Below are 144,179 nucleotides of genomic sequence, written 5' to 3'. Positions count from 1 at the left end.
AACCATAGACAGAAGGCTGCTTCTAGGAAGAGAGACCACTTTTGGATCTCCATATGGGAACCTCTATTTTATAAGCTTATAAGTCTTAAGATGTATATATCAGGGTATTATAACATCATATTAAAGTAGATTCTGTAAATGTTATGCATCTGTCATTATTCTTTAATGATACTGCCTATACCTGGAGGTCAGATTAAAATATTAAGCTAAAATATTAACCTCATTAGAATCTGCAATAAAGGCACTTAAATCTCTAAGAAAAAACAACTATCATAACCACAGAATGACCTTTTACATTTTGAAGCTTCATCTTAACAAGTTTAATATAAAAAAAGTAAAGTTTTGAGTTTGTGAATAGTGCTGGGGACAAACAACATATTAACAAAAAAAAAACCAAAAAAAAGGGCTTAAACAGAGGGAACAGCTAGAGCAATTTTGGGAGAGCAACCATTTATGAAATTGAAAAGTTTAAGTAAGCAAGTAATTTAACAGGGCTAGGAGGTTTTCCATTCACTCTGATAGTTTTAAATACAGTAAAATTAGAATTAAGTATGAAATAGCCTGCCGTCTCGGCCGCTGACGACAAAAGCATCCCACACAACATCTATGCAATATGTACATAATGGCACAACCAAGGGTAAAAAGTAAGCCTTCATCATTTCCCAACGTAATAATTGCTATACATATAATATAAATGAGAGGGAAAAAAAAAAAAATGTCTATCAACAAGTATTAACTGTTAGTGGTCATAACAGAACAAATAGAAATAACTATGGGTGAGTACTTATAGGACAGCAACTTATTAACAAGGTAGATATTCACTGATTCAGAATGTTCCTGTAATAGCAGTCATTAACCTCTTAGGGCTTCAGTATGTGCAATTAGGAAAGGGAAAACTATGTCCATTCTGATAAACGATTTAAAGCTGTGTATTAAGTGCCTCTTAACTATCCGGAGTATATAGACAGTTCAAGAGGCTGAACCCCTTCTCTCACCCAACTCCGGTGCGGTGGTACTCACTGTGTCCCAAAACTATGTTCAGTAGCCAGGATATATGCTCAATAACGTGTGTCCTTACATGCTGTCTCCCTGTAGCGCAGCTCTGTACAAGAGAGCTGATGAAAAGTGCCAGGCTGCCCCATTTGCTCTCTAGAGGGTGTCTCTGAGGTAACCTGGTGATAGCCGCAATTTGTTGCCTTGCCACTTCTGAAATAAAGCATGGCTCCACCGGAACAAATCCTTGTGCAGAGTGAGTTGTAGATTGTTTGCAAGCTTCGTTGCTCAACACATGCTTAGGGATCTTGCCATCATCTGTATCCCACATCGAGTTATGTGCCTCCCTTGAAGTAGTCAGAGACCCGCTCTGGAATAACTCAGCACAATGTTCCCGACCGCATGGTGCTGCATCCCCTGGTTTTCCTTGTTCCTCTACAGGGGCATTTAGATGCAGTGAAGCAAAGGAGGTTTGCAGGGTTTCTGTAAAGGAGATCTGATAGGTATTTAGCAGAGCCTGTATCTCTTCCAGCAGGTAAAAAGCAGACTCCATAGTGATTGTAGGTCAGACAGATGTTGTATGTTTTCAGCAGTAACTGCTGCGTAACGACAAGGCCGGAGAGCGCCTCGCCGGGGGGTTGAAATAAAGGCCGCAACCTCAGATGTTATACCGGGCTCTGATGCCAGCAGCTATTTCCTTAAGATTGAGCTCATTAGATGCAGGCTGTTTAGCGGTACGTAGGTCAAGCGGTATGATGCAAAAATAAATCAGCTAAGGCACCATATTATGTAAAGAACACTTGAAATGCTGGAGCAGCATACAGATATGCGACCTGTCATGGCCGCTGCCCGGAAGCTCCCCCATAGAAATAAACTTTTTACCTCTGTGATTACCTTGTATCTATGCTTCTGCAAACTGCTCCCTTATTTCAGTTCTTTTGACAGACTTGCATTTTAGCCAATCAGTGCTATCTCCAGAGTAACTTCACGTGCATGAGCTCAATGCTATCTATATGAAACACATTAACTAATGCCCTCTAGTGGTCAAAATGCATTCAGATTAGAGGCAGTCTTCAAGGTCTAAGAAATTAGCATATGAACCTCCTAGGTTTAGCTTTCAACTAAGAATACCAAAAGAACAAAGCAAAATTGGTGATAAAAGTAAACTGGAAAGTTGTTTAAAATTGCATTCCCTATTTAAATCATGAAAGTTTTTTTGGGACTTGACTGTCCCTTTAATATAACAGTGTTGCTTATGCAAAGCTGGGGAATGGGTTATAAAGGGATTATCTCTCTATTTAAACAATATCAATTTTGGTGTGGGCTGTCCCTTTACAGTTCTAAGTCTATGGGACAAGTATGTTTATATTTGTACATGTATTTTGTAAAGTGCTGAAGACATCAGTTTTTGTTCCAAAGAGCTAGGACCATGCTGAGATATTAATTTGTTGTGCATCATGGCACAAAGATGGTGGTTTTGCAATACCAATACATAGAGATAATCACTCAAAAAAATGGGCAAGTAACCTATGCTGGACTACTTGAGATGGATTGGCCCAGAAGGCTTTCCACAAGATTTTGGAGTGTGCCTGTGGGAATTTTTTCTTATTTAGCCAAAAGTGCATTTGTGAGGTCAGGTACTGAACAAGAAGGTCTAGGTCACAGCTGGCATTCCAATTAATACCAAAGGTGTTCATTAGGGCTGAGAACAGGGCTCTATGCAGACCACTCAAGTTCCTCCACATACCATGTCTTCATGGACCTTGCTTTGTGCACAGTGGCACAATCATGCTGGAACAGAAAAGGGCCTTCCCCAAACTGTGCCACAAAGTTGGAAGCACCCGATTGTCTAAAATGTTATTGTATCCTGTAGATGGCTCTTCACTGGAACTAAGGGGCCTATCCCAAATACTAATAAACAGCCCCAGACCATTATTCAACAACCAAATTTTACAGTAGGCACTTTGAATTCCGGTAGGTAGTGTTCTCCTGGCATATACCATACCCAGATTCCTCCATGAGTCTGCCAGATAGTGAAGCCTTATACATTACTCTAGGGAACAAGTTTCCACTGCTCCAGAGTCAAGTAGTTGTGGCTAAAACACCTGAACTCAATAACTAGTAGCAATGTCCACTTACATTTAGCCATGTAGTGCAGGCTGGGCCTGCAGAGTAATATCAGTCCGGTGTGCCTTAGATTTTTTTGTCTGTTTTGATGCTACAAATTGGACGCAGTCCCAAGAAGGGATGATGATGATGATGATATAAAACACAAATTGGGTTATAGTCTCAGTGGACATTCCCCTAGGCAAAGGACTAGGGTTCTGTATAAAATATATTTATTCTGATTTATGACAAACTTAGTACTATCCTTTTAGGATCGTCTATATATTAATTTTTGGCATATGGGTCCATCACTGTGGCATACCATTAATCTCTTTGGAGAATTGAAGATTTATGTATACCTTGATTCATCAGAGAGTTAATTGGAGATTTAAATTTTTGTATTCACGGGATTTTAACTCATAAAAAATGGATATTTATTTAGGTTTAATTACTCCTATTGACCACTAGAGGGCAATCAAGATGGTGGTATATTAATTGTATTTTGTAATACATGGTTGTATTTTGATAAACTTTTAGCTTTTTTCTTTGACATGAATTGTTTCTTTTATTCTATTTTTTTGTATGATTTATATTGTATGTGCAGTTGCTAGCTCGGGTGCACTTTATTTTCATGAAGTGTAATTTTAACTTACCTGTTCCTTTAAAATCATCACTGTTTGTGTAAAAATAAAGAAATAAAATTTAATATCAGATTTACAGTAAATACCTAGAGGTAGAGAAATGATTTAACTAAAAAACAAATAATAAAACAAATAAATAAAAGTATATACTTATATGTGTTGTAGAATGTAAAACCAGCAAGTCCTTAGATTTTTTTTTAATGATACTGTACTGCCATCTAGTGGGTATGATATGTATCACTGTGTGTTTTGGGTAGTCCATGTAAAGCATAGTTCTATCTATTTTGTAAAACATTACCACTTCCGCTTGAGCGTTAACATCGATACTAGTATTATTTTTTTGTGTGTGTCGGGTTTCAAAATAATGTGTAGAATGCGATTATGTAATGACAAGCATGCGCACATGGAGGTAGCTGATTTAGACGGAGAGGAAAATGCAGTCCTAGCTTTTCAATCTTAAAGCGGTCAAGGACATGCGCACATGCACAGTTGAAGATGGTCGCAAATTTTTACGCTGTCATATGTTATTGAAATACACAACATTTGTGACTGCTTATGCGCACGCCACTTCTTACTTACATCTCCATATGTAAATAAAATAATCTAAACAGTTTCTCTAACACAATATGTCATCACAATAAAGCTTACTCCTGAATTAATTAACTGTACGCTACATTATCTCAACTGCTTGATGAGCTCCTGTAGTGTACAGTTCAAGAATTTAGGGGTAAGCAAATATGGTGCTACATATTAAAAAGTGCTGTAGAAACTGTTTAGTTTACATATGGAGGTGTAAGTAAGAAGCGTGCGTGGCAGTCAAAAACATATTTTAATAATATATTTGCTACCATCTTCAACTGTTCATGCGCACGTGTCCGTGGTTGCTTTATGTAATCGCATTCCACACATTCTTTTCAAAGAAATGTGGAGTGTGATTAAGTAATCTGAGTGTGATTAAGTAATCTGAGTGTGATTAAGTAATCTGAGTGTGATTAAGTAATCTGAGTGTGATTAAGTAATCTGAGTGTGATTAAGTAATCTGAGTGTGATTAAGTAATCTGAGTGTGATTAAGTAATCTGAGTGTGATTAAGTAATCTGAGTGTGATTAAGTAATCTGAGTGTGATTAAGTAATCTGAGTGTGATTAAGTAATCTGAGTGTGATTAAGTAATCTGAGTGTGATTAAGTAATCTGAGTGTGATTAAGTAATCTGAGTGTGATTAAGTAATCTGAGTGTGATTAAGTAATCTGAGTGTGATTAAGTAATCTGAGTGTGATTAAGTAATCTGAGTGTGATTAAGTAATCTGAGTGTGATTAAGTAATCTGAGTGTGATTAAGATCTGAGCATGCACTTATCTAGGTAGCAAATCTCGATGAGGGAGCAAATTTCTATGGAACGCCGGCACTCCACAGCTTGGAGTAGCCATCTGCTGTATGTGATCCCACTATTTTGATACTGAATTAGCTTGTTCCTTGACTAGAGGACCATTTTGTAATGTAAGTAGCTTAGATTGTATTGTTTTACGCATATTTAAATATGGTTTTACATAGATATAATGAAGTTGTCTCTGTCTCATTTTGCACCTGGTTGCTTAGCAGATGATTTGTCTCCAATCTTTAACCCCTTAATGACCACAGCACTTTTCCATTTTCTGACCGTTTGGGACCAAGGCTATTTTTACATTTCTGCGGTGTTTGTGTTTAGCTGTAATTTTCCTCTTGCTCATTTACTGTACCCACACATATTATATACTGTTTTCTCGCCATTAAATGGACTTTCTAAAGATACCATTATTTTCATCATATCTTATAATTTACTATAAAAAAATTTTATAAAATATGAGGAAAAAATTTAAAAAAACACACTTTTTCTAACTATGACCCCCAAAATCTGTTACACATCTACAACCACCAAAAAACACCCATGCTAAATAGTTTCTAAATTTTGTCCTGAGTTTAGAAATACCCAATGTTTACATGTTCTTTGCTTTTTTTGCAAGTTATAGGGCCATAAATACAAGTAGCACTTTGCTATTTCCAAACCATTATTTTTCAAAATTAGCGCTAGTTACATTAGAACACATAGGCCTAGATTTAGAGTTGGGCGGTAGCCGTCAAAACCAGCGTTAGAGGCTCCTAACGCTGGATTTTACCGCCCGCTGGTATTTGGAGTCAGTCAGGAAAGGGTCTATCGCTCACTTTGCAGCCGCGACTTTTCCATACCGCAGATCCCCCTACGCCATTTGCGTATCCTATCTTTTCAATGGGATCTTTCTAACGCCGTTATTTAGAGTCGTGGCTGAAGTGAGTGTTAGAAATCTAACAACAAAACTCCAGCCGCAGAAAAAAGTCAGTAGTTAAGAGCTTTCTGGGCTAACGCCGGTTTATAAAGCTCTTAACTACTGTGCTCTAAAGTACACTAACACCCATAAACTACCTATGTACCCCTAAACCGAGGTCCCCCCACATCGCCGCCACTCTATTAAATTTTTTTAACCCCTAATCTGCCGCTCCCTACACTGCCGCCAGCTACGTTTTCCCTATGTACCCCTAATCTGCTGCCCCTAACATCGCTGACCACTATGTTATATTTATTAACCCCTAATCTGCCGCCCCCGCTATCGCTGACCCCTGCATATTATTATTAACCCCTAATCTGCCGCTCCGTACACCGCCACCAGCTACGTTAACCCTATGTACCCCTAATCTGCTGCCCCTAACACCGCCGACCCCTATATTATATTTATTAACCCCTAATCTGCCCCCCACAATGTCGCCTCCACCTACCTACAATAATTAACCCCTAATCTGCCGACCGGATCTCACCGCTACTATAATAAATGTATTAACCCCTAAAGCTAAGTCTAACTCTAACCCTAACACCCCCCTAAGTTAAATATAATTTAAATCTAACAAAATAAATTAACTATTATTAAATAAATTATTCCTATTTAAAGCTAAATACTTACCTGTAAAATAAACCCTAATATAGCTACAATATAAATTATAATTATATTGTAGCTATTTGATTATTAATATTTATTTTACAGGCAACTTTGTAATTATATTAACCAGGTACAATAGCTATTAAATAGTTAATAACTATTTAATAGTTACCTAGTTAAAATAATTACAAAATTACCTGTAAAATAAATCCTAACCTAAGTTACAATTAAACCTAACACTACACTATCATTAAATTAATTAAATAAACTACCTAAAATTATCTACAATTAAACCTAACACTACACTATCAATAAATTAATTAAATACAATGCCTACAAATAAATACAATGAAATAAACTAACTAAATTACAAAAAATAAAAAAATATTTACAAACATTAGAAAAATATTACAACAATTTTAAACTAATTACACCTACTCTAAGCCCCCTAATAAAATAACAAAGCCCCCCAAAATAAAAAAATGCCCTACCCTATTCTAAATTAAAAAAGTTCAAAACTCTTTTACCTTACCAGCCCTGAAAAGGGCCCTTTGCGGGGCATGCCCCAAAGAATTCAGCTCTTTTCCCTGTAAAAAAACCCATACAATACCCCCCCCAACATTACAACCCACCACCCACATACCCCTAATCTAACCCAAACCCCCCTTAAATAAACCTAACACTAAGCCCCTGAAGATCTTCCTACCTTATCTTCACCACGCCGGGTTCACCGATCGATCCAGAAGAGCTCCTCCGATGTCTTGATCCAAGCCCAAGCGGGGGGCTGAAGATGTCCATGATCCGACTGAAGTCTTCATCCAAGCGGGAGCTGAAGAGGTCCATGATCCGGCTGAAGTCTTCTATCGAGCAGCATCTTCAATCTTCTTTCTTCCGGATCCATGTTCATCCCGCCGACGCGGAACATCCATCTTCACCGACGACTTCCCAACGAATGACGGTTCCTTTAAGGGACGTCATCCAAGATGGTGTCCCTCGAATTCCGATTGGCTGATAGGATTCTATCAGCCAATCGGAATTAAGGTAGGAAAATTCTGATTGGCTGATGGAATCAGCCAATCAGAATCAAGTTCAATCCGATTGGCTGATCCGATCAGCCAATCAGATTGAGTTCGCATTCTATTGGCTGTTCCGATCAGATTAGGGGTTAATAAATATAACATAGTGGTCGGCGATGTTAGGGGCAGCAGATTAGGGGTACATAGGGATAACGTAGCTGGCGGCGGTGTACGGAGCGGCAGATTAGGGGTTAATAATAATATGCAGGGGTCAGCGATAGCGGGGGCGGCGGCAGATTAGGGGTTAATAAGTGTAAGGTTAGGGGTGTTTAGACTCAGGGTTCATGTTAGACTGTTAGGTGCAGACATAGGAAGTGTTTCCCCATAGGAAACAATGTAGCTGCGTTAGGAGCTGAACGCTGCTTTTTTTGCAGGTGTTAGGTTTTTTTTCAGCTCAAACAGCCCCATTGTTTCCTATGGGGAAATCGTGCACGAGCACGTTTTTGAAGCTAGCCACGTCCGTAAGCACCCCTGGTATCGAGAGTTGCAGTGGCGGTAAATATGCTCTACGCTCCCTTTTTGGAGCCTAACGCAGCCCTTCTGTGAACTCTAAATACCAGCGGTATTTAAAAGGTGCGGGAGAAAAAAGCCAGCGTAGCTAACGCACCCCTTTGGCCGCAGAACTCTAAATCTAGCCGTAATATCTTTCATGAATCTCTGAATATCCCTTGACATGTATATATTTTTATTTAGTAGACATCCCAAAGTATTCATCTAGGCCCATTTTGGTATATTTCATGCCACCATTTCACCGCCAAATGCGATTAAATACAAAAAATCGTTCACTTTTTTACAAATTTTTTCACAAACTTTTGGTTTCTCACTGAAATTATTTACAAACAGCTTGTGCAATTATGGGTTAAATGGTTGTAAATTCTTCTCTGGGATCCCCTTTGTTCAGAAATAGCAGACTTATATGGCTTTGGCGTTGCTTTTTAGTAATTAGAAGGCTGCTAAATGCCACTGCGCACTACACGTGTATTATGCCCAGCAGTGAAGGGGTTCATTATGGAGCATGTAGGGAGCTTTTAGGGATAATTTTAGCTTTAGTGTAGTGTAGTAGACAACCCCAAGTATTGATCTAGGCCAATTTTGGTATATTTCATGCCACCATTTCACCGCCAAATGAAAACGTTAAATTTTTCACAATTTTAGGTTTCTCACTGAAATCATTTACAAAGAGCTTGTGCAATTATGGCACAAATGGTTGTAAATGCTTCTCTGGGATCCCCTTTGTTCAGAAATAGCAGACATATATGGCTTTGGCGTTGGTAATTAGAAGGCCGCCAAATGCCGCTGCATTTCACACGTGTATTATGGCTAGCAGTGAAGGGGTTAATTATGTAGCTTGTAGGGAGCTTGCAGGGTTAATTTTAGCTTTAGTGTAGAGCTCAGCCTCCCACCTGAAACATGAGACCCCCTGATCCCTCCCAAACAGCTCTCTTCCCTCCCCCACCCCACAATTGTCCCCGTCATCTTAAGTACTGGCAGAAACTCTGCCAGTAGTAAAATAAAAGTTATATTTGGGCTTTTTGTGTGTGTTTTTTTTAAGCATATTTACATATGCTGCCGTGTAGGATCCCCCCTTAGCCCCCAGCCTCACTGATCCCCCACCAAACAGCTCTCTAACCCTCCCCCTCTGCCTTAATGGGCGCCATCTTGGGTACTGGCAGCTGTCTGCCAGTACCCAGTTTAGTAAAAAAATTTGCCTTTTTTTAAAAAAAAATGCCCTTTTCTGTAGTGTAGCTTCCCCTCCCCCCCAAGATCAACCCCCCACCCCTTCCAGATCCCTTAGCTGTTTATTTACAGCTTTCAAAACTTTTTATTTTTTACTTTTGACAGCTTTATTTTTCTGTAGTGTAGCAGTTCGCTCCCGCCCCGTGCACGCACCCGCCCGCCGCCGCCCGTGCACGCGCGCGCTCCCGTGCGCGCTTCCGTCCGTCCTGCCCCCGATCCCGCCCCGCACATCAATGGCCACCCACCCGCCTCCCAGACTTGCTCCCACCCACCAACGATACCGACCACCGATGTCCGGTGCAGAGAGGGCCACAGAGTGGCTCTCTCTGCATCGGATGGCCAAGGGGGGTTATTGCAGGATGCCTCGATATCGAGGCATCACTGCAATAACCGGAAAGCAGCTGGCCACACGTCCTCGGTCATTAACTGTATTTTTTTTGAGGACGTGTGGCGTACGTCCTTGGTCATTAAGGGGTTAAAGATTGATTTGATCCTTACACTGACTATAGCACTTTGTATACACTTCTTCCTACTAGTCACATATATTTTCTTGTACTTATATGTTTTAGATTTGATGCATAGGAAGTATATGTATTTGTTTATGAGTTGCTGTGCCATGGTAACCCCTACTTGGTGTTTTTTGTTTGTTTGTTTTACAGGGGAGGATATAAATTAAGTTTGTTTGTATTGCACTTTTGTTTGAGGAAGGGGTGTTTAACTCTGAAACGTCACAATAAAGGTTTGATTGTATTAAAGGGACAGTCTAGTCAAAAATAAACTTTCATGAATCTGATAGGGCATGTAATTTTAAACAACTTTCCAATGTTCTTTTATAATCAATTTTGCTTTGTTGTCTTGGTATTCTTAGTTGAAAGCTAAATCTAGGAGGCTCATATGCTACTTTCTTAGCCCTTGAAGGCCGCTTCTAATCATAATGAATTCTGACATTTTTTTCACAACTAGGGGGTGTTAGTTCATGTGTGCTATATAGATAACATTGTGATCACGCCCATGTAGTTTCCTAGGAGTCAGCACTGATTGGCTAAAATGCAAGTCTGTCAAAAGAACTAAAATAAGGGGGCAGTCTGCAGAGGCTTAGATACAGGGTAATCACAGAGGTAAAAAGTATATTAATATAACAGTGTTGGTTATGGAAATCTGGGGAATTTGGTAATAAATGGATCATCTATATTAAAATTCTGGTGTAGACTGTCCTTTTATAATCCAGAGAGTGCCCGTCTGGACTTTTTACCATGGATATTTTTGCTGGCACCCTGGTGTTTAAAAAGTTGTTTTTCTTTCTTAAAATATGGTGAGCCCACGGCTTGAGTAATTACTGTTGGGAATATCTCTCCTGACCAGCATGAGGAGGCAAAGAGCACCACAGTTAAACTGCTGAGTATCACTCCTTTACCCACAACCCCCCAGTCATTCTCTTTGCCTTCAGTGCATGGAGGAAGTGAAGTTTAGGTGTCTGAAGAAAAATTTAGATTTAATCTACAAGCAGGTTTTGGGGTATAGCCGTATTCTACGTCATTCCTTGCAGTCGGTAGTGGTGGCTTTAAAGCAGTTAGGAACTTGTAAAGAGGTACTTACTGTGTTTTCCTAACAATTGCCAGAGTTGGCAACTCTTTTCTTTCTTTTTCAAAGGTCTCTGTGAAGAACTGGGTCTTCTCATACCTTGTAACTGTCTATATGCCAGACAACGGAGCAGGTAAGTGCTTTTTCTTCCAGTTGAGGAGACCATGCACTTAACTAAAAGAAAGACACTGCTTTTTTATTGGTAAATAGATAATCCTGTTGTATGGGTTACACTGGGGGATTAAGCAGGCACTGTAGCGTGTGTGAGACTAACATTTAAACTGTTTTAAAAAGAAAGGGTAAAATGTTGTTTTTATTAGGGTTTTTTTTTCTGACACATATTTACTTGATAAAACAATACAAGTTCAAACTGAAAGTAAGACTGAATTTTCTATTTCAGCAGATTATTAATTTCCCATTTGCTTTAAAATAAAACAATGCAACATTTTAAACTGTCAGGTTTGAAAAAACGGATATTGTTGCTACTCAGTGTACCAGGTAGCTATTTTTAGTGCCTCTCTGTGTCGCAGCAGTAATTTGAGCTTGGCAGTTGCGGTCACATGACCGGCTTTACTTCATAACGTTTATGAGGAAAAATGTGTTTTTCTTTTGCATGATGTACCGAGTCCACGGATTCATCCTTACTTGTGGGATATTCTCCTTCCTAACAGGAAGTGGCAAAGAGAGCACCACAGCAGAGCTGCCTATATAGCTCCCCCCTTAACTCCACCCCCCAGTCATTCTCTTTGCCGGCTCTAAGCAGGAAGGGTAAAGGGAAAGAACACATTTGTATGTTCTAGCTCCCAATCAGTACATGATTTATATGTTAGTATAATTTTAAGGGGAAAAGGCCATAATATATATTAAATTGTAACATTAAGTTTACAATTTAATATATATTATGGCCTTTTTCCCTTAAAATTATACTAACATATAAATCATGTACTGATTGGGAGCTAGAACATACAAATGTGTGTGTATATATGTTTACATATATATGTGAGTATGTGTATATGTACTTTTTCACATGCAAAATTCTTTTGTTGATGTTTTACACTTGTTGGTGTTTAATCATCTTTTTTCATACGCACACATAAGTATGTGACATAAAAGATACCACTTTACCACTTACTATAAAAGATAGAAACAAAAAAGCGCATCCGGATTCAAGTGAGTTTATTAACAATAGCGGATATGACACACAAACAGAATTGCACTTACAATGTTTATGATAAAACTTGCATTTGGTTTATAGAGATGTGCAAGGCAATGCTGACCGGACCAAAGACCACAAGCCCTCCAAGTGAAGTCTGGACCCCCTCAGTCGACCGCCAATGCAGGTACTCTCAAAAAATCACCAAACAGATTGCAATATTAACCTCAACGCGTTTCCCCCGTTTACGAACGGGCTTTCTCAAGAGGACAGGTAGTTGAAACCTGTGTTAGCACTTAATAAATAGTAATGATAGACCAATCAAAGTTAAGTTGAACAAAGTATAACACCCCTTCTAAGTGATGTCAAAACTTAACCCTTTCACATCTGTTATACATGTGGAATAGCATTCTTAGATAAATTACAGAGCTATATACACATAAAATAGATAAAAATAAATGACATAAAGTTCATACATGATCGCAATTGCATTGATATTTTTTAAAATTTTTTGATTTAAACAAATTTAAAAAGACTTAATAAGTGCCTTTTAAAATTGTATCTTAAAAATGGTCCCTATGTATAAAAACACTATAATAAACATTAAAATATAATATTTTCTATATTATTTTAAAATTATGTATAAAAAAAGTGCATGATATTTCAATATGCTCCAGTGAATATATAAGTAAGTAGATCATATTTGGAGCACTGATTGATGAATTTACATATGTGCTGCCACATCAATATCAATGTTCATTCCCCTAGGTGTTAGACAGTTTATCTTGTATATCCAAAAGGTTTCTAATTTCCGCAATTTCAGCAGTCTATTTCTTTCTTTGGGAGACACCCAATCTATCACCTGTATGCGTAAACTACTAGGATCACAATTGTGTTCCTCCATAAAATGCCTCGGCACACTGTGTTTGGGATATTTTTCTTTAATATTATGGACATGTTCATATATTCTCCTTTTTATTTTTATTTTTGTGCGGCCTACATAATACAGGCCACACCCACACTCAAGAAGATAGACTACATATGTGGAATGACAGTTACTTCTAACTTTGATGTTAAACTTTTGTGTCTGATCAGAGTTCATAAATGTAGGAGAACTATTTATATGTTGACACATGACACATTTGGACCTGCCACATTTAGAGGTTCCTTTTTTACTTGTCAACCAACTAGAGTTGTTGTTACCATTTTCTGATCCTTTTTTCAGTTTACTCGGAGCTAGGATGTTTTTTAGATTTCTCCCTTTCTTGAATGTTATATCTGGGCCATTCCCTAATTGACTTCCTAGGAGGGGATCCGCTTTTAAAATAGACCAATGTTTATTAAGTATCTTCCTAATTTGTTTAGCTCCCTCATTATATGTTGTAATGAACCTAATAGGGGTCTCTCCTTGCTCCTTATCGTGTTGTTCTCTATTATCTTTCTTCTTATTTTTTATTAGTAATTCACTTCTATTCTTGAGCAATGCTTTCTCTTTTGCATCTGTCAATAGTTTTTTATCATAACCTTTACGAATCAATTTGTTTTCTAAAATTTCGGATTCCAACTGAAATTTAGTTTCGTGAGTACAGTTCCTGCGCATACGCAGGAACTGACTGTACGGAATGTTTTGTTTCCAGCTTTTTTGATGTGCGCTGGAATAGTCTATATAACTATTTCTTTCAGTCTTTTTTCTGAAATTCGTGACTGCAATCTTGTTGGATTCATCTTTATATAAAATCAGGTCCAGGAATTCAATGGATGCATCAGAATGATTGCCAGTAAATTTTAAATTATATTCATTATTATTGATATAAGCATAGAACTCCTGGATTTCTGTTTCATTGCCCTGCCATAGAATAATAATATCATCGATAAAGCGGCTATATTGTATAATATTTTTATCAAATATGTTTTTGGCCCATATGTACTGATTCTCAAAATGATTCATATAAAGGTTTGCGTATGAGGGTGCGAAAGTCGTCCCCATCGCGGTCCCTTTGGTTTGTAAATATATTGAATTCTCAAAATTGAAATAATTGTGAGACAATATAAATCTAATACTATCGATTAGGAAATGAGTATGTTCCGTAGGGAAATTGGATCTTATAAGTTCCGATTTTACTGCTTCAATACCCAAATCATGGGGAATACAAGTGTACAGAGCGGAAACATCACACGTTATCCAAAACATGTTTTGTTTCCACTCAATCCCTTCAAATTTAATTATAACTTCCTGTGTGTCTTTCAAAAAAGCTTGAGTTCTACTGACTAGGGGCTGTAAATAAAAATCCACATACTTGGATAGGTTGTCACAAAGTGAGCCAATCCCCGACACAATGGGCCTTCCCGGTGGATTGGCTACATCTTTGTGCACCTCTGTTTGTGTGTCATATCCGCTATTGTTAATAAACTCACTTGAATCCGGATGCGCTTTTTTGTTTCTATCTTTTATGTCAATCTTGTTGCTGGTGGAGTGCTTGAGATCTCCGCATCTGAAGAGCAGCATCGGATAGTGCCGCATATTGCGTGGCAGTGACGTCATCATTGGGCGTCTCAGAGGATCGTTGCAAGCGAGGACGCTAACACCGGAGCTCCTGTCTTGTGTTGGAGCCACAGTGGATCAGGCTATCTGACGGAAAAACTCTAGGGTACAGCATTGGAGCAAGCCTGCTATCTCCTTGGAGGACAGGCTGTGTATAACGGAGGTACTTTATCTGAACAATTGTGTTGATATTAACAGACTGCAACCACTGGCCTACATTGAGACTGTTATTTATTTATTAGTAGCCAGTATACAGGAGGTTGTAATTTTGAGGGCAGCCTTTTTAGCGCGGAGTGTTTTTCTGTTTGTGTTTACACATAAGTATGTACTCATATAAATTTCTTTCTCTTTTTCTTTTTCTTTTTACATGTGTTTTTCTGTTTGATTTAATTTTATTTCATTTTTCTAGTTTTATCATTCTTTGATTGAATGCAATATGTCATACATCCTATTTTTGAAATACATATCCATTTCATGTTTCACAGCTTTATGCAATATAATTAATCAATGATTGTTTTTAACATCTATCAACTGTTTAACATGAATTTAAAATGAATTTAAAATATACATTTTTATGTAGGTATTGATTGTTCAACTTTATCCAAATGTGTCCATCTAAGTTACTATAGCATAGGGAGTATCTTTGTGTTAATCTTAAGATATGTGGTCTCAGGTACACTGCAACATGTTATTTTACAGGTGTGTTTTGAATAAATTAGTTTTATCCAATAGGGGTGAAGCACACCCTTTTTAAGTTTCACATGCAAGCTTACACCTTTACCAGTAGTGAGTACGGCGCCAGCCGAAACGCGTATACTGTTCTGTCCTTCAGTGTACCTTGTACCTCCATGAACTTTTACCTAATGACCGAATAAAGGCTAAGTTTTATACAGCGGCTGCTTCCAGTTTCTTTTTGGTTCTATAAGCGTACAACTATACCTATTGAAGACAGTTGTGCTTTCATTGATCCTATGGATAAAAAATTAGAGGGTCTCCTAAAGAAAATTTTTGTTCATCAAGATTTTCTTCTTCAACCTATAGCATGCATTGTTCCTGTAACCACTGCAGCTGCCTTTTGGTTTGAGGCTCTGGAAGAGGCTCTTCAGATGGAGACTCCACTAGATGATATTCTGGACAGAATTAAGGCTCTTAAGTTAGCTAATTCTTTTATTACAGATGCCGCTTTTCATCTTGCTAAGTTAGCGGCAAAGAATTCAGGTTTTGCCATTTTAGCGCGTAGAGCGTTATGGCTTAAGTCCTGGTCAGCTGATGTGTCATCTAAATCTAAGCTTTTGTCCATCCCTTTCAAAGGTAAGACCTTATTCGGGACTGCACTGAAAGAGATAATTTCTGACATTACTGGAGGGAAGGATCATACCCTCCCACAGGATAAGTCAAATAAGACAAGGACCAAACAAAATAATTTTCGTTCCTTTCGAAACTTCAGGAGTGGTCCCACTTCCTCTTCCTCTGCTGCAAAGCAAGAGGGAAACTTTGCTTAATCCAAGCCAACCTGGAGACCTAATCAGGCTTGGAACAAGGGTAAACAGGTCAAAAAGCCTGCAGCTGCCTCTAAGACAGCATGAAGGGGTAGCTCCCGATCCGGGACCAGATCTAGTAGGGGGCAGACTCTCTCTCTTTGCTCAGGCCTGGGCAAGAGACGTTCAGAATTCCTGGGCAGTAGAAATTGTAACCCAGGGATACCTTCTAGAGTTCAAGGACTCCCCTCCAAGGGGGAGGTTCCATCTTTCTCAATTGTCTGTAAACCCGACAAAAAGGGAGGCATTCTTACGCTGTGTAGAAGACCTTTTTACCATGGGAGTGATTTGCCCTGTTCCAAAAGCAGAACAAGGACAGGGTTTCTACTCCAATCTGTTTATTGTTCCCAAAAAGGAGGGAACATTCAGACCAATTCTGGATCTCAAGATCCTAAACCAGTTCCTAAGAGTCCCATCCTTCAAGATGGAGACCATTCGGACTATCTTACCATTGATCCAGGAGGGTCAATATATGACCACCGTGGATTTAAAGGATGCGTATCTACACATTCCTATCCACAAAGATCATCACCAGTTCCTCAGGTTCACCTTTCTGGACAAGCATTATCAGTTTGTGGCTCTTCCTTTCTGTTTGGCCACGGCACCACGTATCTTCACGAAGGTGCTAGGGTCCCTTCTGGCGGTTCTAAGGCCACGGGGCTTAGCAGTGGCGCCTTATCTAGACGACATTCTGATTCAAGCGTCGACCTTCCAATTAGCCAGATCTCACACGGACTTAGTGTTGGCCTTTCGAAGATCTCACGGGTGGAAGGTGAACGTCAAAAAAGAGTTCTCTTTCCCCCCTCACAAGAATTTAATTTCTAGGGACTCTGATAGACTCTGTGGACATGAAAATATTTCTGACAGAGGTCAGGAAATCAAAGATTTTGTCCACCTGCCGAGCTCTTCACTCCATTCCTTGGCCGTCAGTGGCTCAGTGTATGGAGGTGATTGGTCTAAGGGTAGCGGCAATGGACATAGTTCTGTTTGCTCGCTTGCATCTCAGACCACTGCAACTATGTATGCTCAATCAGTGGAATGGGGATTATGCGGATTTATCTCCTCAGATAAATCTGGATCAAGAGACCAGAGACTCTCTTCTTTGGTGGTTGTCACAGGATCATCTGTCCCAGGGAATGTGTTTCCGCAGGCCAGAATGGGTTATAGTGATGACAGACGCCAGCCTTCTGGGCTGGGGTGCAGTCTGGAATTCCCTAAAGGCTCAGGGGTTGTGGACTCGGGAGGAGGCTCTCCTACCAATAAATATTCTGGAATTAAGAGCGATTTTCAATGCTCTCCAGGCATGGCCTCAGCTGGCTTCGGTCAGATTCATCAGGTTTCAGTCGGACAACATCACGACTGTGGCTTATATCAATCATCAGGGCGGAACAAGGAGTTCCTTAGCGATGATAGAGGTCTCAAGGATAATCCAATGGGCAGAGGCTCACTCTTGCCATCTGTCAGCGATCTATATCCCAGGTGTAGAGAACTGGGAGGCAGACTTTCTAAGTCGTCTGACTTTTCATCCGGGGGAGTGGGAACTCCATCCGGAGGTGTTTGCTCAACTGGTTCAGCTATGTGGCACACCAGAATTGGATCTGATGGCGTCTCATCAGAACGCCAAACTTCCTTGTTACGGCTCCAGGTCAAGGGATCCTCAGGCAGTACTGATAGATGCTCTAGCAGTACCCTGGTCGTTCAACCTGGCTTATGTGTTTCCACCGTTCCCTCTCCTTCCACGTCTGATTGCCAGAATCAAACAGGAGAGAGCTTCGGTGATTTTGATAGCGCCTGCATGGCCACGCAGGACTTGGTATGCAGACCTGGTGGACATGTCATCTCTTCCACCATGGTCTCTGCCGCTGAGACAGGACCTTCTGATTCAAGGTCCTTTCAAGCATCCAAATCTAATTTCTCTGCAACTGACTGCTTGGAGATTGAACGCTTGATTCTATCAAAGCGGGGTTTCTCTGAGTCAGTCATAAATACCTTGATTCAGGCTCGTAAGCCTGTTACCAGGAAAATCTATCATAAGATATGGCGTAAATATCTTTTTTGGTGCAAATCCAAAGGTTTCTCCTGGAGTAAAATCAGGATTCCTAGGATTTTGTCTTTTCTCCAAGAGGTATTGGAGAAAGGATTGTCAGCTAGTTCTTTAAAGGGACAGATATCTGCTCTGTCTATTTTGTTGCACAAGCATATGGCAGATGTTCCAGACGTTCGTGCTTTTTGTTAGGCTTTAGCTAGAATTAAGCCTGTGTTTAAATCTGTTACTCCGCCATGGAGTCTTAATTTAGTTCTTAGAGTTCTGCAGGGGGTTCCGTTTAAACCCATGCATTCCATAGATATTAAGCTTTTATCTTGGAAAGTTTTGTTCCTAGTTGCTATCTCTTCAGCTCGAAGAGTTTCTGAACTTTCTGCTTTACAATGTGACTTGCCTTATCTTGTGTTCCATGCTGATTAGGTGGTTTTACGTACTAAGCCTGGGTTCTTACCTAAGGTTGTTACTAACAGGAATATCAATCAGGAAATTGTTGTTCCTTCTCTGTGTCCTAATCTTTCTTGTAAGAAGGAACGTCTGTTGCACAACTTGGACGTAGTTCGTGCTTTGAAATTTTACTTGCAGGCAACCAAAGATTTTCGTCAAACTTCTTCTTTGTTTGTTGTCTATTCTGGAAAGCGTAAGGGTCAAAAGGCTACGGCAACTTCTCTTTCCTTTTGGCTGAAAAGCATCATCCGTTTGGCTTATGAGACTGCTGGACAGCAGCCTCCTGAAAGGATTACAGCTCATTCTACTAGAGCAGTAGCTTCCACATGGGCTTTTAAAAATTATGCTTCTGTTGAACAGATTTGTAAGGCTGCGACTTGGTCTTCGCTTCATACCTTTTCAAAATTTTACAAAATTGATACTTTTGCTTCTTTGGAGGCTATTTTTGGGATAAAGATTTTGCAAGCAGTGGTGCCTTCTGTTTAGGTTTCTGTCTTGTCCCTCCCTTCATCCGTGTCCTAAAGCTTTGGTATTGGTATCCCACAAGTAAGGATGAATCCGTGGACTCGGTACATCATGCAAAAGAAAACAAAATTTATGCTTACCTGATAAATTTCTTTCTTTTGCGATGTACCGAGTCCACGGCCCGCCCTGTCTATTCAAGACAGATGGTATTTTTGTTTATAAACTTCAGTCACCTCTTCACCTTATAGTTTCTCCTTTTTCTTCCTAAACCTTCGGTCGAATGACTGGGGGGTGGAGTTAAGGGGGGGGGCTATATAGGCAGCTCTGCTGTGGTGCTCTCTTTGCCACTTCCTGTTAGGAAGGAGAATATCCCACAAGTAAGGATGAATCCGTGGACTCGGTACATTGCAAAAGAAAGAAATTTATCAGGTAAGCATAAATTTTGTTTTCTCCATTTCTGGGTGATCCGGTCTTAATTGGTAGCGGTAAGGCACCTCAGTAATTGAGGTGTGGGGTTTTCTGAGGGGTATTTTAGAAGTTAATTTAATGATTTTTCTTAACTTTTCTCACATAATTTTAGCTGGGGATCGATCCTAATTTGGGATAAAATTTAAAGTGTATTTTTTCCTTGGCTTATATTAATTGAATACTAAAATCTTTGAAACTTATCTGTACAAGTGTATTTACTGTTTCACAACATGTCTGATATGGAACAAGAGCCAACATGCACAAATTGCAGCTCTTTAGCTTAGATTCCTGCTTTTTCAAATAAAGATAACAAGAGAACAAAGAAAAAATGATAATAGGAGTAAATTAGAAAGTTGCTTAAAATTGCATGCTCCATCGGAATCATGAAAGAAAAAAATTGGGTTTAGTTTCCCTTTAACAGAAAAGAGATTAATACAATTGTTTTCACCTTTTTAAACCGCCAGTCTCTCTCATTCCCTTCAGTGGCAATGTTTATGGAAGTACTAGGCCTTATATTTGCAGAATTGGATGTGATCCCTTTTGCTCGTTTTCATATGCCAATGATGCAAGGATTATACTCAAATATCACAACAGATATTCTTAGATCCCTATACTCACCTATCTCTGACTTGGTGGCTAAATCACCAGTCTATTCTTCAGGGGGCTTCCTTTGCTCGTCCTACCTGGTCTGTGATCACCACTGATGCAAGTCTTACAGGTTGGGGAGCTGTAAGACTTGCATCGGTGTTGATCATAGAATTCTCTGACAGCACAAGGTGTTTGGAATCCTCGGAAGGCGAGGTTACCAATCAATATTTTGGAACTTCATGCTCTCTTTAGAGCCTTTCAGGCTTGGCCTCTATAGAAGAAGGAATCTAATCAACGTTTTCAGACAGACAATGTCACGACAGTGGACTATGTCAATCATCAAGGGGGAATTCGTAGTTCCCTAGCCATAATCCTTTCTTGGGCAGAAACAAATTCCTGCCTAATCTCTGCTATTCACATCCCAGGTGTACACAACTGGAAGGCAGATTACCTCAGTCGTCAGTCCCTACATCCAGCAGAGTGGTCTCTCCACCAAGATGTGTTCTGATTGTACAACTATGGGGCCTATCAGAAATATTTCTGATGGCTTCTAGTTTAAACAAGGGATCATCAGGCAGAGGTGTTGGTACTCTAGCAGTGCCCTGGTTTTACCAGCCTGCTTATATATCCCCCCCCCTCTGGTCCAGCTTCCCAGAGTGGTTTCCAAAATAAATATAAAACTATCATTTGTAATCCTGATAGCCCCAGCGTGGCCTCACAGGATTTGGTATGCGAATCTGGTCCGAATGTCCATTTGCCCACCGTGGCCTCTTCCTCTAAGGCCAGACCGTCATGTTTCAAAGTCCCTTTTTCCATCCAGATCTAAAGTCTCTAAACTTGATGGCATGGAAATTGAACACTTAGTTCTCAGTCACTGAGGATTCTCTGATTAACACTATGATTCAGGCCCGCAAGCCTGTTTCTAGAAAAATCTATCACAAAGTTTGGAAAACTTATATTTCATTGTGTTCTTCCCATGATTAATCCTGGCATTCTTTTAGAATTCCTAGGTTTCTTCAGTTTTTTCAGGATGGTTTAGATAAGGGTTTATCTGCCAGTACTTTGAAAGGACAAATGCCTTTTCTGTATTGTTTGAAAGAAAAATTGCTAATCTTTCTGATATTTATTGTTTTGTTCAGGCTTTAATCCAGATTAACCTGTTATTAGGCCTATTTCTCCTTCTTGGAGTCTTAACCTAGTATTAAAGGTCTTACAGGCTATAAGAGATATTATTATATCTTCCTTTTTTTGAGCCTATGCATAAATTGGACATTAACGTACTTTCTTGGAAAGTGTTATTCCTCTTGGCTATCTTTTCTGCTAGAAGAGTTTCTGAATTGTCTGCTCTCTCCTTATCTGATTTTGCATCAGAATTAAGCTGTTTTGCAAACTACTTTTCAATTTTTACCTAAAGTTGTTAAACTTACACATTAATAGGAAAATTATTGTTCCCTTCTTGTGTCCTAATCCTAAAAATGCTATTACATTTTTTTTGCATTCTTTGGATGTTGTTAGATCATTGAAATATTATGTTGATGCTACTAAGGTTTTCAGACGGACTTCTAGTCTGTTTGTTCTTCTTTCTGGTCCTAAGGAAGGCCAGACGACCTTGGCTATTTCCTTAGCCTCTTGGTTGAAACTTGATTCACAAAGCTTATTTGGAGGAAGGTCAGCCTCCGCATCAGAGAATTACGGCTCACTCTACTAGATTGGTTGCCACATCTTGGGTTTTCAAGAATGAGGCTTCAGTTGATCAAATCTGAAAAGTGGCCACTTGGTCTTCCCTGCATACCTTTTATGTTTTTGCCTTGTCAGAAGCAGCTTTTTGGTAGAAAGGTCCTTCAGACAGTTATCTCAGTTTGATAACTGTGCCTATATTTTGAGTTTTGTCATAAAAGACATTATTTTATGTTTAATTTCTCAGCAAAAAAACTGTTTTATTTAATCCCTCCTTTTCTTGTTACTCATGGACTGCCACATTATTATTATTATCAGGTATTTGTAGAGCGCCAACAGGTTCCACAGCGCTATAAACATAGGTGGTATTTAAAAATGATTACAGGGATCAAATGGGGAGAGAGGGTCCTGCCGAGAGTTGCACTATTGTAGTCGGCTCTTATGAAGGTGAACTACAAACAGCTGGGCTCATAGGCTTACATTATATGGGGTTTTAGGGGATAGCAGTGGAGATAGGAAGGTTAGCGTAGGTTGTAAGCCTCCCTGAATAGTAGAGTCTTCAGGGAACACTTGAAGCTTTTAAAACTAGGGGAGATTCTTGTGGAGCGAGGCAGAGAGTTCCAAAAGATGGGAGCCAATCTGGAGAAGTCTTGTAGACAGGAATGTGAGGAGGTAACAAGAGAGGAGGAGAGTAGGAGATCATGAGCGGAGCGAAGGGGATGGGAGGGAGAGTATCTGGAGACAAGGTCTGAGATGTAGGGGGGAGCAGTGCAATTGAGGGCTTTGTGTGTCATAGTGAGAATTTTGTGTTTAATCCTGGAGGCAAGAGGAAGCCAGTGAAGGGATTGTCAGAGAGGTGCGGCAGATGAAGAGTGACGTGCAAGGAAGATGAGCCTGGCAGAGGCATTCATTGTGGATTGTGAAGGAGCTAGCCGGCAGCTAGGGAGACCAGAGAGGATTTGCAGTAGTCAAGGCAGGAAAGGATGAGACAGTGGATAAAAAATCTTTGTTGTGTCTTGTGTAAGGAAATGTCTAATTTTAGCAATGTTTTTAACGTGGAAGCGGCAGGCTTTAGCCAAGGACTGAATATGAGGAGTGAAAGAAAGATCTGAGTCCAGTGTGACCCCAAGACATCAGGCATGTGAGGTTGGGGTAATGATGGAGTTATCAACAGTTATATAGACATGGGGGGTGGAGATTTTGCAAGAAGGGGGGAAAATAAGGAGCTCAGTTTTGGAGAGATATAGCTTGAGGTAGTGAGAGGACATCCAAGATGAGATATGAGAGAGACAGTTAGTGACACGGGTTAGCAAGGAAGGAGATAGTTCTGGTGCAGAGAGGTAGATTTGGGTGTCATAGGCATACAAATGATAATGAAACCCGTGGGACTTTATTAAGGAACCTAGTGAGGACATGTAGATTGAGAAGAGAAGGGGACTGAGGACAGAGCCTAGCGGTACCCCAACAGAAAGAGGTAACGGGGCACAGGATGCCCCAGAGAAGGCTACACTAAAGGTACGGTTAGACAGATAGGAAGAGAACCAAGAGAAAGCTGTGTCACAGATGCCGAAGGATTGGAGGGTATAAAGCAAAAGAGGGTGGTCGACAGTATCAAAAGCTGCAGACAGATCAAGGAGGATAAGTAGAGAGAAGTGGCCTTTTGATTTTGCTGTCTCTGTTGAGTGAAGGGGGTGAAATCCAGATTCCAGTGGGTCAAGGAGGGAGTTTAGTGTAAGGAAATGGGATAGACGTGCATATACTAGCTTTTCAAGAAGCTTTGAGGCAAGAGATAGTAGGGAAATAGGGCGGTAGTTGGATTTGGGAGGTTGGATCAAGAGAATGTTTTTTGAGGATAGGTGTGACTAATGCATGCTTAAGAGATGTGGGAACTATACCAGTGCTGAGGGAGAGGTTGAAGATGTGTGTGAGTATAGGGGTAAGGGTAGAAGAGAGGGAGGCGAGTAGTTGTGAGGGGATGGGGTTGAGGGGATAGGTAGTGAGGTGAGAGGATAGTATAAGGGCAGAAACGTCATCCTCTGTAACAGGGGCAAAAGAGCTACATTTATGGCTATGTGGGTTTTGGATGATTGTGAGCTTTTGAGGGGGAGGGAGACCAGTAGTATGTTGAGAGCTGATTTCATTTCTGATGGAGTCGATTTTGTTGTTGAAGTAGCTGGCAAAATCTTGGGCTGAGCGAAAAGTTGTGGTGGGATGTGGGGTGGGCAGAGAAGAGTATTGAATTTGGAGAACAGACATTTTGGGTTTGAAGAAAGAGTAGAGTTAAGAGTGGAGAAGTAATGTTGCTTATATAGATTAAGGGCCGAATAGTAAGAGTTCAAGATGAACTTATAGTAAAGAAAGTCAGCAGAACTCCAAGATTTCCTCCAGTGTCGCTCAGCAGTACGGGAACATCTGCATAGGTACCGTGTCAGAGGAGTATGCCAGGGCTGAGGATGAGTGTATATTTTCCGAGTTATGGTAGGTGGGGTCAGGTTATCAAGGACCGGTGTAAGGGATATTATATATTATATCCCATACGTAACAGTTTGTGGACTCTCGCCACCTATAAGAAAGAAAACATAATTTATTTAAGAACTTACCTGATAAATTAATTTCTTTCATGGTGGCGAGCGTTCACGAAACCCAACCCCTTTGGGGTTTTATTTTTGTTTAAAGCACATCCTTTTTTTCCTGCTCCTCATTATTGGCTTTTTCTGCTTAAACAACTCACCACTTGGCTATTTGTAAAACTGAGGTATGTGTGAGGTGGGAGGGGTATTTATAGGCTTTTGAAGTTTGGGAAACTTTGCCGCCTCCTGGTAGGAATGTATATCCCATACGTAACAGCTTGTGGACTCTCGCCACCATGAAATAAATTCATTTTTTTTATTATTATTTTTTTTTAACCCTTACAGTTTATGCAAGGCCCTCAGTGAAGCGAATTCTTCTAGAGCAGTTCCTGTTATGCACTTTAGCCTAATGCAGTCACAAAATTGCTTATCGCGGCCATTGCTAACATTAGTGTCCATTTGTAACCTAGCCCATAGTGTATCATATAAAACCAAGAACGATTTCTTACTTACATACAAAATATGCTGTCGGGTTTGCATACCTCACAACAGATGCTTTCTGGGATGTGGGAGGTTAAAGAGCCTTGGGTGCAGTTGCCCACCTGCATTTTGTGGGTGGGGTTATGTCTGTGTAGAACATGGGTTTATCTGAACAGGGTATGAGTGCAGTTTACTGTGACATTGCGGGGCTATGGGCAGAAAGTGGGCCATACCTCTCAACCTGTGACCATTCCACAGGAATTACATCCCACTCCATCTAGCAATAACTAAGGAATTATCAGTCTGACATGATAAAAGTGCCATTTGTTCTTTCTTAGGATGTGTTAATACAAACAAAATGGCAATATTACCAACAGTTCTTTATATTTAACAGACCCTCCGAAATGGACTTTCCAAACTGTTTGTTTCTTCCCTCTAATGAGTAATTGAACAATTTGTATAACAAGAAAAAGAAGAGAAGGCGCACAGGGCAGGACTCAAGTGAAAAGCTTTATTTACAAGTTATTACACACGCAAAATAAGTTGCACTTACTGGATACAAAATTTAAAATGCATTCACAAGGAGCGCTGTGTTCCTACAGCTGTCTTGTCTCCCAAAACAGACTTAGGCCTCGCTTCCATTGAGTCGTAATTCAGTTTGCGTGCACTCGCAAACCGATAAATATGCTGTCGGAAGCGATATCGTTTATCGACTGTTTCCAATGGCGCGTTATACCTCAATATCGGCAGCCGGACTTCAGCTGCCGAAAAGATCTTCGCGTCCCATAGAAAGTAATAGAAGCCGTTAATCGATAAATTATACCAGGTTTCCAATGAAAGCGCTAACCGTTAATACATTGTCGGAGGCTGTCGATACATTGAGAAATATTACCCCCAGCTCAACTAGGTGTAAAAGAGGAAAATTGTGCTTTTTGAGACCTATTTTCTATTGAAATTATAAAACTTGCAAATAATGCAAGTGTTTTAATGTAGAAATAAATTGTTATAAGTAATATTTATTGTTGTCTCATGTATAGAATTAGTTGAACTTATATTCTAATAGAAATATCAGTATATATTTAAATATAATAATATATGCAAGAACATATCTACAGAATGCAAACTAGACCTATGCCTAGGGCAGCAATAAATATTACTTATATTTATGAAGTGTTAAATATAATTATATTAGAAAATAGTATTTGATTATTAAAAATATGGATAAGTGTTTTTTTATTTTTCTTGAGAGGCGATCACAGGTAAGAAGCACGGACGTTAAACGTAAATTCTATAGCGTAAGGTCGGGTTACCTTAGCAACTAATTGATTTTCAAGAAATCCGACGTCAGATGGAAGCATTAACACAACGTTAACTTACAGCTACACGAAAAGAGCGACTGCGCGCAACACGCTAATCTTTTCAATGGAAACCTGGTACTAAAATGCAGCCGTAAATTACTTTTAGCTGTCGGCCGCTTCGGTAGCTTACGGCTCCATTTTTAACGACTCAATTGAAGCGAGGCCTTAGTTGGTTCCCATCAGGCAGAGTTTCCGGATCCTATGCCTGATTGCTGTTATGGCTTGAGGGGTCAGAGGAGCTTGTAAGTCGCTATTTACTCCAAGTAGTATGCTGAAAGCCTAACACGTTTCCCCTGGTCTACGGCCAGGCTTCTTCAAGAAGCAATTTGTATAAGCCAACTCCAAACCTAAGGTCAACAGGATCTATAATCGTATTCATTATCACATAGCTGTACTGGCCCAAAATGACCATAGGGCATACAGGGTGTATGCCTGGTGGGCTGGGGCCAGTTGTGAGCTCGGACTGGTTACTTAAAGGGACATGCCACCAACATTTTTTCTTTTATGATTTAGAAAGAGAATGCAATTTTAAACATCTTTCTAATTTATTTATATTTCATGATTCAGATAGAGAATAGAAATTTAAACAACATTACAATTTACTTCCATTATTTATTTTGCTTAATTTTTTAAATATCCTTAGTTGAAGAAAAAGCAATGCACATGGTGAGCCAATCACACGAGGCTCCTATGTGCAGCAACCAATCAGCAGCTAGTGAGCATATCTAGATATGGTTTTCATCAAAGAATATCAAGAGAATAAAACAAATTAGATAATATAAGTAAATTAGAAAGATGTTTAAAATTGCATTCTCTTTCTAAATCATAAAAGAAAAAATGTGGGTGGCATGTCCCTTTAAGCCCTGCCCAGTCACCTTTACCAATTGATTTTCTTTGCCATTGCAAGTTAGCCCACCTATTGTTTTTGTTAAAATTGAACATATACAAAATAACATAATTTATGTAAGAACTTACCTGATAAATTAATTTCTTTCATATTGGCAAGAGTCCATGAGCTAGTGACATATGGGATATACAATCCTACCAGGAGGGGCAAAGTTTCCCAAACCTCAAAATGCCTATAAATACACCCCTCACCACACCCACAATTCAGCTTAACGAATAGCCAAGCAGTGGGGTGATAAGAAAGGAGTAGAAAGCATCAACAAAGGAAATTTGGAAATAATTGTGCTTTATACAAAAAATCATAACCACCATAAAAAGGGTGGGCCTCATGGACTCTTGCCAATATGAAAGAAATGAATTTATCAGGTAAGTTCTTACATAAATTATGTTTTCTTTCCTGTAATTGGCAATAGTCCATGAGCTAGTGACATATGGGATATCAATGCCCAAGATGTGGATCTTCCACTCAAGAGTCAATAGAGAGGGAGGGAATAAAAATAAAAACAGCCATATTCCGCTGAAAAAATTAATCCACAACCCAAAAAAATAAGTTTATTTTCATTTTTGAAAGAAAAAAACTTAAATCAAAAGCAGAAGAATCAAACTGAAACAGCTGCCTGAAGAACTTTTCTACCAAAAACTACTTCCGAAGAAGCAAATACATCAAAACGGTAGAATTTAGTAAATGTATGCAAAGAGGACCAAGTTGCCGCTTTGCAAATCTGATCAACTGAAGCTTCATTCTTAAAAGCCCACGAAGTGGAGACCGATCTAGTAGAATGAGCTGTAATTCTCTGAGGCAGGGCCTGACCCGACTCCAAATAAGCTTGATGAATCAAAAGTTTCAACCAAGAAGCCAAGGAAATAGCCGAAGCCTTCTGACCTTTCCTAGGACCAGAAAATAAAACAAAGGGGCTGGAAGTCTTCCTGAAATCTTTAGTAGCTTCCACATAATATTTCAAAGCTCTTACCACATCCAAAGAATGTAAGGATCTCTCCAAAGAATTCTTAGGATTAGGACATAAGGAAGGGACAACAATTTCTCTACTAATGTTGTTAGAATTCACAACCTTAGGTAAAAATTGAAAAGAAGTCCGCAAAACTGCCTTATCCTGATGAAAAATCAGAAAAGGAGACTCACAACAAAGTGCAGATAATTCAGAAACTCTTCTAGCAGAAAAGATGGCCAAAAGAAACAACACTTTCCAAGAAAGTAGTTTAATGTCTAAAGAATGCATAGGTTCAAATAGAGGAGCCTGTAAAGCCTTCAGAACCTAATTAAGACTCCAAGGAGGAGAAATTGACTTAATGACAGGCTTAATACGAATTAAAGCCTGTACAAAACAGTGTATATCAGGAAGTATAGCAATCTTTCTGTGAATTAAAACAGAAAGAGCGGAGATTTGTCCTTTCAAGGAACTTGCAGACAAACCCTTATCCAAACCATCCTGAAGAAACTGTAAAATTCTAGGAATTCTAAAAGAATGCCAGGAGAATTTATGAGAAGAACACCATGAAATGTAAGTCTTCCAAACTCTATAATAAATCTTTCTAGAGACAGATTTACGAGCTTGTAACATAGTATTAATCACTGAGTCAGAGAAACCTCTATGACTTAGAACTAAGCGTTCAATTTCCATACCTTTAAATTTAATGATTTGAGATCCTGATGGAAAAACGGACTTTGAGATAGTAGGTCCGGCCGTAACGGAAGTGTCTAAGGTGGGCAACTGGACATCCGAACCAGATACGCATACCAAAACCTGTGTGGCCATGCTGGAGCCACCAGCAACACAAAAGACTGTTCCATGATGATCTTGGAGATCACTCTTGGAAGGAGGCGGGAAGATGTAAGCAGGATGATAACACCAAGGAAGTGTCAGCGCATCCACTGCTTCTGCCTGAACATCCCTGGACCTGGACAGGTATCTGGGAAGTTTCTTGTTTAGATGAAAGGCCATGAGATCTATCTCTGGAAGACCCCACATCTGAACAATCTGAGAAAACACATCTGGATGGAGAGACCACTCCTCTGGATGTAAAGTCTGGCGGCTGAGATAATCCGCCTCCCAATTGTCTACACCTGGGATATGCACCGCAGAGATTAGACAGGAGCTGGATTCCGCCCAAGCAAGTATCCAAGATACTTCTTTCATAGCTTGGGGACTGTGAGTCCCACCCTGATGATTGACACAGTTGTGATATTGTCTGTCTGAAAACAAATGAACGGTTCTCTCTTTAGCAGAGGCCAGAACTGAAGAGCCCTGAGAATTGCACTGAGTTCTAAAATATTTATTGGTAATCTCGCCTATTGAGATTTCCAAACCCCTTGTGCTGTCAGAGATCCCCAAACAGCTCCCCAAATTGAAAGACTTGCATCTGTTGTGATCACAGTCCAGGTTGGCCGAACAAAAGAGGCCCCTTGAACTAAACGATGGTGATCTATCCACCATGTCAGAGAGTGTCGTACATTGGGATTCAAGGATATTAATTGTGATATCTTTGTATAATCCCTGCACCATTGATTCAGCATACAAAGCTGTAGAGGTCTCATGTGAAAACGAGCAAAGGGGATCGCGTCCGATGCTGCAGTCATGAGACCTAAAACTTCCATGCACATAGCCACTGAAGGGAATGACTGAGACTGAAGGTGCCGGCATGCTGCGACCAATTTTAAACCTCTCTTGTCTTGTTAGAGACAGAGTCATGGACACTGAATCTATCTGGAAGCCTAAAAAGGTGACCCTTGTCTGAGGATTCAAGAAACTTTTTGGTAAAATGATCCTCCAACCATGTTTCTGAAGAAACAACACTAGTTGATTCGCGTGAGATTCTGCAGTACGTAAAGACTGAGCTAGTACCAAGATATCGTCCAAATAAGGAAACACCGCAATACCCTGTTCTCTGATTACAGATAGTAGGGCACTCAGGACCTTTGAAAAAATTCTTGGAGCTGTTGCTAGGCCAAATGGAAGAGCAACAAATTGGTAATGCTTGTCTAGAAAAGAGAATCTCAGAAACTGATAGTGTTCTGGATGAATCGGAATATGAAGGTATGCATCCTGTATGTCTATTGTGGACATATAATGTCCTCGCTGAACAAAAGGCAGAATAGTCCTTATAGTCACCATCTTGAAAGTTGGTACTCTTACATAACAATTTAAAATTTTCAGATCCAGAACTGGTCTGAATAAATTTTCTTTCTTTGGTACAATGAATAGGTTTGAATAAAACCCCAAACCTTGTTCTTGAGGAGGAACTGGCAAGATTACCCCTGAAGACTCCAGGTCTGAAACACACTTCTGAAAAGCCTGAGCTTTTACTGGATTTACAGGGATACGTGAGAGAAAAAATCTTCTCACAGGAGGTCTTATTCTGAACCCTATTCGATACCCTTGAGAGACAATGCTCTGAATCCAATGATTTTGGACAGATTTTATCCAAAAATCCTTGAAAAACATTAATCTGCCCCTACCAGCTGAGCTGGAATGAGGGCCGCACCTTCATGTGGACTTAGGGGTTGACTTTGGTTTCCTAAATGGCTTGGATTTATTCCAATTGGAGGAAGGCTTCCAATTGGAAGCAGATTCCTTGGGGGGAGGATTGAGTTTTTGTTCCTTATTCTGACGAAAGTAATGAAAACGGTTAGAAGCCTTAGATTTACCCTTAGGTTTTTTATCCTGAGGCAGAAAAACTCCTTTCCCCCCAGTGATAGTTGAAATAATAGAATCCAACTGAGAACCAAATAAATTATTACCTTGGAAAGAAAGAGATAGTAATCTAGATTTAGATGTCATATCAGCATTCCAAGATTTAAGCCACAAAGCTCTTCTAGCTAAAACAGCTAAAGACATGGATCTAACATCAATTTTGATAATATCAAAAATGGCATCACAAATAAAATGATTAGCATGTTGCAGTAAGCGAATAATGCTAGATATGTCAGAATCCAATTCTTGTTGCGCTAAATTCTCCAACCAAAAAGTTGATGCAGCCGCAACATCAGCCAAAGAAATAGCAGGTCTGAGAAGATGACCTGAATATAAATAGACCTTCCTTAGATAAGATTCAAGCTTCCTATCTAAAGGATCCTTAAAGGAAGTACTATCTTCCATAGGAATAGTGGTACATTTAGCAAGAGTAGAAATAGCCCCATCAACTTTGGGGATTTTTTCCCAAAACTCTATAGATTTTGCTGGTAAAGGATACAATTTTTTAAACCTTGAAGAAGGAATAAAAGAAGTACCTGGCTTATTCCATTCCCTAGAAATCATATCAGAAATAGCCTCAGGAATAGGGAAAACCCCTGGAGAAACCACAGGAGGTTTAAAAACAGCATTTAAACGTTTATTAGACTGAACGTCAATAGGACTGGTTACCTGAATATCCAAAGTAATTAACACTTCTTTTAATAAAGAACGCATATACTATATTTTAAATAAATAAGTAGATTTGTCAGTGTCAATGTCTGAGGAAGGATCTTCTGAATCAGATAGATCCTCATCAGAAGAGGATAAATTATTATGTTGTTGGTCATTTGAAATTTCATCAGCTAAATGAGAAGTTTTAAAAGACCTTTTATGTTTATTAGAAGGTGGGAATGCAGACAAAGCCTTCAGAATAGAATCAGAACCAAATTCTTTAAAATTTACAGGTATATCATGTACATTAGAAGTTGAAGGAACTGCAACTTGCAATGTACTACTACTGATGGAAACACTATCTGCATGTAAAAGTTTATCATGACAACTATTACAAATGACATTCAGTGAAATAATTTCTACAATTTTACAACAAATGCACTTAGCTTTGGTAGAACCGATGTCAGGCAGCACTGTTCCAGCAGAAACTTCTGAGACAGGATCAGATTGGGACATCTTGCACAATGTAAGAGAAAAAACAACATATAAAGCAAAATTATCAATTTCCTTATATGACAGTTTCAGGAATGGGAAAAAATGCAATAGCATAGGCCTCTGATAGAAAAGCAAGAGGCAAACATATAAGGGGTATTGAAATAATGAAAAAGTTTGGCGCCGAGTATGACACACAACGAAACGTAAACTTTTTTTGGCGCCAAAAATAATCGGAAATGACACACTCGCGTCACTAATGACGCCGCCGTGTGAAAGGTCTCGGCGTCACGTATGACGCCGGAAATGACGGGGTTGCATCATAAACGTATTTTTTTGCGCCAAGAATGACGCAATAAAGTTTAGCATTTGACGCACCCGCGGGCCTAATACCCGCAATTGCAAAAAGTAGTCAATTGAAAAAAGACTAAACCCCAGGTAAGAAATACATTTCTTAAAATGTTTATATTCCCCAAATATGAAACTGACAGTCTGCAGAAGGAAATTCATGAACCTGACTCATGGCAAATATAAGTACAATACATATATTTAGAACTTTATATAAATGCATAAAGTGCCAAACCATAGCTGAGAGTGTCTTAAGTAATGAAAACATACTTACCAAAAGAAACCCATCCACATATAGAAGATAGCCAAACCAGTACTAAAACAGTTATTAGTAGAGGTAACGGTAAATTGAGACTATATCGTCGATCTGAAAAGGGAGGTAGGAGATGAATCTCTACGACCGATAACAGAGAACCTATGAAATAGACCCCGTTAGGGAAATCATCATATTCAAATAAGTGATACTCCCTTCACGTCTCTCTGACATTCGCTGTACTCTGAGAGGAATCGGACTTCAACAATGCTGAGAAGCGCATATCAATGTAGAAATCTTAGCACAAACTTACTTGTGGGTGTGGTGAGGGGTGTATTTATAGGCATTTTGAGGTTTGGGAAACTTTGCCCCTCCTGGTAGGATTGTATATCCCATATGTCACTAGCTCATGGACTCTTGCCAATTACATGAAAGAAAAAGACAATTACAAGTTATTTTAAATTAGATCTCTTGTGATAAATTTAAATCACAATAAGGCATAAATATTTAACGTAAGACCAAAAAATTAACAAAATCAGATATTTTAGTATGAAGTTGTGAAGCCCCTTTAAACAAACAAACCTATGCCCCACCCCTCGAAAATGACCACGAATTAGCTGGGTAACAGGTGGCAATCATAGATCCCTATTTCTCCAGTTATCTCTCTCCTAAACAACTCATTCTATCTCTATGATAATATAAACAGTCTACAGCACTGATCTATACCTATATAAAAATATACAGGTATATATAGATATATATAGAGATACGTATTGTGTGTAAATATATATATATAATTTTCTTCTACGTGAAGAAAATAGGAATTTCAAGTATTCTATTAAAACATTAAAATTGTTTCAAAATGATATTGCATATGCCAAGGTATTTGGGAAAAGCTCAAAAAGTGTGTGTGTGCGTGCACATATATATATCCAAGTATGAGGGCACTCACAGGATTTAATTCATCAAAGTTTATTCAATACTTAGTTCATAATCCAACATTTCCCATCTGATAAATGTTGACGCTTATAGTTCAAGCCTTTTTCAAGACAATCTACAATACAGATAATTATGTTACAATAATAACAAAGTCCTATAAGAAAACGGCATAGTAAATATGCTATATACCTTTAAATACATATATACATACAAAAATCACCTTACTAATACCGCACACGTGTATATCAAATATCCCCTAATAGCCAATATGTAATAAATGTATAAAATAAGTCACTGTACCTTTAAGCCTGTGTAGACTAAAAATAGGTTATAGTTTCAGTTAAAGGGACATAATACTCATGCTAAATCACTTGAAACTAATGCAGTATAACTGTAAAAAGCTGACAGGAAAATATCACCTGAGCATCTCTATGTAAAAAAGGAAGATATTTTATCTCACAAGTTCCTCAGCTCAGCAGAGTAAGTTATGTGTAAAAAGTTATAATTCATCTGCTCCCAGCTGCAGGTAAAAAAATAAATAAAAAATATGAAGAAATGAACTGCAGCCAATCAGCATAAACAGTGCTGAGGTCATGAACTCTTTTACTGTGATCTCATGAGATTTCACTTAACTCTCATGAGATTTCATAGTAAACTTCCTTAAACTGAATAGGGAAATAACATGAGTGTGCACGAATGCTCGCTCCTTTCGCTGTCCCGGGACAGACATACTGATTTGCTGCTTAGAAGTCCTTTACAATGGGATGTGGCTACTGAGGATCTTTTGAGGTAAAATAACATAACTTTCTTTTTTACATAGAGATGTTCAGGTGATATTTTCTAGTCAGCTTTTTACAGCTATGCTGCATCACTTTCAAGTGTTTAAACAGTTAATAAGGTCAGAAGTGATGGAATTGTCTCATAATATTTGTATTAGTCACAGCTTAATTTATAGATATAACTAATACATAGTATGATATATATATATATAAATCAATAATATGTCTTAATTTGGTTCCAGATGTGATAGAAACAAAAAGTAGAATTAAAAATTACAATCGGGTATCTGTCACCACTGGTTTGAGTGAATGATCTCGGAAGTGCAGCTCCAAACAAACAGGCTCCATAGGATGGCGTGCAGGAAGTTAGAGGAAGACGTGCTGATCAGCTGAACGGCTCCTCGGTGACGTCAGAGGTAGCGATGATGTGAAATGAAACTCCGGAAAACAAAGAGCTAGAACAACCGTCCTAGACACAGTGTTAGAGCAACACTGTAAGAGTCCCAAAATAAATGTAAAGGCACAAGGTACCAATATAGTAGAAAGGAATCCACAAAAAGGTTAAATGGATATCTCATAGAATAGTTGAAAATAGCAAGTAGGCTTAACTGAAGCACAAAACACTTTACTTCAATACCAAGCACTGAATTAATGAGGAAGAACCCTTAAATAGTGTGAGAAAAGAGGTTCACACCTCTTAAAGGGCTTGTTACTACACAATATCGGGAGATAGAAATAAAAATGTATAAGCGACATCAGTATTTGTAAAATCTACAATGAGCTACCCAATGGATTTTAATCCCATTTTATCTTAACCAGTTACTCAAGCTTCACAAAGTATAGAAAAGCCATCAGCTTTAAGCGTCATCAAACAACAACATGTTACATACCTTTCTTGGTTAAAAATAAACGCTCAGTGTGTGTAACGCCATCATGTAGCTGTATGTTTACTAGGGAGCAGTTGCGGTCATTTAAATTAGCCGGGACCATCCTATTGAGCTGCGTCATATGACAATTTTCTTCTAAAAAATTTGTACTTACCCTCTTTATATTTGTAGATTTAATACCTAAATGCATGGTCTGTACAGCCTAGCATATATGGTTTACTAAGGCCTAGATTTGGAGTTTGGCGGTAGCCGTGAAAACCAGCTTTAGAGGCTCCTAACGCTGGTTTTAGGCTACCGCCGGTATTTGGAGTCATTCAAAAAAGGGTCTAACGCTCACTTTTCAGCCGCGACTTTTCCATACCGCAGATCCCCTTACGTCAATTGCGTATCCTATCTTTTCAATGGGATCTTCCTAACTCCGGTATTTAGAGTCGTGTCTGAAGTGAGCGTTAGAAATCTAACGACAAAACTCCAGCCGCAGAAAAAAGTCAGTAGTTAAGAGCTTTCTGGGCTAACGCCGGTTCATAAAGCTCTTAACTACTGTGCTCTAAAGTACACTAACACCCATAAACTACCTATGTACCCCTAAACCGAGGTCCCCCCACATCGCCGACACTTATTTAAATTTTTTAACCCCTAATCTGCCGACCGACACCTACGTTATACTTATGTACCCCTAATCTGCTGCCCCTAACACCGCCGACCCCTATATTATATTTATTAACCCCTAATCTGCCCCCCTCAACGTCGCCTCCACCTGCCTACACTTATTAACCCCTAATCTGCCGAGCGGATCTCACCGCTACTATAATAAAGTTATTAACCCCTAATCCGCCTCACTCCCGCCTCAATAACCCTATAATAAATAGTATTAACCCCTAATCTGCCCTCCCTAACATCGCCGACACCTAACTTCAATTATTAACCCCTAATCTGCTGACCGAATCTCGCCGCTATTCTAATAAATGTATTAACCCCTAAAGCTAAGTCTAACCCTAACACTAACACCCCCCTAAATTAAATATAATTTTAATCTAACGAAATTAATTAACTCTTCTTAAATAAATTATTCCTATTTAAAGCTAAATACTTACCTGTAAAATAAATCCTAATATAGCTACAATATAAATTATAATGATATTATAGCTATTTTAGGATTAATATTTATTTTACAGGTAACTTTGTATTTATTTTAACCAGGTACAATAGCTATTAAATAGTTAAGAACTATTTAATAGCTAAAATAGTTAAAATAATTACAAATTTACCTGTAAAATAAATCCTAACCTAAGTTACAATTAAACCTAACACTACACTATCAATAAATACATTAAATAAACTACCTATAATTATCTACAATTAAACCTAACACTACACTATCAATAAATTAATTAAATACAATACCTACAAATAAATACAATGAAATAAACTAACTAAAGTACAAAAAATAAAAAAGAACTAAGTTACAAAAAATAAAAAAATATTTACAAACATTAGAAATATATTACAACAATTTTAAACTAATTACACCTACTCTAAGCCCCATAATAAAATAACAAAGCCCCCCAAAATAAAAAAATGCCCTACCCTATTCTAAATTACTAAAGTTCAAAGCTCTTTTACCTTACCAGCCCTGAACAGGGCCCTTTGCGGGGCATGCCCCAAGAAGTTCAGCTCTTTTGCCTGTAAAATAAAACATACAATACCCCCCCCAACATTACAACCCACCACCCACATACCCCTAATCTAACCCAAACCCCCCTTAAATAAACCTAACACTAAGCCCCTGAAGATCTTCCTACCTTGAGTCGTCTTCACCCAGCCGAGCCAAATTCTTCATCCAAGCGGAGCAAGAAGAGGTCCTCCATCCGGTAGAAGTCTTCATCCAAGCGGGGCAGAAGAGGTCTTCCATCCGATTGAAGTCTTCATCCAAGCGGAATCTTCTATCGTCATCCATCCGGAGCGGAGCGGCAGCATCCTGAAGACCTCCGACGCGGAACATCCATCCTGGCCGACGAATGACGGTTCCTTTAAATGACGTCATCCAAGATGGCGTCCCTCGAATTCCGATTGGCTGATAGGATTCTATCAGCCAATCGGAATTAAGGTAGGAAAAATCTGATTGGCTGATTGAATCAGCCAATCAGATTCAAGTTCAATCCGATTGGCTGATCCAATCAGCCAATCAAATTGAGATCGCATTCTATTGGCTGATCGGAACAGCCAATAGAATGCGAGCTCAATCTGATTGGCTGATTGGATCAGCCAATCGGATTGAACTTGATTCTGATTGGCTGATTCCATCAGCCAATCAGAATATTCCTACCTTAATTCCGATTGGCTGATAGAATCCTATCAGCCAATCGGAATTCGAGGGACGCCATCTTGGATGACGTCATTTAAAGGAACCGTCATTCATCGTTCAGTCGTCGGCCAGGATGGATGTTCCGCGTCGGAGGTCTTCAGGATGCTGCCGCTCCGCTCCGGATGGATGACGATAGAAGATGCCTCTTGGATGAAGACTTCAATCGGATGGAAGACCTCTTCTTGCTCCGCTTGGATGAAGAATTTGGCTCGGCTGGGTGAAGACGAATCAAGGTAGGGAGATCTTCAGGGGCTTAGTGTTAGGTTTATTTAAGGGGGGTTTGGGTTAGATTAGGGGTATGTGGGTGGTGGGTTGTAATGTTGGGGGGGGGGTATTGTATGGGTTTTTTTACAGGCAAAAGAGCTGAACTTCTTGAGGCATGCCCCGCAAAGGGCCCTGTTCAGGGCTGGTAAGGTAAAAGAGCTTTGAACTTTAGTAATTTAGAATAGGGTAGGGCATTTTTTTTATTTTGGGGGGCTTTGTTATTTTATTAGGGGGCTTAGAGTAGGTGTAATTAGTTTAAAATTGTTGTAATATATTTCTAATGTTTGTAAATATTTTTTTATTTTTTGTAACTTAGTTCTTTTTTATTTTTTGTACTTTAGTTAGTTTATTTCATTGTATTTATTTGTAGGAATTGTATTTAATTTATTTATTGATAGTGTAGTGTTAGGTTTAATTGTAGATAATTATAGGTATTTTATTTAATTAATTTATTGATAGTGTAGTGTTAGGTTTAATTGTAACTTAGGTTAGGATTTATTTTACAGGTAAATTTGTAATTATTTTAACTATTTTAGCTATTAAATAGTTCTTAACTATTTAATAGCTATTGTACCTGGTTAAAATAAATACAAAGTTACCTGTAAAATAAATATTAATCCTAAAATAGCTATAATATAATTATAATTTATATTGTAGCTATATTAGGATTTATTTTACAGGTAAGTATTTAGCTTTAAATAGGAATAATGTATTTAAGAAGAGTTAATTAATTTCATTAGATTAAAATTATATTTAATTTAGGGGGGTGTTAGTGTTAGGGTTAGACTTAGCTTTAGGGGTTAATACATTTATTAGAATAGCGGTGAGCTCCAGTCGGCAGATTAGGGGTTAATAATTGAAGTTAGGTGTCGGCGATGTTAGGGAGGGCAGATTAGGGGTTAATACTATTTATTATAGGGTTAGTGAGGCGGACTAGGGGTTAATAACTTTATAATAATAGCGGTGCGGTCCGCTCGGCAGATTAGGGGTTAATAAGTGTAGGCAGGTGGAGGCGACGTTGTGGGGGGCAGATTAGGGGTTAATAAATATAATATAGGGGTCGGCGGTGTTAGGGGCAGCAGATTAGGGGTACATAGGGATAATGTAAGTAGCGGCGGTTTACGGAGCGGCAGATTAGGGGTTAAAAATAATATACAGGGGTCAGCGATAGCGGGGGCGGCAGAATAGGGGTTAATAAGTGTAAGGTTAGGGGTGTTTAGACTCGGGGTACATGTTAGAGTGTTAGGTGCAGACGTAGGAAGTGTTTCCCCATAGGAAACAATGGGGCTGCGTTAGGAGCTGATCGCGGCTTTTTTGCAGGTGTTAGGTTTTTTTCAGCTCAAACAGCCCCATTGTTTCCTATGGGGGAATCGTGCACAAGCACGTTTTTGAGGCTGGCCGCGTCCGTAAGCAACTCTGGTATCGAGAGTTGAAGTTGTGTTAAATATGCTCTACGCTCCTTTTTTTGGAGCCTAACGCAGCCATTCTGTGGACTCTCAATACCAGAGTTATTTTAAAGGTGCGGCCAGAAAAAAGCCAGCGTTAGCTACGCGGGTCGTTACCGACAAAACTCTAAATCTAGCCGTAAGTAAGTAAACACATGTAGTCAAAGAGTAAGGTGGGTTTATATTATCCCTCAATATGTGAGCCTGTTATGGTAAAGCAATGTGCACTACCAATGTCAGTATGTTTTAAACATAATGAATACAATGTTTAACAATTGAATTAAAACAGGTATGGTTAAAGGTTACTAATATGGCGGCCTTGTCTATCACGGTATTGTGATGTTGCTGTGTCTCATTGCTGCCAGTATAGACAAGGCTGATATAAGTGAACGATCTCTAACTAAGTCTCTGATGTTGCAAGTGTGTTATTTATGAATACCGTAACAGTTGGTATATTTTTTTGAATATATTGTATCCTTTGTAATGAGTACATAGTTTCAAATGCGGATACTCGATTAGTAATATGACACAACTTCACTCCCTCTAAAGCGTCATATGACGCAGCCCAAAAGGATGGTACCGGCTAATTTAAATGACCGCAACCGCTCCCTAGTAAACATACAGCTACACGATGGCGTTACACACGCTGAGCGTTTATTTCTAACCAAGAAAGGTATGTAACATGATGTTGTTTGATGACCCTTAAAGCTGACGACATATTATATACTTTGTGAAGCTTGAGTAACTGGTTAAAATAAAATGGGATTAAAATCCATTGGGTAGCTCATTGTAGATTTTACAAATACTGATGTCGCTTATACGTTTTAATTTCTATCTCCCTATATTGGCTATTAGGGGATATTTGATATACACGTGTGGGGTGTTAGTAAGGTGATTTTTGTATGTATATAAGCATTTAAAGGTATACAGCATATTTACTATGCCATTTTCCTATAGGACTTTGTTAGTATTGTAACATAATTATCTGTATTGTAGATTGTCTTGAAAAAGGCTTGAACTATAAGCCGAAACGTTGACATTTATCAGATGGGAAATGTTAGGATTATGAACTAAGTGTTGAATAAACTTTGATTAATTAAATCCTATGAGTGCCCTTGTACTTGGATCCTTGTGTTTGCACTGCTTGGAGGAGACAATCGGGTTAATTTGTATACTAACTAAAGGTAGTGAGTGCATGAATATCAAGAATATATATATATATATACATACATACATACATACACATACATACATATACACACACATACATACATGCATACACTTATTTAAACACCACATCTCTGGAAAAAAATTAAGAGACCACTGCAAAATTATAATTTTCTCTGGTCTTACTATTTATAGGTATGTGTTTGAGTAAAATGAACGTTGTTTTATTCTATAAACTACTGACATTTCTAGAGCATTTATTTGCAGAAAAGGACAACTGGTCATAATAACAATAAAGATGCATTGTTTTCGGTCCTCAAATAATGCAAATAAAACAAGTTCATATTCATTTTAAAAAATACTAATGTTTTAACCTCTTTCCACCATTAGGACATTCTATGCCGTTCTAGCTGCGCCGGACTTTAGCGCCATTAGGACGGCATGGAATGTCCTAACTGTTTGGCTGTCCTGAAACCATAGCCACTTCCCACTTCCTATATGAGATCGTGGGCTGGGGTGCCTGAACTGATGTAGTCATATAAGTCCTGGCAGGAAGGAGTTAACTTAGGAAGAGTTCAGAAATCAATATTTGGTGGGATAATCCTGATTTTAAATCACAGCTTTCATACATCTTGCCATGACCTCTATCAGTATTTCACATTGCTTTTGGGGGACTTTATGCGACTCCTGGCACAAAAATTCAAGCAGCTCTTCTTTGTTTGGTGGCTAGTGAGCTTGAGAAAGGAGGGTAGACCTTGGAAACGCGTTGCTCAATTCCGTTGTAGATATTGTGTTTTGATCCAAAGAAGCACCTGTAGGAACAGGTGTAGGAAGTGGAGTAATAACGGTCTGTTGTCTGGTATAGGCTATACGCTATACATCCACAGCCGTTGACAAAATATCCCAATACTTCCTAAGATCACCTGAAGTCTGTGTTCGAAAGAACTTTATACCAGATGTGGACCTAAAAGGTTGGGGAACCTAATCATCACAGCCACTACTTGTGGACGTTTGGATTCTAACAAAACCAAAAGTGACAACACTCAGTGTAAGTACTAAAATACAGCATTCTTTTTAAACATCTTACTGCCTGTAACCGGACCTTCCTCTTTTTTGCCTCTAGACAATACTTGATCTGGATTCATTGGGACTTTGGAACAAACATTGTTTTGTCTAGCTCCATCACGAGTTGTCATTTAAGATATGTGTTTTTTCATGAAATATTAATTGTAAATTGTGTTATATAAAATGTGTCTGTGTTTCATGTTTTTATTTCTTTAATTCCGGAATTTTATGTATTAAATTTGAACTCATTTGCTTTGACTCATTTTAGCTAATTGTGATTATTAGCATATGCACTTGATCTTTCCTACTTCATTATTGATACTACATTTTACAGCCTATAGGGATAGATACTGGTCAGCAGGATTTTTCATAGGTGGATTTAATCACCTCCTATGTGTTAACCAGCGCTCCTTTTGTGTTGTTTGAATTTATTACTGTTTATTGATCTTTTTCTCTAGATCATTATTTAAAAAAGAATTACAGTATTTTTAATTGCGCTAATTCCCCTTGCTGGTTTGTTTGTTGGTGGCTGGTGACCATCCATCTTCATCATATTCCATGACAGGGTCTTGATCTGGCGGTCATCCATTCACACCTTGATTGACCTGGCTGTGTGGCATGAATCAATCATCAGAGTTAGGAAACATTGTCAGAGCAGAAGGAAGCAAGTTTTCTTCAAGGATAACCTTGTACGTGGCTTGATTCATGCATCCTTCTCAAAGATGAATCTGCCTGATTCCAGCCTTGCTTCTTCATTCTCCAAATGGATTGGACAACAGAACAGGGGTTTGAAGTGGGATATTATACATAATTAACAACAAAGTAAGTTAATCCCATTCAACAATGCTGCTTACCTAATAAAATGCAACAGACATTTAGAAAAGCAGAGACTCACAGATTAATGTAAGGCGATGTGTTTGCCTTTATGTATGGGCCATCATTAAAGAGGCAATCAGGATGAAGCTAGAACTCACTAGAACCCAGGGTAAAGTATGTGGCAGAGCCCCCCTCATTTGAACAGCACCCTTCCAAAGCATGATGAGCAAAATATATATATATCTATACCTATATATAATCATGCGTATATACAGTATATATATTGTAAGAGAAGAAATGGTGTGAAAAAATCAGCGCCAAAACACAGGTATAAGCTTTCCTAGTATAATATATGTCTCCCACTTATAAAAAAGCAAATGTAAAGAAAAAGAAAAAACTAGGAAAGCGCTGTAGAGCTACACCTGTTGAGGGAATATGTTAGTTGATACAGGGAGTGCAGAATTATTAGGCAAGTTGTATTTTTGAGGATTAATTTTATTATTGAACAACAACCATGTTCTCAATGAACCCAAAAAACTCATTAATATCAAAGCTGAATATTTTTGGAAGTAGTTTTTAGTTTGTTTTTAGTTATAGCTATTTTAGGGGGATATCTGTGTGTGCAGGTGACTATTACTGTGCATAATTATTAGGCAACTTAACAAAAAACAAATATATACCCATTTCAATTATTTATTTTTACCAATGAAACCAATATAACATCTCAACATTCACAAATATACATTTCTGACATTCAAAAACAAAACAAAAACAAATCAGTGACCAATATAGCCACCTTTCTTTGCAAGGACACTCAAAAGCCTGCCATCCATGGATTCTGTCAGTGTTTTGATCTGTTCACCATCAACATTGCGTGCAGCAGCAACCACAGCCTCCCAGACACTGTTCAGAGAGGTGTACTGTTTTCCATCCTTGTAAATCTCACATTTGATGATGGACCACAGGTTCTCAATGGGGTTCAGATCAGGTGAACAAGGAGGCCATGTCATTAGATTTTCTTCTTTTATACCTTTTCTTGCCAGCCACGCTGTAGAGTACTTGGACGCGTGTGATGGAGCATTGTCCTGCATGAAAATCATGTTTTTCTTGAAGGATGCAGACTTCTTCCTGTACCACTGCTTGAAGAAGGTGTCTTCCAGAAACTGTCAGTAGGACTGGGAGTTGAGCTTGACTCCATCCTCAACCCGAAAAGGCCCCACAAGCTCATCTTTGATGATACCAGCCCAAACCAGTACTCCACCTCCACCTTGCTGGCGTCTGAGTCGGACTGGAGCTCTCTGCCCTTTACCAATCCAGCCACGGGCCCATCCATCTGGCCCATCAAGACTCACTCTCATTTAATCAGTCCATAAAACCTTAGAAAAATCAGTCTTGAGATATTTCTTGGCCCAGTCTTGACATTTCAGCTTGTGTGTCTTGTTCAGTGGTGGTCGTCTTTCAGCCTTTCTTACCTTGGCCATGTCTCTGAGTATTGCACACCTTGTGCTTTTGGGCACTCCAGTGATGTTGCAGCTCTGAAATATGGCCAAACTGGTGGCAAGTGGCATCTTGGCAGCTGCACGCTTGACTTTTCTCAGTTCATGGGCAGTTATTTTGCGCCTTGGTTTTTCCACACGCTTCTTGCGACCCTGTTGACTATTTTGAATGAAACGCTTGATTGTTCGATGATCACGCTTCAGAAGCTTTGCAATTTTAAGAGTGCTGCATCCCTCTGCAAGATATCTCACTATTTTTGACTTTTCTGAGCCTGTCAAGTCCTTCTTTTGACCCATTTTGCCAAAGGAAAGGACGTTGCCTAATAATTATGCACACCTGATATAGGGTGTTGATGTCATTAGACCACACCCCTTCTCATTACAGAGATGCACATCACCTAATATGCTTAATTGGTAGTAGGCTTTCGAGCCTATACAGCTTGGAGTAAGACAACATGCATAAAGAGGATGATGTGGTCAAAATACTCATTTGCCTAATAATTTTGCACTCCCTGTATGTTATCACTATGTGCCTAAAAAGCTCACAAATTCTGAAAGTAAATATGTATAAATAAAGGCATTTATAGTAAAAACACATAAAATCAAGGAATATTTATATGCTTACTATGGCCAAACTAAAGCACACCCTGCATGATTCATAAATAACAAGGGACAGAAATTTAAAATAACATAATCAATTTGAAAACTGCAGTATAAAAAGAAAAGTTTGTGCACAAATCACATAAGGTAGACTCGCATTGCGGCGGAGTAAACACAAAGGGGCCCATTTATCAAGCTCCGGATAGAGCTTGAGAGCCAGTATTTCTGGCCAGAAACACCAGTTATGAAGCAGCGGTCTAAAGATTGCTGCTCCATAATTTGTCCGCCTGCGCTGAGCAGGCGGACAGACATTGCCGCAATTCAACCCGATCGACTACGATCGGGTTGATTGACACCCCCCTGCTGGCGGCCGATTGCCCCTAATCTGCAGGGGGCGGTGTTGCACCAGCAGCTCACAAGAGCTGCTTCTGCAATGCTGAATACGGAGAGCGTATTGCTCTCCGCATTCAGTGAGGTCTGTCGGACCTGATCCACACTTTGTTAAATAGGCCCCAAAGTCTCTTTGGTTAGATAAGCAAGTACTCTTTCAGTGTGTATGTTGGAAAAACTGCTGATGTACTCAGACTATATCACAGTGAGTTCTTAGAATATCCTTCAAATGATCGAGATAAAAGCGGACCTTTCGTATCCTGGTGTCCACTGAGGACAAAATCTCAAAGTTGGCGGGTTTACTGCAGATAGCTGTTAGCTGACAGCTGCTCACTTGTAGCCTGTGCCCTTCCTGTGCTTGCAGACGGGTCGCTGAGTGATCCAAAGTAGATGAATTACAATAGCCCCAGTGGGAAAGAGTTAAGGAATGTCTGGTGATAGCATAAACCTGCTACGCGTTTCAGCCATCTTCGTGCTGCCGTTTTCAAGCATGTCATTAGCCCCAGACAGTGTGTGTTAAGTAACCAGACCTCACTTGTGGTTGGTTAGTTGTTTAGCACTGGAAACACTTAACAATGTGAAACATATTAACATGTGAAACATACTGGCATAATTAGTATTAGCGTAACTTGTTATCTATTAATTCAAATACTGGGTATATATTTAACTACAGATTAATTTGAAAATACGAACCATAAAGAAATTGACATATATTAAAAATGTCATATGTGAAAATAAGTCATATAAAGGACATAGGACACATATGGCGCATAATGAAGAAGGAGGGTACTTGAGAATGTGTATTTGGATATATGTGTTAAAAATATATAGAAGAATAAATTTAAAAATCTGTGTACTGGTGTATTCATAAAGGTAAAGGTGAAGAGGTGAATCAGTAAACCAGTTAACATGAGGAAGTAAAAAAGGTATAAAGATTTATAAATGGACATAAAGATATAACAATAGACATAGGAGTTCATATTCTAGAAACAGAGTGAATAGATATCTATCTATGGGATTTATGAATTCTCTATAATGTTTGAAAAACTATTTAAAAAAAAACTATTTAAAAAAAACTATTTTAAAAAAACTATATAAAAAAACTGGTCAGAGAGAAGTCTATATTTAACCCATAGGGCTGGAGAGTCTGTAGTTCGTAAATCCCTTCCCTTTGTAAACGAATGGTAGTAATTAGATATGTGCAATTCGTTTCGTTCCGAATCAAAATTCGGACGAAAATCGGGTCATTCACAGATTTGGATTTATCTGAATCTCTGAATCACCCTAGTAATGAAACTAAACTAATCGGAATCAATTTGTAACAAAAAATCCGAATTAGTTCGGATTAATTTGTTTTATTGGAATGGCCATGGCGCGATAGTCTGACTCTCTGGACTAATCCCAATTCTTTTGCCGTTCCAGATGTATTATTAAAAAAAAAATAATAGAGATATATTACAATTAAATATAGTGAGACAGAACAGTGAAATTATTCCTTTTGTGTTTGTTGGAACCATCCGAATCAACTTAACATAACATAATGAATGAATCTGAACATAGCGAACTTCCGAATTTCCAAATGCATCCGAAACGAATAACAGCTATAACGAATCAAACCGAATGCATCCAAAACGAATGAATAACGAATAGATCCGAATGCATCCGAAACTAAATTAAAAAATACTGAATCAATACGAAACGAAATGAAATTTTTCAGCGTGCACAGGTCTAGTAGTAATATCACCTCCTCTCCTATCTTATCAATCACTGTAAAAGAGAAGGATTTTAGGTTGATATTATTGCAAAAGCAAAAATGTTTAGCTATAGGCAACTCCAAGTTTCTTTCTTCAAGTGAGTTCTCTATAGAGGAAATATGTTCCCTTAATCTCTCCCTAACGGTTCTTTCAGATTCTCTTGTGTATTGTATACCGCATTTTTTACAGGTAATAAGGTATAGGATGTTTTTGTACATACATTTAATTATATCTTTGACTGTATATTCTCTTTGTGTATGTTTAGAGCTGAAAGTTTTAGTTTTTTCTGCATATCTGCAAGCGTTGCAGGCTGTGCACGGGAAGAAACCTTTTAGTTCTCTCCCTTTTTGCTTACTACTTTATCTTCTGGGCGATGGTTGGGGCTAGAATATTTTTTAAATTATTAGATTTCCTATACACAAATTTTGGCAAGTAAGGACCTAGAACGGTATCTGCTACCAAAATGTTCCAGTGTTTCTTTATGATTTTTTTCTATTCTCCTATTGTTCTAGTTATATTGTGTAATGAAGGGACATTGGCCTCTATTTATCAAGCTGTCAACCTCAAATACGCTGGAATTCCACAGCGTATTTGTGGCGAGCCTGATTCACCGTAGTTATCAAACCCTACAGACCGGCAAAAGTAGATGTAACATACGATCCGCCGGACTCAGTCCGACACAGATCGATGGTTATGTCACTGCAGATGTTCCGAACGCAAGTTCGGCACAATCTGACTACTTTTGCTAGTTATCAAAAAACTAGCAGGTACGCTGGCCACTATTCCGGCCCAGCGTACCTGGTTTTCAATCAGCCAATAGGATTGAGCTTGCATTCTATTGGCTGATTGGAACAGCCAATAGAATGCGAGCTCAATAGGATTTTTCCTACCTTAATTCAGATAGGCTGATAGAATTCTATCAGCCAATTGGAATTCAAGGGACACCATCTTGGATGACGTCATTTAAAGGAATATTAATTCGTCGGGTAGTCGTCGGCCTGGAAGGATGCTCCGTGTTGGATGTCTTGAAGATGGACCCGCTCCGCTCCGGATGGATGAAGATAGAAGATGCCGCCTGGATGAAGACTTCTGGCCGTCTGGAGGACCACTTCTGCCCGGTTGGGTGAAGATGTCTCAAGGTAGGGTGATCTTCAAGGGGGTAGTGTTAGGTTTAATTAAGGGGGGATTTGGTGGGTTTTAGAGTAGGGTTGGGTGTGTGGGTGGTGTGTTGTATTGTTGGGGGGGTATTGTATTTTTTTTTTACAGGTAAAAGAGCTGATTACTTTGGGGCAATGCCCCGCAAAAGGCCCTTTTAAGGGCTATTTGTAATTTAGTGTAGGGTAGGGATTTTTATTATTTTGGGGGGCTTTTTTATTTTATTAGGGGGATTAGATTAGGTGTAATTAGTTTAAAATTCTTGTAAATATTTTATTATTTTCTTTAATTTAGTGTTTGTTTTTTTTGTACTTTAGATAATTGTAGTTAATTGTATTTAGTTTAGGTAATTAATTTAATGATAGTGTTGTGTTAGGTGTAATTGTAACTTAGGTTAGGTTTTATTTTACAGGTATAGTTTTATTTATTTTAGACAGGAAGTTATTAAATAGTTAATAACTATTTAATAACTATTGTACCTAGTTAGAATAAATACAAAGTTGCCTGTAAAATAAAAATAAAGCCTAAAATAGCTACAATGTAACTATTAGTTATATTGTAGCGATCTTAGGGTTTATTTTATAGGTAAGTATTTAGTTTTAAATAGGAATAATTTATTTAATGATAGGAATATTTATTTAGATTATATTTAATTTAGGGGGTGTTAGGGTTAGGTTTAGACTTTAGGGGTTAATAAATTTAATGTAGGTGGTGGCGATGTAGGGGTCAGATTAGGGGTTAATAAATTTAATGTAGGTGGCAGCGGTGTAGGGGGGCAGATTAGGGGTTAATAAATATAATGTAGGTGGCGGCGGGGTCCGTGAGCGGCGGTTTACGGGTTTAACATTTTATTTAGTTGCGGCGGGGTCCGGGAGCGGCGGTTTAGGGGTTAATACATATAATGTAGGTGGCGGTGGGCTCCGGGAACGGCGGTTTAGGCGTTAATAACTTTATTTAGGTACGGCGGGGTCCGGGAGCAGCGGTATAGGGGGTAAAACAGTATAGTGTGGGTGCTTAGTGACAGGGTACCAAGAAAGCTGCGAATAAGCCGAACAACAGTTAACAACAGTCCGCTGCTCATCGCTCTGTACTTGGTGCGCGGCTTTTTGACAGCTTTCTTGATAATTTTGGAGAACATATTCAGGTCCCCGGCAGCGATATTAGGCGATCTTAGGCGAGCGTATTGGTGCCGTCGAATGCAAGAAAGTCGACAGCTTGATAACTAGAGGACATTGTCTCTGAACTTATTGTTCTTGTCTTTATAGACTAATAATTCTCTCCTATCTTTTTTTTTTTTTACTCTATCTCCCCAAGTTTGCTCAATTTTTGTCTCATCATATCCTCTGTCTATAGATATATATTGTACCAAAATACCATCATATATATATGTATTTATGAATAAAAAGAACATATTCTGCTATGTGCAGAGCATTAGAATGTGAAATATTCCTATTTTCATGTCAGGTTAGCGCACTTGAGATTATGCAATCGGGTTTGCGCACGAGTAGGGTGTTTTTTCCACTTTTTTGCTCTATTGACTTCCATGGGGAAATTGGTTATAGAGTGTGCGATATTGTAAGTTCTGCTTTTTGCGAGCGTCGGGTTATCGCGAGAGCTATAACTTTTTACTTCTAATACCAGCACAATCTTGATGTGTGCAAAAAAATTTACTCCTAGCCCAATTAGCGCTCTAGCGAAAACACTAAATAGTGCTCCGGCCCAATATATGTTCTATTGAACAACTCTAGATAAATACATATTCTGTCTTTTACAGTACACATTTGCTGCTCAAAGAGGATTTGTTGTTGTTGTTTTTGCAGTTATGAGTTCAGCACAATGATAAAAACGTATTTGGGTTATAGACACAGTGTTAATTTATGAGATGTAGGGGGCAAATGTAAGGTGCTGGAGAACAATGTTGTGACATCAGTCCTTAGGTTAGATAATCCTAATCGAGGCTGTTCTCTTAAAGGGACACATTTTTTTCTTTCACGATTCATATAGAGCATGCAAATTTAAGAAACTTTCTAATTTTATCCTATTATCATTTTTTTTCGTTCTCTTGCTATCTTTATTTTTTTTAAAAAAAGGAATGTAAAGTTTATGAGCCGGCCCGTTTTAAGTTCACTACCCTGGATATCGCTTTCTTATTGGTGGCTACATTTAAGCCATCAATAAGCAAGCATAACCCAGGTTCTCAACCAAAAATGGGCCAGCTCCTAAGCTTTACAGTCCTGATTTTTTTTAAATAAAGATAACAAGAGAACGAAGAAAAATTGATGCACAGAACAGGCAAAATGTATTTTTAAGAGGGCAGAGCTGTTGAATAAGAAAAGTCCAAAAATCCTGGAAAAAAAAAAAAAAGATGCTTGAAAGTGTTTACTGATGGACTGGAATCTTTATGTGAAATTATTCCCATGTAATATACACAGTATGTCATTGCCGAGTCATGCAATTGAAAAGAATAATTATACAAAGGATATCATTTGGTTTTAAAATTGATTGCAATGGCCTTGGATTTAAAAGCTCGGTGAAAAGTCATTTAAAACTCTTTTCACAGCAATTCAGTTCGGAATGGGGGTCATAGGTAAAAATAGCAGCCTGTAGTTTTTTTTTAAATACACTAATGAACAGCTTTGGCATCTAACAAAAAAGGATATAAAAGCTCTGTTTCCATAATCATGTGGTATCTGAAGACGTTCATTAAGGAGTGGCATTGTATCTGGGTGATTGCAGGAAGAAGAGCGATGTGTTCTCAGCAACAACCAACAGAGGGCAGCAGTGTACTACAAAGAAAAGAAAATTCCATATTCAATCTTATAGGGCCCCTTACGAAGGATATGAAGGGAGCGTATGCTACAGAGACAGAAAAGGGTGGTGTGCAAATTGTAGGTGATTTACATATACACAGGGAGGAGAAATAGCTTTTCAATCTGCCATGAAATATATAGCATCCTATGGGTTACTTTGAAAAATATATATTTATAAGCATTTTACCACCACTGCAACATAAAGTGTCATACAAATCAATAGTATACAGCATACTATATTATTATTCTTTATTTATAACGCGCCAACAGATTCCGCAGTGATGCCCATGGGTACGAGGATAAAAGTACAACAGAGAAACAATACAATAAAAGACAAAATTTTACAGACAAATACAGAGGGAATTGAGGGCCCTATTCCCGTGGGAACTTACAATCTATATCAACACTCTTTGAATAACAAAGTGAGTCTTTAAAGGGACATTAAACCCATTTTTTTAATTTCATGATTTAGAAATAACATGCAATTTTAAACAACTTTCCAATTTACTTCTATTATCTAATTTGCTTCATTCTCTTGATATCTTTTGTTGAAAATCATACCTAAATAGACTCAGTAGCTGCTTATTGGTGGCTGCACCTAGATGCCCCATGTGATTGGCTCACTGATGTGCATTGCTATTTCTTCAACAAATTATATCTAAAGAATGAAGCAAATTAGTTAATAGAAGTAAATTGGAGTGTTGTTTAAAATTGTATTATGTATCTAAATCATGAAAGAAAAAATTTGTGTTTTACGTCCCTTTAAATAAATAAATACCTAGGTGCTCATCTTTGAGAGAGTACTTCTGATCTGATTGGTAAGTACTGTCTCATGACTTGACATGCAGGCTAATGCATGATGTGTATTCAACAATCAGTGTCTTTCAAGCTTCAGCATTGGCATGGTGTGTGCATATGGTGATGACAGTGTACATAGCCCTAGTATGCTATTACCCATTACAGAAAGAAAACTTTACACACAGTCATATAAAGCGATGACCTATATTCCATAAAATCAGTATTGTAGGATGAGGTTGTGTATGCACAAATGTTAGAACGTTAGGAGTAAACGGTAGCTCTGTAATTGAAAACATAAGTGCCCTAGGGTGACAGAGAGTCTATCTAATTAGCGGCTTATCACATTAGTGTAGGACTGCTGTGGGTGTTAGTGAGAAATGTTAAGTAACTCCCACAAGACAATTGGTATGCAAAAGAAACATTTGCTCTGGTGACAGAAGTATTGAGATCAAAGTTAGCCCACCCCCCAAATGCATCTTTTTTTCCCATTGTAAATATGCTGCTAAGAGCTACAAAAAACACAGAAGTGATAGAGTGATAGAGATAATGCAGTAATGAAGTCAACACAATTTGACCTTTAATTAAACGCGGTTTAGCCAAGACTCTTGTCTTATTATGTACAACCCTAATATTGATCCCTTGGCCTCCACAAAGGGCTGCAACTCAATGGCACAACATTTGTTGTGGCCCTGTCTGGCACTTAAGAAGTTAAATAAATAAAGAGTCACGATTAAGAGACTCTAATTCCTGTAAAGCCAAATGTAACATTACTGCAAAGCCCACATATTTGTATTTGATTTATTGCTTTTTGATTTTACAGACAGCTCACGTATTGTATTTAGTGGTGCATTTAGTTTTTTATGCTGCCTGGGCATAGGGAAATTCACTAAACCCTTTACCCTAAACGATTTTAGCTTATTTTTACCTCACTTTAGCATTTACATCTGACCAAGTATCAATAAAGGACTTTTACTATGTACATAATCATTACTGCTTATTAGCCCCCTCCTTTAGTTTGCATTTTATTCTGTAAATCATTTTAAGCTGTTGTGTTATTATGTCACCATTTTGTTTAGATATAAAATGAAAGTGTATTGATAATGATTTTTTGTTATGTTTTTTCCCCACTGCATAGGGCCAGGAGTGCATCCTGAAGAATTCATAATACTGACCCTGTAACATTCTATACTTTTGAGTACAGGAACTAGAGTTGCAACCTCGACCATGTTTTCTTGACCACTTATGAATTATACATGCTGCAGGGTGTGCAGAGAGGAACATGAACAGTGTTGTTCAGTGTCACTATTTGTGTGCTTTCCATGGTGAAACAACCATGGTGGCAACTCTAGCAGGAATGTAAAGATAAGTACTCCAGCCACCAGCAAGCTTCTTTAAAAGACCTTTATTTTCATGGGTTGGGTCCAAAAACAAGAGGACAACGTTTGAAGCCTGCAATAGGCTCATAGGGCTCGTTTCCATGGAGCCGTAATTAGGTTTGTGTGCGCTCGCAAACCATTAAATATACTGTCGGAAGCATCATCGTTCACCGACTGCTTCCAACGGCCCGTTATAACTCAATTTCAGCAACCGGACTCCGGCTGCAGAAAACATTATTGTGTCCCATAAAAAGTATCAGAAGCCGCCAATCTTTAAATTATACCAGGTTTCCAATGCCAGCGCAAACCGTTAATACACTGTCAAAGGCTGGCAAAACAGTACCAAAAATACACCCAGCTCAACTAGGTGCAAAATAGAAAAAAAGGTGCTTTACGAGACCTTTTTCCCATTGAAATCTAACCGGACACGTCAAAAACCCCACTATCTTCCCCCCCACATCGCAACTTATAATAAATGTATTAACCACTAAACCGCCATGCCCCCACAACGCAATCTATCTATTAAAACTTATAACCCCTAATCCACCAAGCCCCCACATCGCAAATAACTAATCACTAAACCCACTAAATTAACCCCATTACATACATTAAAATAATCCTAAATTACAATTAAAATAATAAATCCTAAATTATAATTAAAATAAAAAAACTAACATTAATTTAAAAAGTAATCCTAAAATTAAATTACGATACTTAAATCTAAAATTACAAAAAATAAAAAAGTCTACAATTACAGAAAAAAATAAACCGAATTATCCAAAATAAAAAAATTAAACCTAACCTAATACCCCCATAAAAATAAAAAAGCCCTCCCAAAATAAAAACACCCCCTAAACTAAGAATAAACTATCAATAGCCCTTAAAAGGACCTTTTGTAGGGCATTGCCCTAAAGGAATCAGCAATTAACCCCTAACAGTAAACTCCCCAACCCACCAACCCCCCCCCTCCCATATAATAAAACCTAACACTAAAAAAAAAAAACAAGATACCCGTTATTATTATTATTTATTTATAAAGCGCCAACAGATTCCGCAGCACTGCCCATGGGTACAAGGATAACAGTACAATGGAGAAACAATACGATAAGACACAACATTTTACAGACAAATACAGGGGGAATTGAGGGCCCTATTCCCATGGGAACTTACAGCTCTTTTGTGCACTTTAAAATAACAAAGTCCTAATCTAAAACAAATAAAAAATAAAATCTAAGTCTAACCCCCAAATGGGTACTCACCATTCCTGAAGTCCGGCGAAGAAGGTCTTCTTCCAGGCTGCAATATTTTCATCCAGCGCGGGGACCGCTTCTATCTTTATCCAGGACCAACAGGGCCGGATTTCCCATTAGGCACAGTAGGCATGTGCCTACAGGCGCCTTGCAGTGAGGGGCGCCTGCCTGTCAATAATAAAAAAAAAAAAAAAAAAAAAAAAATTTTTTTTTTTTTTTTTTTTTTTTTTTTTATGAGGGCATTTATTTTAGTAAGAATTGTGCTGCCAGGTGCCTACAAAGTCGAGTGTTTCATTGGGAATATGTTACAGCAGTTGAGGGAGCCATGAAGGAGAGAGGGGCAAAGATTAAAACTAAACCCCTCCCATTGAATTTCTAAATTCTAATTTTAAACACATTTGTTGACCCCTGGATTACATATAATCTACAACATTCCATGTTTTCCTTTGAGAGCAACATCATATGATATTTATATTTCAGAACAAAATAAATGTAACATCTGTGTGTGTTTGTACCAAAAATATCAGAGTTTACAAGATTTTTTTCCCTACATTTTATATTTTCTTCCACTGGCTGCACAGGTTGTTGATGGTGATGAGCTTGCATGCTGCTAGTTTTAATATTGCTATTGTTTACACAAAACTGTGTTTGACTCCAACAAAATGTTAAGCACATAGTCAAAGTCATCTCCAGAAAAGCAATACACTAATGGCTTGTCAATAAACATGTCCTATGAGCCCTTCTGGGTCTGCACAGATGTGTATTGCTGTCTCAGAACTGACATTGACTATGTGTTTAACTCTTTTGCAAGAGGCTAACACACTTCTCTGCAAGCACTAGTGCAATAATAAAATGCCCAGCAAACTGTCACATTTGATGTCCCTTTAAATAGGGTTTTCTTTAGAATATTTTGCATTAAAAGTTTAACATGATTTGTTTTTGTTATACATAATAGAAATTGTATGGCCATTTGAGTCAAGTGAATATTGATTTTTGGTGTAGCTTCCATTACAACAAATATTGCAATTGGTGTGTGTATTTGTGTATCTCCATAAAAGGGAAAATGTAATTTTACATCTAATATTTATTTTTAGTTGTCCTAAATAATAATAAAAAAAAGTCCTCATTTTTTCCACTTTTTTTCTAGGGGGGGTGGGGGGGTGGGGGGGGGGGCGCTTCAGGTTTTTGTGCCTACAGGCACCTGAGATGTAAATCCGGCCCTGAGGACCAAGGCAACGCGGAGCAGAGGTGACCGCAAAAATGGACCGGTGACCGTGGAGCCATCCAGCGTTGAGCATCTTCTTCGTACGATCACCACTGCACACTGAAGATTGAATGCAAGGTACCCGTTTAAAAATGGCGTACCTTGCATTCCTATTGGCTGATTTGATTCTTCAAATTCAAATCAGCCAATAGGATGAGAGATACTGAAATCCTATTGGCTGATATGAACAAGAGGATGCTCCTCCGCCGGACTTCAGGAACAGTGAGAACCTATTTGGGGGGTTAGACTTAGCTTTTATTTTTATTTTTTTGGGTGTTTTTTTTTTTAGATTAGTACTTTGTTATTTTAATGGGCACAGAAGAGCTGAATACCCCTTTAAAGTAAACACCAGAATTTTTGTTGTTTAAAAATGCAGATAATTCCTTTATTACCCATTCCCCCGTTTTGCATAACCAACACAGTTATAATAATATACTTTTTACCTCTGTGATTATTTTTTTTAATCTAAACCTCTCCAAACTGCACCCTTATTTCAGTTCTTTTGACAGACTTGCATTTTTAGCCAATCTGTGCTGACTCCTAGGAGCATCATGTGCCTGAGCTCAATGTTATCTATGTGAAACACATGAACTAACGCCCTCTAGTGATGAAAAACTGTCAAAATACTTTCAAATTAGAGGCAGCCTTCAAGGTCTAAGAAATTAGCATATGAAAATCCTAGGTTTAGCTTTCAACTAAGAATACCAAGAGAACAAAGCAAAATTGGTAATAAAAGTAAATTGGAAAGTTGCTTAAAATTACATGCCCTGTTTAAATAATGAAAGTTTTTTTTTTTTTACTTGACTGTCCCTTTAAGAGCAATGCCCATGGATAGCTTAGTTTTTATTATTTTGGGGGTTTACTTTTTGTAATTTAGGATTATTTTAATTTATGTAATGGGGTTAATTTAGGGGGTGTTAGGTTAGGTGGCTAAGCGATTAGTTATTTGCGTTATGGGGGCATGGCGGATTAGGGGTTAATAGTTTAAATGGAAGATTGCGTTGTGGGGGCATGGCGGATTAGGGGTTAATATTTTAAATAGGTAGATTGCGTTGTGGGGGCATGTGGAATATGGGTTTATAGTTTTAATAGCTAGATTGCGTTGTGGGGGCATGGCTGTTTAGATGTTAATAGTTTTAATAGATACTTTGCGATATGGGGGCATGGCAGTTTAGAGGGGTTGGCGGATTAGGGGTTAATACATTTATTAGTTATTGCGGTGGGGGGGTTGCGGGTTGAGAGGTAGATATTGCGCATGCGTTAGGTGTTTGATTTTAACAGTGAGCGACGGGGAACATATACGCGCAGCACTTGTATGTGGCGCCGTATATGCGATCGAGTGTAGTGTAAGGTCAGGTTACCATAGTAACCTATTAATGTTTTAGAAATCTGGCATCGGGTGGAAACGTTAACACAATGCTAACTTACACCTACACGAAAAGAGCGACTGCTCGCAAAGCGGAAACTATTTCAATGGAAACCTGGTACTAAAATGGAGTCATAAATTACTTTTAGCTGTCGGCCACTTCGGTAGCTTACGGCTCCATTTTTATCGGCTCAATGGAAGCGAGCTCTTAGTCTGTACATGACTAAGAGTCTATTGCTGGCTTGAAACGTTGTCCTCTTGTTTTTGTGGCTGGAGTACGTCTCTTTACATATCTGCTTGGATAACAAAAGATTTGGCAAATCTTACTCCGTGCCCCAATATCAGGTGTGCTGTTCTCCTTTTCTTTCTGATTTTCAAACCCTAGCAGGAACTCATTTATATCTGATCTCAATTTGCCACAGCAAGTGTGTGTGTGCACCTGTTTGAACATGTGTGTGTGCACCTGTGTGAGCATGTGTGTGTGTGCAAATGTGTGTGCACGTGTGTGCACATGTGTGCGCGCGCACACATGTGAGTGTGCGTATGTGAGCATGTGTGTGTGTGCACCCATGTGTGAGCATGTGTGTGTGTGCGCATGCACGTGTATGAGCATGTGTGTGAGTATGTGTGTGTGTGTACGTGTGTGTGAGCATGTGTGTGTGTGTGTGTGCATGCACGTGTGTGCATGCACATGTGTGCGCACGTGTGAACATGTGTGTGCTCGCACGTGTGTGTGCATATGTGTGAGCGGGTGTGTGTGTATATGCGCATATGTGTGTGTGCACGCGCATATGTGAGAATATGTGTGTGCGCGCACATGTGTAAGCATGTATGTGTGAGTATGTGTGTGTGTGTGTGCGCGCACATGTGTAAGCATGTATGTGTGAGTATGTGTGTGTGTGTGTGTCTGTGCGCATGTGTGAGTGTGTGTGAGCATGTCTGTGCGCATGTGTGAGTGTGTGTGAGCATGTGTGTGTGCGGGCACGTGTGTGTGTGGTTGCGCACACATATGTGAGTGTGTGTGAGTGTGTGCATGAGCATATGTGTGTATGTGCGTGTGTGTCTGTGCGCATGTGTGAGTGTGTGTGAGCATGTGTGTGTGTGAGCATATTTTTGTATGTGGGCATGTGTGTGTGTGCACTTGTTTTAGTATGTGTGTGTAGGCACATGTGTGAGTGTGTGTGTGTGTGTGTGTGTGTGTGTTTGAGCGTGTGTGTGTGGGCACGTGTGTGAGTATGTGTGTGTGGGCACTTTTGTGAGTATGTATACTTGTGTGAGCATGTGTGTGCATTTGTGTGAGTATGTGTGTGCGAGCACTTATGAGAGTATGTGTGTGTGCACTTGTGTGAGTAAGTGTGTTTGCACTTGTGTATGTGTGTGTGTGTACTTTTGTGTGCATTTGTGTGAGTATGTGTATGCACTTGTGTATGTGTGTGCACTTGTGTGAGTGCACTTGTGTATATGTGTGCACTCATGTGAGTATGTGTGTGTGTGCACTTGTGTATGTGTGTGCACTTGTGCGAGTATGTGTGTGTGCAATTGTGTATGTGTGTGTGTGCACTTGTGTGAGTATGTGTGTGCGTGCACTTGTGTGAGTATGTGTGTGCATCTGTGTGAGTATGTGTGTATGCACTTGTGTATGTGTGTGCACTTGTGTGAGTATGTGTGTGCGTGCACTTGTGTGAGTATGTGTGTGTGGGCACTTTTGTGAGTATGTATACTTGTGTGAGCATGTGTGTGCATTTGTGTGAGTATGTGTGTGCGAGCACTTATGAGAGTATGTGTGTGTGCACTTGTGTGAGTAAGTGTGTTTGCACTTGTGTATGTGTGTGTGTGTACTTTTGTGTGCATTTGTGTGAGTATGTGTATGCACTTGTGTATGTGTGTGCACTTGTGTGAGTGCACTTGTGTATATGTGTGCACTCATGTGAGTATGTGTGTGTGTGCACTTGTGTATGTGTGTGCACTTGTGCGAGTATGTGTGTGTGCAATTGTGTATGTGTGTGTGTGCACTTGTGTGAGTATGTGTGTGCGTGCACTTGTGTGAGTATGTGTGTGCATCTGTGTGAGTATGTGTGTATGCACTTGTGTATGTGTGTGCACTTGTGTGAGTATGTGTGTGCATTTGTGTGAGTATGTGTGTGTGTGTACTCGTGTGTGTGCACTTGTGTGAGTGCACACTTGTGTGAGTGCGCACTTGTGTATGTGTGTGTGCACTTGTGTGAGTATGTGTGTGCATTTGTGTGAGTATGTGTGTATGCACTTGTGTATGTGTGTGCACTTGTGTGAGTATGTGTGTGCATTTGTGTGAGTATGTGTGTGTGTACTCATGTGTGTGCACTTGTGTGAGTATGTGTATGTGTGTGCACTTGTGTGAGTATGTGTGTGTACACTTGTGTGAGTATGTGTGTGTGCATCTGTGCGAGTATGTGTGTGTGCACTTGTGCGAGTATGTGTGTGTGCACTTGTGCGAGTGTGTGTGCACTTGTGCGAGTGTGTGTGTGTGCACTTGTGCGAGTGTGTGTGTGCACTTGTGCGAGTGTGTGTGTGTGCACTTGTGCGAGTGTGTGTGTGTGCACTTGTGCGAGTGTGTGTGTGCACTTGTGCGAGTATGTGTGTGTGCACTTGTGCGAGTATGTGTGTGTGCACTTGTGCGAGTATGTGTGTGTGCACTTGTGTGAGTATGTGTGAGTGCACTTGTGCGAGTATGTGTGTGTGCACTTGCGCGAGTATGTGTGTGTGCACTTGTGTGAGTATGTGTGTGTGCACTTGCGCGAGTATGTGTGTGTGCACTTGCGTGAGTATGTGTATGTCACAAATGATTAGTGCTAAAATTTCAGATGGTTAAAGGCATATGCTCTAATATGTTAAAGCATATTATTATTGCACTATTACTTTTTTTATAAAACTTAGGGCCAATGACAAAAAGGTTTGCCAGGTCCACTGAAGAATTTTCATTTCAGTCTCAACAGTCTTACAGAGCTCCCACTGAACAACATGTTATAAAAAGAGGGCCTTGCGGTACAGATGAGTGGCGATGTTTTGCATAATAACCAGCAGGTGCCCCAGATGAACCTTATGGTTTCCATTGACAACCACCAGCTTCCACTTTTCTTCAGTCATGGAGGATGGATGCTCTATTGCAGAGATAGGATTTACATATTTCCTCCCATTCCACTCATTCCTCCTCTACTTTGCAGAATATGGAGGGAGACAGCAACCTTCATAGTGATCCTTCCTTATTGGCCTCAAAGACCAATGTTTAAAATGGTACAGAGATTGGCAGTGCCCCCTTCATTTCGGCTTCCTCGGTCAGAAGATGGCATTGGTTGATGAGGCCTCCAGACTGCAACAGATGAACAGCTTTGCCTCTGTAATTCATATCCTCCTTCAGGAAAGAAAAAAGACAACTTCCTTTACCTAGGTATCTTTTCAAAAAATATTTCTCAGCCCTAAAATAACACGTTCAGCTGTGAGTCCTGACAACCCAGTGTCCTGACCGGAAGCCACAGGCATAGTGCAAGGAAGGCCACATAAAGTTATGTCTGAGCCGCTATTATACTTCAACAAATGTAAAAAAAAAGTATATTTAGGAAGAATTGCAAATCACCTTTCCAGTTAGTGATCATGTCCTCATTTGCTATCGACAATGCAGTATCTGCTGGCAAAATGTAAGGTAGCGCAAGAGTTCTCCTGTCCAATCCAACCCCTGCTCTTGAATAAATGCTGTAGAGCATTAGTTGTCAATCACCTTGGTCTGATCAGTGATTTTAATCTGCTACCTCGGAGGTGGTTCATAGGAGTAGAGGATTCTCCAGGAACCATGGCCTCCATTACATATGCAGCGTGGCCCGCAAAATCTTCCGCCGCCAGATTTTATGCGATTTTGTTATTACATATACGGCGTACCATACAAGTTACGCGCGTATATTTCACCCTTCGGATGTATTTTTTTTTAGCCATAGACTAACATAGAACAGCCGCGCAATTTGGTATCCAATATACAGCGTAAGGACTTACGCGCGCAGAATTCAGAAAATCTACTCCACTCTCATCTCGCCACATATTGCAGGCACAGCTACCCTTGCACTGACTAAAAAAAGCAACGTAACTCCCTGAAGGCCTAACAAACGCATGCGCAATCACATACATATCAGCCGCAAATCTCAAACAGTTAAACCTCTTCTAAGCATTTATTATTCCTGCCCCTGCAAGTGTGTCAAACCAATCACAAACAGCACAACCTCTCACCTGCAGCCTTAAAACACCTGGCAATGCACACCCTCATTAGCCACCATGTTCAAATGCATTTGATCTTTCAGGTGGGGCAGGTTCAGCTGCATCTGCTGGTGCTTGAGTACTTTCAGCTATATTTTCATCTGCAGATGGTGGAGTTCACCCAAGTGATGAGGATGGTGGAACTCGCCCAAGTGATGAGGATGGTAGAACTCGCCCAAGTGATGAGGATGGTAGAACTCGCCCAAGTGATGAGGATGGTAGAACTCGCCCAAGTGATGAGGATGGTAGAACTCGCCCAAGTGATGAGGATGGTAGAACTCGCCCAAGTGATGAGGATGGTAGAACTCGCCCAAGTGATGAGGATGGTAGAACTCGCCCAAGTGATGAGGATGGTAGAACTCGCCCAAGTGATGAGGATGGTAGAACTCGCCCAAGTGATGAGGATGGTAGAACTCGCCCAAGTGATGAGGATGGTAGAACTCGCCCAAGTGATGAGGATGGTGGAGCTCTCAGGGTTGATTGGTAGTCCCCCTGATGACCAGTGTGTGACCACTCAGCCTGTCCAGTTGGCACTTCTTTTGACATAGTCTGTGGGTAAAAGCCATGACTGCCCTGAGATTGTGTTGGGGGGGGTAAATACATGGACCCTTTGTGGCTGTCTTGGCTCCCCCTCAAAGCCAAAAGAAGAATATTCCTATGGCCAGGAATCTTGCCAGGGGTCATATGGCAATGGTGGTGGCATCACTCCCGGGTCCTCAACTGAAGCCATCCAACCATGCTCATGCCTGGGAGCATACTGTTCATGTGGTTGCCTGAAGACTGGTGGTGGTGGTGGTGGCATGCCTGTTTGTATCCTCGTGACAGGAGGTTCTGTGGAGGAGTCAAATGATGAGAGGGATTAGTACAGTCAGATATATGTCCATGTGGGCATACAATGTAGATTGATACATGCTAGGGCCTATACTGATTCTCATGTCAAACTCTATAACATGCATGTGCACATTGTGATTTGTGCTATGAGGGATTTTAATATGCGCAGTATACAGGTATGTGTTTCATACAATAGTTATGTGTACATGTCAATGATGGAAAAAATTTGTTCTTTAAGTGACACTATGGTCACACAATTTACTTTAGCCTGATGTAGGCACAGAACCTGCTTTATTGAGCTAAAAGTATTGTGATGGCTATATAGTGTCCATTTACTGAAAACTCTACATGTGGCTTGCGGTCTGTGTTACTCTGCGACATGTTAGTATTGCACTATTCCACCTCATATCATGAATTGCATTGTGTTAAGTAGCATTAATGTCAAATATAATTGTAGATGTTTTTGTTAGTAGGCCAAATACCATGCTCCTCATTGTGTACATGAATGTGTGTGATATTAAAGGATGTTATATCTCAAATACATATAATACTGGTGTGTGGGATGTTACTCACCAGCATAATGTGCTGTAGTTGCAGCCCCTGAGTCACGCACCCCTGGAAGTCCACGGACTGCTGTGATACTCAGGGACCTGCGTATCATCTCCTGCCAGGTGTTATACTCTATGTCCAGGGATGGACCACCGCCTGTTCCCCTCTGGTGCATAGCTTCCTGCCCCATCTTTTCTTTGACCCGCCTCTTGCAGTCATTCCACCGCTTTTTCAGGCCCTCAACAGTCCTCCTCTGCGGGGCCACACTGTTGACGGCATCCTCTACCACCAACCATGCCGTTTTTCACCGTTTGGCACTGCCTTTGCCCTTCTCCTGCCCGAAGAGGGCACTGTAATTGTCCATGATGGCCTGGACTAGGGCAACATTTTCCTCAAATGAGAAGTTGGGACATCTCAGCCTCTCATCCTCCATGGACACCTGGCTTGCTCCTTGTGATGTCCCTGGTGTGGGTTCCTCCCTATCCTCTCCCTCCTCCCCCCTTCTGTCCACATGTGCACCCTCTGTCCCTCTAATAGATGTGCCTGGTCTCTGGGGCTCTCGGGCATCTCCCCTCCCATCATCCCTTCTAGCTCTCCCTCTCCCCCTCCACTTACTCCCTGACGGGGACCCCACTGCTCCTCCTGTCCTCTCCAATACTCCTCTCCCTGCCACTCCTCTCCCCTCCTCCCTACCATCCTCACACTAAATCACACTACACACACTCACACTCACTCCCAGTTCAATCACACACAATCACAACCAAAATTCAAATAAAATGTGTGTGGTGTATTTGTATATGTATGTATGCAAAATATGTGCAATATGTAAAAATATGTGTAAGTGTACAAGCTTAATCAAACAACAATGTGACCTAACTCCTCTGTTTGCGCCTCTCTCTACTATTTGCGCACATTTCAGAAGATCGCCAGTTTGTCCTACTTACGCCAGTTTAGCATATAACGGCACAGTATATGTAATACCCCGATGTGCAAGGTGAAATTACGGGCGGCACGGGTTCCCACGCTTGCGCCGAGACCTGCACAGTATATTTGATTGCGCCCCATATATAAACAGATACACAGGGTTCCACAGTCAAAAGCAGAAGGGCCAACTGTAACTGCCAACACCAAAGATCTACTAAAAACATAATGCAGCATTAATATTTATGTGTACATTCATATATAATAATATATCACATTTCTTTATTCTCTTGTTATTCTTAGTTGAAAGCTCAACCTAGATAGGCTCATATGCAAATTTCTAAAACCCTTGAAGGCCGCCTCTTATCTGAATGCATTTGACAGTTTTTCACAGCTAGATGGCATTAGTTCATGTGTGCCATATAGTGAACATTGTGCTCACGCCCGTGGAGTTACATATGAGAGGAAACTGATTGGCTAACATGCAAGTCTGTCAAAAGAACTGAGATAAGGGGGCAGTCTGAGCAATAACAATTCTGGAGTAGACTGTCCCTTTAAGCAGCTCCTGTAATTACCAGCAGGACCGTATTTGGGTGCTGTGAATTATCTTGGTCCTGATGAAAGAGAAACTTAATGGTGTGAGGGAGGCATTGGAAAAATTGGAAAAAAAAATTGGGTTAGGGGAATTCAGTGGTAATGCGAACAATGCCATGAAATAAAGAAGCTGGTCAGAGAGGAAAGTACTATTTAACAAGAGATATTACAATTAGTTTGATGTATGCTTGGGCTGTGTGTGTTCATGTACATATGTGACATGACTGAGTAGCGGGTGGGAAGGGTCACTGTGGGTCTGTCCCAGGCTAGATGGAGGGATATCCTGTCTCATGACATGCAGGATACAGCTGTACACATATCCCCCGGGAAATCCTTCCGTGCTCATTGGCATATCAGCTGGTCAGTGTGTATATCATTTTTACATGAAGAGAAAGAGAGAGAGAGAGAGAGAGAGAGAGAGAGAGAGAGAGAGAGAGAGAAAGAAAAAGAGAGAGAGAAAGAAAAAGAGAGAGAGAAAGAAAAAGAGAGAGAGAAAGAAAAAGAGAGAGAGAGAAAAAGAGAGAGAAAGAAAAAGAGAGAGAGAAAGAAAAAGAGAGAGAAAGAAAAAGAGAGAGAAAGAGAGAGAAAGAGAGAGAGAAAGAGAGAGAGAAAGAAAAAGGGAAAGAAAGAGAAAGAAAGAGAGAAAGAGAAAGAGAGAGAGAAAGAGAGAGAAAGAAAGAAAAAGAGAGAGAAAGAAAAAGAGAGAGAAAGAGAGAGAAAGAGAGAGAAAGAAAAAGAGAGAAAGAAAAAGAGAGAGAAAGAAAAAGAGAGAGAAAGAGAGAGAAAGAAAAAGAGAGAGAAAGAAAAAGAGAGAGAAAGAAAAAGAGAGAGAAAGAAAAAGAGAGAGAAAGAAAAAGAGAGAGAAAGAGAGAGAGAAAGAGAGAGAGAGAAAGAGAGAGAGAAAGAGAGAGAGAAAGAAAAAGAGAAAGAAAAAGAGAAAGAAAGAGAGAAAGAAAGAGAGAAAGAAAGAGAGAGAGAGAGAAAGAGAGAGAGAAAGAGAAAGAGAGAGAGAAAGAGAGAGAAAGAAAAAGAGAGAGAAAGAAAAAGAGAGAGAAAGAGAGAGAAAGAAAAAGAGAGAGAAAGAGAGAGAGAGAAAGAAAAAGAGAGAAAGAAAAAGAGAGAGAAAGAAAGAAAGAAAGAAAGAAAGAGAGAAAGAAAGAAAGGAGACAGCAGGGAAGTGATGAGTAGAGAAAAAAATACAGATCAGGGATACAGAGAGATAACATAGAGACATGAGAGAAAGTGAGAGAAAGGTGCAACAGAGATGAGTGAGAGAGAGGGATGAGAGTAAAGAGGAGATGATAATAAATGAGAGACAAGGCAGTCTGACAGAGATATGAGGGACAATGTAGCTAGAGGGATAAGAGAGAGGTAAGAGAAAGATGAGCGAGAGATGAGGGACAAAACAGAGAGATGATGGACACTACAGATAGAGAGATGAGGGACAATACATATAGAGAGATGAGAGACAATACAGATAGAGGGATGAGAGACACTACAGATAGAGGGATGAGAGACACTACAGATAGAGGGAAGATAGACACTACAGATAGAGAGATGATGGCCACTACAGATAGATAGAAAGATGAGACAATACAGATAGAGAGATGAGAGACAATACAAATAGAGGGATGAGAGACACTACAGATAGAGGGATGAGAGACACTACAGATAGAGGGATGAGAGACACTACAGATAGAGGGATGAAAGACACTACAGATAGAGAGAGATAATAGACACTTCAGAGATGAGGGACAAAACAGAGAGATGATGGACACTACAGATAGAAAGATGAGACAATACAGATAGAGAGATGAGGGACAATACATATAGAGATGAGAGACACTACAGATAGAGGGATGAGAGACACTACAGATAGAGGGATGAGAGACACTACAGATAGAGAGATGAGCGACACTTCAGATAGAGAGATGCAAGACACTACAGATAGAGAAATAATAGACACTTCAGATAGAGAGATGAGAGACACTACAGATAGAGAGATGAGAGACAATATAGAGAGATGAGGGACACTTCAGATAGAGGGATGAGAGACACTTCAGATAGAGAGATGAGAGACACTACAGATAGAGAGATGCGAGACACTACAGATAGAGAGATGCGAGACACTACAGATAGAGAGATGAGAGATATCATAGAGAGATGAGGGACACTACAGATAGAGAAATGAGGGACAATACAGATAGAGAGATAAGAGACACTTCAGATAGAGGGATGAGAGACACTTCAGATAGAGGGAGGAGAGACACTACTGATAGAGAGATGAGAGACAATACTGATAGAGGGATGAGGGACAATACAGATAGAGATATGAGAGACACTACAGATAGAGATATGAGGGACACTACAGATAGAGAGATGAGAGACAATACAGATAGAGAGATGACAGACAATACAGATAGAGAGATGACAGACAATACAGATAGAGAGATGACAGACAATACAGATAGAGAGATGAGAGAGAGATGAGGGACACTACAGAAAGAGAGATGAGGGACACTACAAATAGAGAGATGAGGGATAATACAGATAGAGAGATGAGGGATAATACAGATAGAGAGATAAGGGACAATACAGATAGAGAGATGAGAGAGAATATATAGAGATGAGGGACACTACAGATAGAGAGATGAGAGATGAGGTACACTACAGATAGAGAGATGAGAGATGAGGTACACTACAGATAGAGAGATGAGAGAGAGATGAGGTACACTACAGATAGAGAGATGGGAGAGAGATCAGGTACACTACAGATAGAGAGATGAGAGACAATACAGATAGGGAGAAGAGAGACAATACAGATAGAGAGATGAGGGACACTACAGATAGATGATGGACACTGCAGATAGAGAGAAAAAGAGAGAGAAAAAGAGAGAGAAAAAGAGAGAGAAAGAGAGAGAGAAAGAGAGAGAGAAAGAAAGAAAGAAAGAGAGAAAGAAAGAAAGAGAGAAAGAAAGAAAGAAAGAAAGAAAGAAAGAGAGAGAGAAAGGAGACAGCGGGGAAGTGATGAGTAGAGAAAAAAATACAGATCAGGGATACAGAGAGATAACAGAGACATGAGAGAAAGTGAGAGAAAGGTGCAACAGAGATGAGTGAGAGAGAGAGATGAGAGTAAAGAGGAGATGATAATAAATGAGAGACAAGGCAGTCTGACAGAGATATGAGGGACAATGTAGCTAGAGGGATAAGAGAGAGGTAAGAGAAAGATGAGCGAGAGATGAGGGACAAAACAGAGAGATGATGGACACTACAGATAGAGAGATGAGGGACAATACATATAGAGAGATGAGAGACAATACAGATAGAGGGATGAGAGACACTACAGATAGAGGGATGAGAGACACTACAGATAGAGGGAAGATAGACACTACAGATAGAGAGATGATGGCCACTACAGATAGAAAGATGAGACAATACAGATAGAGAGATGAGGGACAATACATATAGAGAGATGAGAGACAATACAAATAGAGGGATGAGAGACACTACAGATAGAGGGATGAGAGACACTACAGATAGAGGAATGAGAGACACTACAGATAGAGGGAAGATAGACACTACAGATAGAGAGAAGATGGCCACTACAGATAGAAAGATGAGACAATACAGATAGAGAGATGAGGGACAATACATATAGAGAGATGAGAGACAATACAAATAGAGGGATGAGAGACACTACAGATAGAGGGATGAGAGACACTACAGATAGAGGGATGAGAGACACTACAGATAGAGAGAGATAATAGACACTTCAGAGATGAGGGACAAAACAGAGAGATGATGGACACTACAGATAGAAAGATGAGACAATACAGATAGAGAGATGAGGGACAATACATATAGAGATGAGAGACACTACAGATAGAGGGATGAGAGACACTACAGATAGAGGGATGAGAGACACTACAGATAGAGGGATGAGAGACACTACAGATAGAGGGATGAGAGACACTACAGATAGAGAGATGAGGGACACTACAGATAGAAAGATGAGAGACAATATAGAGAGATGAGGGACACTACAGATAGAGAAATGAGGGACAATACAGATAGAGAGATAATAGACACTTCAGATAGAGGGATGAGAGACACTTCAGATAGAGAGATGAGCGACACTTCAGATAGAGAGATGCGAGACACTACAGATAGAGAGATGAGAGACATCATAGAGAGATGAGGGACACTACAGATAGAGAAATGAGGGACAATACAGATAGAGAGATGAGAGACACTTCAGATAGTGGGATGAGAGACACTACAGATAGAGGGATGAGAGACAATACAGATAGAGAGATAATAGACACTTCAGATAGAGAGATGAGAGACACTACAGATAGAGAGATGAGAGACAATATAGAGAGATGAGGGACACTACAGATAGAGAAATGAGGGACAATATAGATAGAGAGATGAGAGACACTTCAGATAGAGGGATGAGAGACACTTCAGATAGAGAGATGAGAGACACTACAGATAGAGAGATGCGAGACACTACAGATAGAGAGATGCGAGACACTACAGATAGAGAGATGAGAGATATCATAGAGAGATGAGGGACACTACAGATAGAGAAATGAGGGACAATACAGATAGAGAGATAAGAGACACTTCAGATAGAGGGATGAGAGACACTTCAGATAGAGGGAGGAGAGACACTACTGATAGAGAGATGAGAGACAATACTGATAGAGAGATGAGGGACAATACAGATAGAGATATGAGAAACACCACAGATAGAGATATGAGGGACACTACAGATAGAGAGATGAGAGACAATACAGATAGAGAGATGACAGACAATACAGATAGAGAGATGACAGACAATACAGATAGAGAGATGAGAGAGAGATGAGGGACACTACAAATAGAGAGATGAGGGATAATACAGATAGAGAGATGAGGGACAATACAGATAGAGAGATGATAGACACTTCAGATAGAGATGAGAGACACTACAGATAGAGAGATGAGAGAGAATATATAGAGATGAGGGACACTACAGATAGAGGGATGAGAGACACTGCAGATAGAGGGATGAGAGACACTTCAGATAGAGGGATGAGAGACAATATAGATAGAGAGATAATGGACACTACAGATAGAAAGATGAAAGACAATACTGATAGAGAGATGATGGACACTACAGATAGAGAGATGAGAGACAATACTGATAGAGAGATGAGGGACAATACAGATAGAGAGATGAGGGACACTACAGATAGAGAGATGAGAGAGAGATCAGGTACACTACAGATAGAGAGATGAGAGACAATACAGATAGAGAGATGAGGGACACTACAGATAGAGAGAAGAGAGACAATACAGATAGAGAGATGAGGGACACTACAGATAGAGAGAAGAGAGACAATACAGATAGAGAGATGAGGGACACTACAGATAGATGATGGACACTGCAGATAGAGAGATGATGGACACTACAGATAGAGAGATGAGGGTCACTACAGATAGAGAGATGAGAGGCACTATAGATAGAGAGATGAGAGACACTACAGATAGAGAGATGAGAGACAATACAGATAGAGAGATGAGGGACAATACAGATAGAGAGATGAGGGACAATACAGATAGAGAGATTAGAGACAATACAGATGGAGAGATTAGAGACAATACAGATGGAGAGATGAGAGACACTAAAATAGAGAGATGAGAGACACTACAGATAGAGAGATGAGAGACACTACAGATAGAGAGATTAGAGACAATACAGATGGAGAGATGAGAGACACTAAAATAGAGAGATGAGAGACAATACAAATAGAGAGATGAGACACACTAAAATAGAGAGATGAGAGACACTACAGATAGAGAGATGATGGACACTACAGATAGACAGATGAGAGACAATACTTATAGAGAGATGAGGGACAATACAGATAGAGAGATGAGGGACAATACAGATAGAGAGATGAGGGACAATAGAGATAGAGAGATAAGAGACACTACAGATAGAAAGATGAGAGACACTACAGATAGAAAGATGAGAGACACTACAGATAGAAAGATGAGAGATACTACAGATAGAAAGATGAGAGACACTACAGATAGAGAGATGAGAGACAATATAGAGAGATGAGGGACACTACAGATAGAGAAATGAGGGACTATACAGATAGAGAGATGAGAGACACTTCAGCAGATAGAGAGATGAGAGACACTACAGATAGAGAGATGGTGGACACTGCAGACAGAGAGATGATGGACACTACAGATAGAGAGATGAGGGAAACTACAGATAGAGAGATGAGAAACACTAAAGGGGCACAACAGTTAGAGAGATGAGAGACACTAAAGATAGAGAGATGAGAGACACTACAGATAGAGAGATGAGAAAGAGATGAGGGGTACAACAGATAGAGGGATGAGGGACAATACAGATAGAGAGATGAGAGACACTAAAGATAGAGAGATGAGGGACACTACAGATAGAGAGATGAACAACAATACAGATAGAGATATGAGAGACACTACAGATAGAGAGATGAGGGACACTACAGATAGAGAGATGAGGGACAATACAGATAGAGAGATGAGGGACAATACAGATAGAGAGATTAGAGACAATACAGATGGAGAGATGAGAGACACTAAAATAGAGAGATGAGAGACACTAAAATAGAGAGATGAGAGACACTCCAGATAGAGAGATGAGAGACACTCCAGATAGAGAGATGAGAGACACTCCAGTTAGAGAGATGAGAGACACTACAGATAGAGAGATGAGGGACACTACAGATAGAGAGATGAGGGACACTACAGATAGAGAGATGAGACACACTAAAATAGAGAGATGAGAGACACTACAGATAGAGAGATGAGAGACACTACAGATAGAGAGATGAGAGACACTACAGATAGAGAGATGAGAGACACTACAGATAGAGAGATGAGAGACACTACAGATAGAGAGATGAGAGACACTACAGATAGAGAGATGAGAGACACTACAGATAGAGAGATGAGGGACAATACAGATAAAGAGATGAGAGAGAGATGAGGGAGAGATGAGGGACAATACAGATAGAGAGATGAGGGACAATACATATAGAGGGATGAGAGACAATACTAAGAGAGATGAGGGACAATACAGATAGAGAGATGAGAGACAATACATATAGAGGGATGAGAGACACTACAGATAGAGAGATGAGAGACACTACAGATAGAGAGATGAGAGACACTACAGATAGAGAGATGAGAGAGAGAGATGAGGGACAATACAGATAGAGAGATGAGAGAGAGAGATGAGGGACACTACAGATAGAGAGATGAGAGACACTACAGATAGAGAGATGAGGGACAATACAGATAAAGAGATGAGAGAGAGATGAGGGACAATACAGATAGAGAGGTGAGAGAGAGAGAGAGATGAGCAACAATACAGAGAGATATATGAGAGACAATACAGATAGAGAGATGAGAGAGAGATGAGGGACAATACAGATAGAGAGATGAGAGAGAGATGAGAGACACTACAGATAGAGAGATGAGGGACAATACAGATAGAGAGATGAGAGAGAGATGAGGGACACTACAGATAGAGAGATGAGGGACACTACAGATAGAGAGATGAGAGACAATACAGATAGAGAGATGAGAGACAATATAGATAAAGAGATGAGGGACAATACAGATAGAGAGATGAGAGACACTACAGATAGAGAGATGAGGGACACTACAGATAGAGAGATGAGGGACACTACAGATAGAGAGATGAGAGACAATACAGATAGAGAGATGATGGACACTACAGATAGAGAGATGAGAGACAATACTAATAGAGAGATGAGGGACAATACAGATAGAGAGATGAGAGAGAGAGATGAGGGACACTACAGATAGAGAGATGAGAGACAATACATATAGAGAGATGAGAGACACTACAGATAGAGAGATGATGGACAGATAGAGAGATGATGGACACTACAGATAGAGAGATGAGAGACACTACATATAGAGGGATGAGAGACACTACAGATAGAGAGATGAGGGACAATACAGATAGAGAGATGAGGGACACTACAGATAGAGAGATGAGGGACAATACAGATAGAGAGATGAGAGAGAGAGAGAGAGAGAGAGAGAGAGAGAGAGAGATGAGGGACAATACAGATAGAGAGATGAGAAAGAGAGATGAGGGACAATACAGATAGAGAGATGAGAAAGAGAGATGAGGGACACTACAGATAGAGAGATGAGAGACAATACAGATAGAGAGATGAGAGACACTACAGATAGAGAGATGATGGACAGATAGAGAGATGATGGACACTACAGATAGAGAGATGAGAGACACTACATATAGAGGGATGAGAGACACTACAGATAGAGAGATGAGAGACACTACAGATAGAGAGATGAGAGACACTACAGATAAAGAGATGAGAGAGAGATGAGGGACACTACAGATAGAGAGATGAGAGAGAGATGAGGGACACTACAGATAGAGAAATGAGAGACAATATAGATAAAGAGATGAGAGACAATACAGATAGAGAAATGAGAGACAATACAGATAGAGAGATGAGAGATACTACAGATAGAGGGATGAGAGGCACTTCAGATAGAGAGATGAGAGACACTACAGAGAAATGAGAGAGATGAGGGACACTACAGATAGAGAGATGATGGACACTACAGATAGAGAGATGATGGACACTACAGATAGAGAGATGATGGACACTACAGATAGAGAGAGATGAGAGACACTACAGATAGAGAGAGATGAGAGACACTACAGATAGAGAGATGAGAAACACTACAGATAGGGAAATTATAGGGATAAAAGAGAGAGAGAACACAGATAAAGAAAGATAATTAAATTAGAGTGAATTGAATAGATATTTTCAGTAGATCAAAATAGCTTCTTGTGTAGTTTCTCAGATGAGGTCTTATTTTATATGAACATGGAATAAAAAGAAAGAAAAAAACCTCAGTAATGTGTTATTTTTCACCGATCCACCTAGTTTTTTAAAATACTTTGTTGTAAAGATTTATAAGCGTGAACAAATACATTAAATGACATGGAAATCAAATGTGCAAAAAATGCTTTTTTTTTAAAAAAAGCTTTAGAGGTAACGTTTGCTGTGTGAATGACCTACAACATGTATGTTAATGCCTCTTTCAAGCACGCATGAAATACCAATGCATTACTGTTTGTACTTTGTACGCTTTCTACTACTGCACAAATACAGCACAGGTTAAACATGTGCATATTGACAAAACAATACATTTTTACATTTTATGAACAAGATATCTTGTTTGGAACCAAAGAGTACATATTAAGAGAGCCCTTGATGAACAAATGTATATAGGTATGTGTGTATATATATTTATGTATGCATGTATAACATTATAATTTTATATCTATTAATATATATATATATATATATATATATATATATATATAGCTCAGAGAATTGTATACAGTTCATTTCATTGAGCTGTAGAAAGGAATTTGTTGCTATGGTGACTGGTCTTGATCATAGCATCCTCAGCACACATCTCTCCCTTCCCATCTCCTTCCAATCTAGCTCTCTTCTTCTTTTTTCTCTCCCCTCCTTCTCTGTTTTCCTTTCCCACCTGCATTCCCCCCTCCTTTTTCATGTAATCCCTTTCTTCTGTACTTAAATAATATTCTTTACTTATTTATGTGTGTGTGTGTGTGGGGGGTTAAAACCCCAAATCATTGCCTGTGCTCTCACCTGTTCATTTGGTACCTTAATCCCCCCTCATGACCCTTAATTTCACACCTTCCCCACTAACCTTTTCCCCTCCCCCTCTTGTTGTAAGCTCCTCCATCATAGAGATATGATACCGCTAATGGGGGGCTTTAATTTTCCCCTAAACAGCTTCCATGGAAACAGCATCTCTGTTTCCATGACAGCTGCTGATGTCAGAAGCTATCACTGCATCAGGGGCAGCAGAGCATTACAGTGATATATCACAAAGCCATATATTTAAAGAGTTAAATGTTCTGCAGCATTACTCTCTGGTATCTATCATGGTGTTGGTGTTTGACAATAATGAAACATTATTCTATTCATTTTAGCTAGGAAAAGATTAATCATGTGGAGGACTTAATACTGTGGTGCTCTCTCTCTGGAGATGAGAGGTTAATGTACTGGTGCATGACAGGCAGCTGGCCATGGAATGGTTAATGAATAAATATTTTGCAGGTTTGTAAGTGGAAATGTAGCAGTGTGTTGCACTGTGACCCTAGCAACAAGTGCGTTAGACAGAAGCTTTCTGCAGGTTTTTAGGTTTGGATGTAGAGAGAAAATGATCAGAGCCTTGTCTACCTCCTCTGTCTAATACAGAGGGAAAGGATAACCATATGCTGGGCACATAGTTCTGGTTATTTTATGTTAACTCACATGACACACATGCTCATAACTAACCTAATTCTCTTTCTCATCCACCAGCACTTCTGATTCCCTACTAAATTACACAAATCCAAATACTGACTGTCACACACAATAAATCTATTTACCTGAACATCCCAATCTCTTGCTATCTTTCATACATACAACTTATCAAAACCAAATCTCTCATACATATCTTTGTTCCCTGAACACTGGTGCTCAAACTCATACACGCTCACACATGCATGCACACACTCACACACCCATGCACGCGCTCACACAGGCATGTACATGCATGCACACACTTGCATGCACACGTTCACACACATGCATGCACTTACACAGACATGTACATGCATGCATGCATGCACATGCTCACCACACGCATGCACACACATGCACACGCTCACAAACGCATGCACACCAAAGTACTAATTCATACACACCAGGGTGGCATGTTGGCTTTGGTCAGAAGGATATTGCTGGATAATTATATGGCTTGCTGTCTTTCCATTCCTATATGTCTCAAATGTTCTTTCTATTAATTGTATTACAAACCAATGATCCCTGGTTGTCTAGTAGGGATGTTGACCCCTCCATATATTCCTGGTTATTGGTTGTAAGACAGGGTTATTCAACATTTTCTTCCCATGGCCCAGTGCTATGATACCACATATCTTCATAACCCTATTTCTATCCTTAATCTGAAAATTTCAGAAGTAACATACAAGATAGCTGCAATTTTTGTCAAAATGATTAAAATGTGTGAGTACTTTATTCCTGATTGTAGTCAATCTTGAAAGTGTTGTAAAGGTAATAACACACACTCATACAACACACACTGTCATACAACACATACACACACCACACACACTCTTATACAACACACACACTGTCATATAACACACACACTCACCACACACTCTAATACAACACACACCACACGCACTCTCATACAACACATACACACACCACATGCACTCTCATACAACACATACACACACCACATGCACTCTTATACAACACATACACACACCACACGCACTCTCATACAACACATACACCACACACTCTCATATAACACATACACACACCACACACTCTCATACAACACATACACACTGTCATAACACACACACTCACCACACACTCTCATACAACACACACAGATACCACACACACTCTCATATAACACATACACACACCACACACTCTCATAACACACACACTCTCATACAACACATACACACACTGTCATAACACACACACTCACCACACACTCTCATACAACACAGATATAACACACACACTGACCACACACTCATACCACACACACTCTCATATAACACACACACTCACCACACACTCTCATACAACACACACACATACCACACATACTGTCATAACACACACTCACCACACACTCTCATACAACACACACAAATACCACACACACTGTCATATAACACACACACTCTCATACAACACACACACATACCACACACACTGTCATATAACACACACACTCACCACACACTCTCATACAACACACATATACCACACACAATTTCATATAACACACACACTGACGACACACTCATACCACACACACTGTCATATAACACACACACTCACCACACACTCTCATACAACACACACACATACTGTCATATAACACACTCACCACACACTCTCATACAGCACACACACATACCACACACACTGTCATATAACACACACACATACCACACACACTGTCATATAACACACACACTCTCATACAACACACACACATACCACACACACTCACCACACACTCTCCTACAACAAACACACAAATCGTGACTCAGTAAATTTGGTGTTGCGAGCCAGTAATGTGCCCTGACCCGTGGTTTGGAGAACCCTGTTGTAAGACAACTATGCGATAAATATGGTGTTAGTGGATTTTCCAGTGCCAAGAGCAGCATAAAAACTAAATACACAAATTATATATCAATGTTTCCAATCCATTCCAATCCTGCAAAATGTAAGATGGTTTGATGCTCTAAAACCAGGTAACCTTAGCACTTGTCCTCACACATACACACATTTGTTTTACCAGAACACTAACTATCTCACAGCTAGATTATGAGTTTTAAACGCTATAGAGAAATTAACGAACGCAACAAAAGTTACGTTATTTAATTTCCTATAGCGCTACCATTACAAGTTTTCAAACATACACCTTTTGCGTGCGATATGGTTTGTGCATGATTTCCCCATAGACATCAATGGGGAGAGCCGGCAAAAAAACAACTAACACCTGCGATTGCGGAAACAAAAGTTCTGTAACGCAGCCCCATTGATGTCTATGGGGAAATAAAATTACTGTTTAAACCTAACACCCTAACATAAACCCTACGTCTAAACACCCCTTATTTGCTGCCCCCAACATCGCTGACGCCTGCCTACAGTTATTAACCCCTAATCTGCCGCTCCCGATATCGCTGCCACTATACTACATTTATTAACCCCTAAACCGCCAGCCCCCCACATCGCAACAAGCTAAATTAAACTATATTAACCCCTAAACCTAACCCTAAAGTAACCCTAACCCTAACGTAACCCTAACCCTAAACCTAAACCTAACACCCTCTAACTTTAACATAATAAAAATATAGCTAAATTAAATGTACAATTATTAACTAAATAAACCTATTAACCCCTAAACTGCTAGCCCCCCACATCGCAACAAGCGAAATTAAACTATATTAACCCCTAAACCTAACCCCCCCTAACTTTAACATAATTAAATTAGATCTAAATTAAATTTACAAATTTACTTACCTGTGAAATAAAACCTAAGCTAGCTACAATATAACTAATAGTTATATTGTAGCTAGCTTAGGTTTTATTTTTATTTTACAGGCAAGTTTGTATTTATTTTAACTAGGTAGACTAGTTAGTAAATAGTTATTAACTATTTACTAACTACCTAGTTAATATAAATACAAACTTACCTGTGAAATAAAACCTAACCTGCCTTACACTAAAAAAAAACTACCATTACAAAAAATAAAAAAAACTATCATTACAAAAAAAACAAACACAAAATTATAAAAAAAAATAAAAAAAAGATTAATCCTATTCTAATACCCTTAACAAAAACACAAAATAAAAAAACCCTACTCTAGAATAAACTACCGGGGGCCCTTAAAAGGGCCTTTTGTAGGGCATTGCCCTGAGATAAACAGCTCTTTTGCTAAAAAAAGAATCCCCTAACACTATACAAACCCCCCCCCCCCCAAACTACCAGTAGTCCTTAAAAGGGCCTTTTGGGGGGCCTTAAACGGACATTATACACTCATTTTTTTTTCTTTGCATAAATGTTTTGTAGATGATCTATTTATATAGCCCATAAAGTTTTTTTTTTAAATGTATAGTTTTGCTTATTTTTTAAATAACATTGCTCTGATTTTCAGACTCCTAACCAAGCCCAAAGTTTTATGACAATACCGTCAGCTACCTTCTCCAGCTTGCTCCTGTTTGTATAAATGGTCTTTTCATATGCAAAAGAAGGGGGAGGGTGGGAGTGTCATTTCCCATTTGCAGTTGGCTTTCCAGCTACCTTTTCAACACAGATAAACTGAGAGCTTCTAAGTAAGTTTTTAAACAGTTTTATATTTTTATATCCGTATCTGTGCATCTTATTCTTTATAGTAGTGTCTATTACATGCGGTTATATGAAAATTAGTGTATACTGTCCCTTTAAAAATATACATTACACAAAATAAACAAATGATAAAAAATATAAAAATGATTCCTATTCTAATACCCATAACCCCCCCCCCAAAAAAAAACTAATCTAGAATAAAATACCAATGGCCCTTAAAAGGGCCTTTTGTAGGGCATTGCCCAAATGATATCAGCTCTTTTTTTTTAAATAAAATTACAAAGACCCACTAACATTACAAACCCCCACAATAAAAAAAGAAGAAAAAAAAACCACCTATCTAAAAACCTAAGCTACCCATTGCCCTGAAAAGGGCATTTGTATGGGCATTTAGCTCTTTTACTGCCCAGACCCTAACCTAAAAAATAAAACCCACGCAATAAACCCTTGCAAAAGCCTAACACTAACCCCCTGACGATCCACTTACAGTTTTTGAAGTCCTGCTTGAACGATCTTCATCCCGGCAAAGTCTTCATCCAGACGGCCTCTTCAATCTTCATCCCGGCGGCGACGTCCTGATCCAAGCAGAGAGAAGTCTTAATCCAGGCAGCATCTTCTATCTTGATTCCGATTTGAATAGCCAATTGGATTTTAGCAGCCCTAATTCCTATTGGCTGATTCCAAATTTTCAGCCAATAGGAATGCAAGGGACGCCATCTTGAATTGCATCCCTTGCATTGAAGATTCAGTGTACGGCAACGACCGTATGAAGAGGATGCTCCGCGCCGGATGTCTTCAGGATGGACCCGCTCCGAGCCGGCTGGATGAAGATTGAAGAAGAGGCCGCCTGGATGAAGACTTCTTGCCGCATGGATGAGGACTTCGCCGGCTGGATGAAGATAGAAGAGGCTGTCTGGATGAAGACTTCTTGCCGCATGGATGATGACTTCGTCGGCTGGATGGATCCTTCAAGCGGGACTTCAACAACTGTAAGTGGATCGTCGGGGGTTAGTGTTAGGTTTTTTTAAGTTTTTTTTTTTACAGGCAAAAGAGCTTATCAATGCCCCACAAAAGGCCCTTTTAAGGGCCATTGGTAATTTATTGTAGGCTAGGGTTTTTTTTTTATTTTGGGGGGGCTTTTTTATTTTGATAGGGTTATTAGATTAGGTGCAATTCTTTTTTATTTTTGATAATTTGTTTGTTATTTTTTCGTAATTTAGTGTTTGTTTTTTTGTAATTTAGTTAGTTTTTATTTTTTGTAATTAGATACTTTTTGTATTTTTTAGAGTAGTGTTAGGATTTTTTTATTGGTAGTTTAGTTTTATTTAATTGGTAGTTAGTTTAATTTTAATTTAATAATTATAATAGTTTAATTGTTAGTTTACATTTTTTATTTTTTTTATTTGACAGGTAAGTTTTAATTTAATTTAAGCTAGGGAAATTGTAATTTTAATATAAAGCTAGAGGGTCGTTAGGTTTAGGAGTTACTTGTTTAAATTAGTTTATTTCGTTGTGGGGGGCTTTCGGTTTAGGGGTTAATAGTTTATTTTAGTATATTTCGTTGTTTAGGGGTTAATAGGTTTATTATAGCGGCGGTGTGGGCAGACGGAAGATTAGGGGTTAATAATATTTAAATAGTGTTTTTGATGCGGGAGGGCGGTGGTTTAGGGGTTAATAACTTTAGTATAATGGTGACGATGTCGGGGAGCAGCAGAATAAGGGTTAATACATTTTATTAGTGGTGGCGATGTTGGGAGCGGCAGATTAGGGGTTAATACATTTATTATAGTGTTTGTGTTGTGGGAGGGCCTCGGTTTAGAGGTTAATAGGTAGTTTATGGGTGTTTAGTGTACTTTGTAGCAGTTTAGTTATGAGTTTTATGCTACAGCTTTGTAGTGTAAAACTCATAACTACTGACTTTAGATGGCGTTACGGATCTTGTCGTTTTAGGCTGTAACGCTCACTTTTTAGCTGTACTGCAAAACTCGTAATAACGGCGCTATGGGAAACCCATGAAAAAAACATAATTTATGTAAGAACTTACCTGATTAATTCATTTCTTTCATATTGGCAAGAGTCCATGAGCTAGTGACGTATGGGATATACATTCCTACCAGGAGGGGCAAAGTTTCCCAAACCTCAAAATGCTTATAAATACACCCCCCACCACACCCACAATTCAGTTTAATGAATAGCCAAGAAGTGGGGTGATAAGAAAGGAGTGAAAGCATCAACAAGGAATTGGAATAATTGTGCTTTATACAAAAAAATCATAACCACCACAAAAAGGGTGGGCCTCATGGACTCTTGCCAATATGAAAGAAATGAATTTATCAGGTAAGTTCTTACATAAATTATGTTTTCTTTCATGTAATTGGCAAGAGTCCATGAGCTAGTGACGTATGGGATAGCAAATACCCAAGATGTGGAACTCCACACAAGAGTCACTAGAGAGGGAGGGATAAAAATAAAGACAGCCAATTCCACTGAAAAAATAATCCACAACCCAAATCAAAAAGTTTTAATCTTATAATGAAAAAAACTGAAATTATAAGCAGAAGAATCAAACTGAAACAGCTGCCTGAAGAACTTTTCTACCAAAAACTGCTTCTGAACAAGAGAAAACATCAAAATGGTAGAATTTAGTAAAAGTATGCAAAGAAGACCAAGTTGCTGCTTTGCAAATCTGATCAACAGAAGCTTTATTCTTAAAAGCCCAGGAAGTAGAAACTGACCTAGTAGAATGAGCCATAATCCTCTGAGGCGGGGATTTACCCGACTCCAAATAAGCATGATGAATCAAAAGCTTTAACCAAGACGCCAAAGACGCCAAAGAAATGGCAGAAGCCTTCTGACCTTTCCTAGAACCAGAAAAAATAACAATCTTTAGTAGCTTCAACATAATATTTCAAAGCTCTTACCACGTCCAAAGAATGTAAAGATCTTTCCAAAGAATTCTTAGGATTAGGACACAACGAAGGGACAACAATTTCTCTACTAATGTTGTTGGAATTCACAATTTTAGGTACAAATTTAAATGAAGTCCGCAAAACCGCCTTATCCTGATGAAAAATCAGAAAAGGAGACTAACAAGAAAGAGCAGATAATTCAGAAACTCTTCTAGCAGAAGAGATGGCCAAAAGAAACAATACTTTCCAAGAAAGTAATTTAATGTCCAGAGAATGCATAGGCTCAAACGGAGGAGCCTGTAAAGCCCTCAAAACCAAATTAAGACTCCAAGGAGGAGAAATTGGCTTAATGACAGGCATGATACGAACCAAAGCCTGTACAAAACAATGAATATCAGGAAGATTAGCAATTTTTCTGTGAAACAGAATAGAAAGAGCAGAGATTTGTCCTTTCAAGGACTTGCAGACAAAACCTTTATCCAAACCATCCTGAAGAAACTGTAAAATTCTAGGAATTCTAAAAGAATGCCAAGAGAATTTATGAGAAGAACACCATGAAATGTAAGTCTTCCAAACTCGGTAATAAATCTTTCTAGACACAGATTTGCGAGCCTGAAACATAGTATTAATCACTGAGTCAGAGAAACCTCTATGACTAAGCACTAAACGTTCAATCTCCATACCTTCAAATTTAATGATTTGAGATCCTGATGAAAAAAAAAAGGACCTTGAGATAGAAGGTCTGGCCTTAACGGAAGTGGCCAAGGTTGGCAACTGGACATCCGAACAAGATCCGCATACCAAAACCTGTGTGGCCATGCTGGAGCCACCAGCAGTACAAATGAACGCTCCATTATGATTTTGGAAATCACTCTTGGAAGAAGAACTAGAGGCGGAAAGATATAAGCAGGTTGATAATTCCAAGGAAGTGACAACGCATCCACTGCTTCCGCCTGAGGATCCCTGGACCTGGAGAGATACATAGGAAGTTTCCTGTTTAGATGAGAAGCCATCAGATCTATTTCTGGAAGCCCCCACATCTGAACAATCTGAAGAAACACATCTGGGTGAAGAGACCATTCTCCCGGATGTAAAGTCTGGCGACTGTGATAATCCGCTTCCCAAATGTCTATACCTGGGATATGGACCCCAGAGATTAGACAGGAGCTAGATTCCGCCCATGCAAGTATCCGAGATACTTCTTTCATAGCTTGAGGACTGTGAGTCCCACCTTGATGATTGACATACGCCACGGTTGTGACATTGTCTGTCTGAAAACAAATAAATGGTTCTCTCTTCAAAAGAGGCCAAAACTGAAGAGCTCTGAGAATCGCACGGAGTTCCAAAATATTGATTTGTAATCTCACCTCTTGAGATTTCCAAACCCCCTGCGCTGTCAGAGATCCCCAGACAGCTCCCCAACTTGAAAGACTTGCATCTGTTGAAATCACAGTCCAGGTTGGACGAACAAAAGAGGCCCCCTGAACCAAACGGTGGTGATCTAACCACCAAGTCAGAGATAGTCGAATACTGGGATTTAAGGATATTAATTGTGATATCTTTGTATAATCCCTGCACCATTGGTTCAGCATACAAAGCTGAAGAGGTCTCATATGAAAACGAGCAAAGGGGATCGCGTCCGATGCTGCAGTCATGAGACCTAAAACCTCCATGCATATAGCTACTGAAGGGAATGACTGAGACTGAAGGTTCCGACAAGCTGAAACCAATTTCAGACGTCTCTTGTCTGTTAGAGACAAAGTCATGGATACTGAATCTATTTGGAATCCTAAAAAGGTTACCCTTGTCTGAGGAATCAAGGAACTTTTTGGTAAATTGATCCAACCATGTCTTTGAAAAAACAACACTAGTTGATTCGTGTGAGATTCTGCAGAATGTAAAGACTGAGCAAGTACCAAGATATCGTCCAAATAAGGAAACACTGCAATACCCCGCTCTCTGATTACAGAGAGTAGGGCACCGAGAACCTTTGAAAAGATCCTTGGAGCTGTTGCTAGGCCAAAAGGAAGAGCAACAAATTGGTAATGCTTGTCTAGAAAAGAGAATCTCAGGAACTGATAGTGATCTGGATGAATCGGAATATGAAGATAAGCATCCTGTAAGTCTATTGTGGACATATAATGCCCTTGCTGAACAAAATGCAGAATAGTCCTTATAGTCACCATTTTGAATGTTGGTATTCTTACATAACGATTCAAAATTTTTAGATCCAGAACTGGTCTGAAAGAATTCTCTTTCTTTGAAACAATGAACAGATTTGAATAAAACCCCAGACCCCGTTCCAGATATGGAACTGGCACAATTACCCCGGATAACTCCAGGTCTGAAACACACTTCAGGAAAGCCTGAGCCTTTACTGGGTTCACTGGAATGCGTGAGAGAAAGAAACTTCTCACAGGCGGTCTTACCTTGAAACCTATTCTGTACCCTTGAGAAACAATGTTCTGAATCCAATGATTTTGGATTGAATTGATCCAAACAACTTTGAAAAATCGTAATCTGCCCACTACCAGCTGCGCTGGAATGAGGGCCGCACCTTCATGTGGACTTGGGGGCTGGTTTTGATTTTCTAAAAGGCTTGGATTTATTCAAGACTGGAGAAGGCTTCCAATTGGAAACCGTTCCTTTAGGGGAAGGGTCAGGTTTCTGTTCCTTATTCTGACGAAAGGAACGAAAACGGTTAGCAGCCCTAAATTTACCCTTAGATTTTTTATCCTGAGGCAAAAAGGCTCCCTTCCCCCCAGTGACAGTTGAAATGATAGAATCCAACTGAGAACCAAATAATTTATTACCTTGGAAAGATAGAGATAGCAACGTTGACTTAGAAGTCATATCCGCATTCCAAGATTTAAGCCATAAAGCTCTTCTAGCTAAAATAGCTAAAGACATATACCTGACATTTCTAATGATATCAAAAATGGCATCACAAATGAAATTATTAGCATGTTGAATTAGCTTAACAATGCTATACACATTAGGATCTGGTACTTGTTGCGCTAAAGTTTCCAACCAAAAAGTTGAAGCCGCAGCAACATCAGCCAAAGAAATAGCAGGCCTAAGAAGATGACCTGAACATAAATAAGCCTTCCTTAGATAAGATTCAAGCTTCCTATCTAAAGGATCTTTAAAAGAAGTACTATCTGCCGTAGGAATAGTAGTACGCTTAGCAAGAGTAGAGATAGCCCCATCAACTTTGGGGATCTTTTCCCAAAACTCCAATCTATCAGTCGGCAAAGGGTACAGTCTCTTAAACCTTGAAGAAGGATTAAATGAAGTACCCAGACTATTCCATTCCCTAGAAATTACATCTGAAATAGCATCAGGAACTGGAAAAACCTCTGGAATAACTACATGAGGTTTAAAAACCGAATTTAAACGTTTACTGGTTTTAATATCAAGAGGACTAGTCTCCTCCATATCTAATGCAATCAACACCTCTTTTAATAAAGAACAAATATACTCCATTTTAAATAAATATGAAGTTTTGTCAGTGTCAATATCTGAGGCAGAATCTTCTGAACCAGATAGATCCTCATCGGAGATAGATAAATCAGAATGCTGTCGGTCATTTAAAAATTCATCGAATTTATGAGAAGTTTTAAAAGATCTTTTACGTTTATTAGAAGATGGTATAACAGACAGGGCCTTCTGAATAGAATTAGAAACAAATTCTCTCACATTAACAGGAATATCCTGAACATTAGATGTTGAAGGAACAACAACAGGTAATGGACTACTACTAATGGAAATATTGTCTGCTTTTGAAAGTTTATCATGACAACTAACACAAACTACAGCCGGAGGAACAGTTACCACAAGTTTACAACAAATACACTTAGCTTTGGTAGAACCGACATCAGGCAGCAGCATTCCAGAACTAGATTCTGAGACAGGGTCAGATTGAGACATCTTGCAATATGTAATAGAAAAAACAACATATAAAGCAAAATTATCAATTTCCTTATATGACAGTTTCAGGAATGGGAAAAAATGCAAACAGAATAAGCCTCTGGAAACCAGAAGCAAAAAGAAATAATGACTTAAATAATGTCAAAAACCTGGTGCCAAGTATGACGCCCACAATTGACAAAATATTTTTTGGCACCAAGAACATCTGCAACAAACACGAGCGTCATAGATGACGCAACTACGTGAAAACTCTCGGCGCCAACTAAGACGCCGGAAATAACGTCATTACGTCAACAAACGTAATTCTCGCGCCAAAAAAGTCTTGCGCCAAGAATGACGCAATAAATTATAGCATTTTGCGCTCCCGCGAGCCTAATAGCCCGCAATTTAGAAAGAAAGTCAATTTGAAAAATTTTCAGGTAAGAAAAAAATCTATTCATATGCATTTCCCAAAATGAAACTGACAGTCTGTAAGAAGGAAATATACTGATTAACCTGAATCATGGCAAATATAGGTATAAAACATATATTTAGAACTTTACATATAAAGTGCCAAACCATAGCTGAGAGTGTCATAGAAATGAAAACATACTTACCAAAAGACACTCATCTACATAAAGTAGATAGCCAAAGAAGTACTGAAACGAGAATCAGTAGAGGTAATGGTATATAAGAGTATATCGTCGATCTGAAAAGGGAGGTAGGAGATGAATCTCTATGACCCATAACAGAGAACCTATGAAATAGATCCCCGTTAGGATGACCATTGTATTCAATAGGAAATACTCCCTTCACATCTCTCTGTCATTCACTGCAGAGGAACCGGGCTTCAGCATGCTGAGAAGCGCATATCAACGTAGAAATCTAGCACAAACTTACTTCACCACCTCCATAGGAGGCAACGTTTGTAAAACTGAATTGTGGGTGTGGTGAGGGGTGTATTTATAGGCATTTTGAGGTTTGGGAAACTTTGTCCCTCCTGGTAGGAATGTATATCCCATACGTCACTAGCTCATGGACTCTTGCCAATTACATGAAAGAAACGTAATTTTTACGTGTGCGGGACTGACATTGCGGTACAGGCTAAAACGTGTGCGGTACACCTATAACGACAACACTTGTAATAGCTGCAGTGCTGTTTTAACGCTGAACATGCCATATTTTCAGCATTAAAAGCCGCAACCAGCTAATTATTTCACCTGTGCTGTAGATCAGATATAAAAATCTGGCCTTTTAGTGTGCCAGACTGAAGTTAATGGGACACTAAAGTCAAAATTAAACTTTCATTATTCAGATAGGACATGTAATTTTAATCAACTTTCCATTTTACTTTTATCATCAAATTTGTTTTTTTCTCTTGGTATTCTTAGTTTAAACTAAACATAGGTAGGTTCATATGCTAATTTCTAAGCCTTTGAGGGCTGCCTCTTATCACATGCTTTTTAAATCTCTTTTCAACACAAAGAGACAGAAAGTACAGGTGGGCCATATAGATAACACTGTGTATAGGCACAGGGGGTTATTTAAAGGGACAGTCTAGTCCAAAAAAAACTTTCATGATTCAGATAGGGCATGTAATTTTAAACAATTTTCCAATTTACTTTTATCACCAATTTTTCTTTGTTCTCTTGGTAATCTTAGTTGAAAGCTTAACCTAGGAGGTTCATATGCTAATTTTTTAGACCTTGAAGGCCGCCTCTTAAGAATGCATTTTAACAGGTTTTTCACCACTAGAGGGTATTAGTTCATGTTTTTCATATAGATAACACTGTGCTCGTGCACGTGAAGTTACCTGGGAGCCATCAGTGATTGGCTAAACTGCAAGTCTGTCAAATAACTGAAATAAAGGGGCAGTCTGCAGAGGCTTAGATACAAGATAATCACAGATGTAAAAAATATATAAATATAACTGGGTTGGTTATGCAAAACTAGGGAGTGGGTAAAAAAGGGATTATCGATCTTTTAAAACAATAACAATTCTGGTGTAGACTGTCCCTTTAAGATTTAGCACAAAACAATGCTAAATGCAAAACAATAGATAATAAACAGTCACAGTCATGTGATCAGGGGGCTGGAAGAAGGTTCCTAGATACAAGGTAATCACAGAGGTAAAAAGTATATTAATATAACTGTGTTGGTTATGCAAAACTGGGGAAATTGGTAATAAAGGGATTATCTATCTTTTAAAACAATAAAAATTCTATTGTAGACTGTCCCTTTAAGTACCTATCCACTTCCATTATAAAATTGGGCACAGTCTTTTTATACGCACACTTTTTATACACATCAGCTCCTAATGAACATGTGCAAAAGTTCACTGTGTATTCGTATATGAGTCTGTGATTGGCTGATAGCTGTCACATGATACAGGGAGGAAGTAAATTGAAGTAATGTTTGAACTTTATCACACAAAAAAAAATCTACTGTACATTTAAAATTCAGAGTAATTGCTATTGCATTGTATTTTTATTTTGCACTTGATGATTATTCAATTCTGCTGTATTTAATTGTCCTTACAATTATATTAAACAAATTCATTTCATGCACCTCCCTCTAATCATGGGTGCAGCCATTTTGGAACTTAGGTTACACTGCAGATATCTGAAGAAAAGTTGCAAGCACATCAGCACTGGAATGTAGTAAAAGTCAAATGTCAACATGCCGGCTCACTTAACAAGAGGGATGCGGGGAATATCCTCAATACAATGTTTATAAAATATACTTAGTGTTTAACCCCTTCCTGCCATTAGGATGTTCCATGCCGCCCTACCTGCGCTGGGCTTTAGCCCCGTTAGGACGTCATTTAACGTCCTAGCTGTTTGGCTGTACTGAAGCTATAGAAGCTTCCTAAATGGGATCACGGGCTAGAGGGTATGCTTAGCGTCATAGGCACTCCCCACTGACCTGACGGAGGGAGGGGAGGGTTTCCTATGCTACATGTTTGCTGAGAGAGGGGGAGGGATGGGGCGGAGGGAGGCCCTATGAACAATCCCTGAGGGGTGAGGGGGTATTGCTACACTACATAATTTTTTAATTGATAAATAATAGGAGAAACAAAATGCTAGAAACTGGGTATTGGCAGACTGCTGCAAGTAGAATAATATGGCTGCTACTAGTTAGAGGGGGAGAGGGTTAGACAGCTGTTTGAGAGGGACCAGGAAGGAAGGGGGGTTTAGGAAGGATCCCTACAATAAAAACAAATTAGAATGTTAATTTAAAAAAAACAACAACACTATAGCTGCAGACTAGCAGAGTGACTGCCAATACCTAAGATGGTGGTAACCAGTGGTGTGTGTGGGGAGAGAGGCAGCTCCTAAGCTAACATTTCTGCTTTTTCAAATAAAAATACCAAGAGAATGAAGACAAAATGATAATATGAGTAAATTAGAAAGTTGCTTAAAAGTGCATGCTCTACCTGAATCATTAAATAAAAAATCTGAGTTCACTATCCCTTTAAAGGGATAGGAAAGTCGAAATTAAACTTGCATAATTCAGACAGAGCATGTCATTTTAAGGCACTTTTAATCTGTTTTCAAATGTTTTTTGTTCTCTTAGTATCAGTTGTTGAAAAAAGAATATTTACATATCCTACAGTAGTGATTGGTGACTGTACACATTTGTCTCTTGTGATTGGCTAACTAGATGTGTTCACCTAGCTCCCATTATTGCATTGCTGCTCCTTCAGCAAAGGATATCAAGAGAATGATGCACATTTGATAATATAAGTACATTGGAATGTTGAAAGAGCTTATTATTATAACATAGCTATTAGAGTGGTCAATGTCATTGGAGAGCTCCATTAATATGTTGAATCTAGCAATGTCGGCATTACATTCCTGTACTTATTTCTCTAATGTTTATACATTTTATATATGAGTATTTATGTAATATACTTTTTTATGATTAACTACTTTTATGCCATGTTCTCTTAATCAACCAAAACTATGCATCGTTCTTTCTCCCATTTCATCTCTGTGTCGTGTCTCTTTATACGTGGGATTGTCCCCCTATTCTGATGGCAGCTCCCCTGCACGTAATACCAAGCCCCCTCATTAATCACATCCTTTTCCTAAACCTCTGCCTCTGCCCCCTCCCCACTTCCTCCTGACCTTGGAATTCCTGAAACTTCCTGCCCCCCACCCCTATAGAAACAGCTTTAACCCCTAGATGCTCTTTCCAGGATATTGTACTGTAAAATGTGAGAAGAAGATCATAGCAGTGTATTTAGTGTATAAGAAGCAAATAACTTTATTTTATAGAAATTCATTGGGATTTAGAACTAACCTTTTTCAGAATTAAATTACAGGAAAGGGGGGCAAAGAACCAATGAAAGTACATCGCAAAGCTTTTTGGTTTGTTTTTAACACATAATTAAGCAATTTATATTACAATGTCATACTGTCTAATATCCTTGTAATCTCTGTGCTCCTCTCCCAAAAGAATCGCTGAACCTTTGTTTATTAAAGGGATAGTCTAGTCAAAATTAAACTTTCATGATTTAGTTGGAGCAGCAATTTTAAGCAACTTTCTAATTTACTCCTATTATCAATTTTTCTTTGTTCTCTTGGTATCTTTATTTGAAAAAGCAAGAATGTAATCATAGGAGCCGGTCCATTTTTTTGTTCAGCACCTGGGTATAGCTTGCTGATTGGTGTATAAATGTAGCCACCAATCAGCAATTATTACCCAGGTGCTGAACCAAAAATGGTCTGGCTTCAATGGTCTGGCTCCTAAGCTTACATTCTTGCTTTTTCAAATAAAGATGCCAGAACAAAAGAAAAATTGATAATAGGAGTAAATTAGAAAGTTGCTTAAAATGGCATGCTCTGTCTGAATCATGAAAGATTAATTTTGGACTAGAATATCCCTTTAAATTAAGATCTCCTCTGTGAGGTAGTGTAATAGTCATGTTTATAGGGTTGCCTGCATGCAGCATATTGGTGAAAGCAAAATATTTCACTTTTAAATTAGTCAGTTCTCCAACATGTACACAAAAGAGAAGCAGCTAAAAATGTAAGACATATGTTTTGTGTAAAAAAGCAAAAGGTTAAGTTAAAGCTGTTTATATTTAAAGGGACAGTATACACTCATTTTCATATAACTGCATTTAATAGACACTACTATAAAGAATAATATGCACAGATACTGATATAAAAATCCAGTATAAAACCGTTTAAAAACTTACTTAGAAGCTGTCAGTTTGGCTCTGTTGAAAAGGCAGCTGGAAAGCCCACTGCAAGTGGCAAATAAGACACTCCCCCCTCCCCCTTCTTTTGCATATGAAAAGACCCTTTATACAAACAGGAGCAAGCTGGAGAAGGTAGCTGACGGTATTCAAATAAAACTTTGGGGCTTGGTTAGGAGTCTGAAAATCAGAGCAATGTTATTTAAAAATAAGCAAAACTAAACATTTAAAAAAACAACAACTTTATGGGCTATATAAATAGATCATCTACAAAACATTTATGCAAAGAAAAAAATGAGTGTATAATGTCCCTTTAAGGTGAAGCTATCAGGAAGTGAATGATTTTGTAAAGCAAACAATATCACTAATGTGACCACTTGCTCTGTGTTTTCTTGTCTTCATCAGAAGTGTTTTGAGCCTTGATTGGTGCTTTCCCAAAGATCAGGTGCCAATCAAGGCATGAAACGCATCAGATATGCCTGTTAGAGGCTGGATTGTTTGTAGCCAATTAGTGTTGTACTACAGAAAAAATAATAAATAATAACTGTAAAAGGATTGTTTTTAAACAGAGCCTGTATACCAGAGTACCTATTTGCTACTACCCATATTGTCTCCACACTTATGCCTCTTGTCTCCTGCATGATTCACTGAAATTAGAGACAGAGTGCTTAAATAGGGACTGTCCCGAAAAATTCAGGACGGATGATCATCTTGCTGATAGGTACAACTTACACAGAAAAAGTTAGTTTATTCAGCAGAGGAACAATAAAAAAAAAAAAAAAAAAAGTTATTGTAATACATTTTGAAACCTCTTTTAGATGGAGCAGAGAAAATGTCTCAAAGTAATGGCAAATGTTTACTAATTGAGCAATAAATTATTATTCTCCAAGTATTGATCACACAATTCCCCAAAATAATTTTTAAATTGCGATGTTCGTATGTATAATAAATTAATATTTTACACACAGAGTTGTAACGCTCATTGCTCCTCCCCATGCATTACTTCCTGGTATTATCTTCATCCCGGCGAGAGAGCTGAAACACCCCTCTCCACGTCACAGCACTGGCATGTCAATCCTCGTTCCGCTCTCTGCGCATGCGTTAGATAAATGTATGCAATACATTGTATGTAACGTACTGTATACTTTGTGTTCATGCATAGATACACGAGTTAGGGCATGCGCATAAGTCTAGAAGGGCGTATTTGGTTAGGGGTGTGTCACCCGAGTGGCCTGGTCTGTCATTGGTTGACAAAAAAAAAAAGTCACCAGACTAAAACAATAGCGGACGATCTACAAAAGGAGGATGGAAATAAAAAATGTAGATATATAATCGTCAATATTTAGATATATACAGCAAATATGCGGATATTATGAATTAAACTCACATTATTTTGGGACTTCTCTTAAGATCGCTAATTCGAGGTAGGCATAGTTTACCATCTCTTTAATATAATGTTGCTTTAAGTTTAACAGTTTACTCCCTTTATAGAAGTGCAAAATAGTATGTTTTAGTATGTGTCAGACGGTAGTTGAGAAATAGCCCAGGATGTGATGTCACAAAGGTGTGTTCACTTAGAGCGCTATGTTACAACTCAGTGACTAAAGACAGAGTGGAAATGATTCATCAAACTGATATGGGAAATATTTATTGTTCACAACTCTGCTAGTAAACATTGATTAGGGACATCCAGATACAAGGAAAAGAAACCGAGAAAAAGAAGGAAATGATAAAAATACAGAGAGCAAGGGAAGCATAGAGGAATGGTTACAAAAAGGAAATGGGGGAGGGTTACACAGATGGGGAAATATTTGAATCATCTGTAGACAGCGATATCTGCATAGCATACACTCGTGCACACAGACACAGCATACACTCGTGCACACAGACACAGCATACACTCGTGCACACAGAATACACTCGTGCACACAGACACAGCATACACTCGTGCACACAGACACAGCATACACTCGTGCACACAGACACAGCATACACACGTGCACACAGACACAGCATACACTCATGCACACACAGACACAGCAAACACTCATGCACACACAGACACAGCATACACTCATGCACACAAACACAGCATACACTCGTGCACACAGCATACACTCGTGCACACAGCATACACTCGTGCACACAGACACAGCATACACTCGTGCACACAGACACAGCATACACTCGTGCACACAGACACAGCATACACTCGTGCACACAGACACAGCATACACTCGTGCACACAGACACAGCATACACTCGTGCACACAGACACAGCATACACTCATGCACACAGACACAGCATACACTCATGCACACAGACATAGCATACACTCATGTACACAGACACAGCATACACTCATGCACACAGACACAGCATACACTCGTGCACACAGCATACACTCGTGCACACAGACACAGCATACACTCGTGCACACAGACACAGCATACACTCGTGCACACAGACACAGCATACACTCGTGCACACAGACACAGCATACACTCGTGGACACAGACACAGCATACACTCGTGCACACAGACACAGCATACACTCGTGCACACAGACACAGCATACACTCGTGCACACAGACACAGCATACATTCGTGCACACAGACACAGCATACACTCGTGCACACAGACACAGCATACACTCGTGCACACAGAATACACTCGTGCACACAGACACAGCATACACTCGTGCACACAGACACAGCATACACTCGTGCACACAGACACAGCATACACTCATGCACACAGACACAGCATACACTCGTGGACACAGACACAGCATACACTCGTGCACACAGACACAGCATACACTCGTGCACACAGACACAGCATACACTCGTGCACACAGACACAGCATACACTCGTGCACACAGACACAGCATACACTCGTGCACACAGACACAGCATACACTCGTGCACACAGACACAGCATACACTCGTGCACACAGACACAGCATACACTCGTGCACACAGACACAGCATACACTCGTGCACACAGACACAGCATACACTCATGCACACAGACATAGCATACACTCATGCACACAGACAAAGCATACACTCATGCACACAGACATAGCATACACTCATGCACACAGACATAGCATACACTCATGCACACAGATATAGCATACGCACATAGACACACACACATTCAGTGCCTGCAATTTATATTCAATGTGGTTTATTGTTTACAATTGTAAACACACAGTGCCCTTTATTTTCTTGTAATGAGAAAATAAGTATAATTTATTGATTAAAAAAACAGGCATTTCAAAATTACTCAAGGAAATTAATCTTATTAACAGCACCAGATTCACAACGTTAAAAGGATAGAAAAAGTCAAAATTAAACTTTCATGATTCAAATAGAGTGTTCACTTCAAATTTACTTCTCTTGGTAACTTTTTTTTGTTTATTTAAAGAAAAAAGGATATGTGTATATCCTCAGCAGAAGCAATTAATTGCTGAGAGATAGCGGGTGATTGGTGTCACTGGGTACACATATTTGTCTCTTGTCATTGGCTCACTGCATGTGCTTTGCTAGCTCCCAGTAGTACATATCTACTCTGGAGAATAATCTATTTGCAGGGGTCAAAGGGACACTGTACTATAAAATGTGTTCCCTCTCAATGTGTTCCAAATAACCTACTGCAGAGTATCAAATGTACAGGAAACTGCTCCTCCATGTTTATTTCTTTATTTGAAATATAATTTTTTTCTCATTAAAACCATCACCTATGACTTACTCATAACAATGGTCTGAGCTTGCAAGTATTTATGCTAGGTATTGAAATGACAATGGCTGGAGTGTTAAATAAAAACAAGCAGCAATTTCACATACAAAATCTCTCTCTCCCTCATATGCCCCACTGGGAGATTAATCAATGCTATCGTCTTTTATGGACATGGCTTTTCTACAGAGAAAATGTTTGTGATATTTCAGTGTCGGTAGGGTAGCGCTGCGGAATCTGTTGGTGCTCTACAAATAACCAATAATAATAATAATAATACAATAGCCAAAAGTCACTGTTTTGAATAACAAAGATAAAGTACAACTTTAGTTTAAACAAATAGTTATATGCAAGCATTAGTGCAATAATAAAATGTTGTAACATAGAGCATTTTCTTTGCACTTTTATATCTAGGTAGATCAGAGATAGATAAGTGCAAGATTCTGTGGAGGAGGATGGGAAGATAAAGGGACAGTCAACTCAAATGTTTTTATTGTTGAAAGAGATAGAGAATCCCTTTATTACTCATTCCCCAGTTTTACACAGAAAACATGGTTATATTAATACACTTTTTACCTCTGTGATTACATTGTATCTAAACCTTTTCTGACAGCCCCCTGATCATATGACTTTTTATTTATTATCTATCGACTTGCATTTAAGCCAATTAGTGCAGTGTCTGCAACAACCCATGGGAGTGAGCACAATGCTATCTATATAAACTTCCTGAACTGGCAGTCTCCTGTTGTGAAAAGCTAATAAAAAAGCACGTGATAAGAGGCTGTCTGTAGTGGCTTAGAAACAGGCAGAAATTTAAAAGTTTTAAGATTATAAAGTATATTAATATAACAATGTTGGTTGTGCAAAGCTGAGAGATGGGTAGTAAAGGCGTTATCTATCTTTTTAAACAATAAATTTTTTTGTGTTGAGTGTCCCTTTAAAGGCATCAGAAAAGTATAGGGGTCACTAATAATCACCAATGCTTACTAATGAGATAACAAAGTATATATATGTCATACACAGAGGTGTGTAATCCCACTGCAGAAAGTCATCATCCCCCGCCCCCAGTTATGCCAATTAGTAAAGGTGCGACAACCAGACAAGTGAAGTCATCACTAGAGTGTTGGAAGCTGACCATAAACACTGCAGATGACCGAGTGAGTAGGACTTGTAACTACCAAGAGCCTTGCTACTTTAAGGGGCAATGAAGTCTAAATTAAACTTTCATGATTCAGATAGAGCCTGTTGTTGTAAGCAATTTTCTATTTTAGTTCTATTATTTAATTTGTTCTTTTGGTAGCCTTTGTTGAAGCGCATACCTTGGTAGGCTCAGAAGGAGCAGTGCACTACTGGAAGCAGGTTGGTGATTGGTGGCTGCACATATATGCATCATGTAATTGGCTCACCAGATGTGTTCAGCTCCCAGTAGAGCATTGCAGCGTCTTCAGAAAATGATACCAAGAGAATTAAGCAAATTTGATCATAGAAGTAAATTGGAAAGTTGTTTAAAATTGTATGTTTTGCCTGAATCATGAAATAAAAAAGTTGTGTTTCATGTCCCTTTAATCTAGGGAACTAGTAGTCCTGGAGTATTCATGTTACAACAATTTTCTTTTAAATTTGCCCTCATGCAGGTTTGGTACCCGTCTTAAAGAGGCACAAACTAGTCACAGTTTATTTCAAAGTGAAATGTATCATATAAAGTGTTCCACAGCGTAATGCCACTGTCAAATCGCTCTGATTAATCATCATCTGAGTATTAAATTGAAAAAAAGGTACCACGCAGCTGTGGTGTGGTCAGTATTTGTAAAGGGCCATTATAACCAAAAAATGACATGTTCTAATCTGCAGGAGAGCATGTCATTGTAATACTATCAACCCTGCAACACTGTGTGTTTAACCAATCAGCAGTGCTAGTTGCACATCTGAGTCACGTGACTATACACTGTTGACTGGATACGCGGCTAGTTCCACTCACTAACGGATTAGAGCATGTCATATTTTTTTTTAACAATAATGCTCCTTTAAGGTTAATTTCAATTAATTAAAGGGGAAGCATAGAAATAAGGATCCTGTTGTAGTGAAACGTCTATGTGTGCAGGAATCTAATCTGAAATAAACAATCATTTAAAATTCCGAGCACCTTTAATTTACAAGATATGTTGCATGATTATGTATGCTAAATAATGCTAACTACATAATGTACTTATGTAGGATGCATTGGTAAACCCTGCCAGATAAAAAAAAATGGTAGAGTGAAATTAGTACAGAGCATAATTACATAGCTCTATATCATCAAGTTCTAATGATGGTTAGACAGTTCATCATAGTCAGTTTCTCGTTCTTAAATAGAAAAATATCACTCAAATATGAATGCAGCATTTAAAAAACGTAAAAACATGTCAAATACCTATTTCCTCCATTCCAAACTGACCCAATTAGATCCATAGTAAGAAGATGATTTACTAGACCCACATTCAGATCACCTCATAACTGTTGAGGAGATGGTGGAGAATTTTAAAAAGTATACAGGAATGTGAAAATGGTTTAAAGTCAAGCAATAAATAAAATATATAAAGTATACATCACGATCCTTGAAAACGCCAGCAGTATCTGGTGAAATGGTCGTCAGAATTTGCAGTTCAATAGTTGTCACAAGAGGAGACGGGGTTTTGTCAGAAACAAGCTCTGTGCGGGACTTCATACAAGCTCTGTGTGGGACTTATAGCATGAGAGCAAGGAGTTAACTGGGGGATCTTGAAGTTTTATTTGTATTTCTGGTGCCCTGATCTATGACAGAACTGCTTGTTACTTTGTTTCTAATAAAAGTATAAAAAACTGGAGGTCAGTTCCAGTTACTATCTGATACAACTATAACACAGGCTGTTTACTTAGAGCTGGAGTCACAGCTCAGAATAACAGGAGTAGGTTTCAATCAGTGCTTATAACTAAGACTGTGACAATATTGCACCATTGTTTTTGTTTTTTCTCTACATGTGCGGAGAGATCTGGAAGGAAATCCTTACCTTATATGAAGAAATCTCACATTTAATATCCTTTAACAATAGTGCAGTGAATCTCTCTCTGACATTTTTAAGTGAAAACTAGTCGATAATCCTGCCCAGAGGGCAGTCTTATTATTTTATAGACTACAGATGTAGAAACAACGTATTTTGTAACTCTTCTTTTATAGAAAAATTTAAGCTACAGGTGTAGCAATACTATAATTTTAATGGACTACTATCTTAAGTGCAGTGTTTGATTGACACTGACGTATAGGTTACTTCCTATGACCTTAAAATATTTTCGGAAGTTTCGATGGGCAATTTCCGTAACTCCGCCCACACATAATTTATACTGTATCAATAATGTAGACACTGACACAGAAAAAATAAGCATTAATAAAAATGTCAGTGTCTACATTATTTATACAGTCATTAGATGCATTGTGACTGTATAAATAATGTTTAGACTGAGCCACCTCCCAAAAATAAACCTAACATTCCTTAACCTATATTTCCGCCTTCCCCAAAAAATCGCAATTAAAACTAAAATTAATAACCACTTAACCGTCGACCACCACATCGCAATACACCTAATAACCCTATTAACCCCTAACCCCCCACATCGCAATAAACCTAATTACCCTATTAACCCCTAAACCACAAAATCCCCACATCGCAATAAACCCATTTACCCTATTAACCCCTAAACCGCAAAACTCCTACATTGCAATAAACCTATTTACCATATTAACCCCTAAACCACAAAACCCCTACATCGCAATAAACCTATTTACCCTAATAACTCCTAAAACACAAAACCCCTACATCACAATAAACCTATTTAACTTATTAACCCTTTAAACCACCAAAACCCACAACGCAAATACCTATTTAAATAACTAAGTACAGTATACTAACCTAACACCCCCTAACCTAACAACCCCTAACATAACAACCCATTAAATGAACCCAAATTACCTAAACTAATACATTCTAAAGTTACAAAAAATTAAAAAAAGGCTTACATTACAGAAAATAAAAAAATCAAATTACCAAATTTAACAAAATTAAACCTAATCCCTAGAAAATAAAAAAGACCCCCCCAAAATAAAAACACCCCCTACTCTAAGAATAAACTACCAGTAGCCCTTAAAAGGGCTTTTTGCAGGGCATTGCCCTTAAAAGGGCATTTAGCTCTTTTACTGCCCATCCCTAATCTAAATAAAACAACCCCCCCCCCCCAAAAAAACTTAAAAAATCCTAAGTCTAACCCCCAAGTTGGTACTCACGGTTCCTGAAGTCCGGCGGAGAAGGTCCTGTTTCAGGAGGCGAAGTCTTCTTCCAAGTGCAACCTCTTCTTCTTCCAAGAACATCCTGCGCGGAGCGGTGCTGAAGACCGGCGACCCTGGAACTGCAGACCGGCGACTGCGGAGCTATGGAGCGTGGATGATACTCTTCGTAGATCTCCGCCAAACACTGAATAGTGAATTGAAGGTATGCGATTAAAGATGGCGTCCCTTGAATTCCTATTGGCTGATTAAATTCTTCCAATTCAAATAATCCAATAGGATGAGAGCTACTCAAATCCTATTGGCTGTTCAAATCAGTCAATAGGATGAGAGCAAGTGAAATTTTATTGGCTATTCAAATCAGCCAATATAATTTCACTTGCTCTCATCCTATTGGCTAATTTAAACAGGATGAGTAGCTTGCATCCTTTGGCTGATATGAATTGGAAGAATCCATCGCTGCATGGCTCCGCGGTCGCCGGTCTTCAGCTTTGCGGTCTTCAGCTCCGCTCCGCGGAGGTTGCACTAGGAAGAAGAGTTCACCTCCTGGAACAGGACCTTCTCCGCCGGATTTCAGGAACCGTGAGTATCAACCTGGGGTTAGATTTATTTAGATTAGGGATGGGCAGTAAAAGAGCTAAATGTCCTTTTTAGGGCAATGCCCAAACAAATGCCCTTTTCGGGGCAATGGGTAGTTTAGGTTTTTTTAGTGTTAGGTTCTTTTATTTTGGAGGGTGGGGGGTTTAATGTTAGGTGGGACTTTGTATATTTTTTGTAAAAGAGCTGATTATCTTGGGGCAATGCCCTGCAAAAAGCCCTTTTAAGGGCTACTGGTAGTTTTTATTTTGGGGGGTCTTTTTTATTTTCAAAGGGATTAGGTTTAATTTTGTTAAATTTGGTAATTTGACTTTTTTATTTTCTGTAATGTTAGCCTTTTTTTATTTTTTGTAAACTTATTTTTTTTTAATTTTTTGTAACTTTAGAATGTATTAGTTTAGGTAATTTGGGTTTATTTAATGGGGTGTTAGGTTAGGGGTTGTTAGGATAGGGTACTTAGTTATTTAAATAGTTATTTGCGTTGTGGGTTTTGGCGGTTTAAAGGGTTAATAAGTTAATTAGATTTATTGCGATGTAGGGGTTTTGCGGTTTAGGGGTTAATAGGGTAAATAGGTTTATTGCGATGTAGGGATTTTGCGGTTTAGGAGTTAATACTTCGTGTAGGATTTTTTTTTTTTTATATTTCATGCGGGCTGTGTTTTTTTTTTTTTTAATACTTGATGCGGGCGGTTAGGTTTTTTTTTTTTAAATACTTTAATATGGGCGATTAATTGTTGCTTTTCTAATGCTCCGTTTGCCTTCACTGCATCCCGGTGGATTCCGAAAATGGCAGGGTGGTGAAAGAATCCACACCACCCTGCGATTTTCGGAAATTCACCTGCAAAGCTGCATTCAGGTGAATTATTTGTCCTCACGCTGCCAACATTCCATTGAGGATGCGTGCGCAACTGCCGACGGCGACAGACATTACAAACACAATTATAGTATAGATAGTTTACCTACCATTAAAGCCAATAGAAAAAACTATTACTAAGATAAAACTGTTGTTATCCTTATGTTAATAGTAAGAAGAGCTGCACACATGCATACACATGCTCACATACATACACACATATGCACATGCACACACATATATATATATATATATATATACACATGCACACATGTTCATGCATACACATGCACACTTGTACATACATACACACAAACACACACACATACACAAACATACATATGCACACATACATACACATATACACACACACATGCACATATATACACACACGCACACATGGACATACATAAACAAACACATACACACACATGCACACATACATACACACGTACAGGTACCTACACACACGCACAAACACACACATACGCATATATATATATACACACACACACACACACATACATGTACATACACACATACACATGTGCATATATACACATACGCATGCACCCACACATGTACACGTACATACACACACATACACAAATACACACGTACATGTATGTGTACATACACACACACGTGCATATATACACACATGCACATATACACACACACATGCATACACACGCACACAGAAATGCACATACACACACACATGCGCATACAGTATATACACACATACGCACGCACATATATAGATGCACACATACACACTCACACACACACATACATACACGCACACATACTCACTCACACATACACAAAACCAACTACATTTGCAAATCAATGGGAGAAATCACTGTCTGAGCGTGCATGCCTTTGAAGAAACAGTGATCCCTTGCGCTATATATCCAGTGCCATTTTGGTCCATTTGTACTAAATAAGGAGCGCAACACTGTGCAAAGAAAAATCGGGATAATCCAGGACACCTAAGGCGAAATCGGTGTCTCAATCTACCTTTTGAAAAATTTCACAAGTTTGAGACTGTCCCTTAAAAATAGGGACATCTGCTCACCTTACATAGTAATCTCTCCAGAAGGGTTACAGAGTAAAACCTATTGCGTGGATTGGACATCTGCTCACCTTACATAGTAATCTCTCCAGAAGGGTTACAGAGTAAAACCTATTGCGTGGATTGGACATCTGCTCACCTTACATAGTAATCTCTCCAGAAGGGTTACCGAGTAAAACCTATTGCGTGGATTGGACATCTGCTCACCTTACATAGTAATCTCTCCAGAAGGGTTACAGAGTAAAACCTATTGTGTGGATTGGACATCTGCTCACCTTACATAGTAATCTCTCCAGAAGGGTTACCGAGTAAAACCTATTGCGTGGATTGGACATCTGCTCACCTTACATAGTAATCTCTCCAGAAGGGTCACCGAGTAAAACCTATTGCGTGGATTGGACATCTGCTCACCTTACATAGTAATCTCTCCAGAAGGGTTACCGAATAAAACCTATTGTTTGGATTCAGGACTTTATTAGATACGTAGATATGGTCAACCAGGTAATGGTATAATGTCATTAGCTATTAACACTAGCTGTGGTCAAAAATATTATGTTTGTTATAACTAACAGAGAAGCAACTTTCTAATTTACTCCTATTTTAAATTGTTCTTAGTTCTCTTGCTATCTGTATTTAAAAAGCAGGAATGTAAAGCTTAGGAGCCGGCCCATACATGGTTCAGAACCTGGGTTACACTTGCTTATTGTTGGCTAAATGTAGCCACCAATAAGCAAGTGCTATCCAGGGATCTGAACCTTTTGAAATAAAGATAGCAAGAGAACAAAAAAAAATTATATCAGGAGTAAATTAGAAAGTTGCTTAAAATGGCATGCTCTGGGGCGTGTCCAAGTAGCGAATGTGGATGGTCGCATCTTCTTAGAGCTCCTGCCGATCACCACAACCCGCCGGTGTAGGGTACTCTTTACAGCGATATAGCAATTTAAACGATCAGCATTACTGGTATAGTGGTTTGGTTGATAAGAACCGGATTATTCACTGTATTTTTGACGCTGGGGCATAAGAGTGGACAGTAAAGGCCTGGAGCGGCGGCTCCGGACAGGCAGCGCTACCCCCCTCGGTTCACTGAGGGTAACTGTCAGGACTGGACATAATAAATATAAATATCTCACATCTTGTCAGCTTTTCAGAACAACAGGGATCCTCCCAATACAAGAAGACCTGTAACTATCAAGAATTTTACTACTGCGCAACAAATATGGCTGCCGTGAAGGAAGTTAACTTTCTGAACCGTATTGACGACATCATGGAGAAATTGGAACATCGCTTTCTGGGTCTCATACAAAGGGCTCCTTGGGACTTTTTAATGCAATCACACATGGCATACTTCAACTCAGGGAGCAGAATGAAAAACAAAGAGGTGACAGCTGTGGGGGACGGAACCGCGGCTAAGGGCGCTCCCGTGGTTTCCCCTCCTAAAAGCAAAAGGGAAATCAAAGTTAGCTACTTTACAGGCTTCACCCCGAAAAAAGCCTCCCCGGCAAATCAACCAGCCACAAGCGACTGATAAGCTTCAGAGGAGCCCTATCTTCAAAGCACCTCTCAGTGCTGATCCAACATTTAAAAACAGTTATGGTGATGGAGTAAGCTGCGATGCGGTCTCTAATCAGATCAAGAAGCCCAACACTTTAACCCAAGCTGTCCCGCAGCTAAACAGACATGAATTAGAAGCACCCTTTGTACGGGGATATAGAGATGGATCCGGGTTTAAAATAGACATCAATAACATCTCATCCTTAACGGAAATAACTCTACCTTGGCAGCTGGACATACCTTTTTATTCCGACAGAAAAGACCCTAACAGACAGTATATAATGCAATATTGGGACAAGCTAAAGCCAGCCTGAAAACTTACTGGTATCGACAAATACTGTTTCATATCGTTGGTTTAGAAATGTTTTAATCTTGTTTATCTATGTTTATATTATAGTGACTGTATAAGTTGTTGCCTTCCTAGGATTTATTTCAGATGGCCACATGCATTTTTACTGAAGCACGTTATAAGTGAGCCTTAGAACTAACTATGTATTTATGGCATGATGGAGGCATAGTGAATACATACACACCCTTTATAATCTTTGTGTGTCTCCTGCGGGGTTTAGTGGGGGGCCCCTAAGGTGACATAAAATACAATTGAAAAAGGTTTTAATGACGTAAGCGCTTCCTCAGATTAAAGCAAGAGAAAAAAAAAAAAAAAAAAAAGAGGATAGCAATACCAATGTCCCTCCCGCGGTCTACGGTCGGGTCCGCTGTTGGGCGCATAAAGATCAACTATTACTATTAACATGAGCTCTACCTAAAAAGAAAGCTATATGAGCCATATCATATATATCTGTTTTTAGCCTAAGGCTTGACACTCAACAACCTGCTGAAAGCGTATGTATATAGCCACTAAGGCTCAATAATGTGAATTATTCAACGTTAGGAAATAGGTTTTGTGAAGGTGTGCCTCTTATTATATTGTTTTGAAGTTCTATATTAAGACCACAAAAATAGTTATTTATCTCTGTGAGTTATGTGTTAATATTGCATACAGTCTTGACCGATGCACCTGTATAAACACTTAACAGAAATGTGTAGTTTCACAATGTCTTTAAATATGGTGCTAGGTGTTATACGTAAATTCTTCTTCATGTTTTATATTTAATAATCTCCACGGATGTTATTTAAGCGTAAGAACAGGCCCAAGAGAGGCCTATATCTTAGTTATAGGGGGCTAGTATAAGAGCACTGTGAATATTGATGTTTAACCATAGTCAGATTTGCTATAATATTTTATGGGTTTGTACATTTCACTTAAGATATACGACTGCATAGATGTATGTTTGAGTCATTAGAATTTGTAACATTAATGATCTATTCTATGTACAACCGCTCTATGATATGTAATCTCATTTGACTTTAATAAAGCTCTTTTGAAAACTTAAAAAAAAAAATTTAAAAAAAAATGGCATGCTCTATCTATAAAGAATTAGGTTTAGTGTACCTTTAACCAATGCCTACAAAAAACATTTCTTAATCCTGTGTTTTGCATGGTCCAGCAGGAATGAAGCATATGGGTGCCACAAAGCAAACCATAGTAACAGCAAGATTTAAAAAGAAAAGGGTTAAATGTTGAAGTCACATTGAGTTGCAAGGATGTAAAATCTGTGGAGTTTGTGTCTCTAAGCCAGCCATGAGTTTATTTTGGTGGCACTGACCATTAGTTTTAAGGGACAGTAAACACCTCCTAGTATTGGGGCCTATCTATCAAGCTTGAGCTTCATAGATAGGCCAGAAACAGCAGTATGTAGCAGCGGTCACAAAGACCACTGCTCCATAACCTTGTCCACCTGCTCTGAGCAGGTAGACAGGAATCGCTAGAATTCAACCCGATCGAGTACGATCAGGTTGATTGACACCTCCCTGCTGGCAGCCCATTAGCCGCGAGTGTGCAGGGGGCGGCGTTGCACAAGCAGCTCACAAGAGCTGCTGGTGCAATGCTGAATACGGAGAGCTTATTCCGCATTCAGCGATGACTGTCGGACCAGATCCGCACTGTCGGATCAGGTCCGAAAGACATTTAATAAATATGCCTCATTGTTTTTTGTCACATGCTCTCCCTGGATAGGCCAAAAAGCAAATTTTCAAAATGCTGCAAATGACCTAAACCAGCTATTTGATTTGCAGGTTACAGAATGTGCTCTATGGAGAGTGGAACAATTAAAATGTGTACAGAGGTTAAAAGGTGTTTAATATTCTTTTAAGAAGCTATTATATAACAAAACAAAAAAATATAATAGATTTATTTTAACCCATTTTTATAATTTATCTTTGTTAATTTAACATTAATTCTCAAATTAAAGGGACAGTAAACCTTAAAAATAATGTTATATTATTCTGCACATAGTGCAGAATTAAATAACATTATTTAGGTGCTATAGCCATAAAAGCATTTTTTACCGTTTAATTTGCTAATATACGGCGCTTTTACAGACCCGCTCTCTGCTCTCTGCTGAGCGGGTCTGTTATTTTTAGTCAGCGCATCGGGCCAGCTGTATAGTCACAGCCCGGCCCGACCGCGCCATAGCACTAAGTGCAGCTCGCTCCTGTCACAAGCTCAATCCTATTGGCTGATTGTATCAGCCAATAGGATAGAAGTTCAATCCTATTGGCTGATTGTATCAGCCAATAGGATTTTTTCAACCTTAATTCCGATTGGCTGAATTCTATCAGCCAATTGGAATCTAAGGAACGCCATCTTAGATGACATCACTTAGAGACATTCATTCTGGAAGAAGACTTCGTTGGAAGAGGATGTTCCATGCCAGATGTCTTGAAGATGGACCTGCTCCGCGCAGGATGGATGAAGATAGAAGATGCCGTCTGGATAAAGACTTCTGCCAGTCTGGAGGACCACTTCTCCTGGCTTAGATGAAGACTTCTCCCAGCTTCGTTGAGGACTTCTCCCGGCTTTGTTGAGGATGGATGTCGGCTCTTCAAAACTGTAAGTGGATCTTCAGGGGTTAGTGTTAGGTTTTTTTAAGGGTTTATTGGGTGGTTTTTATTTTTAGCTTAGGGCCGCAATAGAGCTAAATGCCCTTTTAAGGGCAATGCCCATACAAATGCCCTTTTCAGGGCAATGGGGAGCTTAGGTTTTTTTAGTTAGGGTTTTATTTGGGGGGTTGGTTGTGTGGGTGGTGGGTTTTACTGTTGGGGGTTTGTTTGTATTTTTTTTCAGGTAAAAGAGCTGATTTGTTTGGGGCAATGCCCCACAAAAGGCCCTTTTAAGGGCTATTGGTAGTTTATTTTAGGCTAGGGTTTTTTTATTTTTTGGGGGGGCTTTTTTATTTTGATAGGGCTATTAGATTAGGTGTAATTAGTTTAAATATCTTGTCATTTGTTTTTTATTTTGTGTAATTTAGTGTTTGTTTGTTTTTGTAATTTAGGTAATTGTATTTAATTTAGGCAATTTATTTAATTGTAGTGTAATGTTAGGTGTTAGTATAAGACAGGTTAGATTTTATTTTACAGGTAAATTTGTATTTAGTTTAGCTAGGTAGTTAGTAAATAGTTAATAACTATTTAGTAACTATTCTACCTAGTTAAAATAAATAGAAACTTGCCTTAAAATAAAAATGAACCCTAAGCTAGCTACAATGTAACTATTATTATTATTGTAGCTAGTTTAGGGTTTATTTTATAGGTAAGCATTTAGTTTTAAATAGGAATTATTTAGTTAATGATAGGAATTTTTAGTTAGATTTATTTTAATTATATTTAAGTTAGTGGGTGTTAGGGTTAGACTTAGGTTTAGGGGTTAATAAATTTAGTATAGTGGCGGCGACGTTGGGGCCGGCAGATTAGGAGTTAATAATATTTAACTAGTGTTTGCGAGGTGGGAGTGCAGCGGTTTAGGGGTTAATATGTTTATTATAGTGGCGGCGACGTTGAGGGCGGCAGATTAGGGGCTAATAAGTGTAGGTTGGTTGCGGCGACATTGTAGGTGTCGGCGATGTTGGGGCAGCAGATTAGGGGATAATAAGTATAATGTAGGTGTCGGCGATGTCCAGAGCGGCAGAGTAGGGGTTAAGAAATATAATGTAGGTGTCGGCGATGTCAGGTGGCAGATTAGGGGTTAATAAGTGTAAGATTAGGGGTGTTTAGACTCGGGGTTCATGTTAGGGTGTTAGGTGTAAACATAACTTTAGTTTCCCCATAGGAATCAATGGGGCTGCGTTACGGAGCTTTACGCTGCTTTTTAGCAGGTGTTAGGCTTTTTTTCAGCCGGCTCGCCCGATTGATGTCTATGGGGAAATCGTGCACGAGCACATACAACCAGCTCACCGCTGACATAAGCAGCGCTGGTATTGGAGTGCGGTATGGAGCTCAATTTTGCTCTACGCTCACTTCTTGTCTTTTAACGCTGGGTTTAGGAAAACCTGTAATACCAGCGCTGTAGGTAACGTGCAAGTTAGTACCACACCCCTCATAACGCAAAACTCGTAAGTAATTTGATAAAAAGCGAGAATATAATGTTATGAACAAGGATTTCTTTGCATATCTTCAAGTTCGTCATTTGGTAGATACTATTAAGAATAAATATGGTATTACTATAGAAATAGTAACCGATCTTTAGCATTTTGGTATAGATTCTTGCTCCAAAAAGAGAGGGGGAAAAAACTTGGATAGAATTTGTAAGTTATGGGAAAAAAATATCATATCAGTATTAATTCTGACAATATAAAAATAGTTTAGATAGAGCTTGGTCAACTATTATTTCCTCTTCATGGAGAGAATAACATATTAAAGGGCCACTAAACCCAAAATCTTTCTTTCATGATTCAGATAGAGAATAGAAATTTAAACAACATTACAATTTACTTCCATTATATATTTTGCTTAATTTCTTAGATATCCTTAGTTGAAGAAAAAGCAATGCACATGGTGAGCCAATCACACGAGGCTTCTATGTGCAGCAACCAATCAGCAGCTACTGAGCATATCTAGATATGCTTTTCAGCAAAGAATATCAAGAGAATAAAACAAATTAGATAATATAAGTAAATTAGAAAGATGTGTAAAATGGCATTCTCTTTCTAAATCATAAAAGAAAAAATGTGGGTGTCATGTCCCTTTAAATTGGTCAATAGAGTTTATCTAACTACAAGCATAATGTCTAAATAGAATAGAAATTCCATAGTTGTATACGCTAGATGTAGCATCTTAGATGCAAATTTAATATATTACTTATGGGACTTTACTAAAGTCAATAATTTCTGGCATAAAGTATTATACTGGTTATCTAAGTATATAAAACAACATATACATTTACAAGTTGAAGATATTTTGTTGCTTAAAGATAAAAAATGTCAGCTTGGAGTTTATAAACTGTGCTATTCTCTGTGGAAGGTATATCATTTTTTTTCAAGATGGAAAGCATAAAAAGAACCAAGCTTTTTGTTAGATTTCTAGTTAAAATTAGAAATCAAATGGTAATTTAACAAACAGGTTTTGTTTTTTTAATAGATATAATTTATTGAAGTGGCTCCATTGGATATGCAGAGGCAATGGCCTCTATTTATCAAGGTCTGGCGGACCATAACCGACAGTGCGGATCAGGTCCGCCAGACCTCGCTGAATACGGCGAGCAATACAAGAGCTGCTGGTGCAACGCCGCCCCCTGCAGACTCGCGGCCAATGGGCCGCCAGCAGGGGGGTGTCAATCAACCTGATCGTACTCGATCGGGTTGATTTCCGGCTATGTCTGTCCGCCTGCTCAGAGAAGGCGGACAGGTTATGGAGCAGCAGTCTTTGTGACCGCTGCTTCATAACTGCTGTTTCTGGCGAGCCTGCAGGCTTACCAGAAACACGGGGCATCAAGCTCCATTCGGACCTTGATAGATAGATAGGCCCCAATATATCTCACCATTTAGAAATTCTGAATATATAGAGAATTTTATTGTAAGGGGTGAACTTAGGGAAGATCTGTAGAGGGGAGGAAGAGAGGAGTATTTGATGGAGTGGGATGGAGAGAAGAAATATTGCCTTTTTTTCTTATTTTCTTCTTTTTATTTATTAATGTTTATGATATTTTTATGGTATCAGGCAACAAGTTAGTGTTCAATTATTATTTTTTTTCAATATTATAAGATGAGTTTTCACATATTGGGCTAGATTACGAGTGGAACACAAAATTGCGCTAATGTGAGCACGATATTTGCAAATGTGCGCTGGTATTTGAAGTCAACCCTAATGCGAACGCGAGCTTGCGCTCGCATTGCATGGAAGCTTTGCACTCAATAGAGCATGCTTCGATAGGCTCCAATGGGGAGCCTCATTCTCATGCCATGAGACACGGCATGAGAACCAATTGCAGCGAAGAGGATAAGTCGCGCAGTGATGGGCAGCATTTTTAAATATATATGAATATATATATATATACATATATATTTATGTGTTAATATGTGTATATACATATATATTTATGTGTTAATATGTGTATATACATATATATTTATGTGTTAATATGTGTATATACATATATATTTATGTGTTAATATGTGTATATACATATATATTTATGTGTTAATATGTATATATATACATATATATTTATGTGTTAATATGTATATATATATATACATATATATTTATGTGTTAATATGTGTATATACATATATATTTATGTGTTAATATGTATATATATACATATATATTTATGTGTTAATATGTGTATATACATATATATTTATGTGTTAATATGTGTATATACATATATATTTATGTGTTAATATGTGTATATACATACATATATAATTATGTGTTAATATGTGTATATACACACATATAAACACATACATATATATGTATATATAAGCATATACATATCTATTTACTGGGAACATACAGTTCTCCATAGACTGCAATGTAAAGACACTTTTCAGTGCTGTTTTTTTTTCTAACACCCCACACTTGCTACATTTAACCCCATAAAACTGCTTAGTGCAGTTTTTTTTTGTTATTAAAGATGCTATTATTTTAATTTAAAAAAAACCTCTAAAGTTTAAGGCCAATTGGGGCACTTTTTTGAAAACACGAGATCAGGTCTAATCTGTTTTTTTGGAGTTTGCAGTAGCAATAACCAGCCACTTGTAATGGCTGGTTATTTATTGCATGCCCATAAATGGGCAAATTAGCAATAAATTAGCGCTCCACTTGTAACCTAGCCCATTATATTTACAGAGTTGAGGGTATATGTAATGGTCAGGGAACAGTTTATTTTATGTCTAGAGAATCTTTAATATTCATCTATTTGCCTGTAATTGCTTGAATTTTGAATTGTCTATGTGAATATTAATTATTTTATTTTGTTCACCAATAAAAATATTTTTTTTTTAAAAAAGAACATTCATTTCATTCTCCCACATGACTTTTAACTATTTTTTCCTCTAAATTTCCTGTATATATCTCACTCTCTGTGCTCATTTACCATTTGCTTTTCATTTATTCCTCCATTCAGCTTCACTACTTTATCCTTTGATCTCTCACCTTTTTTATTTTTTTTATTTCTCTCCACACTTTTCCCTCTGTTGTGCTGAGGAGCTTCTGAATGGGAAAGGTATTCTAACAACAGGATATTATGTCAGACGGCAAATGGCGAGCACAGACAGGAAGCTGACGGAGATCTGATTCTCAGGAGCACCTGAGAATATTACACTTTTTGTAGTACAACAGAATTTGTCTCACTTTTGCTGGGACAATGAAGTTACCAGACTTACCAGAGAAGAATGTTTCTCCAGGAATGCATAAATATACATTTACATTGTCACAATTGCACACCACCCCTCTGGGCATTTTTGAATAAAGGCCTAAAGGGATGTTAAACAGCCTGTTTTATTGTTGTAAAAATAAAAACAGCACTAAACAGTCGCTTATACTTAATGGAAATCATTAAAGGGACACTCAAGTCAAAATTAAACTTTCATTATTCAGATAGAGCAGCAATTTTAAACAACTTTGCACATTTTGTTTAATGGAAGTAAATTGAAGTCTTTTTATATTTACACATTTTGAGTCACCAGCTCCTCCTGAGCATGTGCAAGAATTCACAGAATGTACGTATATTCATTTGTAATTGGCTGATGGCTGTCACATGGTACAGGGGAAATGGAAATAGACATAACTTTTAAAAAATTGTCAGAAAAAAAAAAAAATCTACTACTCATTTGAAGTTCAGACTAAGTGCTTTTGCATTGAATTGTTATCTTGCATTTGCTGATTATGCAAATCTACTGTGTTTAATGGTCCTTAAAAATATGTATTATTTATCTATTTAAATTGATTTTACCTTTTTATTTATTCATTTTTTCTCACATTTGTGCTTCCTGTCACAGCTCTACATGGAGGAGGAGACCTTTGCAAGAAGTTTTATCTTAGCTTGATGTCATAAAACATCTAGGCTATTGAATAGACTTTATAACAGGGAGTCAGATTGGCCCATGCGCAGAACTGCTTAGGTTTCGAAAAATTCTCTGCTTATATAATACTGGGGGCAGGGCTAAATAGGGAACAACTACACCAAATGGAAACACCCCTAGGAGGCATTCTCTTAATACAAAACAAGATAATAATAAGTAAATATCATAACTTATATCTGTGATATATTAGTATAAAATAATAAATAAAAATAAAATGTCCAGGGATATGTCCATACAATAAATCCTCTGGCAATCAGTCAACTGCAGGCTGCTCTTTGTCATAAGAATGGCCAACTCCTCTTTAAAAGTGATGATCTATAACAAAAAGACACAAAGGCGCCCAATGGCCTAGTACGGCAATGCCAAATGGAGAAGAGTAATATTAAGGCAACTCACAAGAGAAAAGCACCTCCAGGGTGCAGAATATACAGGCTGGGACTTCTCAGTAGTCCAGCAAACTGACACTGGCACGTTTAGGGTTTTGATTGAAGCAAGCTCTCAAATCCTACATGAGGGAGACGCACTTTCCCTTGTTGTAGCTGTGCTATGTTTTTTTGCATCTCTCTCATGGAGGGTTTGACAGCTTGCTTCAATCAAAACTCCAGGCGTTTGCTGGACTACTGAGTAGCCCCAGCCTGTTTATTCTGCTTTTCTCTTGTAAGTTGCTCTTCTCCATTTGCCATTGCCGTACTAGGCCATTAGAGCGTCTGTGTCTTTTTGCTATGAGGGTAGGGCTACACTGAGAATAGTTTAGGAAAACAAGTTATTTGCAGTTTTTTACACAATATTTTTCTTTTTATATTTATTTTAATTTAACATATTTGGTTTTTACCAAATGAGCACTGTTTAATATCCCTTTAAGGGATAGTCTACTCCAAAAATGTTATTGTAAGAAGATAGGATAATCTATTACCCATTCCCTAGTTTTGCACAGTCAACATGGTTAAATTAATACACTTTTTACCTCTGTGAATACCTTGTATCTAAGCCTCTTATGACAGCCCCTTATCACATGTCTATTTATTTATTTATTATCTATTGACTTGCATCTAAGCCAATTAATTCAGTGTTCTGCACAACTCCACAGGAGAGAGCACAATGTTATCTATATGGCTCACATGGATTAACAGTCTCTTGTTGTGAAAATACAAAAGCATGTGACAAGAGGCTGTCTGTAGTGGCTTAGAAACAGGCTGAAATTTAGGTTTAAATGTTATTAAGTATATTAATATAACAATGTTGGTTTTGCAAAGCTGGAGAATGGGTAGTAAAGGTGTTATCTATCTTTTTAAACTATAACAATTTTGGTGTAGACTAACCCTTTACATTCATTCAGCCATAAAAGCCCAAACCATGTTCAGTTTAATTTAAGAAAACAGTATTACTTATATACTGTACTATATATTAAATAATTCAATGTAATTTACTTTAAATAATGCACTGAGATAAGACACATCCTTCAAGGGCTTAGAAATTAGCATATGAACCTACCTAATTTTGTTTCCAAAAATTAAAATTGCATATCCTACCTGAATCATGAAAGTTTAATTTTGGCTAGACTGTCCTTTAAACAAAGCACTCCTGTAAACTTTATTTCTACACACATTGCTCCTATAATGGTCAGGTGATACAGTTGGAACTTGACCAACTTGACCCCTTTGGATTTTTTTTTGTCCTCTGCATTAATCCAAAGAGAGCAACAGCCTTTCTGTATGGAGCGACCGTTAAATTGTCAATAAAGCATGCAACTAGAAGGTTTTATAGTTACCCTGAGAGTCTCTCCTTCCATACTGGGTCTTGGCTCTGAATTCTGATTGGCTTTGGATTCCAACAGATACCCTTTGAACAGGAGACCATGCCCTATCTGTTTGTGCTATATATCTCGAGGCAGTGTGCACACCCCTGAGACCTGAGAGGAGAGCTTGGGTCAGATAACTACCTCCTAATCATTTATTTTTCCAACTATATGGTCCAGCTGACAACCTATATAGTGTCCAGGTTGCTTATTAGATATTTACTTAATGGGCCACTAAATACTGTAGAATTCAATAATTGACAAATACAAAAGGACAATGCAATATCACTTACTTTTAATTTGATAATGGAAGTATATTGGAAAGTTTTTTTTCTCTTAATCATTAAACTTTATTTTTTACTTTAGTGGCCCTTTAAAAAAAAGGTTTGTGCTTTTAGGGAATTGTCCCTTTAAGGGAAGAGCTCCTAAAGCAATTTTACTTTTGTAATATTTATTAATCACTAGGGACTTCAGATGGACTTAGTGGTGTATAGTTTTTGTAGGGCATGGGATTTCGGACTATTTGTTAGGAAATTAATGCAGAATAAGCGACATTCAGCTCTTTTTTGAGCAATATTTGTTCTTCTGAAAGTGCTACACACTAAGATTTGTGCAAATCCGGATCTTACTGTGTTCTTTCACAAGACAAAATCTGTCTCTGAAAAGAGCCAAATGCCTCTGGTGGCACCATATTTAGCATTTGTTTCCTAACAAATAGTCTAAATGCATATGCCTAGTTTTTGTGCTGGTTGTGGCACTGGAAATCGACTGCTCCCAAATCTCCCACCTCCAACAATAAAATGAATAAAAAAAAATGTGAAAAGCATAACAGTTGACAGTCATCATGTCAAAAAGTGCTGCCACCATAAATCTCCTGCCCTAGGCATATGCCTAGATGGTCTAGCCAAAGTACGACCCTTGGTGATGTGTAACACCGCCAGAGTCAAGTTGGTGAGTACAAACTTTGGGGTTTAGCTTTAGGGTGGGCTTTTTATTTTTAAATTACATTTTCCCTTTAGTTTTTTTTTAGTTTAAAAAGAGTTGTGTCACTTTAGGGCAATGCCCTACCAAATGCCCTTCTAAGGGCTATTGTTATAGTAGCTTTTAGTGTCATTTTTTTTTTTAAATTTTAGGATGGATTTTTTAAAAAAATTTTTTTAAAGGGGGGCTTTTAGTATAGGCATAACTGTGTGCGTTTTTGTTGTTGTTGGTAGTGTTGTTTTTTGTAATGTTAGGTTTTGTTATTTTTTTGTATCTTAGGGGTTTTTAGCTTAGAGGTGGGGGGCGGTTAGGTGTTAGGTAGTTAAATAGTGTAGGGGTAGTTTGCATTGTTTTTTTTGGCAGTATAGGGTGCAGTATAGCGGTTAATAGGGGAGGAAGTTTATTAAGGTGGGCTATTGGTGGTATAGGGGTTAATAGGGTAGGAAGTTTATTGTGGTGGGGCTATTGGCCGCGGTATAGGGGTTAATAGGGTAGGAAATTTATTGCGTTGGCTATTGGCAGTATAGAGGTTAAGTAGTGTAGGGTTAGTTTGCTGTGGTGGGTTATCACGGGTTAGGGGTACACAGGTATAGTTATTAGGCTTAGTGCAATATATTTAAAAGGGATCCGTTACTTCACATCGCCAATGTTGGTGCCAATGCTGCTTGGGATATTTCGCGAGCATCCCCACCCATTGTGATGTACAGTAAAACGCCTCTCAGTGGTGCCGCTTTAAAGAGTAATAACAGAACTTTTGAATATTTTGCCGGCATTCTCAATATTGCATCAGATCCCTTTTGAATATATCGCCACCTTGCAGCACTTTCAATCATCGGGGCCCTAGTGAGAGTGCATATTAATAAGATAAAAACATGTAGCATCTATTAATTCACTAAGTTAAATCATTACAAATAATGAGGTGGATTCCCCAGGTCATTTTAAACCTTACAATCCACCGTAGTCTTAGTGATTTTATTAAAACACCAAGATTAGCTCAAGATTACAATGAATATGAATGCTTTTCAGTTTTGAATAAAATCATTTTGCAATAAGTATGTTTCAGCAAACATGCTCCTAGCAAGCATTTACAATGTTTTACTGAAGGCCTCTACTGTACATAAAGGATATATACATATGCCTTGTGCACTTACATTCAAACACCACGCCTGCTCAGATACTATATATGTGTCTGCCGACATTGGCAAGACCTGCGCTATTTCCAGCATGTATGTGTGCATCAGAACGACTGCTGACGTACAGGGTATGTTGGTGGCCATTAAGGTGTTAACGATAAACCCAAGTAGCAGCAATTCAGGTCCTAAGAAGCTAACCCATGCTAAGCTGGTCTGGGCAAAGGCCTCCAACATTCAGCGAAGCCAGACTACCAGGCTATCTGACAGATGTACATAAAGAGGAGCTCCTCAGCCCGCTGCTTACCAAGAAGGAGCACCCAGGCTGGCACCTGGGGATGTTGTCCCTCCTGCAATAGCCGTCACTTAACTCTCTCTCTGTCTGCAGCCTGAGCCAAGACCAACCACCCAGCTACGGTGCAATGTCAACCAAACAACTCCAAACCAGTAGCATGCTGAACCCAGGGGAGCGAAAACCATCGTCCTGGACTTACAGAGCAAGGTCAACTAACCCTCATCAATTCCCAGACACACTAAAGACTTCATCACAAAGCCTCACCTGAATGTTGCCTCTTAAAGGACCATTATGCAGGGGGAAAAAATATACATCAATCTCAAACTGTACTTGTGTTAAGTTTTTCTATCCTTACCATAAGTACACTTTGATTACAAATAATATATTTTTTAAAATTTTTACTCAACATGTTTTGCTTAGTTTGACGCCCTAATGCTCCGCCTTCAGAGAAGGGCAGAGCGAACTCGGTATTTGTTTATTCCTTCACCGCGTTGCTTGTCCAATAAAATTAGCTATGTACATTTTGTAATTCTAATTCCCCTAAAATAGAACGCATGCGCTACTCCTTCAGTGCACTTCTCGCGCGTGCACGGCATCAGTTTCTTGCATGCGCAATTACTTCTACACTGATGCGCACAGAAAAATATTTGCTTGTCAATTTTACTAATACTGCTGTTGTTTGTTAACATATGGGGGGGTGGTGTGTGATCCTAGCCAGTCCTTAGATCAATGCTCCTATTGTATGTCCCCCTTCCCGCAGCCCACTCGTAGCCACCTCTCAGTCTGTGAGCATGTGAGTCCAAATGGAAATATAGCACAGCCAATCTTGCAAGGTTCGCAGGGTGTTGGTATCTAGACCTCGGGCAGCTGAACCTCATATGTAGAGAAATGTTTTGTTTCTATACAACATAAACAGCTGTTCTTTACACTACAGGAATCGCTCTTTCTAAATCTGAAGACTGTATTCAGAAGGACACACATTAGGATCTATGCAGATGTTGGCTGTTTTCATGGAGCAAAAAAAAAATATTTCTAATGTTACCATACCATGGCAATTGAAGGTATAAAAGTCATATATAGAAGATTTTGAGTTTAATTGGCTAATTGTGAAGCCATGTTCATACTCTGAAGCAAAAGTTTTGTGTTTTCAGACTGTCAATATATATGTATAATAGTTTAGTTCCAAACTACACGCATGCGCTCTAGATGAAGGGATCGCGGCATTGCGCATAGGGATGCCGCGACCAGTGCTGCCGGAGAGCTGATGTCACCCACGACACGCATAAGGAAGTGCAGCCGAACGTATTCTTACAAAAACTAAGGGCTTGGTAAGTATCCCCCAAAAAATGAAAGATTGTATGGAAATAAATAAAACTAGCCTTTATTTCTTTAAACTGAAAACAGCTACACTACATATTCGGAACATACTTAATACAATTAGGATATGAAAATTTGGGTGTATAATGTCCCTTTAACAAACAACAAGAAGGGGGAGGGAGGAAGGGAAGCTTCTTGAATCCAGAAGAAAAGAGGCAGCTGAACTTGTGACTTCTTACTTTAAGGTAGGAAAAAAAAACACCTCCCCACTTACACACTCAGATCCTAAAGGCACAAACCCTTAGATGTGCTTCAGGCTAGGAGGCCCAAACTTGCTAATAAGTGTGTAGTGAACAAAATACTTGATTTCAAAACTAAAATGCATTGATGTGCAATTCAAATCAATTGTGGCTAATTAAAGGACCAGTCAACACAGTAGATTTGCATAATCAACAAATGCAAGATAACAAGACAATGCAATAGCACTTAGTCTGAACTTCAAATGAGTAGTAGATTTTTTTTTCTGACAATTTTAAAAGTTATGTCTATTTCCACTCCCCCTGTACCATGTGACAGCCATCAGCCAATCACAAATCCATATACACTTATTCTTGAACATGCTCAGTAGGACCTGGTGACTCAAAAAGTTTAAATATAAAAATACAGTACACAATTTTTTAATGGAAGTAAATTGGAAAGTTGTTTAAAATAGCATGCTCTATCTGAATAATGAAAGTTTAATTTTGATTGAGTGTCCCTTTAAGCAGATAAATAGGTGTGAGGCCAGGTGGACAGTTCTAAGTTATATAGTGACCTTTGATAAAGTCTAAGAGCCAAGGCATTGGGAAACCTAGCTAACATGATCTGTGATCATTTAGCCCTCTATAGACAAAGGAAACTAGTTTAAATAAGAGATGCAGGAAAAAGTAAAGCTCAATGTATAACATTTTATATGTACATTCTAGATGTAGTGAAACGTACAGAAAGCAACAAAATGAAGCTTTCATGATACAGATAAAGCAATTTAAACAATTGTCCTATGTACTGCTATTAAAAAATGTGGTTCGTTCTCTGGGTATCCTTTCTTGATGAGGCTCAGGAGCACCAATATAGTAGTGCATTCTTGCTCCTGAGGTATGCTCTTCAACAAAGGATACTAAGTCAATGAAGACAATTTGATAATAGAAGTAAATAGGAAAATTATTTAAAATTGCATATTGCATATGAATCAGGAAAAGTTTAATTTTTAAATTAATTTTTAAATTACTGTCCCTTTAAAGGGACAGTATACACTAATTTTCATATAACTGCATGTAATAGACGCTACTATAAAGAATAATATGCACAGATACTGATCTAAAAATGCAGTATAAAACCTTTTAAAAACTTACTTAGAAGCTCCAAGTTTAGCTCTGTTGATTAGATAAGCAGGAACACCCAGGGAAAGTGGGTAAATTGCAGACACTCCCCCCTCCCCTGCATATGAAAAGACACATTATACAAACAGAAGTCAGCAGTGGACTGGAAAAGCGCGTCTACTTCTGACACTGAGGGGCTTGATTAGGAGTCTGAAAATCGGTACAATGTTATTAAAAAATAAGGAAAACTATACATTGTTACAAAAACACTCCCAGATGGACTATATAAATGGATCATCTTCAAAACATTTATGCAAAGAAAAATTTGGTGTATAATGGCCCTTTAATCTGCAAATTTTAAATCATGTAGTACAGATACACAGGCATGTGGTAATTGCAAAGGTTAAATCTAAAACAGGGTATAACAACTGCATTACATTATTTGCTGGTGTTACATAATTACACATCAAAGGGTAAATAAAAGAAATGTTTGTCAATCCCTGAAGGCAAATATGAAACTTCACAAACATCAGATCTTACAGGAAACAATCTGCACATAATTTGAATACAGTATATGATTTATGTAGCACACAAATACATAAACATTGTATCCTAATTCCCAAACAGTCACATGAATGAATCTGTCCCACTAAATACTTTTAATCATGTGAGCTGATTTTTTTTGTAAAATTAAAGCAAACAGTGTTTTTTTCATTATTATTATTATTATTATTATTTAAATACCACCATCAAAAACTTTGGAATCTGTTATCAAAACACAATCATTTAGGATTATGCAGATTTAGTTTCCATTAAAAATCAGTATTTTCATAATAAACTATTTATGGTATGTTTGTTCTGTTATTATACTCTAAACTGTATATCTGTGTTTTTCCTTAGTGAGTAAACCAATTTGTTGCATTAGCAGCCTTTCCACTGTTTGTAATAAAACTAAGTGCACACTGCTTGGGACCGATATAGGACACATATAGTTACATGCATGTATATTTGTTCAGCAATAAATAGGATTTTTTGTCCTCTTTTTGGACACATATAGAAGATTAATATTGGAGTCTCCAATCTTATTATTTGGACACTTAGATATTTATTATTTGTATACTGTGTAACCAAAGAACACAATCCCTACTGTTAAACTTGGAGGAGGCTCAGTGATGTTTTGGAGTTGCTTTCCTGCCGCTGACTCTGGGTGCTTAGAATCTGTGCAGGGCATGATAAAACCAGAAGACTATCAAGGCATTCTGGAGCTAATTGTACTGCCCAGTGTCAGAAAGCTGTGTCTCAGTCACAGGTCATGGGTCCTCCAGCAGAATAATGACCCAAAACATACCTCAAAAAGCAGCCAAGAATGGATGAGAAGAAAACATTGGACATTTACAAAGTGGCCTTGTAGGAGTCCAGATCTGAATCCCATCGAACATCTATGGAAAGAGCTGAAACTCACAGGTGCCAAAAGACACCCCTCAAATCTAAGTGAACTGGAGCAGTTTAATAAATGTATACAAAGACTGAAAAAAGTACTTCTAATAAAGCCCTCTTGCCTCAAAACCTTTAATATGAAAAATAGATGGCTACATATAAAACCTAACCATCCATACTGGTAAAGATCAACACATAAACAATGGATATCAGTGTCTTAGAAATGTATTAAGCATAATAAGAGGGGAAAATAATTAACCCTCAAACATGAAATGTCGTTAGTTATAGTAACACAAAATCAAACAATCAAATAACAAAAATAAACGAACAGTGAACTATCATACTAAGATAATATCAGTACCCTGAATAAAAAGTTACAAATGAAATGGCCTTTCAAGGAATTACTACACTGGATATTAAGGATCCTGGGTCACTCAAAAAACAGCCCTTTAGGAAATGTTGAATCTTGAGTCAGAGTCCGCTGACACGTATCCATATTGAAGGCTTGTAGTGCTGAGAAAGAAGAAAGAAATCCATGTTGTGGATGTAACTGTTCAATATTGAACCAGAGTTACTCTCCTACAGGGGCAGTCTTGCTGGGCAAACACAAGGTCTAGATGTTTAAAAGCTTGGTCAACATCCATGCACAAGGGGTAAGAACTGACGGGCAAAGCTAGGCTACTTACGATGTAAAGCTAGCAGTAAAAAAACGCCAGACAGAACAGCCGGAGTGATTCCGGAATGCTAACACCTGACAGCCTCAAACCCTAAGCGATTCGTAACAGAACCAAAGAGCAGGTTACCAGAACCTCTAATATATATATATATATGTTGGTCTTTTCCTGCAAGTAAGCACACAAGGCACATACAAAGGTGGCACAGTGAACTTGCAGGGCATGCACAATCAACCAGCAGGCTACACACACAAGGGTGAATCCAATAGATCCAATGAAGGAAGTCTGAAGTATTAATGGGACTCACAATGCAGCCAGTGTTAAGTTAGGTTCAGGGAGGCATGTTTATGCTTATTCAGTGAACCTAAGGGGTGTGTTATGAGTATCACTCTATAATCATTTAATCAGCAGAGGTACCTGCAACATTTCTCTTTATCACTGTTCAAAGTTTTACTTTGGGCACCAGTGGCCGTTGCTGGGTGCTAGGCACTTAATGTACCACCCTCATTTTCAAAAGTAGCAAAAGCCATACATTTGGAAGGTAGTCATTTTTATGTACCCTATGGTCTACTTAACAGAGAGAGAGAGAGAGAGAGAGAGAGATACATAAAAAGAAAAGTGTTATTTAAAGAAAAAGTAGTAGTAGAAAATGATAACTCCCCTTTGGTACCATCCACCCCAACCTTTGATGACACCTGCTATAATCACCCTTTTTAGGCACCAAGTACATTGTTAATATGCAATATTTTTGATTTAGGTAATAGTGGTTATGGTTTATCTATCTTGAACAGTAAGTACCAAAGGTAAGTGCACGACAAGGAAAGGATTCATAAATTGGAAACAACTGACATACCAGGAAACTTTCAGAATAAGCTAACTGGTAAACTAAAAGAGAAAAAAAAAAAAAACAATGTTACTGCTGCTAATATGCCTTCAGCACTACTCTGCTAAAAGCAAATGGGTTAAATGCTGTGGTTTCCTGATGTGACCTCTACAGCACTTATAATTGCCTGTTATGCATACAATGTACAGAGCAAATGTCACCACAGTGCTAAAACAACAGTTAGCAATAAATTATGAAGATTTGAAGGGTGAAACAATCAGGCCCCTGGTTCTGAAGCCCATCTCTAAAACATGACCTTATCAGACTTCACTTTAATGCCCTGGTCCTAAAACTCCTGTCAGTCACATGCCCACATAAGACCTCACTTCAAACCCCTGGCACTAAGGTACCTATAAGACAAATGCCCACATCAGGCCCCTGACTTGAGTGTTGCTAACTCTAAGGTTCCTATGTCAGCCACATGCCCACATCAGGCCTCACTTTAAACCACTTGATCTACGGTCCCTCTGTCAGCCACCTGCCAACATAAGGCCTCACTTTAAACCACTTGATCTACGGTCCCTCTGTCAGCCACCTGCCCACATCAGGCCTCACTTTAAACCACTTGATCTACGGTCCCTCTGTCAGCCAGCTGCCCACATCAGGCCCCTGACTTGAGTGTTGCTAACTCTACGGTCCCTCTGTCAGCCACCTGCCCACATCAGGCCTCACTTTAAACCACTTGATCTACGGTCCCTCTGTCAGCCACCTGCCAACATCAGGCCTCACTTTAAACCACTTGATCTACGGTCCCTCTGTCAGCCACATGCCCACATCAGGCCTCACTTTAAACCACTTGATCTACGGTCCCTCTGTCAGCCACCTGCCCACATCAGGCCTCACTTTAAACCACTTGATCTACGGTCCCTCTGTCAGCCACCTGCCAACATCAGGCCTCACTTTAAACCACTTGATCTACGGTCCCTCTGTCAGCCACCTGCCAACATCAGGCCTCACTTTAAACCACTTGATCTACGGTCCCTCTGTCAGCCACCTGCCCACATCAGGCCTCACTTTAAACCACTTGATCTACGGTCCCTCTGTCAGCCACCTGCCCACATCAGGCCTCACTTTAAACCACTTGATCTACGGTCCCTCTGTCAGCCACCTGCCCACATCAGGCCTCATGTCACACTCCTGGCCCTACTGCCCATCTGAGCCACATGCCCACAGCAGACCTCACTTTAAACCACTTGATCTACGGTCCCTCTGTCAGCCATCTGCCCACATCAGGCCTCACTTTAAACCACTTGATCTACGGTCCCTCTGTCAGCCACCTGCCCACATCAGGCCTCCCTTTAAACCACTTGATCTATGGTCCCTCTGTCAGCCACCTGCCCACAGCAGACCTCACTTTAAACCACTTGATCTACGGTCCCTCTGTCAGCCACCTGCCCACATCAGGCCTCACTTTAAACCACTTGATCTACGGTCCCTCTGTCAGCCACCTGCCAACATCAGGCCTCACTTTAAACCACTTGATCTACGGTCCCTCTGTCAACCACCTGCCAACATCAGGCCTCACTTTAAACCACTTGATCTACGGTCCCTCTGTCAACCACCTGCCAACATCAGGCCTCACTTTAAACCACTTGATCTACGGTCCCTCTGTCAGCCATCTGCCCACATCAGGCCTCACTTTAAACCACTTGATCTACGGTCCCTCTGTCAGCCACCTGCCCACATCAGGCCTCCCTTTAAACCACTTGATCTATGGTCCCTCTGTCAGCCACCTGCCCACAGCAGACCTCACTTTAAACCACTTGATCTACGGTCCCTCTGTCAGCCACCTGCCCACATCAGGCCTCACTTTAAACCACTTGATCTACGGTCCCTCTGTCAGCCACCTGCCAACATCAGGCCTCACTTTAAACCACTTGATCTACGGTCCCTCTGTCAACCACCTGCCAACATCAGGCCTCACTTTAAACCACTTGATCTACGGTCCCTCTGTCAGCCACCTGCCCACATCAGGCCTCACTTTAAACCACTTGATCTACGGTCCCTCTGTCAGCCACCTGCCCACATCAGGCCTCACTTTAAACCACTTGATCTACGGTCCCTCTGTCAGCCACCTGCCCACATCAGGCCTCACTTTAAACCACTTGATCTACGGTCCCACTGTCAGCCACCTGCCCACATCAGGCCTCACTTTAAACCACTTGATCTACGGTCCCTCTGTCAGCCACCTGCCCACATCAGGCCTCCCTTTAAACCACTTGATCTACGGTCCCTCTGTCAGCCACCTGCCCACATCAGGCCTCATGTCACACTCCTGGCCCTACTGCCCATCTGAGCCACATGCCCACAGCAGACCTCACTTCAGAGCTGCAGCGCAACTTGGCTACATTCCCACATCAAGCTTCACTTCAGACCCCTAGCCCTGGTCCTACAGTTTTTCTCATCCAGATGCCCACATCAGACTTTATATAAAACGCATGATCCTACTGCCCCTCTATAAGCTACCTGCCCTCATAAGCCCAGGTCAGATCTGAATACCTGGGAGGACATGCAGTTTTCCTTGACAGTATGAAATGTTACTTGCACCAGTTATGTATACAAAGAAATTAAAACTGATTATGAGGCAGGACTTAACAGTATTTATCAGAAATTGCTACAGAAAGCTGCTGCCAGGGTAATCAGCTGGTGAGTTTGCTTACCACCTGTCTAATCAAAACCTGGCAATATAGCTCTAAGCTTTGTCTACTGAGACCCTGCGACCATAGCTAAAATCCTGAGTATTAAATCCTGAAAGCTCAATTTTCTGGCAATTTGATTCTTTGTTTCTTCTAAGAATCTGAAGCTATATCTGGTGACATTAAAATATCTGGAAAAAACACTTGGCAGATAGCAGAGCAGAGGCGGTAAAATATGATGTCTAAGAGAACAAACCAAAGCTATTTTGAATAAAGCCAATAGTGCTTTTCAGTTGCTCAGTTTTTTATGTAATAAGTAATCTCACAAGCTTATACAGTTCCTAATAATCAACACAGCGTACTGCACAAAAGCAATGAGAAAGTGTTTGGTTTATACCTTAAATCAGGGTTTTCCAAACCATGGTTTGGGACCAATTACTGGGTCGCAACACCATGATTACTGGGTCGCGACTTGTGTGTGTGTGTGTGTTATATGAGTGTGTGTGATGTTGTAAAAGACTGTGTATGAGAGTGTGTGTGTGTTATATTAGAGTGTGTGTGTTGTATGAGAGTGTGTGTATTGTATGAGAGTGTTTGTGATGTGTGTATGTTGCATGAGAGTGTGTGTGATGTGTGTATGTTGCATGAGAGTGTGTGTGATGTGTGTATGTTGCATGAGAGTGTGTGTGATGTGTGTATGTTGCATGAGAGTGTGTGTGGTGTAGGAAAGTGTGTGCGTGATGTGTGTATGTTGTATGATAGTGCGGATGATGTGTGTATGTTGTATGATAGTGCGGATGATGTGTGTATGTTGTATGATAGTGTGTGTGATGTGTGTGTGTTGTATGAGAGTGTTTGTGTGTTGTAGGAAAGTGTGTGTGTTTTGTATAAAAGTGTGTGTAAGGTGTATGAGAGTGTGTATGTGGTGTGTGAGGGTGGTATGAGAGTTTGTATGTATATGTTACCTTTTATAACACTTTCAAGTTTGTCTACAATTAGCAATAAAGTATGCACATATTTGAGTAATCTTGCCAAAAATTGTAGCGATCTTGTTGTATATTACTTCAGAAATTTCAGATAAAACATAAAAATAGGGTCGTGAAGGTTCACGGTATCATAGCACTGGGTCTTGGGAAAAAAAGTTTGAAGAACTCTGTTTTAGATTCACAAGTTTATTTAAAATCATACAATTCCCAAAGCAAGGACCAGTCAATTCTATTCTCATATTAACATTGTTAAAGAAGTCACCACTTTCTATTGCTATATACAAAATAGTCTTTAGACTATGCATTCTATAGTATGGTTAATAATGTTTTTTATACTATGTTTAATGAGGATACTTACATGCTTGGTATCAGGGATTCAGTGCACTGCCCGAAAATTATGTCCCTAGTCCTAAATGACCTGCTATTAGATTTGGAGTTTTACAAATAAATATTAATAATATTTCAGAAGTGTCACAATTTGTGACCTTCCCCAGTGGGGGAAGGGTGGAGAGGGAGCCCTATCTAAAAGGCGTTCCTGCAGCTGCTTTAAATACAATTAACTTATCAGCTTGTAAATTGCCCCTTTACCTAAGCAAAAAGGCAATCAGATAAACAGTTACAAGGACTGGATTTTGTAAAATTGGTTCCCCCTTAAAGGGACAGTCTACCATTGTTAGTTGGTGAGAAAGAGAGACCCTTTCTCAATACACTAACTAACAACATAGACTGCTTTGAAATTATCAAGGATGTACATCTTTTCACTAGGAAAATTACCCTAAATAAAATGTAAGCAAAACATGAGGATACCAATCTTGACGCACAGGCAATTATGGATCTTGTATCCCTGTTAGAGGAGAACGAGAATATAAGTGCCGATACCAACGATTGGCAAAAGAAACTAGTGAAAAAATCAACCTATATGCCCCAAGTCTCTCAATTTCCTGAGATTGACACTTACCAGAAAGTAGTAAGCAGAGACATTCTCAAGCTTCGAGACCGTAAAATTGATAACATAAGTGAACAAGAATCAAAAGCACTAAGAGATATACAAAAGTGGGAAGATGTGGTAGTCAAAGCCTCCAATAAAGGATTTATGTAGTTTTTTGGCCCACGGAAATGTACCTAATTGAAGCCATGAAACAATTAGGGGATAAGAATTGCTACAAATCCTTATGGGGTAACCCCACCCAAGACTTCCTAGCAAGTTATAACACTTTAATTGAGGGAGCTAAAAAAGATGAACTACTTAATACTCAAGAGTACAAATTCCTTAGTGTTACGAACCCTAAAGTAGCAACATTTTATTTACTACCTAAAGTGCATAAGAATCAGAAATTACCACCAGGCAGACCGATTGTATCTGGGATCGGGAGCCTATGTGAACAGACATGCAGATACATTGACCTCAGACTTCGAGACACAGTACTCTAATTACCCTCTTACACTAGAGACACCATGGATATTTTAAACAAAATTGAAGGCATGGTTCTTGACTGTGATACTTGGCTTGCTACATGTGATGTTGAATCACCTCCATAGAGCACAGATGGGGGTGTTATGCAGTCCGATATTTCTTGGAAATGGAGACATCTGCTAATATGCCTAAAAATTAATTTATACTTAAATTACAGTTTATCTAAAGCCATAACTATTTTGTCTTCAACGATAAATTCTTTCTCCAAACACGCGGCACAGCAATGGGCAGAGCATGCGCTCCCACATACGCCAATGTATACCTCGGTTGGTGGGAGCGCGAATATGTATTTGGAGAAAAAAATGAAACAATACACAGATAATGTTCTACTATGGCTTAGATATATAGATGATATCTTCATACTATGGAGAGGTGAAGAATCACTTTTCAAACAATTCATAAATGAATTGAACTGTAATGATCTTAATCTCAGACTGACGTATGAGATCAGCCATACAGAAGTGACCTTCCTGGATTTAACAATCTCCAGAGATTCATTTGGACAAGTTCAATCTAGCCTTTATAGAAAAGAGACAGCAACAAATTCAATACTGTCCTTTGGGAGTGCACATCACCCATCAACAAAAAGAGCCATCCCTTATGGGGAATTTCTAAGGATACGTCGAAACTGTTCAAATATCGAGTCTTTCAAAAGTGAATCACAAGAACTGAAAATGAGATTAAAAAACAGGGGCTACCCTAACAGCATTCTTAAAAAAGCCTACCATAAGGCACTCCATACAGATAGGAATGACTTACTATTCCCTAAACAGAAGCAAGCTAAGGATACAAGGGTTAGATTTATAGGTAACTACAATATAGCCCACAAGGAAATTAGCATAATACTTAACAAACACGTCCACATACTACAAACTGATGAAGACCTGTCAAAGAGCGTGGGCCAAAAGGTAGCGATTAGTTAGAGAAGAGCACCGACCATCAGGGATAAAATCATGAAGTCACTTCATAAAGAAAATAAATCGCAGGAAAGATGGCCTAACAGGCACTTATCCATGTGGCACCTGCAAATTCTGTATTTACATGACAAATATCAAGAAGATATCCATTTTTCCTGAGGGAACGAAGAAAATGAATGGCTTATTTAACTGCAGAACTAATAATATAATTTATTGCTTAGAATGTAGCTGTAAGAAAAAGTACATTGGAATGTCCACTAGAGAATTTAGGAAGAGACTAGGTGAACATTTGGGGAACATAAGGAACGCCAAAAATGACCTGGAAAAAGGTAAAAAATTAATGTCAGTTGCAAAACATTTCTTTGACCATCATAACAGTAAACCAGAACTTAAATGCTGGATACTACAGAAACTAACATAAGGTATTAGGGGTGGCAATATAGAGAACATCTTACTGAAAGCAGAATCCAGATGGATCTTCTGGCTACAGAGTATGCCCCCCCCCCCAAGGTCTGAATGAAATGATTACGTATGGTGCATTCCTCCAGTAATTAGAACCTTAAAATAACTCATAATATAGGGGATGTAGAAATGAAGTGGCATATAATAACTGTCCACTACTTATGTCAACAGGTCCCTTTCCCTGAGAAGGTCTATATACAGCAATAATACATTACAAGTAATGACTTAACTGACAATGGGTGTATAAAATGAGGGGCACACATCAATCTATCTGCCCCCTCTTTTCTGATATGATCCTATAACAGTAACACATATTGACTCTCTTATATCTTGCAAAGGGTTAAAATAACCTTTATCAGCTAATACAAGATTGGGTTAAAATCTGGAATTACCTACAGGGTATTCTATTATAGGAATTATGTGATGGGTCTTAATATGGACAGTCACCCCTGCATTTGCTTCTGAGATTCTATTTTTGATTGAACCAGAGGATGACACTGCTTGGATGCCACTATCTAAGAGCGGGTATATCAATCTATAAAACCCAATACATTATAATTTTTAATACTACTGAGATAGGAGAGTATGATCTAGTCTTGTTATTGACCACTGCATATCCCACATTGCTTTCAGTGACACAACGTCAGTATGGACTACATAGTTATCCTCTAAATTATGTATGATAATTAAGGGTATTTGCGATTCACTGTTTCCCCCCTTCTTTCTATACTTTAATAGTTACTCTTATATTTCTGGTATGGACGGATCTATATTGTAACAGACTTTGTCTCTATCTGTGTAGTCCAAAGGATGTTATTTTGGAATAAGAGCGGTAATCCATTGATAGAACCAGTATGTAAAATGAAAATAATAAATCTGTATTGGAGATTCGATTAATTCACTTCAAACTGACAATCGTTTGTTTTTATCTTTTGACAGCACTTGTATATACACGCTGTAAATATGAGAAGCAAATCCATTGGACTAGGGAGACACACACACCCCGCCCCTCTCTTTCTAACTGGCTGGTGTAATGATGACGATAATCTGTCATCCAGAAACTGTAAACTGTTATAACAATGTCGATTGGTTGGCGTTAACAAGTCGAAATGTGAACGGCCACAGGATTGGCCAATGATCCTTTTAAATACCTTGTGTGGCGGTAGACCCGGACGCCTCTGAAAAAGCAGTTGCGAAATGCGCGTCAGGCATTCGCACTGCTCCTCTCTGCCAGCTCTCCTCCTCTAGCTTAATTGTTGGCCTTCAAGGCAATTTTTCAACTATAAACTTCGCACAAATTGAATTTTAGCGCAAACTGTTTGCCATTCTGGCAATTGCTCCATTGCAGGGTAATGTTATTTTACCTATCTAATACTTGCTACGGTATCTTGTATACTTTCAAGCCTATTAGTTCTACCTGCTAGATTTCCAACACTGTTACCCCTATACTTTGAATATTTTACCTAAATGATAAATTTAAGGGTATAGTAGCTGTTTAGGCTAACCCATTACTTAACTTGATATAATAAATGTCAGACTATCGTGACACACGTGTTTCTTAGGAGCCGCATTAATGTGCAGGATGCACTCCGTGGTATCCTGTCTTTACACAATCTAATATGATTTACTTTACAGTGTTTGTCTAGCTTTCGGTATTGATACTATTACGCAGTCTAATGATATAGAGCCCAAATAGTATCCTGCTAGGGAGACTGGTAATCGGTACAGACTGATCACTGTACCGAGCTCTGAGACAAATTTTGTGTGTCATTTATACCTTTGACACGGTTTTAATTTTATTTAATTTTAGTAGTGGATTATTCCACCTTCTTTTACACAATATCCATATAAAAGTTAAGTTTTAAATCACTACACACCGCACATTTACATATTGCATGTTTATCTCCCCTTAAGTGTGCCATATTATGCCCCCTTTTTTCTGTCCCTCTTTTCTTTATAAAAAGAGTTATGAGTGTAACTGTACTTTTAAATGTATTTTTTATGTGTTTTGTACAACTTTTTTGTTTTGAGTAACAGTTAACCAGAGCTCTGAAGTCGCGCTAAACCGACGTGTTAAATTCCATTGTGCTCAAGGGTTTACTTTCAACTCATAATACTTACGCTATTTCCATTGCATGCAAGGAGCCGCAAAGTACCTTAGATTGCTTGTATGCTACAGTTAGCACGCCACTTGTAATCTAGCGTTTAGTGAGATAAACAACTTTCATAAACTCGCCCGATACGTTTCATGCAGACAGTTCCGCCGTGGTATCCATTCCATTTTGAGCAGATTTTATAGTTTTTTCACTTGTTTCATTTTAAATATCTTGAAAACCCATTTTCAGCATAAGTTGGCTGTTTTGTCAGCATTTTTCATGTCAAAGTTTTTGCACACAGTCAGTCAGCTCTCAACAAGAATGATGGTGAGTGTTCTCTTTTTTCATGTGCTGTTTTTGTGTTTACTTAGAAGTAATTTAAAGACACATTTATTTTCTTCTTGCACTTTTCCTTTTACTTTGGATGACATTTTGCTGCACACTTTAGACAATTGAACTAGTACTTCCTAGCGTGAACAGGAAGAAAAATGTTTCTAAACACATTTTAATGTGCACTTATTTCCCAAATATATTTTGAATAAATATTTTAATGTTGCTGTAAAGAATGCAAGGGGTCCAAACTTTGATAGGGGCCAGCCCACAATGGGGTATTGAGAAAAGACACATAATATCCAGAGTCAATCTAGTATTGAATCATATGTTTTTATTTAGGCATTAAGGGATTTAAAAATTCTTGAAATATTTAGCTTAACCCAAGGTATTATGGTCTAATTATCTAAAAGTATGTGAATAAAGTAGTTCGATTTTTAACAGTTTTTGCCATTGATCACATACTGGCATTATTATTTTGCTTATTGATATTGAAGTACACGAACGCCCAGTGCCACAGCAGTTTTATTATACCAAAGAGTAGCAACTGTTCATAGTGTGCTGCTTCATCTGATACGTTTATGTGCAGTGGAGAGTGAGCCAAGCTGTAAAAAGGTGACATAGCAGATATAGAACAGAAAGAGATTACGCCGGTGTTAGACTGGCAAGCTTGTATTTCTTAATGTAGTTCCCATTGTAACTTTTGTGATGGGCTCCAGCTACCTCGACTGGGTAGCTCTGCCAAAAGGGTCCTTCCTGTACCTGGAACCTGTAGCTGTAGAGTGGGGAAAGTGATTTTAGCAAGAGCCCACCCTAATAACCAGAAACACAAACATACTGTATTGGGAAAAACACACTGCTTATATACACATTGGCCATCTTGATAAGAGTCTTATCTGATTCCCGCCATTCCCGCCCCTCCAGACAGACTTGCGCCTCCATAAGAACAATAGGTACATAGGGATCCCACAGTAGCTAGGTCGCAATCTCCGGGTAATCCAAAGGGAGCGGCAGCTATTCCCGGGTACCATAGTAGAGCTCCGGGCCCCAAGTTGTCTCAGTCCAAAAAGCGTCAAGCTGATCAAAGGTACAATAAAATTAAATTATATACAGCGCCAACATAAAAAAAAGATACAAGCTCCCAAAATTAGATCCCTAAAAACTCAAAAAAGATAGATATGATGGTAGGAGGGAGCGCCAAAATGGCTAAAGTATCTACATATGCTAAAATATTGAGGTTAGAAATATATGTAGTAAAAAAGCATTCATTACTTACTCCTAACCATTGTTTTTATTTGTGTACAGGGTACCCTATTATATGTAATAAATATTTTTTCACTATATATATATATATATATATATATATATATATATATATATATATATATATATATTTCTAGCCTCAATATTTTAGCATATGTAGATACTTTAGCCGTTTTAGCGCTCCCTCCTACCATAGCTGATCAAAGGTACGCCAGGTCAGCCAGTAATAGTAGTGGTAGAGGGGCAGTCACCCTGAGTTCTGAAGTGAGCTCTCTCCTGGCAATTACCCAAATCCTTGCCCCTCATAGGAAGTACAAATCCCCCCAAAAAGCGGAGCTCTGGGGCAAAGGGCCTCTGGAACGACCTAGGTTGAAGTTCATCTGGGATCTTTATCGAGTCCAGCCGGAGAGTAGTTCCATGATACTCCGTCCGGAACCTCGATGAGGCAGGAAGGGGATAAGCGGGTAGCGATCAGCTCTTTCAGGGCCAAGTTCAAGCAGTGTAGTAACAAATAAAAGGGGGTTGGTGAAAACACAGTAATCTAATACATTCTATTGCTGATTGCAACAGCCAATAGGATTTTTTCAACCTTAATTCCAATTGGCTGATAGATTCCGATTGGCTGATAGATTTCTAAGAGTGACATCATTTAAAGGGAAACCTCATTCGGAAGAAGACGTCGATTGAAGAGGATGCTCCGCACCGGATGTCTTGAAGATGGACCCGCTCCGCGCCGGAAGGATGAAGATAGAAGATGAAGACTTCTGCCCGGTTGGATGAAGACTTCTGCCGCTTCGTTGAGGACTTCTGCTGGCTTCGTTGAGGATGGATGTCGGCTCTTCAAAAACTGTAATTGGATCTTCGGGGGTTAGTGTTAGGCTTTTTTAAGGGTTTATTGGGTGGGTTTTATTTTTAGATTAGGGTTTTGGGTGGAAAAAGAGCTAAATGCCCTTTTAAGGGCAATGCCCATCCAAATGCCCTTTTCAGGGCAATGGGGAGCTTAGGTTTTTTAGTTAGGATTTTATTTGGGGGGTTGGTTGTGTGGGTGGTGGGTTTTACTGTTGGGGGTTGTTTGTATTTTTTTTACAGGTAAAAGAGCTGCTTTCTTTGGGGTAATGCCCCGCAAAAGGCCCTTTAAAGGGCTATTGGTAGTTTAGTTTAGGCAAGGTTTTTTTTTATTTTGGGGGGGGGGGACTTTTTTATTTTGATAGGGCTATTAGATTAGGTGTAATTAGTTTAAATATCTGATAATGTCTTTTTTTTTATTTTGTGTAATTTAGCGTTTGTTTTTTTTAATTTAGTTAATTGTATTTAATTTATGTAATTTATTTAATTGTAGTGTAAGGTTAGGTGTTAGTGTAAGACAGGTTAGGGTTTATTTTACAGGTAAATTTGTATTTATTTTAGCTAGGTAGTTAGTAAATAGTTAATAACTATTTAGTAACTATTCTACCTAGTTAAAATAAATACAAACTTGCCTGTGAAATAAAAATAAAACCTAAACTAGATACAATGTAACTATTAGTTATATTGTAGCTAACTTAGGTTTTATTTTACAGGTATTTAGTTTTAAATAGGAATTATTTAGTTATTAATAGTAGGTTTTATTTAGATTTATTTTAATTACATTAAAGTTAGTGGGTGTTAGGGTTAGGTTTAGGGGTTAATAACTTTAGTATAGTGGTGGCAACGTTGGTGGCGGAAGATTGGGGGTTAATAAATGTAGGTAGGTGGCGGCGATGTTAGGGGCGGCAGATTAGGGGTTAATAATATTTAACTAGTGTTTACGATGCGGGAGTGCAGTGTTTTAGGGGTTAATATGTTTATTATAGTGGCGGCGATGTCCGGAGCGGCAGATTAGGGGTTAATCATTTTATTTTAGTATTTGCGATGCGGGAGGGCCTCGGTTTAGAGGTTAATAGGTAGTTTATGGGTGTTAGTGCACTTGTTAGCACTTTAGTTATGAGTTTTATGTTACAGCTTTGTAGCGTAAAACCCATAACTACTGACTTTCAGTTTACGGTATGGATCTTGGCGGTATAGGCTGTACTGCTCACTTTTTGGCCTCCCAGGCAGACTCTTAATACTGGCGCAAAGGAAGTCCCATTGAAAAAGGACTTTTTGAAAGCTGTGGTAATTACGTTGCGTTACGGCCAAAAAAAAAAGTGTGCGGTGCGGCTAAACCTGCAAAACTCGTAATACCAGCGGTAGTGAAAAAGAGCCATAATGCTGCTTTTTCACTCATACCGCAAAACTCGTAATCTAGCCGTATGTGTTTAAACCACTTTGCTCTGATTAAACACATAAAGATCCAGTGTTGCTAATGATAAAATTACATGTTTTAACAAATTAGAGCACATAATTTTATAACTATAATAGCCTATTAATCACTGATATTTAATTTAAATTGTATTTATATATAAAACTTTATTTCTGATATTTAGAATGTATTCAAATGAAAAATAAAGTATTAAACATTATTCTTAGGCAGTAAAATGAAGCATTATGTGATAGCTCAAAGACAACCTGACAGCAAATTTGAGTGCCATCTTGGCTCTAAAGTAAATGAGTTTGCCCTCCCCCACCTACCCTTAACTTTTGGAAATATATAGTATAAGGGGTATTTGTCATTCAAGGGTATTGGGAACTATTTAAAAAAAAAATTTTTTTAACTCCCTGTATTGTATCACCCAACCCATGTTTTTTTTGTTTTTTTTAAGGGACAGTAAACACCTTGTAATTACAAGGCAGTTCTATGTTGCTATAGAATAACATCAGCCAAAATTTAAGGTTTTTAAAACAAATTGACATCCTTTTTACTGCAATTATTTTTCAATAGCCAAACGCCACTCACTATTTGCCTTATTTGGATGAGCCAATCTGGGCTTTGGTCCACAGACAAGAAAGTTAGCCACAGTCATAAAGTTAGCATACAATGTATTGATTTACAGCTGTTATCTTATAAATCCAATTAGGGACATATATGTAACAGGGTTTGCCTTGAAAAGTCAACAGCATGGATTTCAAGTTCTGAGAATTAGTAATTGCTCAATTGTCATACCTAAATTACATAAAAGGGAGCAAAATAAATAATGAAAATATGTTGAAAAGTTGTTTCATTCTGCATGACATTTTATATAAAAATCTCAAGGTGTTTACTGTCTCTGATTCCCCAGTTTTCTTTATTTAGCCTGTTAAAAATATGATAATTGTAAAAAGTAGATTTCCCCCAGTGGGGGTTCTGTCTGGCTACTGGAGGAGGGGGTCATTAAGACTTATTGATAAACAGTAAACATCCTTAAATCCTGTTATCACCACTTAGGGAGGAGAGGGAAGAAGCAACAGGTATAGAATGCGGGGGCTGGGAGGTATATTCATATGGTAATTCCATGCAAAAGCAGTGCTGCTCTCAGTTCTAACCTAGTCAGCTTCTTGTAAAATAGTAACAAAATAAAATAAGGGCTCACATATCCTAAACACATTTGGTATTCTTTTCTGAATCAATAGCTTATAAAATGGTAACATACTGTATTTAAATAAAATCACCAGATTCCTGAATAGATATATAATTAGTTATCCCAAACTTACTTTTATTTTCTATGGGTCATGGTAAAAATACATGAATTTAGGCCAGATTATGAGTTGAAAGTAAATGTCATCACTTGACCGCAATTTAATTTAACGCACAACAGGATTGCACAACCTCCGAGCTCTGGTTAACTGTTAAAGGGACACTGAACCCAAATTTTTTTCTTTCATGATTCAGATAGAGCATGCAATTTTAAGCAACTTTCTAATTTACTCCTATTATCAAATTTTCTTCATTCTCTTGGTATGTTTATTTGAAAAGCAAGAATGTACGTTTAGATGCCGGCCCATTTTTGGTGAACAACCTTGGTTGTCCTTGCTGATTGGACGGCACCAATAAACAAGTGCTTTCCATGGTTCTGAACCAAACATTTGCTAGCTCCTTAGCTTAGATGCCTTATTTTTCAAATAAAGATAGCAAGAGAACGAAGAAAAATTGATAATAGAAGTAAATTAGAAAGTTGCTTAAAATTGCATGCTTTATCTGAATCGTGAAAGAAAAAATTTGGGTTCAGTGTCCCTTTAAGCTTGAATAAAAAGTGCCAAAAACACATTAAAAATACATATACACTCATAATAACACCATCTAATAGAAGTTATTTCATACATATACACTCATAATAACACCATCTAATAGAAGTTATTTAAAAAAAAAAAAGATAAGAGGTCTTAGGTGTTTGGGGGAAAAAAGGGACTGCAAAGAGCTATATATATATATATATATATATATATATATATATGTGTATGTATATGTATATGGGTGCGCGCATATGTATTTATATGTGTATATAAGTATTTACCGACATATATACAAATGTAAACTAGGTCTGCACGATTAATCGCGGATGCGGTTTTAAACCGCGATTAATCGCCACGGTTTTAAAACCGCAAGAGTATGCAGTTTTTAGCCCCGCCCCTTTAACATCACCTATGACGTACAGGAGGTCCGCTGACTTTGCAGAATTTTTCATGACGCTAAAAAAAGCCAGACCCTTGAGAAGAACTTAACGAGTGCTCCAAGAACAGCCTGTGCGCATTTTCTTAGAAATCTGACACAGAACGTGTAAACTTCGGGCCCGTCTGTTTCTCACAAGCTTCACCCTCAGGCCGAGCTTGTTACAATATTCTGCTGCAAAACCGCTGAGCACACGCAATATTTATTGTTATATTATCAACAGTTACTTCCTTTTTTATGCAGAAGAATACAATTTTAATAAAACATATTGTAAAACAGTAAAAACACAGCAAGTATCCACTGTATTTGATTTCCTTATTTTAATTTTGTGTAATTTGGAGTAAAATGAGCTCAAAACATGGGCATTTGCAAAAATGAAGTAGCTTAGAGAAATAACCAATAATGGATAATAAATATTGTGTGTGCTGAGCGGTTTCGCAGCAGAATATTGTAACAAGCTCGGCCTGAGGGTAAAGCTTGTGAGAAACAGACGGGCCCGGTGTTTACACGTTATGTGTCAGATTTCTAAGAAAATGCGTGCATGCGCACAGGCTGTTATTGGAGCACTCGATAAGTTCTTCTCAAGGGTCTGGCTTTTTTTAGCGTCATAAAATATTCTGCATGCGCATTGGCTTTTATTGGAGAATTCGGTAAGTTCTCCCCAAGGCTCCGCCTCTTTTCAGATGAACGGATGGTGGTTACAGGCGGTGCTTATGATGTTAAAGGGGGTGCTTATTGGCGGGTTACAGTGGAAGCTGATGGAACTTATGTAGGTTACACAGGGGGGCTTATGGGGTTACAGGGGGTGTTGACGTGAATATCATGATTAAATCGCAATTTTTTTACCCCATATCGCCCAGCCCTAATATAAACACATAAATACATATGCACACACACATTATATATATATATATATATATATATACATATACATACATACATACACACACACACACATATATACACATACACGAGCATATACAGTATATATATATATATATATATATATATATATATATATATACACACTGTATATATAAATGCACAGTGAAGTAGATGACAATTTAGCTACACTTTTGAGCTATTTTTTATTAAAAAAGAGTGCTTGATTCCCTATCTATACAGGGCCTTAAGAAATTTTTGATGGTCCTTGTTCTCCTCTTGTAGCTTGTTGAAGAATAATTTTTTATAGGGTCTGCACCACATTAAAATTATAATCTAGCATAACATTAATGTTTTCTAAAGTTTGATAAAATTTTTTTGGAAAAAGACACATTTATAGTAGCCATTTGTCCTGTACCCTTTTTGGTTATATATATATATATATATATATACATACACACACACACACACATATACACATACACGCGCATATACAGTATATATATACTGTATATATAAATGCACAGTGAAGTAGATGACAACATGTAAAAATATATGTATGCAGTATTCATATTTAATAAAGTGTTATACAGGGAGTGCAGAATTATTAGGCAAGTTGTATTTTTGAGGATTAATTTTATTATTGAACAACAACCATGTTCTCAATGAACCCAAAAAACTCATTAATATCAAAGCTGAATAGTTTTGGAAGTAGTTTTTAGTTTGTTTTTAGTTATAGCTATTTTAGGGGGATATCTGTGTGTGCAGGTGACTATTACTGTGCATAATTATTAGGCAACTTAACAAAAAACAAATATATACCCATTTCAATTATTTATTTTTACCAGTGAAACCAATATAACATCTCAACATTCACAAATATACATTTCTGACATTCAAAAACAAAACAAAAACAAATCAGTGACCAATATAGCCACCTTTCTTTGCAAGGACACTCAAAAGCCTGCCATCCATGGATTCTGTCAGTGTTTTGATCTGTTCACCATAAACATTGCGTGCAGCAGCAACCACAGCCTCCCAGACACTGTTCAGAGAGGTGTACTGTTTTCCCTCCTTGTAAATCTCACATTTGATGATGGACCACAGGTTCTCAATGGGGTTCAGATCAGGTGAACAAGGAGGCCATGTCATTAGATTTTCTTCTTTTATACCCTTTCTTGCCAGCCACGCTGTGGAGTTCTTGGACGCGTGTGATGGAGCATTGTCCTGCATGAAAATCATGTTTTTCTTGAAGGATGCAGACTTCTTCCTGTACCACTGCTTGAAGAAGGTGTCTTCCAGAAACTGGCAGTAGGACTGGGGGTTGAGCTTGACTCCATCCTCAACCCGAAAAGGCCCCACAAGCTCATCTTTGATGATACCAGCCCAAACCAGTACTCCACCTCCACCTTGCTGGCGTCTGAGTCGGACTGGAGCTCTCTGCCCTTTACCAATCCAGCCACGGGCCCATCCATCTGGCCCATCCATCTGGCCCATCAAGACTCACTCTCATTTCATCAGTCCATAAAACCTTAGAAAAATCAGTCTTGAGATATTTCTTGGCCCAGTCTTCACATTTCAGCTTGTGAGTCTTGTTCAGTGGTGGTCGTCTTTCATCCTTTCTTACCTTGGCCATGTCTCTGAGTATTGCACACCTTGTGCTTTTGGGCACTCCAGTGATGTTGCAGCTCTGAAATATGGCCAAACTGGTGGCAAGTGGCATCTTGGCAGCTGCACGCTTGACTTTTCTCAGTTCATGGGCAGTTATTTTGCGCCTTGGTTTTTCCACACGCTTCTTGCGACCCTGTTGACTATTTTGAATGAAACGCTTGATTGTTCGATGATCACGCTTCAGAAGCTTTGCAATTTTAAGAGTGCTGCATCCCTCTGCAAGATATCTCACTATTTTTGACTTTTCTGAGCCTGTCAAGTCCTTCTTTTGACCCATTTTGCCAAAGGAAAGGAAGTTGCCTAATAATTATGCACACCTGATATAGGGTGTTGATGTCATTAGACCACACCCCTTCTCATTACAGAGATGCACATCACCTAATATGCTTAATTGGTAGTAGGCTTTTGAGCCTATACAGCTTGGAGTAAGACAACATGCATAAAGAGGATGATGTGGTCAAAATACTCATTTGCCTAATAATTCTGCCCTCCCTGTAGTGTGTATTTACTGTAAATATTTCATATTCCAATGTTCTGCACATGTTGTAAGTATTTATAAATAGACATAGATCTATATATACACCAGATATTTCAGATATATGTAGAAATGTGTATTTATGAATAAATAGAACATATTCTGCTATGTTTAGAACATTGGAATGTGAAATATGAATATTTTATGTCAGGTTAGCACACATGAGAAAACGCGATTGGGTTTGCGCACGAGTAGGGAGTTAATTCCCCCCCACCACTTTTCGTGCTCCATTGACTACGTGGGAATATGTTAACGTGATATCGATATTTGAAGTTCGGGTTAGCGCACGTGCAAAAACGTTTTACTTTCAACTTATTCATTTGAGCGCTAGTCGTCACGCGTAAAAAGCTAATTTCTAGCAGAGCTAGCACATTATTATTATCAGGTGTTTGCGGAGAGCTAACAGATTCCGCAGCGCTATAAACATAGGCGGCATAAAACATAACATTTATAGGGATCAAATTGGTAGAGAGTTGCACATGAGCGGGAGCGCAAAATACCATTCCACTCGCAATCTTGCCCTTATAAAGGACACCTGGAAATAGAATGTTTGGGGCATTTAATAATACATAAACATATTGACAACTTTTTTTGTGGCTAGAGAGACCAACAAACAAAATTTGTAACTTAGGTTCTCCACATGCTGCAATTTTGCAGCATTTGCGGGTTACAGAGTTTACTTTTCGGCATCTTTAGGGAGTGTGGGTCAAAGCACAATTTTTACACATGATCAAAATATGTTAAATGTCGATTAACCCAAAGCATTAAACATGAGACAGGACTTTTATATATTTGTGAAAAACAAACAAATCTCTAGCCACGAGTTTGGTAATAAAAAGTAAATACAAATGAGTAATAATGCAGGCAGACTATGCAGAGGGGGAGCTTTACACTTGGGACAGTCATATGATCACAATTAAAGGGGACACATTATACACAAATATTTTATTTCATGACTAAGATAAACATACAAGTTTAAACAACTTTCCAATGTACTTCTATTATAAAATGTTCTTTGTTAAAAAGCAGGAAGGTAAGCTCAGGAGCGTGCACGTCTGTAGCACTATATGGCAGCGGTTTTATAACAATGTTATACATCAGCAAGAGAACTAGATGGCAGCACTATTTCCTATCATGTAGTGATACAGACATATGCACACTACCTATATAGATATCTTCAACAACTTAAATTTGATGATAGAGGTAAATTGGAAGGCTTTTTTAAAAATTGTATTCTCTATCTCAATTATGAAAGAAAACAATTGGGTTTTATATCCCTTTAAACTTCCATGATTCATATAGTGCACTTATATAAATCACATTTACTTTGGTGTCTTGGTATGCTTTGTTTAGAGGCATATGTACATATAATAAGCTGCTGCAATGCACTAATGACAGCTAGCTGGTGATTGGTGGCTACACACATTTGTCTCTTGTCATTGGCTCACTATAGGCTAAAACACATTTTAAGCAAGCAATAGTGCAATACTAAAATGCTCTAACACATTAGAGCATTTTGCATTTCATGTCCCTTTAATGTTAAAGGGCCCCAGATTTAAAGTGATTTATATAGGGCACACAACCCGCATGAGGAAAGGGACAGTAGACCATAACCTGTGTATATGATAATATTAAAAGTGTGAAAAGATGATTGAATGGGTCCAAATACCATGCAAAGAAATCTGTTGTCCTTATACTGACTTTATAAAATGATATTTTAAACTCCCCTGCTATGATATCTACCAGACCAGTTCTCAAGGTGCAGGTGCCCCAAAACATCTATTATCCATATTTCACAGCCATTTTTTAGTTATTTTTTTAGATTAATTTAAAAACTTAAGTTACACATCAATATGGTTTTTATGAGATGGGGCCTATATAGTGATCCGCTGATTTATTAACTGCCAGTGTAAATATTACAGTCAGTATTCTCTCTTACATCATGTTTCTTTTTGTCACTGAATGTGTTTATTTGTTTATCAGTGTGTGTAAGCAGTTAATAAAAATCTTATTTTTAGTAAAGTGCATAGCACTAAAAAATTATATATTTGTATAATCTTTTACACACACTGAGCAAACTTGCAAATGCAGTGACAAAATATATATGACAATACAACAACATAAATGCAGTTGCATATATGATGATGACTGGCAAATCCACTGGTCAATCAGGTACAATGACACACACTGATAAAAGCACAAAGATACACAGTTACAGACGTATACTGCAAAAGGAAAGCAAACAGACAAACTAATAAAACAAGCACACACACATCAGACGGTTATGCCAGCACGTGCAGACAGACACCGACTGACTAACAAATAAAAATATAGATACACTAATACAATTAGACACGACTACACTAAATGTAAACGGTGTGTACTCCCCAAGCATCTCTGCCCCCCCCCCACCAAGTTGGCTGGCAGGAGGGGGCATCTCTCTGCTAGAGCAGTGCTGCAGTTACCATGGTGACAGACACGTATCCTGCAGTGCGCAGAGCTGTTGGCCTGGGAGAGCTAACATCTCACACTGCTTATATACTCTGCATAATATATATATATATATATATATATATATATATATATATATATATATATATATATATATATATATATATATATATATATATATATATATATATATGTGTGTGTGTGTGTGTGTGTGTGTGTGTGTGCACATATATTTACACTTAGTGTAAACTATTTAAATATATAAATATGTAAAACTGTGCATATACATATATACCGGTACTTTATATGTGTTTTTAAAGGAGATTAAGACCTCAACAACAAATGTATGAAGATATATTAAACTGTAATGTCTGACTTTAGTTACTTATTTTGAGAGTACACAGATACAAAGAATAAACAATGCACAACACATAGATATAGCTGTACAGTGCTGCAGACAAATATCTATAATGCCAAAGAAATTAAGTCATGTGATTTAAAGAGGCACCCTCAATAAAACAGAGAACTGCACTATTATAATAAAATGTGTTCCTATAGGATTGATACTTAATAGGCACTATGTGTAGCTTAGAAGCAAGAGGTTCTGCTTTGATACAGTATGTGATTGGTCATTCACCTTTGTGAAAACACCTCACACACTTTCTTTCACATTGTTGATAATATATTATCATGACCAGGGACGGTTCTAGAATCTTATATTTGGTTGGCTAAAAAAAAGGTGGTGAAAAAGTAGAAAGACACAGCACACATAATATATATGGAGCCCGCTGTAGCTCAACAGTGTGTTACATGTGCGTTTGAAAGTGCACAGTCATAGAACCGCCACTGATCATGACACAATCTGATGTTAAAGGATATGCTACAAAAACTTGCTATGACAAAGACCATATTTAACACTACTCTGACAAATGAAACCCATTTTTTTCTTTCATGATTCAGATAGAGCATGCAATTTTAAGCAATTTTCTAATTTACTTCTATTATAATTTTTTCTTCATTCTCTTGGTATGCTTTGTTGAAGGAGCAGCAATGCACTATTGATTGCTGACTGAACACGATTGAGCCAATGACAATTGATATATATATATATATATATATATATATATATGCAGCCACCAATCAATCAGCAGCTAGAACCTAGGTTATTTGCTGTTCCTGAGCTTTCATAGAAAAATCTTTCAGCAAACAATAACAAGAGAAGGAAGAAAATAAATGAATAGTAAGTAAATAGTAAAGTAAGTAAGTAAGTTGCAAAGTTGTTTAAAATTGTATTCTCTATCTTAATCATGAAATAAAAATGTTGGGTTTCGTGTCCCTTTAAATAATAAGTATAAGTATGTATGTATAAATTGTGTGTACAAAATAAATACGTATGTATGTATAAACGTGTACAAAATAAATATGTATGTATGTATAAATGTATAAACGTGTGTACAAAATAAATAAGTATGTATGTATAAATGTATAAACGTGTGTATATAAGTATGTATGTATATTTATAAATGTGTGTACAAAATAAATACGTATGTATGTATAAACGTGTACAAAATAAATATGTATGTATAAATGTGTGTACAAAATAAATAAGTATGTATAAACATGTGTACAAAATAAATATGTATGTATGTATGTATGTATATACGTGTGTACAAAATAAATATGTATGTATAAATGTATAAACGTGTGTATATAAGTATGCATGTATATGTATAAATGTGTGTACAAAATAAATACGTATGTATGTATAAATGTGTGTACAAAATAAATACAAAATACGTATGTATGTATAAATGTGTGTACAAAATAAATACGTATGTATGTATAAATGTGTGTACAAAATAAATACGTATGTATGTATAAATGTGTGTACAAAATAAATACGTATGTATAAATGTGTGCACAAAATAAAAACGTATGTATGTATAAATGTGTGTACAAAATAAATACGTATGTATGTATAAACGTGTACAAAATAAATATGTATGTATAAATGTGTGTACAAAATAAATACGTATGTATGTATAAATGTGTGTACAAAATAAATACGTATGTATGTATAAACATGTGTACAAAATAAATATGTATGTATGTATAAATGTATAAACGTGTGTACAAAATAAATAAGTATGTATGAAAAGTGAAATTGAGACTATTTTAAATGACATATTACCCTTTACAACCTATAAATGTGTGTACAAAATAAATACGTATGTATGTATAAATGTGTGTACAAAATAAATAAGTATGTATAAACATGTGTACAAAATAAATATGTATGTATAAATGTATAAACGTGTGTATATAAGTATGCATGTATATGTATAAATGTGTGTACAAAATAAATACGTATGTATGTATAAATGTGTGTACAAAATAAATACAAAATACGTATGTATGTATAAATGTGTGTACAAAATAAATACGTATGTATGTATAAATGTGTGCACAAAATAAATACGCATGTATGTATAAATGTGTGTACAAAATAAATACAAAATACGTATGTATGTATAAATGTGTGTACAAAATAAATACGTATGTATGTATAAATGTGTGCACAAAATAAATACGTATGTATGTATAAATGTGTGTACAAAATAAATACGTATGTATGTATAAACGTGTACAAAATAAATACGTATGTATGTATAAATGTGTGTACAAAATAAATACGTATGTATGTATAAATGTGTGTACAAAATAAATACGTATGTATGTATAAACATGTGTACAAAATAAATATGTATGTATGTATAAATGTATAAACGTGTGTACAAAATAAATAAGTATGTATGAAAAGTGAAATTGAGACTATTTTAAATGACATATTACCCTTTACAACCTCTGGTGATACAGCACACCGCTACCATATGGCTCTATATCAAAAAATATGCAAAGTACAAACCAGCAGGTTGTTTAGGGAGAGCACAGTATGATGCTGCTACAAGCACACAGCGTTATTACTTGAAAAGGATTATGTAATAAATTTTCCCTCAAAAATCCCCTGTGGCTTTAATAGGGAATTTGTAGAAAAAGCAGAATGTATTTAAAACTCAACACACACACACTATATATATCTATATATATATATATATATATATATATATATATATATATATATATATATATATATATATATATATATATATATATATATATATATATATATATATATATATATATATATATATATATATAATATGACATGACATGGCAAAAGAGGAGCCTCAGGATTGTAATCCTGAATGAAAGACAGGGAATTCAGCACTCTTTTAAAGAAAAAGAAATAAGATCACAGATTAGTCAAATTTGCAGTTTTAATCGTGAGATAGCATCCTCCCACACTGTAAGAGCACATACAAACTGGAAATAGGGTAAATAAAATTCTTCAATAGATAATTATGTACGTATGACAAGTGAATGAAACCTTATGAAAAGGAAATAATAACAATAATAAACCTGACCGGTCAGGGGTACATGCAATTGCCGCT

This window comes from Bombina bombina, chromosome 3, assembly GCF_027579735.1.
Source record: "Bombina bombina isolate aBomBom1 chromosome 3, aBomBom1.pri, whole genome shotgun sequence".
Lineage (NCBI taxonomy): Eukaryota > Metazoa > Chordata > Amphibia > Anura > Bombinatoridae > Bombina > Bombina bombina.
Note: the sequence above shows the minus strand (reverse complement) of the source record.